The 144,179-nt window shown below is 40.8% G+C and overlaps 1 protein-coding gene across 1 annotated transcript; it reads right to left on the bottom strand.

Annotated features, from left to right (window-relative positions):
* Positions 1–29,487: 29,487 nt before the first annotated feature.
* aacs (acetoacetyl-CoA synthetase) lies at positions 29,488–140,167 on the bottom strand. The gene is made up of 18 exons (XM_068005753.1): positions 139,677–140,167; positions 136,737–136,840; positions 128,425–128,545; positions 125,935–126,048; positions 108,321–108,418; positions 93,678–93,792; positions 89,842–89,923; positions 84,635–84,785; positions 76,096–76,176; positions 73,761–73,885; positions 60,559–60,623; positions 59,104–59,226; positions 40,950–41,063; positions 38,870–38,995; positions 36,398–36,467; positions 34,841–34,899; positions 33,649–33,851; positions 29,488–31,135 (listed from the first exon to the last, which is right to left on the bottom strand). Exons 1-18 carry the CDS (start codon positions 139,804–139,806, stop codon positions 30,998–31,000), a joined length of 2,019 nt encoding a protein of 672 aa, XP_067861854.1. The 5' UTR covers positions 139,807–140,167; the 3' UTR covers positions 29,488–30,997.
* Between the last annotated feature and the right edge of the window lie 4,012 nt (positions 140,168–144,179).

Genomic DNA, 144,179 nt, shown 5'->3' with positions numbered 1-144,179 from the left:
TAGCTCATCAATCAACCTGTTCAACATTTATTGCTAACTGATGATAAACCCTTACACAACCCTACAGCTCTTGTGTTGCATGCATATTTATACCTCAGCAGGGCACATGTTCAAGGTGCAACTTACAATCGAAAGCCTTGCCACATTCACATCTTCCAAGGGCTTCCCAAATCTGTAGCAGAAACATGGCCCTTCACCAACGCTCAGGATCGGCTTGTGGTTGAGCAACTGGCAGCCATCAGTGACCCCTTATACTTTGGGATATATGGCAGTGTGGTGATATTGGACAGCTGTGGCGTGGTATTTGGTGGGGAAGGAATGAGTGTGGTGGTCATGCTGACTGATGCATCAGTCATCAGTTTGATTCATTAGCTGGTATTGCTAATCAGCCACGGCATAACAGTTGAGGGCAGTGGTGACCTTGCCGGCCGCTGGCTGTGCTGCCCCAATGTTGCAAATTGGCTGCAGGTGTCCTTGCTGCAGATGGCAAAGCTCTGCAACTGGCCCACTGCTGACCTGCAGCAAGGGGAGGCAGCTGTTCTCAATTATTGAGAGATAGGTGCACCAAGGTCTGCAGATATGGTCAGGTGCCCGGTCAAGGGGATACTCACTAATTCCAGTACCATTTTCAAGTATAATTTTTAAACACTTTCTAGGATAGGTGAGCCTGAATTTCTACCCTCAAATGTTTGAAAAAGGTAGGACAGTTGATAGGTGCTGATGTGACCGAATAAACACATTAGGGAGTATCTCATGGCCAGTTGTAGGTCATTAATTGATGTCACATTGATACCCACATCAATATTTATTTAATGAAAACCTTGATTGTGCTAACACTTCCAGTTTACTTAAGAGTCATGATTTTGTTTGGGTACCTGCTTCCATCCAGGCAAATTGATTGGAAAAGCCTGGTTAGCATGGTACATTTTTCAATTTCTAACCATTCTGTGACAAATGCTATTAACGGATCAACAAGGCAAAAGTATGATGACTGGGAATGCTGTGGGAATCCCTATTTTTTCAGTTATATCTTCAGACTTCTTTACATAACATCTCTATTCATGTAAATCTGTGAAAACATCTTTTACAATGCAAAAGAAGTTTTTATCCTGCACAAACTCCAATCATTAAGTAGGAGCATGAGGATTTGCTCTAGTGGCTGTTACTGTTAGTGAGCAGTAAGGGGCTAACACTATTCATACCATAGTGTCATCATTTTCCTCTCATCCCCCTTCCATCTATTAATAAGGTAGCAGCTGGGGATGCAGACTAGTTTAGGAGAGGTCAGGTTTGTATGTACGGCCACCCATTGTGTTCATTCTGCTTCATCTTCTGTTTTTCAGTTGTGCTAAGATACAATGTAATAAAATCTTCGTGGGGAAACACTCAAGAGACAAGCTGAACTCTGATCCGTGCCAAACCAAATCCCTTTAAATAATGTTCATGTCGACAGAGTGGATGCTAACTGAGGTGTACAGCACCAACAATGATTTCTGTCAATGCAATGTTATTGCTTCTTTCATCCATTCCTTGGTGACTGCTGTTGCTTATGAAATACTATTATATCCACTGGTTTATAATGTATTTATGATACACACCTTTACAACCATTGCCTCAGTATTCAACATTAAGTAGTGTGAAATGCACAGGGATTAACAAGTGTGACAAACAAAACTTGGCATTTGAAAATTTGCATTGTTTGTTTATTTTATATGCCGAGAGTGATCGGGACAGTGGAACTCCTTTCATTCATGTTTTTATGATCTCTCTCAGATGTACAAGAAGAGAGAAGGCATTAACTTAAAGATGCCTTTAAGAAAGGAAATCCTGGAAGAATTGTACCATACCTTAGTTCAATCTTCCACACTGCCCCCCCCCCCATATCCACCCCCCCTTCCAGCCGCTCTTCCCGTGCAAACACAGAAATGCAACACCTTCCCATTTGCCTCCTCCCAAACAGTTGTCCAGGGTCCCAAACTCTCCTTCTGTGCGAGACAGCAATTTAGGTGTACGTCTAATCCAATATGTTGTATTCACTTCTCACAGTGCATGGTTGTGACTTCAAGCCCCACTCAGAGACTTGAGCATGTAGCCCAGGCTGACACTCCAGTGAAGTACTGGGGGAGTGCTGCACTGTTGGAGGTGCCATCTTTATGATGAGATGTTAAACCGAGGTCCCGTCTGCCCTCTCAGATGGACATAAAAGACCCCATGGCACTATTTGAAGAAGAGCAGGAGAGCTCCTCCTGGTTACACGAGTTAATTTGATGAAAAGAATGTACTAACATTAAAATTACACTCTTACGTTGATGAAAGTGCTTCTTTCCCATTAATTACACATTGACAGGGTTTTCAATAAAATTTGCTGTTTACTTCATTGAACAAAACAAATTAGTTGTAGAGGAAGAGGTTACTGTTTATGTCAGTTCTTCAAAAATATCCATTAGAGAAAAATCCACTATGACAGAAGTGAGATTAATCACAGCAAAAAATCTAATATTCATCATTTGTCTGGTAAACAGCACTATATCACACATGCTGCTCCTCCCTGCATCCTCACTATGTTAAAATCAAAGCTCATGGCATTGCCTCTTCCACTACCATTCTATCCTAAGAAACCTCCAGGAAAACTGGAAGCCTCCTTATCTCCCTGTGTCTTCCTTTCCTCCTGCAGCGACAGGCGTTATAATCCATAGCTTCCTGTTGCCTAATCTGCTGCTTTTTGATGTGCATTGCTTTTTCTCCAACTCTTTTCATCTATGTTAGAGTTCTGCATTATAGGCAGGACCCAGGGTGTCTCATGGGTGCGGAATTTTGACCCTGCCTTATTTTTCTCTTGCCCTTCACCAGTTTTTCTCATTGTAGTTATATACACTGGCCGATCCGCAATGTTGAAAATCTACTCCACTGTTCCTGAAGCACGCAGTGAGTTTTGTTGGAACAGTGTACGAGACCAATAACAGAGAAAACAAAGAAATAAAAAACTTGCATTTATACAGCGCCTTTCACGGCCTCAGGATGTCCCAAAGTGCTTCACAGCCAGTGAATTCCTTTAAGTGTATTCACTGTTATAATGTAAGGAAACACACCAGCCAATTTGCGCACAGCAACATCCCACAAACAACAATGAGATAGATGACCAATTAAACTTTTGCAGTGATGTTGGTTGAGGGGTAAATATTGGCCACACTGGACATGGAAGATATGATCAGAGAGCATTGATTTTACACAGAAGATACACATCACATCATATACATTGTCAACTCTTTACAAAGCCCAATAAAACAATAATATGTTGCCCTATGGTGTTGGGTACACAGTTCAGTTTTGGAAATCAGGTAATATAGAATGCAGAAGGTAATTTAATTCTTGTATAAATAAATAATAGCTTCATCTTGACTAAATGTTAGGCAGTCAGACTGTCAACCACACGATGGCAGTTTTGCAAGGCTGTTGCCTAAACTCTCGAATTCTCAAAGTTTGATGAACATTTAAACAAATACATTACAAAGAAGTAATTGCAAGCATTTGTTACATTAAAAGAGACATTATCCACTTACAGAATTTCAATCCAGATTAATAGAATTCTCAAAGTGGGAATGCTGCCACGAAAGAACCAGAAATACTTCATATAGGGATTTGTTGAAGCTTTGATGTGTCGACTAAGCACAAGGATTTACCCTTCTACATCTTCTTGGCTGTTGGCTGTGGTACAGACACACAGCCCATCTGTGCAATGTTTATGTACTGAAAAGAAATGTTTGTCGCTAGTAGAAGCTTCAATTAGTGTTTGAATGAGTGTTGATCTAATGTTAGACACTTACCATAAAATTGGTTAAAAAATTGAAGCTAATGTTTTCAGATGTTGACAGATCAATTATATATTTCTAACATTTTCTGTTTAATTTCCAATTTCCAGCATTCACAATTTTTCTTCTTTAAAGAAACATTGTGCTTTTCTCATCAAAGTGAGAGATGTTAATGCTAGAACTCTTTCTATTTCAGCATCAAGCACTCCCAGGTCAGGTATAACACAGCCAGAAGCAGAGTAAAGCTCCATCTGCTCTGTCCCAACGGGGTAGACTTTTCGACTTGTCCAGGTGTAAATTTGGCATTGTAGCCACCCAATAAAGAAATCTAGCCCAACATACCTCAGCCCCAACTTCAGACGTGCATCCCCTGCTGCATCAGTGTGACTATTTTTTCCATTTCCCACACCAGCCAACATATGGCCATTTTGAGAGACTTCCAATTAGTGCTGAATTAAAGACAGTTTTGTGCTGTAGATCCATGCTCATTAGGACCTCTACCACCTAAAAGGACAAGGGCAGCAGGCACATGGGAACAACACCACCTACACATTCCCCTCCAAGTCACACACCATCCCGACTTGGAAATATATCGCCGTTCCTTCATCGTCGCTGGGTCAAAATCCTGGAACTCCCTTCCTAACAGCACTGTGGGAGAACCTTCACCACACAGACTGCAGCGGTTCAAGAAGGCAGCTCACCACCACCTTCTCAAGGGCAATTAGGGATGGGCAATAAATGCTGGTCTCGCCAGCGACGCCCACATCCCATGAATGAATAAAAAAAGTTACCCAAACTCATTTTACACAAAAATCAGTGCAGGTTGGATTCCAACCCAGGTCCCAGAGGTACAAAGTTAATGTCTAACCCACTGTGCCACCCTTACGGATTTCTTTTTATCATTTCATATCATTATCATATCAATAGTCTAGACAGAGTAGATAGAGAGAAACTGTTCCCATTGGTGGAAGGGTCAAGAGCCAGAGGGCATAGATCTAAGGTGATTGGCAAAAGAACCAAAGATGACATGAGGAAAAACTTTTTTACACAGCTCGTGGTTAGGATCTGGGATGCACTGCCTGAGGGGGTGGTGGAGGCAGATTCAATCACGGCCTTCAAAAGGGAACTGGATAAGTACTTGAAAGGAAAAGGTTTGCAGGGCTACGGGGATAGGGCGGGGGAGTGGGACTAGCTGGATTGTTCTTGCATAGAGCCAGCGCGGGCTCAATGGGCCGAATGGCCTCCTTCCATGATGTAACCTTTCTATGATTTACAGTCCAATAGCTGTTGTTGGAGCAAGCTTGTCCATACCCCTTTACTTACTTTGGACAACATAACAGAACTGATTTTAAAAGTCACACTCATTCTAGAATTACCCAGGGTTTTGGACTGAGACAATTTGGATTAAATGATGTATCCAGAGATATCTGAAACCAAAAACAAAAGTCTGCTGAAGTTAATATCTGTGTCTTATGATATAGAGGAATTAGTTACTGAGGGTCGCAATTAATTTTTATCATCAGTAAAACAAACATCAGAACTTAACCACAATGTCACTCCCTGCACCAATCTCGATCAGTTGAAAGGTGGCAACCCTTAAATGAGTTGAAAGGCAAAAGTTTTAATCTAAAATTATGCAAATTTTTATTAAAAATAATCCTTTCTCGCTCTAAACAATTAAAACGGTCCCCAAGTCTTGCGGCCAAAAAGAAAATTCCTTTAAGAAGGATTCCTTAAAATTAAGTATGCATTTTAATACATTTTGAGAAGGCATATTTGGCATTAATACATAGATTGAAAGATTCTGTAGAAGACCTGTTTATCATTCTAGGTTATTTTGCGTTATGTCATTGCTGTTCTTTATATATCTCAGTGCTGAATAAGGAGAATATATGAAGGTACTTCTGATGCAAACTGCAATATATATTGTTGCACAGCTGAGAAGGCAAGTTGATCACCTGCTCTCAATTCTGCCAATAACGACATACAACCAGTTACTAAATGTGCTTTGCAGTGACATGCCCTGCAATGTTCCCTCCCTCCCTTTAGCCTTTGTTGGGTGTCTCTTCAGATATCTCAGCTAATATTGAGAACTCACTATGAGGGAATAAGAGTCACAAACCCACATCTTACATTCAGTGTGATAGTACAATGAGATTACCAATGTTCTATCCCATTTTAAGAACATAAGAACATAAGAAATTGGAGCAGGAGTAGGCCAATCGGCCCCTCGAGCCTGCTCCGCCATTCAATAAGATCATGGCTGATTTTGCTGCCTCCTCCAGTAAGTTTGACTGAATTAATGGGCATTTTTATCCGAAAATTGTTGGGAGTGTTCTGTGAGAAGGATATGTGAAAGGAAACTCTACCAACTATTAATTCACTCTTTTACTTATGAACTAAATCTTTCCACCTCTCTAATAGTGGTAAAGAGGAGGTCCAGACTGAAGAGCCGAAAGCCTCCTCTCTCTCCTGTTTATAAAACTCCGAAAGTAAAATTGGTTTAGCCAGTTATAGTTCAGTTACGGGGCAAGCAATTCATTATAAGCAAAATAAAAACCTGACTTTCCATGGATCAAGATATGGATGCATGCTGCAACTAACCAAAAGATTTCTACTGCAGTAACTTCACACTCATGTACTTTCGCCATAATCTTAAAAACTGCCGATTGGCGTGTTTTCCCATTTAAAGCATCACTGTTGCTCTTTTGTATTTCACAGGCTATCAGTCCATCATCATGCCACACACCTCACTGTTGTATTTTCCCTTTGCCAGCTCCAGTAAATAACTGCCCACTATGGCTCTTCAATTCAGGTATTCACATCCACAGTCCCACCATTTCATCTCTGGCCCTTCCCATGGTCTTTTCCAGTTGTGCCCCAATCCACCACTTCCTGAGGGCGGCAATCTCCAGCCATGTAACAACCTACTTTTTTTTTCCCCTTCCGTCCTTGTAACATACTCCATTACTGCACAAAGGCCACTCCTTCTCATTAGCCACTCTGTCTTTCCAACTGACCACGAACATCCTCCTTATGCAGCACATTCAAAAAGCACCCAGCCTCTGGGTCTAGCTCTCAGTACCATATAGAGGGCATCGCCATTCTGAAACATATCACAAATACTTTATTAAAGAATGAAGAATTGGAAATGGTTCAAAACTTTTACTAACATTCCCGTTACAAATCACAGCTCTGTTTCGACTATGTAGAACTACTAATAGCAGCTTCCAAATTTAACTGTTATTGTGGTCATACCTCTGCTTTGTTGATGGCATTGTCTCTAAAGATGTACAACACCTGTATAGAAATTATTTTCATTACATATTGTGGTTGCTTTGTGTGCCATGTCATGTTTGATTTATTCCACAACTATATTTTCCTAAAAGAATTATGCACTCAAATTGAATGTGTAATAATTTGTTTCAAAGCACCAAAAAAATCAGCATGGTGAGTCGCTAAATACAGTTCAGATGGGGATAAATATCACTGCATGGAGTTCAAGATCTTGCTGCCTCCATAGATTTTGAATGTACTCCACAGAGGTCAGATGTACTATTCATCATTAGCAGATTGTTCCATGTAATAAAACATTTCTGGAGATTTTTTTGTAAGATAAAGATAATGTTAATGCACAGTCTGAGTCATTTTCATATCAATTTGCTTTTTTAATGGTAAATGCAGGTTGCCTGTCCCTTTGCATGTACTTCTGACCCAGTCAGTTCATGATGGAAACCAGTCTCAGCGGCATTCTGGAACTCAAGTATGCAAGCTTGGTAAAACCTTCTATTCATATTTTCCTCAGGGCAGTGTCCTAGGCCCAACCATCTTCAGCTGCTTCATCAATGACCTTCCCTCCATCATAAGGTCAGAAATGGGGATGTTCGCTGATGATTGCACAGTGTTCAGTTCCATTCGCAACCCCTCAAATAACGAAGCAGTCCGAGCCCGCATGCAGCAAGACCTGGACAACATCCAGGCTTGGGCTGATAAGTGGCAAGTAACTTTCGCGTCAGACATGTGGCAGGCAATGACCATCTCCAACAAGAGAGAGTCTAACCACCTCCCCTTGACATTCAAAGGCATTACCATCACCAAATCCCCCACCATCAACATCATGGGGGTCACCATTGACCAGAAACTTAACTGGACCAGCCATATAAATACTGTGGCTACAACAGCAGGTCAGAGGCTGGGTATTCTGTGGCGAGTGACTCACCTCCTGACTCCCTAAAGCCTTTCCACCATCTACAAGGCACAAGTCAGGAGTGTGATGGATTACTCTCCACTTGCCTGGATGAGTGCAGCTCCAACAACACTCAAGAAGCTCGACACTATCCAGGACAAAGCAGCCGGTTTGATTGGCACCCCATCCACCACCCTAAACATTCACTCCCTTCACCGCCGGCGCACAATGGCTGCAGTGTGTACCATCCCCAGGATGCACTGCAGCAACTCGCCAAGACTTCTTCCACAGCACCTCCCGAACCCGCAACCTCTACCACCTAGAAAGACAAGAGCAGCAGGTACATAGGAACACCACCACCTGCACGTTCCCCTCCAAGTCACACACCATCCCGACTTGGAAATATATCACCGTTCCTTCACAGTCACTGGGTCAAAATCCTGGAACTCCCTTCCTAACAGCACTGTGGGAGAACCTTCACCACACGGACTGCAGCGGTTCAAGAAGGCGGCTCACCACCACCTTCTCAAGGGCAATTAGGGATGGGCAATAAATGCTGGCCTCGCCAGTGACGCCCACATCCTGTGAACAAATAATGAAAAAAATACCAAGAACAGGCAGGGCTTCAACGTATAGCATGTTTAATTTCATAACTAACATTTTTTGAACAATAGTACTTGACTTAATGTTTGTCTGGAAAACTTCATCAAAACAGCAAGAACAAGTAAACCTAAAAGTCTCTTTTATAGGACATTAAAATTACTCAATCTACTTCAGACCACTTCCTGAAGTTTAGGCACTGGTCCTGTTTATATTAGAAATCACAGCAGATGCTGCTGTCAAAAGATTAACATTTCTGAATGTGCAGATTAAGCTATGCACATTAGCACATGGATTGAAATCCCAATTTAATATTTGCAGTGTATCATAGGAACATAGGAAGGAGTAGGCCATTCAGCCCCTCGTGCCTGCTCCGCCATTTGATAAGATCATGGCTGATCTGTGATCTAACTCCATATACCTGCCTTTGGCCCATATCCCTTAATACCTTTGGTTGCCAAAAAGCTATCTATCTCAGATTTAAATTTAGCAATTGAGCTAGTATCAATTGCTGTTTGCGGAAGAGAGTTCCAAACTTCTACAACCCTTTGTGTGTAGAAATGTTTTCTAATCTCGCTCCTGAAAGGTCTGGCTCTAATTATTAGACTGTGCCCTCTACTCCTAAAATCCCCAACCAGCGGAAATAGTTTCTCTCTATCCACCCTATCTGTTCCCCTTAATATCTTATAAACTTCGATCAGATCACTCCTTAACCTTCGAAACTCCAGAGAATACAACCCCAATTTGTGTAATCTCTCCTCGTAACTTAACCCTTGAAGTCCGGGTATCATTCTAGTAAACCTACGCTGCACTCCCTCCAAGGCCAATATGTCCTTCCGAAGGTGCGGTGCCCAGAACTGCTCACAGTACTCCAGGTGCGGTCTAACCAGGGTTTTGTATAGCTGCAGCATAACTTCTGCCCTCTTGTACTCTAGTCCTCTAGATATAAAGGCCAACATTCCATTTGCCTTCTTGATTAACTTACTACAGCAGCTCTCTCTGCTGAAGCCTGACAGAAACTTAAAAATTTAAACTTTAAAATTGAACTTAAACAGTTGAAAGCAATATGCACTAGATTTTAAAGAGATTAACCCTTAAACTCCCATACTTACCAAACTCTCAGCAGTTCACTGTTGTCCACACATACATGTATACATTATGATATAAAACCACACCATTAGCAGGAACTACACATCCACAGACAAAATCTGTAATCCTTTATTTACATTTTCTGAATGGTACAATGCTTCAGCTGCATTTGTTAAGTTTAGCATGTTACTCCTTTTCCAGGACAGAATGAACTACAGCAGGAGAAAGCACAGGAAGGAGACACGCCCGTATTCAACTGCCATCCCTGTCTGAAAATCAAAGGGTTTTCTCATTTCAATTCTAGGAATAATGAACACCATTCTGACCATTGTAAGGGGACATGATCACAATGCAGAACCCAGTCATCAGCATCTGATACAATAATGTGCAAGTTTGCTAAAACCTTAGCCTGATCAAAATCTTTACAAGTACAAGTAAGAAACTCCAGTTCATGAACATAAGATCCTGGCTGCTGCAGAGCAGTCCATTTGAGACTATAATAGGAATAAGTACAGTGGATAAATCAAGTGCACCCCAATGTTAGAATGAGAATAATTGTCAAGAGTTTCAATAGCAGTTAACTTCTTTAAAAATCATGCCATTTAAACAATCCAAATGTATTTAACAGAAAGTCTCTGGAAAAAAAATCCTAAAAGATAAATTTGCAGAAAAACAAAGCAAATGAAGAGGTCAGAGGAGCTAGTTAATAATTGTATGTGAGAACACCCTGCAGAAGGAAAGTTGATTTAACTTAGACATGTAATAAAATCTAACTACAGAGATTACTATGACACACAATGATTCGGTAGCCATGTGGGATGAGAAAAGGGAGGAGACCAGGAATGTTCCAGAGAAAGACCACGGAGGAAAACTTAACTGAGGTGGAGTGGATACTACTTGGGCGGATGGACAGCACTTGACCAGCAACAGAAAATTAAAACAACTACTGCACACCCCAAGGGCCAGTTTTCTGGCAGAAGAGATAGAACTGGTTTGTGACATTTAGAAGCTTCACAAATTTTCTGAGGCTGACCTCACATAATTTGGGCCTGGGCCATGAACTCAATAATTGTAGGGGCAGAACATCTCGCACAGAATCAGCTGCTAAAAGGCTGCTACTATTTAAAGGGAAGCAGCTTTTGATGTTGCAAAACTGCCACTTTGGAACAGTTAGAAATCTGATCATGGAAGAAAAAAAACAATTCCACACTTGTAGTGCTTTTAAAACACTTGCAGCAAAGGAGGCCTGCAGCGTCACTTCCATCCCAAGAGGTTCCCACTGATACTCAGCAGCCTGTCATCTCATTGACTCTTCGCACTGGGAAAGAGTAAGTGAAAGGAGAGGTTGAATAGATTTGAGGAGACACTCACTGCATACTGCCCACAGGGGAAGCACAGGGTAAAAAAACATTAATGTCACATACACTGCACACTTGGAAGGAAAATAAATTGGTTGCATTTTATTTCAACATTGTCTTTTCTGATTGGGCAGAATAAGGTAGCAGCAGATGAAAAGATGAGTAGTTGAGGTAGGGTATAGAATAATGGTAAGCATGGTGTTCACTGGGTCACTTCACCGTGTAAATGTGGACAGTTACTGATTGTGCATTAAGTGGCTCAACCACTCAGTCAAATGCGCTGTCAATTGGACCCTGGTGTACAATCCTTCCTAGCTGAAACTAAGGTTTAGCTGCCATTTCATCAGCCTCACTCGCATTGATCTCCTCTGGTAATGATCGTAACTGGGCCTTCTCACCCACCTCCTGCAAGGTAACTCCACTCTTTATCATGAATATACTCCAGACTACTATGATTTTGGAGACCTCATCTGTTCAAGAATCTGAACAGCCCTGATCTGTCCAAGAATCTGAACCACTGTTTTAACATGCCAATAATACATTCCACAAGGATCTTGATGGAGGTATGTGGATCATCATATTGACATTCTCTTTGTCATGGTGGTAGCAAGGATGCCTTTAGCCATGATGATATTCCTCCTTCAATTATGCTGGCACAGCGAACTGGCATAAAATGAAGGCACTGTGAGGGGAGAAAGTGATGAAAAAATTTACTGTGATAAACAACACGCCCATCACTTGTTTGATGTATCAGCGTCCTCCTGACTTACTAATTTGACAGATACCAACCGAGCTGGTTGGAATGATGCAGTGGTTCATGGAAAGGTTCAAGGCTGCCATCACCTTCACAGCCATCGCCAGAGTTGTCCACGTGGTAGGTAATGTCTGAAGGCCTAGCTTGAGGAGATGGCATAACTCTCATTATGAAGCATGGGTGTGAAGGCAGATCTTCTCCACCATGCCCATACAGATCTGCTTTGGTCCAAAGACCCAGCTTCTGGGGTAAGGACAGGCAAGGGCAACATGCCTCTGATGTAAACAATCATGTCTCTGATCCCTCCTCTTTCTCCTCCAAATCTGAGTGAAAGAGGAATTCCATCCTCAGATTTTTGGTTGCTGCCCTGAAAACTGCAGTTCCCAGCAATACCATGGCTGAGAAAGGGACTATTCAAGAATATAAACAATTGCCATAGTGAAAAATGCAACTAACGTAATAGCAAAAAAACACACAAAGACAACAAAGTCAGTGGGGATTACACACCCACTAATAACATCAGGATCCTTTTTTATGAGAGAATCTTACTGAGGACCTCAAAGGTATTGACAAGTTGAACGCTGAGAAACTGTTGAGAATAACAACAAGGGATCATTGGAAGAACCTTTGAAGAGGGAAGGTGAATGGATAGATCAGATATAGCTACTTCAGGGGGTGGTGAAATAGATTACCCAAGGAGATGATTGAAGCTGATTAAATTATTGACGTTAAGAGTGAGTTGGACTGGCATTTGGTGAGAAAATCAATTGAGGGACATAGGTAATGAACTGTGTATTCTGTTTTTGAACACCAGAGCCAGCCAGATGGGCTGCAAAACTCTTTTCCAGTGTTGTATATTCCTATGTTCTTTACTTAGATCTACTAAAGGGTGCTTCAGTTAAATTTAGTAAGTTTAGTATATTTACCCTTTCTCAGCAGAACAGATTGACAGTAGGAAACACTGAACACACATTTAAGGAACTAAACTCTCAAAGCCAGAACATGCCTTCCCAGTATGGGCCATTTTATACCGACGACAAAGTGGTCAGTACATTCCCAGTGACAAACCCGGGAAATCTGGCATGGTGGTCATTATAATTAATTGCATAATTTCTGGGGCTCTAATGAGGCAGTCACATGTTTTTTGCAAGCACATTCTTATCCCACAGATCCTGCCAATCAGAAAGTTAAAATCAGGTGGGAAACCGGTCTAAGATCTGCTCGCCCCCTTCCCATTGCAATCGATCCGCACCAGCACAACTGGCAATGCAGACTGGAAAATCTGCTCTATCGAACTGGCACACGAAGACACCAGATTAGATACACAAAAGCAAAAAATTACCCTTTTGAGAATTTAATTCTGCTTTGCAAAGCAAAACTTGTTCTCTAGTTCTCAAGATCTCCTAGAATGATATTCCATTTTCAAAAATGTTGACTATAGCATAAATTCAAGGCACACATCATCAAAATGGTTGTTTTCTCAATACCGTCTGAGCCGAGAACAAGTATCCTTGCTGCATATTTTAGCAAAATCAAATTGTGAAGCCTTACAAAAACGTATACGAGAAGCATTCACTCAAGTTTACAAATGTGCTAGACTAGAAACTGAAAATCAGCTTTCAATGTTTTTATAGCAACGTGAATATTATTCTTTAAGCTCTGCTGACAAAGCATATCTCCTAATTGAAGTATAGTGGAAATATGTTGTACTCGGGCGAACTGAACCTGGAATCATCAAAAGAAATAAAGGGGAGAAAACATTCAACTTAAAATCCTGCAGACAGTAATTCTCCAAGTCCCAAATCTATATGCTGGTCTACCTGCATCATTTGTTCAAGACTGCCCCAGATCAATGCTTACTGTCTCCTTGTCGAATATTCTCAAGTAGCCTGGTTGTCAACAATGTGTTTTCGCATTCTTGTGCGCCCACTAGCATCATTAACACTATTAATATACATAATTGATGTTGAATCATTCCTGGTTCATAACTATATCTCCATTAATGACAATTTATCTTCCCGACAGCCAGCCTCTTCAAGCCAGTATCCCCCTCCCCCATCGATGTCATCACCATCGCTCAAACTGCATTATATTAAAAATGGAAAAAAAAGCACAAGAAAGTTTTATTAAGAATCATAATTCTTTGTAATTGAATTTTAAAAAGAGTCCAACTGGGACTTATGTGTATGGTTTATCATATTGTGATGAAATTATAATTTTGGCTTTCAGTAATCTGTACAAAAGACTCAAATAAGGAAAGTCCATAGGCTATCTTGCAGTCCTTCCAAGAGGCAGCAGTTATATCTTGTCCTGTTTTAGAGACATATGAACAACATATTCAAAATGGGCGACAAAACAGACACAGGCAACTTCAGACCCATTAGTTTTACTTCCATTCCATGTAAAATAATGTAATGGATTACCAGGAGCAATCTTGAGGACAATCTGTACAATAGTAACCCAACAAACAGCAGTCAACATAGATCCAGAAGAGACAGATCCTGTCCGACCAAAGTCCTTGACTTCTTTGAAGAAGTGACAACCCAAGTGTTCAGTGTACCAAGACTTCCAAAAAGCCATTTGACAAAGTTCCACACAAAAGGCTATTAGTTAAGCACAAAACTTCAGAGATTCTGGGTAAACCTTAGGAATGGATAAGAAATTGGCTGACGGGTAGAAAATAATAAGTACTTGTTAGAGGTGTTATGTTAGGATTTGGGAAATACTGAATTCGGTCTCCCAGGGCTCAGTGTTGAGATCACTACTGATTCTAATTTACATAAATAACCTGGATTCAAAATCTCATGCAAAACAGTCAAATTTATCCAAATGTTTGTTCAATGGACAGCAGCAATCAACAAAGCCAACAGAATGTTGAACTACACTGTAAGAACAGTAGAATACAAGTCAGAGAAGGTCATGACCAAACTGTACAGTGCACTGGTCAGATCACATCTTGAATACTGCATCCAGTTCCAGTCACCAAGACGTGGTAAATGCTTGTTGAAAAATAATGAATAGGAAATACATAATGAAAACGGTCATTAAAAGGCAGTTAGTTTGTAAACATTAAAGTATGTTTGAATTAAATTCAGGTCCGCTGTAGATACCTTTCTCAGGTTCAATGACATCAGTTGCTTAGTAAGCTAAATTCTTAGCCTTGGCCTTTTCTGGGCCTCACTGCCTTCTGTTTCAAAAATCTGACTGACCATCTGTGCCATTGTGTCTCTGAATTTTATTTGATATAAATGCCCTGGAATAGGTTCAGAGGAGGGCCTCTAGATTGATACCAAGCTTAAAAGCCCTCAGTTACCACAATAGGCTTAGATAACTGGGTCTTTTTACTCAAGAAAAGCCTAAAATTCAGAAAGATTTGATCGAAGTCTTCAAGGAACTAGACTGTGTCCATGTGAATCGACTATTTGAATCAAATAACATAGGGAGAACCACAGGCCATGTGTGCAAGTTACATAAGTATAGAACTAGGTTAAATGTCAGTTTTTCTTTTTTTGCAGAGGGTCATCGGCCTAGAGAACAAGTTGGCAGCTCGTGCGATGAGTGCAGATTGGCTGCAAGCACTCAAAAGGGAGCCGTGTATCACAGCGTACAAAAAATAAGTGAGATGTTGGGTGATGTATCTTATTGTGGTCTGGTGGAACTCATTTTGAACGCCTTTGTGGGGGGGGGGGGGGGGGGGGGGAGAGGAATTTTGGACTCCTGGTGGATGGGGAGACACTGGGGATCGTGATACTCAGTTGCAACATGACCATATGTGACAGGCTCAATGGACCAGCTGTCTTTTTTCTGTCTGTCACATTCGTACGTTCATGTGCTCGTAATGAGGAGTGTCATCTAACCACACAGATAAGGAGAAATTATCATTTGATTCATGTCAACTTTGCCATTACTCTTAGTACAACTCAAGTATTATACCATAAATATCAGTTGAAGCCAATTAACATCGTCATTTGAACAATAAGACTAGTTAATACCAAATAAGAAGAAATTCAGTACTTAACGGAGATAGTTCTTAAGAATCTTGTAGTATTGTCTGAATATGGGGTAAGTTTTCTTGTATTGCAAGAAAAGTTTCAACAGCTGTTGTAATAGTAAACACAAAATATTAAAGAAGAAAAAACACACATTGAGGAAATAATCAAAACATGTCATAGATCACAGTGAATAGCAAAATGTGGAGCACTGTTTTACTTTGTTGTACCTGAAAATGACAGTTAACATTGGTGTAATTTTTAAAGAGACACTGGAACCAAAATTACGTGGCAGTTCCAGCAGACTCGTACCATAACTTCAGCAGGAGCCCACTAGAACAGCTGGAACACAGTTACACCAGGTCCCACCTAGCACTGAGTTTCCAGGATGGTCTTGTGGGAATGGAGCCTCTGTCCACCCCTTAGAAGGCCATCCTTAAGGGGTGGTTCGGGGCAGCAACAGAGCTCCCATGCCCTGAACCTTGCTAGCTGTGGGGAGCACCCCCCCGAGTGCTTGGGTGGAATTTGTTTCATGCAAATTCTAAGATGGCCCCCTTTTAGAGGAGCTGCGGGGACAGCTTAGATTTACTTCCAGATACAGCCTCATCCTGCTGAAGGCATGTAAATCATGGGATCTCCCCTGATTCTCTGAACTTTGACAGGGTAAGCAGCAAAGATGAGGCATGGGCACATCTCAACATTTACCACAAAACACACCAACCTAAAAAAATTTCAGGACCACGGTATGTGTACTTGGGAAGAGCAGCAGGAAAAATCAGAGAGCAAGTTATTATCTTAATGGCGAGAAACTGGAAAGTACTGCAGTACAAAGGGATCTGGGGGTCCTAGTGCAAGAAAATCAAAGTTAGTATGCAGGTGCAGCAGGTGATCAAGAAGGCCAACGGAATGTTGGCTTTTATTGCTAGGGGGATAGAATATAAAAACAGGGAGGTATTGCTGCAGTTATATAAGGTATTGGTGAGACCGCTCCTGGAATACTGCATACAGTTTTGGTCTCCATACTTAAGAAAAGACATACTTGCTCTCGAGGCAGTACAAAGAAGGTTCACTCGGTTAATCCCGGGGATGAGGGGGTGGACATATGAGGAGAGGTTGAGTAGATTGGGACTCTACTCATTGGAGTTCAGAAGAATGAGAGGCGATCTTATTGAAACATATAAGATTGTGAAGGGGCTTGATCGGGTGGATGCGGTAAGGATGTTCCCAAGGATGGGTGAAACTAGAACTAGGGGGCATAATCTTAGAATAAAGGGGCTGCTCTTTCAAAACTGAGATGAGGAGAAACTTCTTCACTCAGAGGGTGGTAGGTCTGTGGAATTTGCTGCCCTAGGAAGCTACATCATTAAATAAATTTAACACAGAAATAGACAGTTTCCTAGAAGTAAAGGGAATTAGGGGTTACGGGAAGCGGGCAGGAAATTGGACATGAATTTAGATTTGAGGTTAGGATCAGATCAGCCATGATCTTATTGAATGGCAGAGCAGGCTCGAGGGGCCGATTGGCCTACTCCTGCTCCTATTTCTTATGTTCTTATGTTCAAACAAACGAAATATTCTATACGATAAAGCAAACTCTGAATATTTGTTCACTGCTGAACGCACCTTCTGCAACTAGCTTGTGACATACACGCAGCTTATTTTGCTTTATGAAATAATAGCCATGCTCAATATGGTATACAGCATATTCATCTATATTTTACTGTATCTATTCAGCTACCAGAGATAGAGACATTGATAGATCCTTTGTTCCATTTCTAAAAATGCTTTCAATGCAATTTTATGCCACTTGCCCTTGACACCTCTAATGTGAAAAGTCACAACCAGCAATATCCCCTGTAGCTAGCTGCCAGGAGACGCTAAAGACTCTCCCTCCCTTCCACAGTAAAAGCCCATAACCTGCATGCATCACACAACTCAGATCAGGAACTGAGCAGAGCAGGGATCAAACCTATGCTCATCGCCAACACCATTAATGCTCAGCACCATTGCTCTACTCTTCTCACAGCTATTATATTCCACTAAGATTAGTCTGGAAAGGCAACATTACATACATTAGGAATCTTAAAAGGAGATCGAACACTTCAGTTGCAACTGTTAACATAAAATGAGGTGGAGATGCCGGTGATGGACTGGGGTTAACAATTGTAAACAATTTTACAACACCAAGTTATAGTCCAACGATTTTATTTTTAATCCCACAAGCTTTCGGGGGCTTTCCCCTTCCTCAGGCAGTGTGTTTCCACACCGCCTGAGGAAGGGGAAAGCCCCCGAAAGCTTGTGGGATTAAAAATAAAATCGTTGGACTATAACTTGGTGTTGTAAAATTGTTTACAAAACATAAAATGAGGTATAGGTAGCTAGCTTTGCTTATTTTTGTGCTCATCAAGGTTAGGAATTTTAGTAGTGGAAAATTAAACATTTCCTATTTCAGTCCCAAGATCAAAATCAAGCACTCCCAGATTAGATATAGAGTTATATCTTAATCATTCTTTTATTTAGAATACACATAATATTGGGGAATTATCAAATTAAAAGTTAGATTTTCACATTAACCACACCTGCTAGTGCTATCTTTGCATGATCCCCTTCTTCAGCAAACACCTCCCTCCCCAAGCCTTTCTACATCAATAAGCCTATCAGCAAGGCCACTTCAACTGGTGCTTTCTTTACTGAATGCACTGTTATTTCCTCCATAAAGTCAACCTCTTTGTCTTCAAAATTATCAACAAAACAATCCTAACTAACCCAACATTAGTAACAAGTAAGCATGCACACACTGAGATGGAAAATAAAATATACAGAAACTTAATTTGAAAAAAACTTTCACCTACCTTAGATAAGAAACATTCTTGGCCTTTTCCAGTGGTGCTAGCTTCCCTGTAGGTCCCAGACAGGTAGCACATTCTACCCCAGTTTGAACTCTATGATACCACCCAATAAGCTGACATCTGCAGGATCCAATTTTAAACACATTCATGGAAGTTCTCAGATATCTGTAACAAATAGTTAACTCCCTCTCTGGCAGGATAAAAATAGCCAATTCTTAAAAAAATAGAAAATGTCATAGGCAAGCAGTTCTGTATAAACACACTACAAACTCAGGCACACAAATAGTTGCTTTAGGTCAGACATCTTTATTGCACTACTTCCTATTCCCCATTAATCCTCCTGTCCACAGGATGGCGACATTTGATATAATAGTGCATGAAACCCTAATACAATAACATCTCTCTTCTTTTAAGATTTACACAAAGGTAAGTTCTAAATCTAAATGTACTGAATCTTTAAATTGTAAAGCAGAACTTGTGTATTTTCGTAACTAACTAAGTTCCTGCTTTGCCCTTCGTGGATCGGTATTTGAATATGATCATTGAATATTAAGCACCGGAAATATTTTATGCAGTTTTGATAGTACAGCTTTTGTTTCTGTTTACTTTAAGGTAGTGCTTTAAAAAGGGAGATATTCACTTCTGTATATTATTCTGAATACTGCGTTATGTATTTCTGGCAGCAGCAGTTGTTCAGTTCATAGTGATTTAGATTTTAACTCCATTTTAACTGGGTATCATTACTATTATCAGTATTACCTTTGATCCTAATAGGACTTTTTTGATATATTAAGAAACTCAGGTATGAAACATGCATTATAACCTTAGCTTTTTCAGTCTGCACAGTTTTTTCTACCAGCTTATTTTCACCATGCATTTGCCACCCCCAGTCTCACACAGCCCCAGGATTGGACCCTATTGTTAACTATGCCAGTCTCGATCTGGCTCCAATGTCACTGTGCCAAGACAGACCTACACAGACCGGGCCATAACATTACAGACACTGAGAAGTCATATAATTCATCACAATCAGCATGGCCACCAGAGTCAGAGTCTGTTCAGATTGAATTGCATGTGGAAATGAGATGGATTCATCATGTTTCAGTTGAATACCCAGTGTCCAATCCGAGTCAACATCCTACAAAAAAAAACTTCTACAAGAAGTGGAGAGTGTGTAGAGAAGAACTAATTCTGGGTGAGAAGGGGATTAGCGAAGCACCTTCAGTCCAGACAGAAGGTGCTTAAAGAGGAATCTAATTGAGGTGCACAAAATATTCAATGGGTATGGATAAGATAAACCCAGAACATTACTTCAAATTAATAGGGTATGGGAATATAAATTTAAATTAGTGAGAAATAATTTTAAGACAGATATTGGGAAAAACCTTACTTAAATAGTGAAAAATATTTGGAATAATCTGGAGAATAACAGAGGAGGAAAAAATGTTCAATATTTTTGCAATCTTTTTCATTTCCTCGCTTTAAATTGATTTGATTTTATCTGGAACTCCATGCCTTGCTAGTTACAGATTTTGCGCAACTGGTGATATTGTGCCTCTGTCACTGAAGCTCTGCAGTTTTAAAGTACTGTATCTTCAGCACTGATCTATAATGACCAAGTATACCAGAACAACAGAGAATCTCGTAGGATTTGCACTGGGTTATCTTTTTTTATATCAGTAACGAGCATTTCTTTCAGCTGAGAATTCCTATGGAGTCGACAGACTTCTTATTTGGACACCACGTATTCTATTTGGCAGCACACTCCTGGTCTGGACAGTATCACCTCCTGTGTTTATTGTTTGTATTTGTCAAATCCAAGACTTACCTAATGAACTCGTCTCAGCACCTCCTGCCTCATTGAGGTTGCAATTAACAGTTGCTCGTTCTTCATTAAAAGTCCATCTGCTTGGCATAGCTGTCTCCGTAGTCCCAGTATCCTTGCACAATTGAGAGAGTCATACCTGTCTACAGGACATCCAGTTTGGATCTTTCAGCACTGCTGGTCTCCTATCTTTGTGTGATTCAACAGTTTCTTTATCTTATACGTTACAACGTCATAATCGTCCCCCGTACCACTTAATGTTTATGTAATGGCTGTTAAAGAGGGAATGACAAATCTGTCAAGTTCAGAATTCATTTTTCCAGGTATGGCAGCAGAGAAGAGACTTTCCTTCTCATTACTCTGAGCTGGACTCAAAACTAGGTTCCAGAGTTGCAAACTACTGTGCCACTGAATTCCCCGTGGTTTGCACTTTAGACTAATGTGGCATTATTCTACGTTGATTAAAATGACCCAAGTACTTAATTTTTAATTCTGATTTTGCTCTTTTTTTTGCAATAAACCTCAAATTTACTTCTGCAACAAAAATGAATCATTTTTTATGGCGTATCATTTTAATTTTTTCTTGAGCCACACTAGATGCGCGGTTAAAATTGGCTATTGCTAGCCAATAGCCGTTTTTCAAACTGCAGGAAATGTACATTATGGGCTGGTATGCTGAAGGTATTAATATCCATCTGTAGTTTGTTCCTGTTGAACAAAAGGAGGTTTAATATGTTAATGTATTTTGAGTACAGAGCCATTATTGTCATCCTGTCAAGTATTATCCCTGATAGCTCCGTGCACAAGTTGCTAATTTCCAGCAATCACAGACCATTCAAAGTGCTCGGAACAAACATCATACTTAATTGGCATATTCTAAATCTTTCTGGAGTAATAGGTTTGATTAACAGTTATATTTGAGTTGGGGACATACAACTTCAATGCCTTTTGTCCTGGGCTGTCTTCAAAGGAATTTGGGATACATCATGACTGATTTGCTGCCAAACAACAGGAAGTACTGAAAGTTTGAAGAATCAGGAGTAAAAAGCTAATCAGAGGCTCCATGGTAGCAATTTGCCCCCTAAGAAGTGAGTTACTATGTTTCAGGGATCAGTTTTGTGTTGAAGGTCATCACCAGGAGATATGTTTTTGTTTTAATATTTCAAGGAAACCAGTAAAGTTTGTAATTACTGTAAATGTATTTTTTTGAGTACTGTTCATTTACTGTTGAGTACATTTTTGCCTGAACCACGGTCTGATGGAGTGCGTATTCTTCCACCTTCTTAAGTCTAGGAAATCATGTGGCAGCATGTGATATAATCCAGTATCCTGGACTACAGGCCCCTAGATCTCAGTACATTCTCCTAGAAATCAGGCTGGTTTATGGGAATCGTCAGCAATGCCAAACGCATAGAGAACATCTCGTTTAAAAAAGTGTAACAACTTGTATCATTCTAACACTTTACTTCAGCCTTCAATCATACTCTTTCTCATCCTGGTCAAATATTGATTCAAGCACCGTATTCTGCCGTCTATATTGTCAAACAGAAGGATATGCCGATAGATTTAGATGAAGTAAGGTGGGAGGAGGCTCATGTGGAGCATAAACACTGGCGTAGACCTGTGCTGTAAAGTCTATGTAAAAAACAGTTTTCTATGAACTTACTAAATATTTCCTGCATACTCTTTCACATCGTTCACCTGACGAAGGAGGAAGCCTCCGAAAGCTTGTGAATTTAAAATAAAATTGCTGGACTATAACTTGGTGTTGTAAAATTGTTTACAATTGTCAACCCCAGTCCATCACCGGCATCTCCACATCATGACTTCCAAAAAGGAAGTTTCAAATATTGATACTTACCAAAGTGTTGAATGTGACTAAATAAGACAACTCTTCAGCCAGCAGGATCTGCCAATAACCGCAAATTGTATCAAGTGAACTGGAAGATTTGGCACCAGTCAGTCTTCACGTGATATCAGCCACTGTTGGTATCCGAAAACAGCTCTATTTAATTCCCTCAGGTCAACGTATGCCTTGAAACTGCCATTCTTCCTTCTTATAACAACCACAGAGTTAACCATCTGCTTAGACAATTACATCAAGTTCCTCTATGCTCAAGAGTTCTAGCTTCAATTTGTCCCATGCCATGTACTAGTGCCCAGCCGAGAGGGCAGGCAGGTGACCTGTGAGCAGGGCTTTGCTCGTGCTGCTTTATAACCAGCTGCTCAGAGGTACAGGAGAGCAGCCTGATTTAATTCACTCTCCAATTTTCTCTCCCACAGAGGAAATAGATCACCTTTGCTCAGCCTGCCCCAGCTGAAGCAAATTTGACAGAAAAAACTGTGCAAATTGTTAATGCTGCGCTGGATGCATGAAATTGGGGATTGTTTAGTAAATGAGTTTGGTATTTGTTTTTTAATATTTCCATATACATATTGTGGTGCTCCATTTCATACATAATATTATGTTGGGATCTTGTGTATTGTACTCACCACCTTGAACAATAACTAACCAGTGGGATATGTTGGGGGGAGCCCCTCCCCCAAGTGGGGTAATATGATTCTGTACATCTCAAATTTGGATTTCAAAGATATTAATTGGAAGATACAAAACAATTTTGTCCCAATTGTTTACTCATACCTACAGCTGGGGGTCCTGGTAGTTGCCACCTTCAGCCTGGACAGTCTTTTGGGACCATCTTTTTTTCAATGATTGCAAAATCCCATTGCAGGTTGTGGTGTATAAGAAATGTGCAATCAATCCTTGTTCATTGTTCAGAACTCCCAGGCATGCATGTGCCCATGTGCAAGATCTAAGACCAAACTGTGAGATGGATTTATGAAGAATGCATTAGTGGCTGCAAGGAGGGAAGGTTCCAGCCTAAACTGACCTGTCACTGAGTATCCTGAAGGGAAATCTCACAGCAGGCATGCCTCTTTGCCAAAGTCCCTCACATAGGGACCTGGATTAAGCAGTTGATGATGAGATGCAATTGTGCATTTTATGGTGAGTTGTGCTGCTTGCTATGCCATTCATGAGGAGGTCTTGGTATCTGCTGTCCACTTAGGGCTGAAACCTGCATTGGTCAGTCAGCCAACTAGTGACTGGGCTCTCTTTGAAGTCGAGTTGGCTTCACGATAAATGAAGATTTCAACATCAGACAAGCTGAGGCAGAAGATGTTATGGAGGTGGCAGTAGGCTGTTTTTATGTTGAGAGGATATGGGATACAAAACTCAGCGTTGAATAGGATTTTGAGGTTGTGAACAGTCTGGTTCAGCCCGAGACAGTGGCCGAGGAGGGGGTTGGAATTGGAGACAAGGGTACAGAGTTTGGAGTGGACTAGGGTCTTTGGAGGGGTCAAGGGTATTTTTTTTTTTGAGGATGTTGATGACTGGCTTTGAAAGGGAGGGGGCCAGTGCATGAGGAAAGAGAACCATTAAAATTGCAGCTTGGACAGGAACCAATGAAGGGAAGCTGGATGGTTAGCAGTTTAGTATAAATGTGGTCAAGAAAGGAGGTGGGTCTCATGAATGAAATGAGCTTCAATAGGGCATGAAAGGAGATGGGAGAGAAACTAGAAAGATGTACAGGTTCAGGGCTAGAACAGGGGGAGAGGTGGAAGCAGCAGAGGCAATTGAACGAATGGTCGCCATTTCTAATTTTATTTCTCTTATAAACTCATTAAATTAAATCCTACTAATATCATTAGAGGCATGTAATTCCTTCAAGCAATTAGAAATTGTGATGTTTCTACAATGGTTGGTGAACTTGTCAAAGGCAATCCACTGTCAAAGGGAACTTGGATGTTGTATTAAGATGCCAGACTAATGAAAATTTTCAAAAATACCCAACATTGGTTACATATTTGATATTTTCTGGTGTTATTTTACACAATGGGATCATTATCATGTAAAACTGGGAGAAGTTACATATTTAATAGTCTTCCAGTCATTTATGTATATTTGTAAACTTAAAGACCAAAAGGAACAATCTTTCAACCTCATTTTCTCAGGTGAAGAATTTCACCTTGAACATGTACAGCCTAATATGAATAATATAAGACCAGCAAAATAGTGACTTCAAAAAAAATCAAACCATTTTATTTCTGTGACATGGGCTCCAATCCATCCCAGCCAGATAGGATTAAGTGTTTTTGAATTTCATTGAAACTCAGACTCAACTGAGCTCAATTATAACATAGCCCTTTCCAATGGTATATATCTGTGGAAAAACCTCAGCAATATTGACAGGAACTTTAACAACCCTTTAGATTAATGTAACAGAATGAAGTGTTGTCAGATCTAATAAAACTTGTTAAAGATATTGCACTAATTTCCATAAAGATCGCATTAAACCTGAATTAGTAATTAAACAATATGCTGGTGTTGAAATTTCAGCTGTAAACCAACAGCTGGAAACTACTTTGCAAAAGTAGATGTGTTATAGGTCGTGAATGGGTCGATGTCTGATGTAGGATTGGTTTGATGCTGTTGCAAGGATACCTTTGATGTACAGTACTTAATTTTAAATAAACTTAATTAACTGAACAATGTAAGAAGGAATGAAATCATTTAAGTGGCATTTCTCCAATAAAACACAACAGAAACAAAGTGTGTTTGCTTTCAGATTCTCATTTTTTCTGTCTATTCACAGTGGAAATTTATCTTTTCGACCAAAATCAACACAAAAAATAGCATGGAAGAGAATTGAGTAAAGTGCTTTCATTCAAATACGTTCACACTTTTAATCAGTTAGATCCAGAAATCCACTGTGTTCTCAGGATACAGTTACATTTTCAGTTAAGTAATTGTGTGTAAAATTAATTTCATTGGTGTGTATAAACAAGAACTACTGCAATCTCCTAATATCAATTGTTCAATTTCCTAAATTAATTACTCAAACATTTTAGACCATTAGAAACACTGAACTATCAAAAGATAACTCTCCTGTATTTCAAAAGGATTTAACACTGAAAATATATAGCCAATATAATGGATATTTTGCTATGAATGAGATGCATGAATTTGAAGTCATTCACAGTAAACTTCTCAACTTTACAGTCATATTTCAAATTTACTCATAACTAAACCACTGCTTCCAAAATGTATCAGATTGGTCAGACACAGTATTATCAACACACCAACAGAGTTATCAATCACTGATTTTGAACTATTGTTTTCACACACGTGATTCAGGGGAATAGAAAGATAAAAGTGCTTTCCCTCCTATCCTGGTGAATCACACACATTAAAATACCAGTGCATAATCAATAAATACTTAACTAAATCATGAGTGTTAATAATATAGAAGGCATAGGTTTCAAGTCAGCAATTTCCCAATATTGACTGCATTGCCTACGCCTATGATTTGTGGAACTTCTACATTAAGAACATAAGAAATAGGAGCAGCAGTAGGCCATACGGCCCCTCTAGCCTGCTCCGCCGTTCAATAAAATCATGGCTGATCTTCCACCTCAACTCCATTTTCCCACCCTATCCCAATATCCCTAGATTCCCTAAGTGTTCAAAAATCCATCGATTTCCGTCGTGAATATACTCAACGACTGAGCATCCAAAACCTTCCGGTGTAGAGAATTCCTAAGATTCACAACCCTCTGAGTGAAGAAATTTTTCCTCATCTCAGTCGTAAATGGCCGACCCCTTATCTTGAGACTATGTCCCCTAGTTCTAGGCTCTCCAGCCAGGTGAAACAGCCTCTCAGCATCTACCCTATCAAGCCCTCTAAGAATTTTATATGTTTCAATGAAATCACCTCTCATTCTTCTAAACTCCAGAGAATATAGGCCCATTTTACTCAATGTCTCCTCATAGGACAACCCTCTCATTCCAGGAATCAATCTAGTGAACCTTGGTTGCACCCCCTCTAAGGCAAGTATATCCTTCCTTAGGTAAGGAGACCAAAACTGTACACAGTACTCCAGGTGTCGTCTCACCAGGACCCTATATAATTGCAGCAAGATCTCTTATACTCCAATCCCCTTGCAGGAAAGGCTAACATACTATTTGCCTTCCTAATTGCTTGCTGTACTTGCACGTTAACTTGCTGTGATTTGTGTACAAGGACACCCAAATCCCTCCACCAGCATTTCTTAGTGTCTCACCTTTTAAAAAATATTCTGCTTTTCTATTCTTCCTACTAAAGTTGATAATTTCACATTTCCCCACATTATATTCCATCTGCCAACTTCTTGCCCACTCACTTAACCTCTCTATATATCTTTGCAGCCTCTTTGTATCCTCCTCACAGCATACTTTCCTACCTAGCTTTGTATTGTCAGCAAACTTGGATACATTACACCGGACCCCTCATCTAAGTCATTGATATATATTGTAACCAGCTGAGGCCCAAGCACTGATCCTTGTGGAACCTCACTTGTTACAACCTACCAACCCAAAAATGACCCGTTTATTCCTACACTCTGTTTTTTGTCTGTTAACCAATCCTCAATCCATGCTAATAAATTACCCCCAATCCCATGATCCCTAATCTTGTGTAACAACATCGTGTATCACCTTATTGAATGCCTTCTGAGAATCCAGATATACTACATCCACTGGTTCCCTCTTATCTACCCTGCTAGTTATATCCTCAAAAAACTCTAATCGATTTGTCAAACACTATTTTCCTTTCATAAAACCATATTGTCTCTGCCTAATCATATGATTTAAGTGCCCTATTACTACATCTTTAACAATAGATTCTAGCATTTTTCCTACTCCTGATGTCAGGCTAACTGGTCTGTAGTTCCCTGTTTTCTCTGTCCCTCCTTTCTTGAATAGCGGGGTTACATTTGTTACCTTCCAATCCACGGGGACTGTTCTGGAATCTAGGGAATTCTGGCAGATGAAAACCAATGCATCCACTATCTCTGCAGCCACCTCTTTAAAACCCTAGGATGTAGGCCATCAGGTCCAGAGGATTTGCCAGCTTTTAGTCCCATTAATTTCTCCAGTACTTTTTCTTTACTAATATTAATTACTTTAAATTCCTTACTCTCATTAGGCCCTCGGTTCACCACTATTTCCAGTATGTTTTTTGTCTTCTGCAAAATATTTGTTTAACGTCTCTGCCATTTCCTTATTCCCCATTATAATTTCTCCTGTCTCTGCCTCTAAGGGACCCACGTTTACTTTCGCTAATCTCTTTTTCACATACTTGTAGAAGCTCTTACAAACTGTTTTTATATTTCTTGCTCGTTTATCCTCATTCAATTTTCTCCCTTTATCAATTTATTCATCCTTTGCTGATTTCTAAAACCCTCCCAATCCTCAGGCTTACTACTCTTTTTGCTAACATTGTAAGCCTCTTTTAATCTACTATCCTTAACTTCTCTAGTTAGCCACGGTTGGATCATTTTTCCCGTGGAGTTTTTATTCCTCAAGGGAATTAATTATTTAAATATTCGCCATTGCTTATCTACTGTCATATCTTTTAATATAATTTCTCAATCTATCTTAGCCAATCCACCCCTCATCTCCATGTAATTGGCTTTGTTTAAATTTAAGACCCTAGTTTTGGACTTAACTACATCACTCTCAAACTCAATATGAAATTCTATCATATTATGATCACCCTACCCCAGACGATCCTCAACTATAAGATTAATTTACCCTGTCTCATTACACAATGCTAGATCTAAAATAGCCTGTTCCCTTAGTTGGTTCCTCACCATATTGCTCTAGAAAACTGTCTCAAATGCAATCCATGAACTCGTCCTCCAAACTACTTTTACCAATTTGGTTTGCCCAGACTATATGAAGATTAAAGTCCCCCACGATTATTACATTACATGCTTTAATTTCCTAATTTATACTCTGTCCAATACTATAACTACTGTTAGGTGGGGGGCCTATATACTCTCACCGGTGTTTCCTGCCCCTTGTTTTTTCTTAGTGCCACCCATACTGATTCTACATCCTGATTTTCTGAGCTAAGATCCTTTCTTACTACTGCCATTATCTCATCCTGTATTATCAGGGCTAACCCACCTCCTTTTCCATTTTGCTTATCTTTTCTAAAAGTCAAGTACACTGGAATATTTAGTTCCCAACCTTGGTCATCCTGCAACCACATCTCAATAATGGCTACTAGATCAAACCCATTTATCTCTATTTGTGCCACTAATTCATCTATCTTGTTACGAATGCTTCGTGCATTCTGATATAGTGCCTTAAATTTTAACTTTTTACTATTTTTTCCTGATGTGACCTTAGTCACTAATGCTCTATTACCTTTGTTAAAAACTCTGTCCCTTCCTGACACCGCTTGTTTTTACACAAATCGCTACACTGCTCTGCAGCCTTGACTTTTCTCCTTACCTGAACCCTCCCCCTCTTATTAGTTTAAAGCCCTATCTACCACCCTAGTTATTCGATTCACCAGGACACCGGTCCCAGCCTGGTTTAAGTAGAGTCTGTCCCAACAGAACAGCTCCCTCTTTCCCCAGTACTGGTGCCAGTGCCTCTTGAATTAAAACCCCTGCTTCCCACACCACTCTTTCAGCCACGCATTTAACCAGCTAATCTGTTTGTCCCTATGTCAATTTACATCCTGATGAATGAAACTGAAATGCTGGTAAAGCTGTTATGCTTTTAAAAAAAGTGAGTGATAGAGCTGCCTCCCATACAAGCTCAGTGCATCATTGCTGAATCAAGTAAGATGATGATCTGAAATGGCATTGGAAGTTTTTTGATTTGACCTCAATCATTTTTTTAAAATTTGACCCAATTCAAGGATTTTCAAGATGGTGGATAGTCACTTTCAGAAAAGACTGCTTACCTTCTCAGGAGTGTTTTAGAGTGTTCTTCAAATCAACCCAAATAGATTAATAATGGCATTAGAAATAGAAGAATCCATATGGTTCTATGGTAGGTCATTTTCCTTTCTATTGATAAATTAGGCAAAACGAATCAGTTATATGACAATGTCTGTAGTAATCACTCTTCTTGTAACAAGTGTTCGACAAACAACAATTGAAGTAAGTTTGAATCGTTTGGAAAAAATCCTAGGTTTACAATATGAAATTTTATTTTCAAAAGGAACAAACAATTTACAGGGATTCATACTTAAAACATATGTAGCTAACATACACTGGTCACTGGAATTTCAACCCTGGGAATGAGTAGTCTTGTGAATATTAGAAGATCATGCATCACCACAAAGAATGTACAACAACAACAACAAGGTTTGCCATCTATGGCAATATGAAAGGCAAGCTCAATTTATACAAGAATCTAGTAACCCTTCATATTAGACAAGCAGAGCCGGTGTTATTATACATTATAAACTGTTCAACTGAGACACAGACAAACACACATTTTTCAAATGTATTCTGTGCTTTCAACTGAGCAATGGTGAAAAAGGCAACATCAAGGAAACTACTGTTGTGCTAAAATGTATTATTGCATTGCTGCCTTTGTTTTATCCATTGAACCTTGAACATGCATAACACTGGCATAACAGCAAATTTGGTCTACACTGATTACTTGCCACGGTCAGTGACCATCTCAGGCTTAAATAGTCACAGTTCTTCCAATATAAATTGTGTCTTCCAAACTGGAAGCAATTTTGCATTATGGTACCCGGTAGGCTTTCCCAATAAAACAAACTGTATACAGCACTTAATTGTGCAGTGTAAGTCCATTATGTATTATAGTATCGAAGTATTTCCATAAAAATGTCACAGAGCAATGGTACAGCTAAGAAACAAAACATCTAATTCATAATCTTAATGCCATTGGTTCCAGACTTAGGAGGTGATTTTAAACCCCAAGAACAGGTGGGTTGGGGGCGGGTGGGAGTTGAACAGTTGTTTTTTTCGGGTCGCAAAGACAAAACTTTTGGACTTGGCATTCCCAGTGGGAAGCCTGTACTTTTCCGCGCCAACGTTAAACCTGGAAATAAAGCCGGGTTGCGGTCACGACCCAAAAAACAACTGGTTTCAACTCCCACCCACCCAAGCATCTGTTCTTGGGGTTTAAAATCACTCCCTTAGTGTTCAATTAAGAAACAAATTCATCCATTAAACACATCAAATAAATTTAAAAATTCAAAGTAAAAACTACAATATCTTAATTTCATAAGCCATTATCATATTTCCTATCTATAAAGGGATTACTCACAGTTCAAGAGGTTTGTACCCAAAACAAAGTGTTTGTATCATTACACTGGGGGAAAATTTAATTTAACTCATTGGCCAGGAAACCCACGGGATTGAGTGGAACGCTGATTTTACACACCACTCGATATTATTCTCTTTTGACTTCAATGGAGAGTAAAATCGGGCAGGGTGTAAAACCAGCATTGCACCCGGTCCCGTCAGTTTCCCGACTGGTGGGATAGGTTAAAATTGCTCTATTATAACTGCACTATTGCCAGTCTGGGTTTAAAAGTATATTCTATTTTGAGGGAGCATAGACAAACATAATCAAACACAAAACTGCACCAAATGCCTTCCAAGTGACACAGTTACTCTGTTAAATAAAATTTCTTTTGCACATATATACATAAAAATTTTCAGAAGTTCTGGAGTTCAGGAATGTTCTTGTAGAGGTCAAGAGATCCTGGATTTGAGAAGGCGCCCTGCTGCTTCACGTCTTTGCCAGCGATAACCTGCTTCACTGCCAATTCTACCTTCTTTCCACTAATAGTGTACTAGAAAAAAAAAGAGTTACGTGAACAATTTGTCTACTTAAATAGTTGATGGATCACACAAACACGCACACACACAGGTGCTCACTGGAGTCTAAATTCTAGTTAAAAAAATGTAACGTTTGCTCTTGATGCTGTTAAAACTGTAAAATGAAATTTTAAAAGTTTGCTCTGTGCTCGTCTGATACAGAAATGCCATTGTAGTTCTTCAAAGGGTTAAGAATAATTATGCATCTGTTTCACATCATGTTAACTTTGTGGGGTTTTTTTTGAGAGATACAGGCACAATCAACCCTATTGGACAAATCGTGCTGTATTTTACCGTCTGATTTGGTGTTCCTGTTCTAGTCAAAAGCTCGAGTTTTATTTGAATTCTTCAAACATTTGCTTTTACAGAGCGCAGATCATTTCAATCTATTAAATGCGCATAGCTTTACATATCAAAATGTGTGTATAACAAAATAGAATACACAACATATGAGATTTCAAATATGAACCATGGGCCTCAAAGTCAATGGACTGAAATAATGCCATTCAAATTGATTGGAGATTGACTAAGATGTTAGAAAATGTCTATTATAAATAAATTACAATAAAGCCAAATGCAGAACGGATTTTTTTGAACTAATTGCTCCAGGTTACCAGGATGATGAGCACACCTAACCCTAAGCAAGCAAAATCTTCTAAGATGTACTGAAGGCTAATTCTGCAGAGCTAATCTCTGGGGCTCAATTGCAATTAGGAACATGGTTTGCAAAACATAAAATTATTTTTACATTAATCTATAAAGCAGTGACAAGGATCCAACGAAAGAGTCTCAATCTGGGAAAACAATAGCTCACTTTGGATCACCATTAAATATGATGATTTCCACTCTCCTTATTGCTCAAGGACTATTCAGGCATTTTCAAGGTCAACTGTTCATACCTAATGTAAATTGAGGAAAATAAATATTGGGCTTATGTCCACTATAAGCCAACCGACTCAGTGTTCTGATGAAAGGTAATCGACCTGAAACATTAACTCTGTTTCTCTCTCCACAGATGTTGCCTGACCTGCTGAGTGTTTTCCAGCATTTTCTGCTTTTTTTTCAGATTTCCAGCATTTTGCTTTTGTTTTAATATTGATGTGTTTTGTGAGTACTACATATAGCAGTTGTGCTCTGAAAAGAATCTTATTCTTCATACATAACTGCTAGTTTAATAAAAGTTATTAAATTTTGATTCATCAGGGAGCATGTGCTGAAATGAATTATTGTTTAAGTAGTAAAATTGAAGTCAATGGGAATCAGGGGGAAAACTCTCCAGTGGCTGCAGTCATACCTAGCACAAAGGAAGAATTTAGTGGTTGCTGGAGGCCAATCATCTCAGCCCCCGGACATTGCTGCAGGAGTTCCTAGGCCCAACCATCTTCAGCTGCTTCATCAATGACCTTCCCTCCATCATAAGGTCAGAAATGGGGATGTTCGCTGATGATTGCACAGTGTTCAATTCCATTCGCAACCCCTCAGATAATGAGGCAGTCCGAGCCCGCATGCAGCAAGACCTGGACAACATCCAGGCTTGGGCTGATAAGTGGCAAGTAACATTCGCGCCAGACAAGTGCCAGGCAATGACCATCTCCAACAAGAGAGAGTCTAACCACCTCCCCTTGACATTCAACGGCATTACCATCACCAAATCCCCCACCATCAACATCATGGGGGTCACCATTGACCAGAAACTTAACTGGACCAGCCATATAAATACTGTAACTACAAGAGCAGGTCAGAGGCTGGGTATTCTGCGGCGAGTGACTCATCTCCTGACTCCCCAAAGCCTTTCCACCATCTACAAGGCATGTGATGGAATACTCTCCACTTGCCTGGATGAGTGCAGCTCCAACAACACTCAAGAAGCTGGACACCATTCAGGACAAAGCAGCCCGCTTGATTGGCACCCCACCCACCACCCTAAACATTCACTCCCTTCACCACCGGCGCACAGTGGCTGCTGTGTGTACCGTCCACAGGATGCACTGCAGAAACTCGCCAAGGCTTCTTTGACAGCACCTCCCAAACCCGCGACCTCTACCACCTAGAAGGACAAGAGCAGCAGGCACATGGGAACACCACCACCTGCACATTCCCCTCCAAGTCACACACCATCCTGACTTGGAAATATATTGCCGTTCCTTCATCGTCACTGGGTCAAAATCCTGGAACTCCCTTCCTAACAGCACTGTGGGAGAACCTTCACCACACGGACTGCAGCGGTTCAAGGTGGCGGCTCACCACCACCTTCTCAAGGGCAATTAGGGATGGGCAATAAATGCCGGCCTCGCCAGTGACGCCCAGATCCCATGAACGAATAAAAAAAAAAGTAAATAAACCAGAATATGAAGGGAAAAAAAAATTCTATTTCCAATTATCCCAAAATGTACTGTCACTCACACCTATATTTGCGACTTAGCAAATAACAAAACCAGTTTGTTTGAATGGGAATATGAAAAGCAACGCAAAAAGTGCACCAACTTACAGGAATATCTTTAGTCTCCAGGATAAAGGCTGGTACATGTCTAGCTGATAATGCCACTCGAATGGCCTGTCTTATCTTCTTCACCAGGTCCGCTGTGAAAACCTGATTGGAGGCCATTTTCAAGAAAAGGATGACTCTTTCCTCACCATTTTTGTTGTACTGTGGGACACAGAGACTGTCCACAACGTCCTCAAAAGCTTCAACTACAGGACAAAATGGCAAAAATTTCTTTCAGACAGGGAGAAAGAAAAAACTGCAATCTCTCAACTGGTGAACTTCTTAGCTACGACACGACAGATTTGATTAATATTCAAAAGCCATAAAATATAGCTATTTTGTCAGATTTCAAATGGTGTGTTAGTGGTGAACAACAATAGTCTCAGCACAGATCCCTGCAGAACACCACTTCCCACTTTCTGCCAGTCAGAGGAACTTCCCTTAACTCCTACCTTCTGTTTTTTTTTAGCCATCTTTCAATCCATTCTGCTCCCAGTCCCTGACTTCACATGCCCTGACCTTTGTCATGAGTCTCTTATGTGGCACCTTATCGCAGGCCTTCTGATCATCTATGTATACCACATTCACTGCATTGTTCTTGTCTACTCTTTCTGTTACTTCTTCAAAGAATACAATAAGGTTGGTTAAACATGACCTTCCTTTTAGAAAGCCATGCTATTTTTTTAAATTATATTCTCCATCTCTATATATGTTTTGTAAGAAATGAAACAAAGAATCTGGTATCTTTCCTACCACTGAGGTCAAACATTGAAATCAATGGAAATGAAACTTGGGCGGTTTCTACAATGGGTGGCCAATCCGCAATACCAGTTTTATGCCCGGGCGGCAAGTTGAAAATCTACCCCATCTCAGAGAGCCACGGATTCCTAACCATTTTCTCTGTCAGACTGATAATCTTGGTCCATAGCAGATGACAAAAATAATAGCACTTTAAAATTGTAGGCTCTATATCCTGAAGCAGAATTTCAATACCAAAAGATAAAAACTTCTCAACTCCATTACTTCTATCCATGTGTGAAAAAGCAGCAGTTTGGAAACAAATAATCAGTGACCAACACGGCCATTAACTTCTACACTAGTTGTATTTCTCCAAATGCTGTCATTGAAAAGGAGTTTAAAAAAAAAACACAACTGTAATTACAGAAAAACATTACATTAGATCACCACACTTTACCGATATGGTAGATTTCAGAGCTTCCAAATCGCACTCCATTTGGATTTAAAGTGCCATCACTGCAGAAGGGAGAAATATATTAGAGCAGTTCACCTTCAAAACAAAATAAAAGCTGCAGTAGTAAGTTTTGTGGGATGGGGCATGAATTACAGAATGACATATCATCACTGTTTTCTAGGATATATCAGCATAACTGTTTCAGGATCAAGGATCCATCAACGGCAAGTATATTATAGACATGATGGAATCAGGTAAAAATAAATGGTTTGTTTTCAAGTGGATCAGGGATTCTGAAATCTTCAATCTATTACATCTACCAAAAGTTAATCTATGGCAATTTTATACCAAGTTTATACCCCAAGTACAACACATTAGTTCATCATCAACTAAACTGAATACACACCTTTAGGGTGTATTACAAAGTGCTGCATTTCTCAACCAACTCATGTACCAGTGAATGGCCAATATGTTGCCAAACCTGCTGGAACCAGATCCAGCCTCCGCCGTTGAATCAATCTAAGATTTGTATCAGGACATTTGTCTAATGCTGTAGACTGATACGTGTTAAGACCATCAGACATGTAATGCGATATGACCTATGAAGAGTTTGTGTTAGTCTGCAGTTGTTGATACCTAACATGTATTTTAAAAGATGTTCACATTTCAAGAAACTATGTGGTAGAACTAAAGTTACGGTTTACCCTGATTGCAGGCTCCTCACACAAACAGCCCAGAATTGTATACAACTGCATCAGAGTTCAGATAATCAAGTACAGTTGTTTGCTCCAGTTCTAAAGCCTATGGCCCACATCTTACGCTTAAGAAAGTAAGTGACCATAATCATAGAATTTGACCAATATCTATAAATAGTAATGTGCTACATGTTATGCTAAGAAAATAGCTGGGAAATGAATTGCTGCTTTTACTCTAAGGACCTCCTGATGTGCTATACTGAATGGGTTGAAGCAGATTTGCAAATATATATATTCTTTCACAAGTTTGTAGCTATAGAATAAATAGCACCGTAAAATGTTATCCTGATTTACTGGTGTTCAGGTCCCACAAACTTCAAGTCTATTACAGCATTATTCACATATTTATGGCAGAGAAGACTTTCCATAAAGCTGATTATGGCAGTCAACATTTTATATATCAACTGTCTCTAACTGTTTAGTAAGTCACAAAATAAAACTGTTACCAGAAAATGATCAAAAGACTGAGATAGAAGGAATTATTTTCCACTTGAGTGTACAATTTTTTTAAAAAAAATTAGTGCCAAAAAAATATCAAGCTGCAGTGAACATCCAAAATGTACACAGTTCTATAATCAGAAAAGGACTATCCTAATAAAACTTCAATTGTTGAAAGAGGAACATAAAAGTAGAACTGACTGTGTCTAAATTCACATGCAAACTTTGCTCCCTATGAGAATTTGATGAAAGATTTTTCTAATGCAGACACATCTTGATACAATTTCTCTAAATGTGAGCCCTTGAGTTATAGTAAGGTCAGAGAGTAAGAAAGTCCAACCAACTAATTTTAATTTCTCAAACCTACCTTCTGCCAAGCATTACGATTCCTCCCGTCTTTGGGTTTATTTTAGCGTAGTCACCATGGGCCCAAACCCCTAAGTTTGGACATCAATAATATTTATTATGACAACTAGAGATCTGTAGTAGTTAAAGTATTTTTCATTCAGACATTTTTCATAAAATGACCATAAAGTTGTGGGAACGTACTGTTGCAATGCATTTATCCTCATAGATCTTTTTTGGTTTCAAAAGAATGTAATTTCTTAAGTTATGTGCTTTCACCTTTTTTTTTGTCCAAACTAATCAAAGCAATGGAATCAACAGCTCACATCTGGCTGTATTCTTGTTTAATAAAATATAATCACACATCTGTATGATTTTTAACATGCATCTTTAAATGGTGTGGATTGTGCCACCAGTTAAGTCTGCATGTGTCACTTAGATTTACTGAAAGCATCAGCAATATTTTCTGACAACCCATGTAGATTGTTGCCTGTCAAGGCTGTTAAACCTCATTTAGGGAGATAGTCTGTGCTGCAAATGACAAAAACGACAGAATAAGCCATTTACAAACTTTACTCATTGTGTCAGTATGACATTTTAAATTGATAATGTTTCAACTAAAAAAGGTGCCACAACTGTACTTGTGCAGAGCAGCATGGTTTGTACACATAAGATGACACGCCCACAGCCAATAAGTGATTTATTAACTGGGGGCAGCTGTATATGTCTTAATTTATTTGTTAATATAAACCTCTCAATTTGTATTAAGAACAACTAACACTTGAAAAGCATCACTGCTCAGTGTACAATTCTACAGGTCCCACTTGCACTAAGAAAAGTGGCACAAAGTATGTATTCCAATCATTATAAATATATATATATATATATATATATATATATATAAAAAAAACAATTGAGAGTGGGAGGGTATTAAATTTATAATTAGTCAACTGGCATTTGATACGCTACAATAATCAACAGTGGGGACTGAATTCATATTTAACAAAATGCCATCAGACATGCTCCATAAATCCTAAGCACTTCTTGTAATTCTAATAACCCTTCTAATTGATTACACTATTATAGGCACAGTAATAAGTGGCTGTTTCAGTCTTGTAGAAATGGACCAAAAAAGACTGTTCAAATGTAGCAAATAAAGGATTATGGGCATATGCAACAAAGCTGACTGAGCAACTCATCAGAGAGACTGCAGAGGAGCAGTCAATAATTGTGGTTACTGGTTGGATCAAGGATTACCTGAAAATGTGACAACAGTTTTGATCAATAGGTATGCATCAGTGATAGATTAGACATCAGAGAAGACTCCAGGATAAGTTTTTAAAAAATCAAAACTTGCAATGGATGCTCCCAACAAAATGAGAAGGGAATTAGATCACCAGAAATGCCCAGCCTATGAAATTTTGTTTCCCATGGAAATTCATCCAATGATCACCAAAAAAATTGAATCTGATATGGTAGTGAATCCATTAAAGTCTAAGTGGCTGGCACCAATAGTAAAAGCTGGAATCAACTTTAAATTAACCAAAGTTTTAAATGATTTGCATGGTTATCTTTTGCTTATGGAGTGTAAGGCATAGAGAAAAAAATTGGATCGTCAAGTTTTGACAGACTTGAGTTTTCAAATATTCTGTCACAATTAAGAAACCAGTAGATATCTTTTGGACATCAACTATAATTTGTTTCTGGATATTCTCTGACCATTTGGAACTAGGAGATATTTGAAGAATTGGTGAAAATTTGTTCCTTGGAGACCAATGGCAGCTAAAGTAACTCCTAAAGGAAAGCCTGACGTTCTTTTCCCAGCTACCCGACAAATTCATAAACTGCTGAGATGATATGAAAACCATGAGTCATCATTTACCTCCATGAGATGATAATGATTCAATATATCCATAATGCAAGATTAAAAACTTTCATAAACATTTATGCATAAATACTCAGTTAAAGCTAATAAAAGCAGGGGGAGGAGTGTGGAGAAAAACTGGTGGAAAAAAACGAGGAGCAAAAACAAAACAGGCACTTTCACAAAGAGTGTCCCTAAATTCTCAGACCTCAACAGTTCAATTTATATACAATAGAATGAGGTAAAGAAAATCTTTTCGACTTTTGCTCTATTTTAGTCCTTTTATTGACACTAGAGTTGAGCATGAACCAGATCGAATTATGGCTCACTCAAGCTATGGTTTACTCACCATTTGCTTAAAAATCCAGCATTACAAAGCCTCCAAACCATAATCCAAGTTCAACATTGACCTGGTCTTAATTGTATAAGGCATCAAGAAATGTACCAAAATGATCTAAATCCTGCAGCTATGTGAACTCTCCAAAATTAAGAAAAAAAGAACTGGCATTTATATCGGGCCTTTCATGACCTCAAGGCATCCCAAAGTGCTTCACAGCCAATTAAGTACTTTAGAAGTATAGTCATTGTTACAACATAGAGAAAGGTGAACTGAAAATATTCTGGTCATACCTGGGAATCTAGCAAAGTATGCCTTGTGATATTTGCTGCCACTTTCATCATTCCAGAACTGTGTAGGCTGACAGGGAATGGGTTTTGTGCACACCAGTTCTCCACTTTCTCCCCACAGAACTTGTCCTATGAACAAAAGAAAACTCAATATTGTTTTTTCCTGTGAAGTTTATTATTCTAACTGTTTTGTGGAAGCTTCCTTGAAGAGAACTGTACAATACCACTTACAAACTTTCATTATCCTCAACTACAAAAGCAAATAATTATTTTTGACATCATGTCAAACATGTACATCCTATTACTTAAAGCTACAGTGCCCTATAATTATAGCATTTTTCTGTAGTTGAAGCAGAACTAAAACAGCTCGTCTGTGAAGAGATGGAAAAAAACCCCAGAGATTGCCAACAGAAAAAAGTTTTTTTTTTATTAGCTACTTTTGCTGTACAACTATCAGCAAAATAATGAGGCACAGCAGTTTTAAAGCTTCTGCATAGTGAGTCTATTAGTAACTAGTACCATGATAATCAATAGTGAAGGAATGGGGTGGGGGGGAGGAAGAAGAGGGATTCTCCCAAAATCAGGAATTCCCACTTACAGTGGCATTCAGCAGCTTGGAACAACAGCTACAAGAGGTAGGAGCCAGGTCCAGTGCTTAGGAGGGAGGAGGTGGTGAGTGGAAGATGAGGAGAATACCAGCATTAATTAGAGGGGAGGAATGAAGGAAGAGTGCCAGCTTTGAACTGGAGGGGGAAAAAAGCACCAGCTTGAACAAGGGGAAGGAGGAAGAATAGTGCAAGGGTAGACTGGGTAGAGTTTGCAGTGGGTATAGCCGTGGAGGAATTTGTGGACCAGGTTGAGGATTTTAAATTCAATCTATTGTGAGATGTTGAGCCTGTGTGGGTCAGCGAGGACCGAAGTGATAGGCAAGTAGGGTATATTTTGGAACAGGATGTGGATGGCAGAATTTTGGACTATTTGCAGTTTTGGAAGTGTAGAGGTTGGTAGCCCAGCAAGGAGGGTGTTGGAGAACTTGGATCTAGAGGTGATGAATATGTGGATAAGGATTGTGGCAGCAGTGGGGTAAGGAAGGGTGGAGGTGAGTGCTGTTGCAGAGGTGAAAGCTAAGTCTCAGTGATGGATAGAATATTTCAAACTCAGTTCTGGGTTTAACAAAACAGCAAGGTTGCAGGCAAGCTGGCTCAACTTGAGCAAGCTGCCACAGAGGCAGAAGGTATCAACAGCAAGGGTGCATAGCTTTTGACAATGACCAAAAATTACAGCTTTAGTTTTCCCACTATTGAACTGGAGGAAATTCTGTTTCACCCATTATCATGTCAGACAGGTGGTTTGATAGCATGGAGGTCATCACGGAGTCAAAGGAAGGGGTGGGGAGATAAAGCTGGACATTGTCAGCATAAGTGTGGAAGCTAACCCATCATCGGTGGATGATGTCACTAAGGGTAGCATAGTAGATGAGAAAGTGAAGGGGGCTGATGATAGATCCTTGGGGAAATCTGGAGATGACTAGTTTGCAAAGTTGGCACATATGGAGATGCGACAGGTCCATCAGCCATTTAAGAAAACCCCAATATCTATTGCAGGAACACAAAAGCTACTGCAGCCTGCACCTCAACCTCAACATTCTGCTATCAATCCAAAGGGTCTGCAAAAGACACCAGCAAACTTCACACAGCACTCTGGCTGTGGAACTCGATTCAAAACGAAGTTGTTGTCTGGAACTGTGTGGCTTTTTATATTGTAGTCCAGGTTATGCTAATGTTACTGAAGCACACATTTGCTAGGGGAAATCAGAGACTTCCCCATTTGTGTCCTTGTGTAATTTCTTCAAATCTTTGTATAGTCCCAGCAACCAGCGTCAAATTCAGGAGACATCCATTCTGGTTACAGTTGCCTCTGACAAGATTGCTATGCCACTTGACATATTGTCTATAGACTCATCTGTTTGACCATCTTAACTGATAAGTGTGTGTGTACAGGGTATTAACATTGTTGAAAGGAACGGATGATGGGATCAAAAATAGGAAAGATCACAAAGCAGGAGTTATGTTATTGTACTAACTTTCTTCATTCCAGATTTCTACAGCCATCCCTAAGTTCCTCGCTTGTATCTCCCCTCTGTAGACCGGGATGGTAAAGTTCTGGCCCATGAAACAGGAAATGATGTCTGTACCACCTGCAAGAAACAGGACATATAATGAATTTACCATTTTCAGCCTTGTCCCTCCAGGGTTACAACAGGTGAAACAACTCAAACCATTTCCCTTGCGATAGCAATTGAGCCTTCAGTCCATGCTGCTTGTATGCACAAACGAAATACTGAAAATATTCTGAATCGCTCATTCTTCTTAGAGGAAATGGCCCTAAACAGAGTCCGTATTCATTTTTCTACCACCGGATACATTATAAATCTCACATGCTGCATGTTTAAACAGAAAAACATATTGAATGATTCTACTTCACATTTGACTGTATTCACACAAATATTAACAAGGATTCCAATGCTGTAAGCCACCTAAAGTTACTGTATATAAATTGCATCTGACTATGGTTAAAGTGGCAAATACAATTGAGATGAAATTCAAACAGCTCTGAATCTGAATTGTAACAATATTCTCTGATGTTTATTTAGGGGATGGCTTTTCTTTGGTTCAATTCCAAATATGGCTTCCACCAATGATCTACAGATGCCCGCAAGCTCCATCCTGGTTCTCAGTTAAGTCTTATGGATCTCAGGGTCAGACTTCAGCATCTCCAACCGAGAGAATGAAGAGGGGGGAAAAAAAATCAGAGATAGCTGTCCAGTGGCTCTGGTTAGAAGTGTATATTTGTGGATGTCGTGGGTGAACAGCATCAGGCCTTGATGGCCTCCATGGTTAAATTGCCCAACAATCCTTATTATTGAGGATCATACATTAAGATGGATCGTTTAAGCATGCTCTCTGAGGCCATCTCCTACTATAGAACCGTACTCCAAACATAACGAACCAAAAACACACAAAATAATTCCGTGGGCAGACTCCGCCCCTGTATGGATAGGCATAAATGTTTCTTTTCTTCAAAATTTCTGAGACATTTAAGTAGAGACATTACTTATTAGATATGATTTGTGTAGCATACAGCAAGGAAGTTTACCATGGTAATCAATGCAACTGCCACTTGCCCTTGTCGTGAAAACAACCACAATGGTGAGCATTTTCGTTGCTCGTAGACAAACCGGATCAGTAAATCTGGTACAATGTGCACAACGGCACCACACAGTGGTACCCAACTGCAGCGACTATGCCGTAGTCACCATCCATCCCCTTCCACATATTTTACGAGGCAAGCTGATAGGCTCCAGGGAGGATAAAAAAAATCTTTTCCATCTCAAGGCTACATGTGAGGCATTATAAATTTTGCAGCAATATAGTTTACTGAAAACTGTGGAACAGCATAGTCATTACCCTCAACAGAAACATCTATAATGTGCATAATAATGTCTCCAAACCGAAAATTAGAGAGGAGAAAAGGCTGTTGGAAATTAACTTATTGTTTCGAGGAAATGAACTTGCCCAAACAAATTATAGGTAATGGTCTACGGTGAACATGTAAATTAATTCTCTCTATGTGCAGTGATCAGCCATTTGGGTTTCCTGCATTTTTATACCTTTTGGGAGCAAGCCTTCAAACTGTTATTTACTATCATTCAAAATCTATGCATTCCTACTCTGTACAGCCAAACAAGTAAAATATTTTTAGCATATTACAATTTAGGTTTTATGTGCATTATTTCACACTTATAAATCTTATTGTGGAATGGAGGAAGATCGAAGGATGTTGTAATCAAGGAAACTGTTGAACTATCCATTACGGTAAGAACAAATCGAATGCTTTGCTTCACACCACAAGGTAAAGTTAGGCAAAATAATAATCAGCTATGGTCCGATTTGGCCAGGCTATTAGTTTCCAGTGTGACACAACTATTCAAATATTTGTATTGACAGAAAATACATCACATTTTGGTACGGTACAATTTATTTTGTGTTAGGAATGGGATGGAGGCACTTTCCATCAGCTTTGTGCTATGGAGGTCTCATTTGGACTGCACAGTGACGCCCGAGGTTGATGCAGCACCACAGCACATACGACTGCCGCTATCAACTGCACAGCTATTATTACATCTCTGTAGAATTTACTTCATTTATCTTGTTGATTCCCAAGTAGCTTTCTGAAATATTCTGCAGCAGTAACCAACTGATTGTGAAAAATCAGTATACTAGACAGCAATTTCCAGAGATATGAAAATGATCAAAACATAGCCAAGGTGGCGTCAGCCTTCTATACACCATCAGATTACTTATGTTCTGTGTACTGCGTATAATAAAAGGGAAATTTATTTTCCCCCACATCTACAGTATCCATTGTAATGCTTGAGCACCCATCTCCTAATAAGGAAAAAGAGCCCTGTAGTAATTTTGTAAACCGTGGTCCCTGGAGAAACTATTATTGCTCTGAGGTAACAAAAAGATTGCAAACATGATTAACACAAATTATAAAAACAAATGCAAGCATGCCAAAAAAACAACTATTTATCAGTGTATTGAAAATGCATTAATTACCCCACAAAGGAATTCACTACTTCACATATCCTGGAAAGGCCCTGCTTCTGTACAGCAGCCCAAGTAACACATTCCAAATGGCCCATATGATTAATTTAATTTGCCTCAGAAAATCACATAATGCAATGCTCCAGTACTGTTAACAGCTTTGCATTCATTTAATTATAGAACATTGTCAAGTAATATCATAAATCATTTAAGTCTGGAAAAAAAGCATTGATTTAGTAGTGTAATTTACTACCCTGAATTTATAGGGACCAACCTATTACCAGGAGGTGGAGATCAGCCATGGCAGAAGGTGATTAAAGCTAACAGCAGAAAATGAAATGAGTTTTTAGGAGATTTAGCCATGTACCAGTTGATTCATCTTGTAGCTTTGAGAAGCCTAGCTTGTCTGAGCTGTTAAGTAAGCTCTTGTAACTGATAAAAGATTTTATTTTGTTCAGTTTAAATCCCTCACCCCTGTATTTTTCCTTTCTCCCTGTTTTTTTAAACTGGAAAGATTAACTGGACTTGAATTATTTTGCAAATTCTCTGTTCAGGGGTCAACTGTGTCATGCTGGAGACACCATTTTGTAGGAGTGGTAAATTTTCTCCACATAGTGAAACAGTCCATTTTGTAGCCTTGTTAAAATTCACAAAGCCCACCCCATATATCTTGGCAGATTGGATTGCTTGCCACAGAGGGAATGAACCTGTGACCCACATTTCTGTGACATGGGAATCTTTTACTACTAATTATTGACAAAACAGTACTGAAGTCTAGAGATGCAGCTGACTTATTCACGCCTTAGAGTTAAATGAACAGTCTCAGTTCCTGCAACAAAACATCAACTTTTACCCTATGCTATAGGTGAAGAACTTAATTTTCTCCGTAACACTGTATAGTATAGTCTGTGAAATGTTATAGTAGAAAACTGGCCAATATTTTACACACCATTGCTTTGGCTCAGGGACAGAAAATATAAAGTTAAATTAGGCAGATAAAACATATGGAAATAGACTCAAGGATCTGAGACTCTTCTCATTGGAAAGGAGAAGACTTTAGGGGGGAGATACACAGCTGAGGTATTCAAAAAAGTACGGCTCGGAGGTGTAAAAGATCAGCCAGAACTACTTGCATAAAAAAGCAGAATGGGGTAATAAGAGTTTAAGCTGAGAAAAGATAGTTTCAGACAGGATATAAAGGAGACAAGACTTTGTTAAGAGGGTTATTGGTTATTACAACAGCTTACCAAAAGGAGGCTGCAGAGAAAAATAATTTAGATACCTTCAAGGCAAAATTGGTCAAGTACCCTGAAGAGAAACACATCATCAGATACAACTGATAGGACAGCAGAAAAGTGGATAAGATGGAACTTTGCTCTTTCTCAGCCTTAATCTCTCTCTCTCTTGGCTGCAAGATGAACAAAATGGCACGCTGAATGATACTTTGGTTTAGGTAATACTAAACCATATTTTGTTCTTTTATATATATATCGTAATGTCAAATATACTTTGTGACTCGCCATCTTTTTTGAGCATTGTAATTGGTCCAATAGATATTGTATGATTATTGCATTACCCTCTTTTGATAAGCACGATTATCAGCCAATCAAATTAAAGACCCAGGACCCACTGACGCCACTTCCTGCTCCATGACAAGGCACGTTACTCCACCCCTGACCATTCACCTGCTCCTTCCCAACAGTGGCCTTAGCTTCCCCGAGTGTCTCATATGTGTCCTAGACCACCCCAACTGCTTGTTGCTTTGGTTGCCATGCTCTACTCCCACATCATCACCCCAGCCTCTGGACGAGAGGGCCCATGTCAAGGCAGGCGGAGGGGAGGGGCGCGGGGCGGGAGGGTGGGGCAAGAGGCGCGGTGTGGGGGAAGGGGCGCGGAGAGCGGAGTACGGGGTGAAGGAAATAAAGATTCTTAATGAAGCCCTGACACAATGTGACAGCAACATTATCTATGTGTAGGAGAGAAAAAGAAAAATAAGCTGCAAATTCTGGAAATCTGAAATCAAAACAGAAAATTCTGGAAGCGCACAACAAATCAGCTGAAAGGAAAAAAGAAAGGTTTCTGGTGTAGACCCTTCATCGGGTCAAGGACTCACTTACCTTCCAGTGCTGACAAAAGTGCATACACCCGAAACATTAGCCTGTCTTCTCTCTCTTCAGATGCGGACAGATTTACAGTTTGCATGAATTGGATGGATAGATTACTAGTTGACGCAAACCTTGAAACGTTGATGATAAATAGACATCCTTCAAAAGCAATATGCTGCACATTCAGGACAATTACATATCCATGCGCAGGAAAGGCAAAGTAAATAAAAATGCTTAACATGGATCAACAGAAAAATTAAACGGGAAATTAGGAAAAGAAGATTTGGAAAGCTTAAGGAGAAAGAGTGGCACATGATTATACAAAGCAGGTCAGGAGAAAAGTTGGGAATACGGAGGAAAAATGGGAAAAGAATGTGCATCTGCTGATAAAAGTACAACATGATTCCAATACAACAGGGAGAAAGTTAAAACCCCAAGGGGCCTATATAGAGTTCAACAGGAGGATGATGAATAGCTCAGTTAATGGACTAAATGACAGTTTCTCCAAAGTGTTTTTTTTAACATGGGGACAATGCTTACAATATACCAAACAGCCATCATTTGCGCTATATTTGACATTGGTGAACAGAGGTTCGAGATAAGCTGAAAACCAATAAATCTCTTGGAATAGGTGCACTATACTACAGGATACATAGAAATACAAAAGGAGGAAATTTTTAAAGCACTGACATAATTTTGACTGAGGTTTAAACAGACCGAAACCAGGCAAATGTAGTGAACACATTCAAAAATGATTCTCTCCAAACACCTAGAACTATACTCCGATTAGTCACACCTTAATAATCAGAAAAGTAATGAAATCAAAAATAAAACAATAAAAGAGTACCATTAAGTGTCAGCCTTGGCTCAGGGGTAGCACTTTCACCTCGGAGTCAGAATGCTGTTGGTTTAAGTGCCACTCCAGAGACTTGAGCACATAATCTAGGTAATACTGGGGGAGTGCTGCACTGTCGGAGGTGTCATCTTTCGGATGAGGTGTTAAACAGAGGAACCATCCGCCCTCTCAGGTGGACGTAATAGATCCCATGGCACTATTCAAAGAAGAGCAACAGAGTTCTCCCAGTGTCCTGGCCAGCATTTATCCCTCCACCGACATCACTAAAACAGATTATTTGGTCATTATCTGATTGCTGTTTGTGGGACCTTGCCATGCGCAAATTGGCTGCCACGTTTCCTACATTACAACAATGACTACACTTCAAAAGTGCTTTGGGACATCCCGAGGTCGTGAAAGGCGCTATATAAATGCAACTTCTTTCTTTATATAAAAAGAACTCCATGAATGACAGCCAACATAGTTTTAGAAGGGGGTAGATCTGGCCTGATTTAACTTCAGAATTTTTTTTCCCAGAAGCAAACATCCCAAATTGATGGGGAAAAGCAACATTACATATACCCAGACTTCCAAAAGGTCTTTGATAAAATACTTAAATGAGAGATTCCTTTACAAACGAAGATGATCAGCAGGTATCAAGGTAACTCGATTAGTAGCAAGCAGAGGGTAGCTGGGTTGCAATGGGGGGTGTGGAAGGAGATAATGGGTGGGGTGCACCATGGGTCTGTCCTGGGACTCTTCCCGTACCACACATACGTGAACAAACTGGCATCACAATCTCATTGCAAGGTAGTTTAATTCACAGATCACATGAAGCTCGGTGGGGGGGGGCGGGGGGGGAAGGGACGTACACTCAGAGGAGACAGCCAAGATCTCATAATAGGTTTGCAGCTGGGTTGGTCAATAGCAAATGAAGTTCAACAGACAAATATAAATAAATGCGTACTGTTTTAAATTTGTCTGTATTGAACTTTGTTTGCTATTGACCAAACCAGTGGAAATTAAATAGGAGGCTTTAGTACTCTAATTGGTCGTATGGAATCTGCCAAGGAGGAAGCTGAGACATATAGGGGAGTTGATGGACTTGCTGCTCATCATGCCCAAGCAGTGCACAGCCACAATAAAACAAACAAGATGCTGGGTTATACTGCCAAATCCAATAAGCTCAAATCCCCAGAGGCCAAGCTGAAAGTGTGCAGTGCTGTGATCAGGCTATAACGTGAGTACTACAGACATTTCTTCTTCCTACAATATTAAAGGGCTACGTAGGCCCTAACGACCGTGCTGAGGAGAGCAAACAGGGTGATTGGCAAAGTTCGAAAGAAAAGTCATCATGAACAATTTAATAAGCTCAGCTCATCTGCCTCAAAAAGAGCCGTCTCACTTTATAGAGATATACAAGATACATAATGGGTTAAAGAAACTGAGCCAGAAAAAATACTTTCAGGTATCCCAGGGCAGCATTGAAAGAGGCACAGGTTCAAGGTTGTGACAGGCAAGTTTAGTGCAGATATCAGGAAATGTTTCTTTATAAAAAGAGATCAAAAGCTGAAACGGATTGCCAGGAAGAATGACTGATGTCAGGACTTTTAACTCATTTAAGAAACAGATAGAAGCTGTTACAAATGACACTCTCTGGGTCCGATGACATCTAGTTTTGGATATGCCATAATTTCCTCCAGCTAAATATTGGGAAGCCACTGTCCTCACCCTCCCTCCTACCCTGGTAAAACTCTGTATCCTCACCACCAACTCCATCCTCGTCCTAAGCCTCTGCCTCAAGAGGAACATTATTTGTAACCTCAGCATCTTGTTTGATGTCGAGCTGAATTTCCGACCCCATATCCACCCAGTCATTGAGACTGCCTATTGCTACCCTTTAACACAATCCACCTCTGCCCATCCACTGCTGAAACTCTCAGTCACGTCTTTGTTACTCGATTAATCCAACCACCATCCTCCACCCTCCATTAACTTCAGCTCATTAAAACTCAAAAACCAATATCCTATCCCACACCAAGTCCCACTTGTCCATCACCCCTGTCCTTGCTGACCAACATTGGCTCCCATTACCCAAGCCTCAAATTTAAAATACTCATATTTGGGTTTAAATCCCTCCTTGGTCTCATACCTTGCTTTGCACCAAACCTATCACATCTCCCCCATGCCCCCACCATAAACTCTGATATTCTGACTCCAGCCTCTTGTGCATCCCTTATGCTGTCTATCTAATGGTGGCTGTGCCTTCAGTCACCTGGGTCTCACTCCATGGAAATCTGTCACAAACCTCTCTGGTTGTCCACTTCCCTCTCCTCCTTAAAATCTACCTCTTTGACCAAGCTTTTGGTCACCCCTCCTAATCTTTCCTTTGTTGGCTCAGCATCCATTTTCTTTATGCCTCTGTGAAGTGCTTTTCTACATTTCCCTACATAAATGCAAATTGTTCTTGTAATGGGAAGGCAGTTAGTTTGGCATTCTGGAAGGGGAGGTCAAATGGTTCTTCCCAACCCATCTTGTGACATCTCTTAATCCTCAAATGTTGCAGATAAGTTATCATCCAGATGCAACCAGGCACTGCAAAGAAGACCGCTTGTCGTACAGTCAGGATTGGCAGTTTCAAATTAATCAAAAATTAGTCTGGTCATAAATGTGCCAATCTTTAGACTTCTGGCTTTACAAAAAAAATACCCTTTCCAGCCAAAATTGAGGGGACAATTATTTTTGAAAGTGGATAGTTGGATCCAGGGGATGTGGGGAAAATCGAGTAAGTCAAAGCATTTGTACCTATTTTTAAGAGGGGTATACATAGAGAGAATGGGGTGCTTTAGTTAGAAAAGATTCAAAGTTTTTAAAAAAAGTTAAAAAATAAAAATTAAACAGAGAAAGACAACAAGGGACAAACAGAGAATGGGAAGGGATGAAAAGAGAAGGCAAATAGATGTAATAAACATTTTAATTGTGTATAGTATTAATATTAAAATTGTTAAGATACTCCTGCCACTCAAGTAGCTATTCATGCAATATTATGGTTTGTTTCAGCAAGAGTATGCAAGCTCAAAAAAAAATCAGGCTGGTCCAGGTAGCTTGGAATTCCCTCTCATGTCAATGTTTAAAGAGTTAATATAAAAGATTATAGGGATTCACCCAAGAAAAAATAGCCTCAAATTTAACAAAGGGACCCAAATAGGATAGGTTTCCGAAATACTCAGATTTATCATATTCTTTAGGAAAAAATGTCGCTTAATTGTCTATGTTTTACCATCTATTTGCAGCTGCAACCCCTTCTCCATCGACCCATAAATTAATAAATAGGACATCTGCCATAAACAGATCAGACTAAAAATAGTGTGTTCCATACATCATTTCATTTTATTTTCCAGGATAACACTAAACAGAGTATTTTAAGATGGCCATTTTTAAGTTCAAAGTTGATAAAACAAAACGGATTTAAATTTTTTTTTAAAAAAGAGACTGATAGTCAGAAATCCCAAAAAGATGTAAAATACAAACCTAAATTACATAAGTAATATACAAAGATTAACCATAACTGGTTTAAAGAATAAATACATACTAATACAAAATGAAGGATATCTTTGAGCTGCTGAACAGTACCTACGAGATTGTAATATTGTCATCGCTAGATCTGGATCCAGCCTTCAATTGTAATTTTTCAAGCTTCAGTAAACTCTGATGATCTGGCAAAGTTTGGGGACTGTTTGATTAAGTACCAGCAATCCTGATGTGAACAGCAACTGAAGCATAACTTTTCATATGCTTTCATTAAAAATACCTCTCAAGTCAACAGTTTCTGAACTCGCTTTACAGATGCTCCGTGTACACACACACCATCATGCAGCACAGCAGCATGCAAAACGGATAAACACACAAAAATATTTTGTTTTACTTTGTTAACTGGAGTATGACACATGTGGAAACCTAAACTAAAACCAAGTACTGAGAAATTCATATGGCTAGAGTTTCTGTCTGAAGTGCACTCTCTCTCTCTCTCTCTCTCTCTCCACAGGGGCGTACTCCACTTAAGTCCAGAGAATTTAGGTGGAAGTTGACTTGAGCCAAGGCTTAGGGGCACACTGAAATGTGATAAAAAAAGATAATCTTGGAAATCAACCAGATAAAAATCGCATTGTTTATCAGCACAATGCAATGGTAAGCTTCCCACCACTTGTCCAGTTCGGACCACCCTACCTACTAAGACACTGGCTTACAGGGAGCTGAGTGGGAAGAATCCCAGCTCCCAGCACTGTCTGACTTAGGTATCAGACTACCAACTCCGGCAAAGAAGGTTGACTCAGCTCCAATCTTCCATCACCAGTCATGTCACCTTGGAGCCAACTCAACCTCAGAGACCCCTGCTTACTTCATTTCTCCCCCCCCCCCCCTAAGGAAATAGACACTTGGTAATTAGATGACAACTGAGGTTGCACCCTCGCTGGACAGACAGCAGTTACCAGGAACTCCTCACAAGCGATACGATGAGCAGCACAGCATACCAAAAAAAGGGTCAGTGCATTACAAACATCCTCTGGGCCACATCAGGGCCACATCATGGCCACACATCATCCTCCAGCAAATGCAGTTTCCTCCAGTTAGAGGTGCAGACCTTCAGCAGCAACAGGTCTCTGCAATCCAATCATGAAAGGCATAAAACCTTGAATGCATCAGCATGTGGTTTCATACCCATCCTTCAGGTAACACAGCTGTCAGACAAAACCTCAGTTTCCTCATCAGCTATACAGCAAACATATGCCTTCAGCATGGTGGAAGGACGAACGCCAAACGGCTTATGACGTGCCATCCACCTTCATGTTCTACATTCAATGACAATGCACACTCAATCAACTGTTCAATCAAGCTACTCACATGAGAGGCTTTGGCTCAAAGAGATGTGCCCACTGTGAGGCTGATCATTCCTTTCAACTGCTGAGCAAGAGATCAGTGTAAGCTAGAGCCTGGTCTCCCAGCAACAGTTCCCTTTTTGCCATAAATCCATCTGACTGTTTGGTCCTGGATCTTGCACATGGTCCGGAGGAAGCCCTTGCAATGTATGCCTATAAGTTCCAAACTATGAGGCAGATCTTGTATGCCACAAGCTTAGGCTGCATTGGAACTTTGCTGTCATTAACGAATGTTGAGAAAGTTCCAAGTGTGCATGGCAGTGGAAATAATCAGTGTACACAGTGGGCTGGTCACCATCTGAGAAAGACAAATGGGTTTAGCATTTCGTTGATTAAGAACTACACAAAATGTTAACCCACCTGACTCTTTCAGATGCTGACTGGTCTGCTGTGTACTTCCACCAGTACATGGACGAAAGGACGGTCCACACCCCTGGGGTCGACCAGCCTTTCTTCCACCACATTCCCAACCCACAAGAGCCTTCTCCTCTGCCAGATTTTGCATGTTTCCCTCCCCTTCTGCTGTAATCATTTACACCACCTGTGGACCCATCTTTTGTTTCTATATTTGTCTCATTATTTCTTCCATTTGCCTTGCACCATCATCCCTTTTGTCATTTAATCACCCCTGCCCTCCACCCTATCACAAATCTCTCTATTTTGTTCCCTTCTTGCCCTTTTCTCTGACTCTGTACTTGCTTAAAAGCTGTTCATTTCTAACATCTTCCAGTTCTGACGAAGGGTCATCGGCCTGAAACATTGATTCTGTTTCTCTCTCCACAAATGCTGCCTGACTTGCTGAGTGTGTCCATCAGTTTCTGTTTTTATCAGATTTCCAGCATCCGTAGTTTTATGCCTTTGTTCCAGCACATACTGGTTTTATTTCTAAAAGTCAGAGCTTCTGTATGAAGGCACCGGTTTTGAATTTTGAAACTTGTGCCATTGATGCTTCCCACAAGTAAAAGGCTTATTTAGAACCATTGTCCTTGTAAAAAAAAATATCCTGATAACTAAGGAGCTGGGGAATGATCCCTAACTTTTCCTAGATACAAGCCTAGCTGAAGATTTAGAGGAGTCATGTAGCAAAGTTGATGTCACTAAGTGGTTCAAAGTCCAAGTTGTTTCATTGGGTCTGGTGGCAAAACTCTCAGGAACCAACTGTCTGGATAAAAGTAAACATGAAAACCCTATTCAAGTAGTCTGGACTCAGTAGCCAACAGGCATTTTGTAAATAATTGAGAGGTTGCTGTCGGTCTAAATGTTAATATATACTGAAAGGCAGAACAGAAAACACGTCACCAAGTAGCCACGCAAACCGGAATGATCAGATTTCTCAGTCAGAGCTCTAGCCTCGAAGTAGTTGAGAACTCTGCCTAAATTTGGACTTCCTGAAAAAGGAGCCTGACTTTGAAAGTGGGGGAAAAAAAAGTCATCCATCCTGATTATTCCAAGTTACCTCCCACTCTTTGCCTATTAGGTGTCTGGTGGTGCTTTTGAAGGGCAACCATGTCATAGTCATAGTATGGTACAGCACAGCACAACACAAAAGGAGGCCATTCGGTCCATCGTGCCGGCTCTTTGAAAGAGCTACCCAATTAGTCCCACTCGCCTGCTCTTTCCCCATAGCCGTGCAAATTTTTTCCCTTGAAGTATTTATCCAATTCCCTCCACCTCAATTCCCTCAAAAACATTGGTTATCTCTTAACAAGGTCATAAAATCAGGTCTACACATCTTAAAGGAAAGCCAATCCTTTAAGCCCAAACAACTTGGCAAGTGACTAAATGGAAGCTGAAAGAACAGTCTTGGTGCTCTCTCCATAAATGGGGAGGCTTTGGCCTTAATCTTGAGGGGGAAATCTGAGCATATTTCACAATGTATCCCATGGATATAGGTAGCTGGCATTTCACAATTAGAGGATAATATGGAGTAGATTTTTGTCTCCATGAATACAATTTGGTGGCCCTCTTCTCTGATGGAATTGTTAGGGAATGACTTTACTGCAGGGGACAAAATCCAACATCACAATGAGAACAGTCAGCTGAAGGCTGGTGCAGAAGAGTTAAAGCTTGGCTCAATATCCTTTTAGAGCTTATGTCCCAGTGAAATGCAGTATTGATTCCAGATATTCTACTGAAGTTTGCAAAATTTTATAACCTGTAATATTATCTGAGATTTCATTCATTTTTATTTTTTTTTAAATAAACTATTACAATTAAGGGCTTTCCAATCAAGTTATATGAGGCCCTGTCTGCAAAGAGGAACATTCTTTAATTTCTCAGGATATGGGTCACTTAGACAATGCTACATTTATTACCCATTCCTAGTTGTCTTGAGAAGGTGGTGGTGGGCCTTCTCGAGATGTGGCAATCTTTGTGCTGATGGTGTGTCCGCAATGGTGTTAGGTAGGAAATTCAAGGATGAACCTAGCGACGATGAAGGATCAGCAATACTTGTCCAAGTCATAGGAACATAGGAACAGGAGTAGGCCATTCAGCCCCTCGTGCCTGCTCCGCCATTTGATAAGATCATGGCTGATCTGTGATTTAACTCCTTTGGCCCATATCCCTTAATACCTTTGGTTGCCAAAAAGCTATCTATCTCAGATTTAAATTTAGCAATTGAGCTGGTTTCAATTGCCGTTTGCGGAAGAGAGTTCCAAACTTCTACAATCCTTTGTGTGTAGAAATGTTTTCTAATCTCGCTCCTGAAAGGTCTGGCTCTAATTTTTAGACTGTGCCCCCTACTCCTAGAATCCCCAACCAGCGGAAATAGTTTCTCTCTATCCACCCTATCTGTTCCCCTTAATATCTTATAAACTTCGATCAGATCACCCCTTAACCTTCGAAACTCCAGAGAATACAACCCCAATTTGTGTAATCTCTCTTCGTAACTTAACCCTTGAAGTCCGGGTATCATTCTAGTAAACCTACGCTGCACTCCCTTCCAAGGCCAATATGTCCTTCCGAAGGTGCGGTGCCGAGAACTGCTCTCAGTAATCCAGGTGCGGTCTAACCAGGGTTTTTGTATAGCTGCAGCATAAGTCAGGATTGTCTTTGACCTTGAGGGGAACTCGGAAGTGATGGCATTCCCACAACACTGCTGCTCGTGCCCTTCTCAGTGGTAGAGGCCGCGGTAGAAGGTGGTGGTGTCAAAGTAACCTTGGTGAGGCATTACATCCCATAGATTGTACATACTGCAGCCAAAGTGCACTGGTGATAGAAGGAGTGGATATTGAACCCACTGGCAAGAGCACTGATCAAGTGAACTGTTCTGTCCTGGATAGAAACATAGGAAATAGGAGCAAGAGTAGGCCATTCGGCCCTTCGAGGCTGCTCCACCATTCAATATGATCATGGCTGATCCTCTATCTCAATACCATATTCCCGCTCTCTCCCTATATCCCTTGATGCCTTTTGTGCCTAGAAATCTATCTTGCTCCTCCTTAAATATATTCAGTGATTTGGCCCCCACAGCCTTCTGTGGTAGAGAATTCCACAGATTCACCACCCTCTGAGTGAAGAAATTTCTCCTCATCTCAGTCCTAAATGTCCTACCCCGTATCCTGAGACTGTGACCCCTCGTTCTGGACCCCCCAGCCAGGGGAAACATCCTCCCTGCATCCAGTCTGTCTAGCCTTGTCAGAAATTTATATGTTTCAATGAGATCCCCTCTCATTCTTCTAAACTCCAGAGAATACAGGCCGAGTCGACCCAATCTCTCCTCATACGACAGTCCTGCCATCCCAGGAATCAGTCTGGTGAACCTTTGCTGCACTCCCTCTATGGCAAGTATATCCTTTCTTAGGTATGGAGACCAAAACTGCACACAATACTCCACGTGTGGTCTCACCAAGGCCCTGCACAACTGCAGTAAGACATCCTTGCTCTTGTACTCAAATCCTCTTGCAATGAAGGCCAACATACCATTTGCCTTCCTAACTGCTTGCTGCACCTGCGTGTTTACTTTCAGCGACTGGTGTACAAGGACACCCACGTCCCTTTGTACATCAACATTCCCCAATCTATCACCATTTAAATAATACTCTGCCTTTCTGTCTTTCCTTCCAAAGTGGATAACGTCACATTTATCCACATTATACTGCATCTGCCATGTATTTGTCCACTCACTCAACTTGTCTAAATCGCCTTGAAGCCTCTTTGCATCCTCCTCACAACTCACAGTCTCACTTAGTTTTGTGTCATCAGCAAACTTGGAAATATTACATTTGGTTCCCTCATCCAAATCATTGATATATATTGTGAATAGCTGGGGCCCAAGCACTGATCCCTGCGGTACCCCACTAGTCACTGCCTGCCACCCGAAAAAGACCCATTTATTCCTACACTCTGTTTCCTGTCTGTTAACCAATTTTCAATCCATGGCAGTATATTACCCCCAATCCCATGTGCTTTAATTTTGCACACTAACCTCTTATGTGGGACTTTATCAAAGGCCTTCTGAAAATCCAAATAAATCATGTCCACTGGTTCTCCCTTATCTATTCTACCAGTTACATCCTCAAAAAACTCCAGTAGGTTTGTCAAACATGATTTCCCTTTCATAAATCGATGTTGACTTTGTCTTAGGTAAGGAGACCAAAACTGCACACAATACTCCAGGTGTGGTCTCACCAAGGCCTTGTATAACTGCAGTAAGACATCCTTGCTCCTATACCCAAATCCTCTTGCAATGAAGGCCAACATACCATTTGCCTTCCTAACTGCCTGCTGCACCTGCACGTGTCAAGCTTCTTGAGTGTTGATGTGGCTACACCCAACCAGGTAGCATTCCATCAAGCTCCTGACTTGAGCCTTATTCCTGACTGATGAATCTGGAGTAGCTTCAATACAATATGACTAAAGCCATTCTCTTTGAAATAATGTTGCCACTGCAATGTCACACATGTTCTTTCCAACTCCCGCTGAGTACCAATAAAGCACCAGTTGAGTATGAATAATGGATCAATATTCGACATCTGACATTCCATTTCAGGCTGAGGCACGGTTATTGTAGCAAGCAAAACCATCCAAGGTTGAAGAGCTATCTAAAGCTATCGAAAATTTTATTTTCATTGAAACCTTGAAGGAGAGGAAAAAATGTTGAGTATCCATGAATAGCAATGCAGCAAAATAATAACACTGTAAGGAATGTCCCAGTCGAAGACTGCAGAGACTATTCATTTCCCTTCAAAATAGCAAACAGCTAAACACATTCATTATGGAAGCATATCTCTCCCTCCCCCACACTCGATCATCAGCAAAGTGATGGAAGGTGTCGTCGGCACTTACTACCAATAACCTGCTCACCGATGTTCAAGTTTGGGTTCTGCCAGGACCATTCGGCTCCAGACCTCATTACAGCCTTGGTCCAAACATGGACAAAAGAGCTGAATTCCAGAGGTGAGGCGAGAGTGACTGCCCTTGATATCAAGGCAGCATTTGACCAAGTGTGGCACCAAGGAGCTCTAGTAAAATTGAAGTCAATGGGAATCAGGGGGAAAACTCTCCAGTGGCTGGAGTCATACCTGGCACAAAGGAAGATGGTAGTGGTTGTTGGAGGCCAATCATCTTAGCCCTGGGTTCCTCAGGGTAGTGACCTAGGCCCAACCATCTTCAGTTGCTTCATCAATGACCTTCCCTCCATCATAGGTCAGAAATGGGGATGTTCGCTGATGATTGCACAGTGTTCAGTTCCATTCGCAACCCCTCAGATAATGAAGCATTCCATGCCCGCATGCAGCAAGACCAGGACAACATCCAGGCTTGGGCTCATAAGTGGCAAGTAACATTCGCGCCAGACATGTGCCAGGCAATGACCATCTCCAACAACAGAGCATCTAACCACCTCCCCCTTACATTCAACCGTATTACCATCACCGAATCCCCCACCAACATCCTGGGGGTCACCAATGACCAGAAACTTAACTGGACCAGCCATATAAATACTGTGGCTACAAGAGCAGGTCAGAGGCTGGGTATTCTGTGGCGAGTGACTCACCTCCTGACTCCCCAAAGCCTTTCCACCATCTGCAAGGCACAAGTCAGGAGTGTGATGGAATACTCTCCACTTGCCTGGATGAGTGCAGCTCCAACAACACTCAAGAAGCTCGACACCATCCAGGACAAAGCAGCCCGCTTGATTGGCACCCCAACCTCCACCCTAAACATTCACTCCCTTCACCACCGGCGCACCATGGCTGAAGTGCGTACCATCCGCAGGATGCACTGCAGCAACTTGCCAAGGCTTCCTCGACAGCACCTCCCAAACCCGCAACCTGTACCACCTAGAATTAACAAGGGCAGTATGCACATGGGAACACCGCCACCTGCACGTTCCCCTCCAAGTCACACACCATCCTGGCTTGGAAATATATCGCCGTTCCTTCAACATCGCTGGGTCAAAATCTTGGAACGCCCCAACAGCATTTTGGGAGAACCTTCACTAAACTGACTGCAGCGGTTCAAGAAGGCGGCTCACCACCACCTTCTCAAGGGCAATTAGGGATGGGCAATAAATGCTGGTCTTGCCAGCGACGCCCATATCCCGTGAACAAGTAAAAAAAACTCTCCCCAACTTTCCTGCATTCCCTGTGGTAGCTTTCTATCACTTGAACCAGGAGAGAGTTGTAAAACTTGAGTGCTTGCCAGTTGAGCATTCTCTGTTCTACTAACAAATGGAAAATCACAACCTCTGTGGGCAACACTGCCCAGCAAACTACTGAGCCAAACATTAGCCAATTCGCAAAAAGTTTTCCTCAAATCCTGTAAACTATAATCTGTGTAAAACTTGTGAAAGAATGTCAAGAGATGTAGATTTAACTCTGTCATGTCTTTAATGCCGTTAGTTTAGAACACTTTCTCATTAGAATGCATTATTTGACTGGCTTCCAATTAGACACGAGAAGGAATTATACACCCAGACAAAATCAGCAACATACACTATGAATTTCACCATTTTCTCTCCCCCGACTGATATTCATAACATCACTTCATCAATCAGGTAGTGAAGCATTTTCACATGATTGACTTCTTGTCCAGTTCCCCAGAAAGAATGCTTTAGTGTGTAAAAAGTTTCCTTTAAAAGACAGTTTTGCCTTCCCACTCTCAACCCAGCTATCTTCATCAAGGGAAGCCCAAATAGGAGTTTGCATGCGAGCTATGAAAGAGACAGGAAATTGCATCTCCTCCCATCCAAAAGCCCAATACTACAATACTGTAGCTATAGTATCTAGCCACTCAATACATCTTGTTTTTAATAACTAATATCTGGCAAAATATTATTTAGTTAAAAGAATATAAGCAGATGTTCTCCTTTTTAAGTATTCTAACTCTCCCAAATATCAATCCAGTTGGCAGTGTATTAGAGATTGCTTTTTTAGGTTTTCTTTTCTCCTCACCCCAAAAGAAAAATTTCATTCCAGTTGGCAGGGCAGACAGGCAATCTTGGTGCTAAGAAGTCCCTTGGTTTCCAATCAATGCCTCTTTGACTGTGTAGCTCAGATTGCAAACTCATTGTGAGGGGGAACTAGGCCATCAGCCTGTGTTCTATCAATCACTTTGCTATGCATAACAGAATGCCACACAGTATTAGTATTCTACCCATGAACTTCTTTCCCAATGTACTTGACTTGATGGGGATGTTACTTCAAGGATGAAACACATTTGAGACATGTACTGCATCACATAATGGTGCCTGGTTATAAATGCACTATCTAATGGAAATATGACACCAAATTCCCTGAAATCTCACCTGTGATTGAGCCCAACAAGATATTGCTCTTGATGTGCTTGTAGACATAATCATAAGTTAGAGGTTTGAGAGGGGACCCAGTTGACAGAATGGTGTGTAATGTCTGTAGACTGTGAGTTTCACCTGAAAGAGGAAACCTTCACTTAAATCTCGATTTCGGATAGAACCATTAACATTTATACCAAAATATAACATTCACAAGTTTTATTTAACATTTATATTACTTTTGTTAGGATTCAAGCACTAGATTTTTGAATATTTACATTAATTTACTCATTAAATTATCTTAATGTTTGAGCAATTTTGGTTTTTAAACTAATTTCTTCCATATCAATTCGCTAAAAATTGACTAATTTGTCTCATTGGAATGACAATCTTAAGTGACATTTTCTTTTATTTACAATACCTATAGCTTCAGAATTGAGGTCCATTTGCAATTATGCCATCTGATAAAAGGTTCATTAAGTATTTTATAATGCTTTAGAGACAGTATTCAATAATAACTGCAATTCCTAAGTTCTGACAATATGTTATAGAAACATGGCATGTTACAAATAGATCAATTCAGCTGGATCTCCATCAGTTAACATGTATAATTGGCGAGACTTTGGTACTTGAAGGCTTTTGTCAGACAAACAAATAAAATCATGACAGTGTAATAGTGCTGAATAGAGGGACAAAAATATAACCATAATATGTTCATAGTTGGGCATGGAGAGTTTGGCCCAGTTTTTCAAAATTGACACTAATTACTCGGTCATTTGAAAGCATCAATATTACATGATTAGCTGCACAGATCCTTTATTATTAAAAATTAATCAAAATGGTTTTGATTTATGAAAAAAGCCTTGTTTGAACCTAATGGCCTTTTCTTATTGGTAACATTTCTCCTGTTCTTCTGCTTTGAAATAGGCTTTTCTGCCAATTCTCTGGAATTTAACAAATCAAAACCTAACCACTGATCTTTGAAAGCAAACAATTTAAAAAGGCTCTAAAATCTTGTAAGTATTGGCACAAAAGGGTTTTGATTTCAACAGAAAAATTCTCGAGGATCTGTGGCGAAGTATTCGTTAAAAGCCTAGCATAAACTTAAACGTGTAAAATGTTGGTAGCACTAATGATGGAATTGCAGTAATTCCACAGGGAAACATTATAAATGTTTCACACAATTTCTATAGACCAAAGGGATAATAATCCTCTACAAGTAAATTTTCCAAGGGGTCAAATAGTTGCATATGACTGACAGTGAATCCATTTGAAATTACATTAAAATATAGAAGTTATTGTTATGGCAGTTCATGTCAAAACAAACCTTCGCAGATAACTTAAATCTCAAATAAAAAATGAATTTAGTGTAACAAAGTCGGCATGTACACAAAAGTGAAACCTGTAAAAATCCATAACTAGTGTCACAAAAAAAATTAAACATATTTTGTTAGATACAGCAAGTATTACCTGGTTTCAGATTTTTTTCTTCTAAAACAGCCAGCCATTTTGCACCAGTCCCAAGTATAGTAATTCTGGGGAAGGGGAGGAGAGAGAAAAGGAAAGACAATCAATGTTAACTTATAATTTGCATTTTTTTTTGAGCTTTGGGCTGCAGTTTTTTTTTTGTACTCATCAAAATGAGATTTTAGTGCTGCAAATGTAAACATTTTGGATCCCAACCTCAGTAAACAAGTATGGATCAGATGCAATTAAAGTTCCTCTCCTTTACTCCAAAGAGTCTTAATCCCAGTACCCATACAGCACACTTATTGTGCCACAATCACATTTTCTTTTCCCACAACCACCATGGCTTGTGGCCTACCTAACCAATTTACTACCAACCCATGCTGTGGACTCCTACTTGCTAGGAACTGGGTTGAGTGCCAAAACTCATTTCTTATAGGACCCTCAGAGTAGAGACTGCACTAGAGAAGACCTTCATCACCAATTCAGATCCTCACAGGTGAAAGAATAGTGTGCTAACTAACCCACTATGCCATATAATTCCAACAATTATTCTATGTGGTGTAACAAGGAAAAAAACAAATCATGTTTACTGTAATCTCAGTGTTCACTGTAAACAGAGGAGACACAACTCGTAACATAAAGGCTGAAACTATGAAAGTCGCTGTAAAAAAGTAAGCAAGCTTTTTTCATTGGTCGAAATAAGAACAATGTTATTGTATCGAAAATCAGCCTAAGTTCTATTTGCTACCTTTTGAATCTTGCATAAAATTAATATATTACTCTAAAGCATCCATTAACATTTTACTGCATTCCATTAAAAGTGCAAGTTCTCGAAAGCTATGCTTGTGGAAGAGGTGATAAATTCCATCCTTTAATCAATACAGCCTCATCTCACCTTTTTCAATCGGAGATGGGAGATAATATTTAGTGTAGGTAGAGAATGTGCACTTTCATGAAGTGAGCTGAAGCACCAAATACTTTATAATTTCACATTTTCCCCCAATGCTTTACCAAAATACACATTAATAACATTTATAATCCAAGAAGTTATATTTTGAACAAATTATTTAAAATGTAAATCCATAGTAAGCTTTTTATTTTTTTAAATCATGCCTTCAGTAGTACAACAAAGTGAACTGGATGTTTAGTCAAACTGTTTTTCTATGTAGGCTGAAAGCTGGTAATGCAAGGCATCAATCATTTCAAATGGCAGTAGATGAAAAGGCTATGTATAACTAAGAGTATATAGTTGCTTGTCTAAATGCATTAGAAAAATGCAAATATACTTGCAGAAGACAGGAAAAAGGATATTCAAAATAAATTGAGAAAAGTGATGCATCTTCAGCTATTCCATATTTTTCTACTCCATTTTAGAAACCTGTTAAATTCTGATTAACATACCATTTGTGTCAGATATTATATAGGTCACTCATTCACAACAAGGCCAAAATAAATACACAAATAAGAATCAGTGACCTGATTTAGTCTTGATACTTTATGAAAAGAAATAGTTACAGAATTTTATAATTTTAGCTAGCAGCATGGCAGATTAAAGCCCCAGCAAATAAAATGTGTGCATCCATGATCGCTCATGCTACTTACAGACTACAAAAACAGATGGTGAACTTATAATTGGACTGCCTGAGAATATGCCCAATGCTTACAGCATTTAACGTAAAAGAATGTGGCAAGTTAACGCAGCCTACTTAATAGAAAACAGTTTCAGCTGGCACAACTAATGCAATGACGAGCACAAGGAGAGTTAAAGTTTCAAGTGTCAGCTTGACTGATACTGCTCTTGCCTCAGAGTCAGATAGCTGTGGGTTTAAGCCCCACTTCAGGGATTTAAGTAAACAATCCAGGCTGATACTTCAGTGCAGTGGTGAACGAGTGTTGTGTTTAATTTTTATCCTTTACCAATTTCAAAGCTGTATATGTAAGCAAGATGTACCGACTGGAGGTTGATATCTGGGATTTAGCAGTAACGGGGAGAGCAAATGAGGTTAACTGCACTTGGGGCAGTCCCGTGCTTGGGTAGCAGAGCAATTCAAGGGATGGTTTCTTATTACTTTTAAGTCTAGACGCCTGCCCCAAAAATTTCAAAGCAGTTTAGTCATTGTATGCAGGTGGACAGCCGATATTGGCAACTCAGCAGTGTGCAGGAAGAAGGGCAGCATCTATATGAGATATATAACCCACGGTGGTAAAGAAAAAACAGGGAAGAAATGTGTGTTGGACTGTCTAAAGTCTTGGAGGAATCACTGGACACTCGAGAGATTCTGCCGGTCAGGGGAGAAGCAAACCTATAGCTTACATTTACAAAAAGGCAAGAAATCCGACTCAGGAAACTATAGGTTGATTAACCTACCATCGAGTAAAATAATGGAATCTATTCGACAGGGCAGGCTAATAGAATACCTGTCCAGCAATAAGTTAATAAGAAACTTAAGAAATGATTAAGAAGGGGGAAATCATGCCCGACAAACTTACTTGACTTCTTCAGATTATGGTACTGCATTCATTTATTTCAGATTTCAAGACGCTTTTTGAAAAGTTCCACACAAAAGACTTCTAATTAAACTAAAAGCTGCTGGGTAGAACAAGAGAACGAGCTTTTGTGAAAGAGACTGAAGAGAAAGTGTTGAACAGAGTTTCACAATGATTAGTGCTTGGACCCCTGTGGTTTCTAATTTACATTAACAACCTGGATCCCAAACACAGTTGCAGTCTAGTCAAATTTGCTAATAACACTAAAATTACGGCATCCCATTATCCAGATATAAACAAAGCCATGCTCTAAGATAACAAGGTTACTTGAGTAACAGAGTATAGCAAATCTCTTGATACTGACAGGAATGGAAAACATATAATTAGCAGACTTCCATCGTTTCCAGTTGTAACTGACCTACTGTTTCTATGACAAACGCCTCATTAATGGTGTTAAAGTCAGTCGTAGTTAAAATCTGAACAGTGGCATAACTTGAGGAGGACTCATTATATTACAGGTGCAAGAAAGCAGAACTGATAAGAAATGAATTATGTATATGTGACTACTTAAAAATCAGAAAATTGTCCAGTACAATACAATCAACCAACACATAAAACAGATGATGTAGTCATTTATTTCATTGCTGTTTGTATGATCTTGCTGTGCATAACTTGACTGCCGTGTTTCCTACATTAAGACAGTGACTACACATCAAAAGTACTTCATTGACTGTAAGGCGCTTCGGAAGGTCCTGAGGTTGTGAAAGAATTTGCATTTATGTAGCACCTTTCTTTCATTATATCCAGGCCTCACCCAAACAGCGATCTTGGCATCAACCCCACAAATTTGCTTCTGTGACCCACCATCATATCTCCATTAGGACCAGCTTCCAACTGGGCTAATTATTAGGAATGTTATTGAAATTGGTGTCTTAGTCAAAAGTACTCTTATACAAGTGGTTGGATGCTCTTTACACTGTAGTTTAAAAAACTTCTCCAACAACATAATTTGACTGACAAAACAATATTCTACTCAAAACCATTTCGAGCTTTACACATTTCAAAAAGGTGAAACCAAAGTTTCTTGGAACAAAATGTATTCTATGCCACCACATAATGGCACTAACACATGAAATAATATGTCAGTGGCAGCCTGCTTCCTGTCGCACACTTTGACACCATTTTGTCGCACCTGTTAGCTCCAAGCTTTCAAGGTACCTTCAAAATGAACTGTGCAATAAGAAAAAAAAATCAGTACGGATCATGCAAAATTGACTGACTATCTTTTGATGTGCTCCAGCTTCTTTCAGCACACACACAAATGTGGAAGATTGAAGTGTACAGAAGAGACATGTTATTTCCCCATAATATTTGGATCTTATAAATATGGATGGTGGGGAATGGTTTTCAGATTTGGACCTTTTTAAAAGCTTTGAGATGCTTGGAAAAAGCTGTCAATTCTTTCAGCGCTAAAATACTCATCTGAAAAATGGAATGATCTTGCCCTCTGCTGATCAAATTTAGATAGTAACTTGGAACCTAGAAGATACTGAAGATTAGTATGACGAGAATCAAGTACTCCACTCCAGTATTATTGTCATTTTATTCCAAAATAGCTTTTATTGAAATGTTTCTTAAAAGAAAACAAAGTATTGGGAGGAAACCCAATCATTGTCCCTTTATTCTTCCCTTATCATTGGCAAACAAAATGATATCAGGAATCCACTGCAGAAAGGGTAAAAAATAGATGGAAAGGGATAAGAGGCAACCTTTGCCATCCATATAAACTATCTGACCAAGGTTGCACCAAAGTATCATGCTCCAGTCAGATCTGTAACTTTGAAAAATTCAGCCCAATCGTGTAGAATTTCTTCAGCTACTAAAAGCTCTACTTCTGCAGGCTAAAAATCAATCTGCCTCAAGGTAGTACAATTTACTTTTAGGACACGTTTGTTTTTTTTAAAAAAAAGCTATGGTAAAATGTCAAAAGGCAGCATCCTGCATGTGTTAAGATTTCCCCTCAAGCAAACAAGCTCTTTTCAAACCAGTACGTGCTGCAGACAAATGGATATGCCAACATCTAACATAGAATCATAGAATAGAAAGGTTACAGCATGTGAGGAGGCCATTTGGCCCATTAAGTCCGGGCCGGAATGCTAATGAAACTTGTGCAGTGCCCTTTGTAGTATTCAGCCTGCTAATGAACCATCACAATTTTCCAAATAGCAACCATCTTGATTAGTCCAAACATGAAATGTGAGAAGACAACTCAAAGTGGTTTTACAACTCGATCAGCAAGATCTTATTGATAGAATTACCTACATAATAAATTGTTTTGCTCCACTTGTGCGATCTCAGAAGTGTTTGAATCCAAGAATGAAAAGAAAAAACATGTACCTATATAATGCAACAATATGCATTATAGGTTTACCATTATACATGCTAAACTCTTATTTTTCATGAGGTTACAATATATAGACAAAGTTATGTATTTTATTGAAGGTCTTACATTACAGTCCAGGCATAGCCACATCATATAATCCCTGGGTAAAAAAATCTCAAAAGATTTATGTTATTACACAACTACTGATGCACCATCACAATCTTTTAGTTGAAGACAGATCAATAACTGCATTTCAGTACAAAACAGAATTGGAGTTGTATTAAAAATGGTACTACCATGGAATCCAACTAAGGCTAGCGAGAACTACTGGAAAAGAATTCTAAGCTAAAGACAAATTTTAAAAGGAAAGTGAGGAATCTATTATATAAAACCTAGCTCTCCCTGCTTATTATACAGCCGGTCTATCTTGGATTGTTCTGCTTCAAGAGAAAAAAGGTACAATGTAACAGTGAAATCTCTAACCCAATAAACTGTCAAGTGAATCTCGAAGAAATTATTTTTAAAATACAGGAAACTAACCAGCTCTGTCGTTTCTCAGTTGGTAAAGGAGATTATAGAGCAGTGGGCTGTAGAGAAGGAAAAGTGACAAGGATTCCTGCATTTGGGTGACAGTAGAATCAGGTTCAGTTGTGATGGCTGTATATCAAAGTTTGCAAAATAAATCATGGCCACTTGGGCAAGTTTTCAGAATGTAACTGGCAGCCATGGGAACGTACCCGAGCAAGGAAGGGAGGGGGAAAAATTGGAGAGAAAAGAAACTAAAGATGAAGGTGGTTAATGCTGAATAATCAATCAATCAGATTCCAGTCTATATACAAAAGTACTACCCTGATGACTGAGTATATAAACCCAATGTGTGGCGCAGTATTGAACCATTCAAATAAGACTGGTTTACCCCTCAGTCTATACTTTTAATCCTCAACTCAAATTAAACTGGGAGAGAGATGCAATTAGCTACAGCAGTCCCCAGAACCCAGACTTTGGATCTGGGAGGGAGGGGGGGGGGGGGGGGGGGGAAGGAAAGAGGAAGAGCAGAGCCAGGATTCTCATTCCTGACCACTAGCCATGAAAGTGTGCAAGTGATTGATTTAGGTGTAATGGTTATATGTTGACATCTACAGTCCAGACACTCTTTAAAAAAAAAATGGCTATGGAGCAAGGTATCAGAGAGTGACCACCAACTGGGAAGTATGCTCCAGCACTAATGGAGAGAAGAGAAAACTAGAGGGGAAAATAGGTTAACACAGGACAAAAAGTGATGCTTTGGTGTTATTCTTGAATAATGTGAAATACAGCAAGACGGCATGAGGCAGTAATTGTTGTGATTGTATGGTATGCTAAAGATTTGTACAAATAGTATAATAGCCAGACAAAGAGTGTTACCATCTCTAGTGTTTAACAAGTTGAAAGCTTTAATCAAAATCTCAGAGCAGAGGATCAGTGTATGATTATTTTAAATATATGGGCCCCGATATTTACGGGGAGGCGGGGAGGGTGCGGGTATGGCCGAAAAACCCGACAGGGCCTCATTTGCATCTTTAAGGTCCGCCTCCCACCCGGTAGCCAAATTGACAGCCTGGCCGGCGGGCACGAGGAGGCCCACTCCTGTTAATAGGTGATTGGTTCAGTAATTTGGCAATTGATAGAGCTGATTTTGAATCCATTCATACAGCAAATGCTTGCTTTAGTAAAAACAGAATAAATAAGTCAGCCATACAATTGCTTCTTCAAGTAGATTGCATTGCTCATGACTCCAGAAACTTGGCATCTTAGGTCCCTTCCCCTTTGGTTACTTGTTCCTCCTCCAGAATTCTGTTGTTTACTTTCAGTGACTTCCGTCTTTTAACAAGGCATGGAAGAGAAACAGTCCACTATGGTTCGCACTCTTGATTAACTGGCATGCTAGTTAGTTCAAGTCAATCCAAAAATCACTTCAACCTGCTCTGTTCCTACCCACGTAGAAGAGTCATTTATTTTTAACACATATAATCCTGTAAAAGACTCCCAATGGTAGAGGCTTACAGGGTTCATACTTTTTTTGTGCCCTGTGCCTGGTTATCCAAAGCTAGTACATGGACTCCATTTTTATTTTTCTTCATACATTTACAGCAGAAGCAATAAATTATGCTCATAAAGACACATTCCAATTTATGAGCACTGCATTCTTTCTGTGCTGCAATGAAAGCCATTTTCCTTATGTTTTTTTATTTGGCTGCGAGGTTAATTCCATTAAGTGAAAGTGATCTAAATTTGCAAAATATGAGTGAACCCAAATTTATGATTATATCAGTAAATCACAATAGTTAAAAAAATGTCATATTAAAAACAAAACAGTAGAACGTTGAGCTTTTGGCTGTAGCAGCATGGGTATAAAACTGTATCGGCAAAGCTTTCAGGCATTCATGATTGTATTCAAGTGAAAAAATAAAATGAATAATAATTTTCCACCAAAATGTTTGCAAATTGAAGCTCACTAAAATCAACTTTCATATCTGAACATTAGCACTACCACAGAGCTGTCCGGTTGCAAAATGCAACAATTTAGTGTTTCCTAAATAAGGGTTCTGCTGAAGGTTGATACTAAACCATCTTGACATCAGTGAGTTGATACTTTATTAGCCTAGTCATGGATAGTGGGGTCAGGTGTCATGCAGTAACCTGTTCTCTCCTCCCCCTCCCCCGCCCCCGCCCCCGCCCCTGCCCCTGCCCTCCCCCTCATTCACAGTCCATCTCCTGATTAATGATACAGGTCTTGCCAATGCGGCGCACAAACCTGAGCCAAGAAGAACTTGCTTGCTCTCCTGCACGTGGAAAAATGATGTAGCAAAGTTATTTTCTTATTCAGCTCATTGTCCTGGAGCTGTTATTTATCAAAAAGCTAAAATAGTCGGAAGAAAAATTGGTCAATTTTTTTTTTTTTTTGAGTAATATTTCAAAGCAGGCCAAGTCCAGATGAACAAGCCCTTCTTTATAAATGCCAATTTATTTTTGGTTTAAGATTGTCCAATAGTCACTTACAACTTTTATACCACTCCCTCAGACTTTAAAGCATAAACTAGCTGTTGTTCCTTCATGACTCTGTTAGTTCAAATAACGGTTAGACTGTCTGCCAATACCTAAAATCGATTTAACTAGTTCAACTAAAGCACTGTACCAGAGTTCAATAAATTGAAAAACACTGAAAACTCATCTTTCATTTTAAACAATCCACTTGTGCAACAATTCACCATTTACACCATCAGAAAAACATTATTGTGATTCTATTAAGTAAATTGGATTAAGTCCTAATATTCATATCAGTGATGGTTAAAAATGAAATCATTTTACAGATTTTAAATTGTCACCATTTGATAGTGGAACTATGATGTGTATTTTTTTTAGGAATATTAGCGGTATACAATATTTTAATATGAAGAAAGCTAGTGCCTCCAAAATATTCATCCTACCCCCGACATCACACTCGCTTCAATTTGAAAAAGTATTTCCATAAGGAAATAGGACTTAATGTTCAACAACTGAAGCCCCTTCCAAAAAAAAGCATTTTCAAACCTGCACTTAACAAGTAGAAGCAAAAGTTACTAAAACATCTCTGTTCAACTTGATTAAAAATGGAGGGAAAATTGTGTATAAATTAGAATATTTACACATTTGTTACACAATACCCAAAATTCCAGCAATTGACCGTTTGCAAAAGGTTGATTTTTTTAAAAATGCATTCCTTTTCCTACTCCCTCCACTCAAGAACTATGCTTCCTCTGTCTAAAGCAACAATTTGACAAATGTAACACCTGAGTATTTTGAAGTAGTTTACACAACAGTTGGTCATGCACAGGCATTATGAAGAAATTGCTGTAACTGATATAATTGTGTAACAAAACCTTTTACATTTTCATTTTTAAAAAAATCTTCTGGATTCCAGCCATTGGTTCCAAATCTTTGCATCAACTATTCAGGATTAAGGGTATCTATCTCAAGAGAAGCTCTGCAAATCAACTTCCAAAGCCGGTTAGAACACGAGAATTTGTTTGGGATTATGGAATAGGGAGTAAAGTCATTTGAAGCCACAAGGGAGATGATCATGTATTCAATTTTCTTGATTTAACTGGCAACAATCCAGATATCACCATTAGAAGTAACATGTAAATTAGAAATCACCATTTTATTTCTTTGGATAGAGAATAACATCAAGGTTAGAAATGTGAACCCAAAGCTGTAACTCATGTACATTAGGATTTTTTTTTCTGCTCTAATTTAGCCCAATTGAGATCCAAGCATTAACCGCAGCGGCCATTTATACCTACCCTAAGGTTGTCCATAAAGGTTGGTGAGTTTTTCCTTTGGTACTAAATAGTTTGAGACTTTTTTTCATGACTGTTTGCTTTGTGGTAACCTGGGGGAGGTAGGGGACCCCTGTGACATCATGGGCTCAATTTTAAAACTGAAGTCTGGGTGCATTGGAGGCGGGGGGGTGGGTGCAAAGAAAATTGGGATCTTCTGGAGCGGGCAGGAATCCCAGCTCCATCACTGTGAAGAACGCGCACAACCCAGAGTCAGCTGGGTGCATGCACCATTCCCGAACCCGGAAGTCCCGCCGGCAATTAAAGCTGGCGGGCTGATAATTAAATGAGCAAACGTACCTCAGGTCATTTATTTTTTGCATAACGGACAGTTCAGAAGATTTTAACATTACCTGGGCGGTTTCCCACGGCTTCCAATTCATGCCTGGTGAAACCAGACGGGAAGGGCTGGATCAGTGAATAATAAACTAAATAAATTAATAAAATTACATTTCCCATTGTAAAAAAAATAAACAAACATACCTTACAAACAATGTCAACTGCACCCCCCACTCCAATCTTTGCCCCCCCCCCCAATCTGTCTGCCAATGACCGAAGACATCGCATCAAATTAATGCACTGGGGCTATGGGGAATGGAAATATTACAAGACTGACAGATTACAGCATATATTTTAACCAGAAGATTTTTAGACTTGGACTAGTACTTCTGGAAAAAACACATATTGCAATATCTACACAAATGTGTCATATTTTATGAAAAGTTAATAAACTGCCCATTAACCGCATTATATGACTGTGGCCAAGTATTTATGAAATCCTAAATACTGCAGAGTTATTTAAACACATGTCCTCTCTTTCTTGTTGCTGACCAAGAATCAACTCTCAGCACTAAAGTACAAAATCCCAACAGAAAAGCAAGTGTAGCCTGAACACTAGTTTTGTTTCAGAACAATTTCATGCAAGTTTCTTGTGCCAGGATGATAATGGTACAAGGAAAATAATGCATGAGGAAGAGAGCCAGGTCCAGGTGCTTTGGAAGCAATCCATAATCAGATTGGGCCCGATATTAGGAGGGCGGCGGGTTCTCAGCGGGGGGTTGACTGGGCACATGGGTAACGCGCCCAGTGAAATCGGGGTGCTCCGCATGGAATCGCAGGCTAATTGGAGCCACTTCCCCGTGCTTCCGGGTTTCGCGCTGGAAAGCTGCGCAGCGGGCGGACTGCGCATGCGCAGCATAGACTGTCAGCTGGAGGAGCCCTATTTAAAGGGGCAGTCCTCCACTGACTGATGCTGCAGAAAATAGGCAAAATTTTGGCATGGAGCAGCCCAGGGGGAAGGCTGCTCCCAGGTTTAATGATGCCTCACTCCAGGTATTATTGCATGAGGTGAGGAGGAGGGGGAGGACAGAGATCTTTCCCCCCGGCGGGCGGGAGGAAGCGGCCTGCCTCTGCCACCAAGGCCTGGCTCGAGGTGGCAGAGGAGGTCACCTGCACCACCAACATATCGCGCACCTGCATACAGTGCAGGAGGCGCTTCAATCACCTAAGTAGGTCAGCCGAAGTGAATGCACTTACTCATTCCCCTCCCCTCCGTCTGCCACATCACCACCCCCACCCCACATCTCACTCTGCACTGCCAACGCTACTCTGTCACATCATCCCTCACATCCACTCAAAGCTCATCCTCATCTTACCTGCACTTACTCACCTCGCCAGTACTCATCCCACCACTACCACTCAACCCAATCCTCATACAATCTCATGGCTCTATCTCATACTCACCCTCTCATGCATCTCTTTCATGGTCAGCCTCACTCAACCTGCCACTACCTGTGCTGCAGCCATAGGGCATGCATCACATATGTGTAGTAGGAAGCATAAGGCAAACATGTCGTGAGCATGAAGGGGATGCTCAAGGGTGTTTGAGGGTTTGTCATGGTTTTTACTTATATTTGATTTCTGATCAACTCACATTACATATTATATTGTCACCACTACTGCCACGTCTTTGCGAATCTTGTCTGATTTGTGCAATAATGCCCTTTCCTGAGGATCACTATGAAGACCCACAACTGATGCCACCCATTGTGTCACTGCAGAGTGGGTGTAGGTGTATTTGCAGGGCTCTTTTGTGCAGACGACAGAGACACCGGCGATGTCCCCAGTGGCACCCTGGAAGGATGCGGAGGAGAAGTTGTTGAGGGCAGTGGTGACTTTGAGAGCGACAGGTAAGAAGATGGTGCTCGGGCCAGCCAGGAACAGCTCAGCATGAAGGAGGGTACAGATGTCCACGACTACATGTCGAGTGACTCTGAGCCTCCGTGTGCACTGCTGTTCAGAGAGGTCCATGAAGCTAAGCCTCGGTCTGTAGACCCTGTGGCGAGGGTAGTGCCTTCTGCGACGCATCTCTCTCTGCTGTTGCCCTGCCTCCTGCTGTGTGGGTGGATGTGTCACAGCACTGTGTTGTGGGGCTCCACGTGTCAGAGGTGGACGGTGTGGCCAGCGAGGCTAGTGATGCTGTTCGCCCTCCGAGGAGGTCATGGCTGTAGCTACGGCGGCCCCCATCCGGAAGATGTACATTTGAGGGGGTCCACAAGGGGTAAGTGTGCAAGTTTGTGAATTTTGTTAGGAGGAGGGTGGTGGAGGCCAAACTTTGTCCAAAGTTTGGCCTCCACCACCCGTGCAATGAGTGAGGGTCTCCCCGACCCCCCGCTTTGCAGCTGCCACAGGCTGATGGCTGCAACACGTCCATTTGAACTGGGAGTGTTTCCCCCAGTGCAGGAAACAGTCTCAGTGCGTTGCAAAATCCCACCCCTCCTAAAATATCAGATCAATCAGGTCTGTAAACAACCTGAAGTACCTGTTTAATTGCTTCAAGTGGCACCCCGCCGGCTTTAATTGCCAGCGGGAGTCCCACATGCGGGGGCTGCGGGCGCATGTCAGCGCGTCACTGGGGAACCCGGAAGTGGGCGGGTTGGAGCCGGGCTCCGGACCTGCCCCGGGAATCCCCAATTTTCGCAGCCCCCTCGCCACGAACACGAACGCACCCACGCGGGGGTGCGAAAATCGAGCCCATTATCTCTCTCCCAACAGCCGATGAGGTCTCTCTCTCTTTCTCCTCCCCCTCAGATGTGCAGCTCCTGTCGGCAGCCAGCCTGTCAATCAGGCTGGCTGCCGGGCCCAATACCCAGAAGAAGCTTTATTTGACCTCATTAGGGTTGCGATCGCCAACCCTCCCACTTCCTTTCCAGGTTTGGCGCCCACAAATCACTCTTCCCACTGGCATGTTAAAATTGTGCCCCATCTGTTAGTTTGTGCACAGTCCTAGTTATTCAAATAGATTCAGAGGATCTGAACTTTAGACCCTTCAAATCTGAAGACTCCTCCTTAATTAAAGACTGGAATACAAAGGCAAGAAAAATCTACTGCGGGTTAACATATCCCTGCCAGCACAAAACTGCATTTCAAACAACTCATTATCATCCTCACATCCATAGCCTTCAAAATTAGGATGATAGAGGAGTAGAAACACTCTTAATTACGTATCAATTTTTGGTATATCTGGTGCGAGTGTGTTGGAGTCAGATTGTGCGTGTGGTAAAAACCAAAAAATTGTTTTCACACAAATACCTTTATGTGCACATTATATTTTTGTTAGATCTCCATTTGGACTCAAATTTTCCCATTTTAAACCTTAAATCAGAACTGTAGATGCTGCTAAATATACCACATTATGATATGTAGTTATTTCAATTAGATTCACATTTAACACCACACAGAACTCATCGTACTGCACCCTAAAACCAACATAAAGTATCTTCATCAATTTTATGATCAAATTGATAAGCATTGAGAAGCATTGGGTATGCTTCATTTATTCTCTACAAGATGTGTCAAGTGAAAGATTTTATAAACCATTTTAATCTCCACATCTTACTTGGATGCTACCTCATTCCAACCTCTTACATTGCTGCAAGCAAACAGACAGCTGACACAACGGAACAATGTCTTACCCAAGTTTGTCAACCAAGTCCCACAGCACATTTGGAGAGGGAACAAGAGGAGATCCATCATATAGGACAACTGAGGCTCCTGTAGCAAGAGCCGACACTAGCCAGTTCCACATCATCCAGCCAGTCTGGAAAAGAGAGAGTCATGAGAAGAGGTGCAATTTCACTCATCTATTAGGTGACATTACTGGAAGGTGCAACTGGAAATAACGAAGATGACTCCTAATTTTGATCCTGGTAGTTTCTAGGAGCACAAGTATACTAAGCAAAATTGTAAAGGAGCATGTCAAGAGCTCCCACAGCTTGCAAGTAATACGTAACTCGCATTTAAAATGGGCAATAACATAATTATACAACATCCATTAAATGGTCTACCCTTACCCACTTCGCCAGGAATGATGTAAAGACAGTAGGGATGATGTAAAAGTGGGAGAGGAGACACAAAATGACTATTTTTTTTAAAAACTACATTTAATGGGAGATGGATTTAGTGAGGCAATCACATCACCACATATGTCACAGCAACGTCTTCTGTACGTAAACAAGAACGTCCAAGATGCTTTAGCACAAAATCAACAGCCCTTTAACCAGATATGAAGAGGGCAATTCCCAAACAAACCTTTGGTATAGCAATTTAAGAGGATTAAATAGGTTCATTCATCCTGCCATTTTTATATGTTGAACTTTGTACAAAAACAAAGCCTAAAGGTTTGACGTAATAGATTTCTAAAGTAAAGCAGGTGGGCTGCTCGGGCAATACTGTGGGCATAACAGATAGCGTGCGCTCTTTTAACATTGCAGCAAAGCTCTTGTAGCTGAGTCGACTAGACTGCTAGAGCTCACTAGACTGAAGACACTGAGTTGCTCCATCTGGTACATCAGCAAATGGGCAGGCTCCTTTCATCCCAGTATGGAATGTTCAACAGAGCAATGCTATTATGTTATCCCAGGGATTCCTGTATGTGATGGGAAACACGGCCATAAAAGTGGTAGGGAGAGGTTTACCCATAGACACAATTACACAGCAGTTCCAACTCATATAGGGAATGAGACCAATAGTGTTGAGCTCAGAGAAGGTTAGGAACCATTTTCTTGTAGGATGAACCTCACTGCCAGGGCTGGATGGCAAGAACTCGGGAGTGAGTGAAAGAAAAGATCATGTACGGTTGATGAGAACAGCGAAGGAAAAGAAACAGTACAGGAAAAGGAAAAGGAAAAGGATAAAACACACAGCAAGGATAAGCACAGAGATAGAGAAAGGAGGCACAGAGATAGAGAAAGGAGGCACAGAGATAGAGAAAGGAGGCACAGAGATAGAGAAAGGAGGCACAGAGATAGAGAAAGGAGGCACAGAGATAGAGAAAGGAGGCACAGAGATAGAGAAAGGAGGCACAGAGATAGAGAAAGGAGGCACAGAGATAGAGAAAGGAGGCACAGAGATAGAGAAAGGAGGCACAGAGATAGAGAAAGGAGGCACAGAGATAGAGAAAGGAGGCACAGAGATAGAGAAAGGAGGCACAGAGATAGAGAAAGGAGGCACAGAGATAGAGAAAGGAGGCACAGAGATAGAGAAAGGAGGCACAGAGATAGAGAAAGGAGGCACAGAGATAGAGAAAGGAGGCACAGTACTCCCAATACGGCAAGATTCCTGGTTTTCAGTGGAGGAACAGAAGTGGACAAATCCTTCTCAGACCATCCAATTCACATGATTTCCAGTCCCCACAGGAACTGGGCAAGTCAGTGCCAAGGCTGTGAGGGCAATGAGATTTCAAGGTGCAGAAGGATGAGACTCAGAGCAAGTTAGGGGGGAACAAAGAACAAGGGGGTGAGAAAAGTAAACAAGAAATAAGACAGAAGAAGAAAAACAAAAGAACAAAAAAAAAGTAATGAAATACAGCCAGTCTGAGGAACAAAACATGAGAGCAAGCAGTAAATATCATAACATAACCTCAGATTGACAAGTTCCTGGATTCAAGAATAGGCTTTTTTTAAAAAAAAGTATGAAAATGGTTTGCACTATACAACAGGAGGAAATTATATGAAATAAAATGCACTGTACAGGAAGTGTGATCGGGTTTTGAGAGCACTGGGCCAGCTCAGTTTTTCTTAGATGCCCCTCCCTTTCAATTTCATGGTCAATTTAACTTTTTTTTCCATGAAATGAAAACAAATTTAAGCACAATCATTTTTGTTTTACCAAAAGGGCTTTGCTGCTCTTGGTTATGCAAATTAAATGACAAGCTTTGACAACCGCAGAGATTGATTTGTTCTCCAACAACGAAGATGATAAATCTTCCCATTCAGTGCATTATTTATGCATACAACAATCTGCACTTACTGTAGAGTAGTAGATAATGACATCACTGCTGCTCATGTTGCCATGGAGAATGTGCTCCTTCAGGTGCTGGATGAGAGTGCCCTGTAAAGAGATAATACTTCATAAACCTTCTTTAACTATGACTTGCAGCTGTATTATCAAGACCTTTCAGTGTAAAGTGGTTACTTGCTGTCACACTCCAGTTAAAAGTAAATGGTAAGTCGTCTTACATTTCAAGTGTACAAGGTCCAGACTGTTCATGCATTCTTACTCTACAACTTTACTGCTGGTGCAAAGCTTCATTCTAAAGCTATGGTCTACAGCCAGTCAGGACTTCATCTAGAGAAATGATGAGACATTGTGTGGAGGAGGGAGTCTCACAACATTTCAATGCAGTGCCAAAAAGGGTTTGAAAGTGCTCGGCAGTTCCTTGGACATCCTGGACACTCTTTAAATCTAGATGCAATGAATTTAAATGTTTACACAACATGACACTGCTGCGTGCACCATCTAAATGTTTAAAATTTAACTGCTGGGAGAGGGTCCCGGCGACCAGGTGTAAGTGAATGTTTGGAGCTCTCTCCTGGGCACACTGGTAGCTCCAATGTAAATTCAACTATAATTTGCTGAGAACTACCTGAGGTATCACTTGTGTGATAGAATGCCTTCAATTAATTATTAAAAAGTCCGGCATCTAGATTTTCCACATGAAAGCAGCCAATAATCTGTTTTGTCCAAATGTTACATCCTTACTAAGGGCAAATACTTACCTACTACTGCAACTGATTTTTATGGAAATACTTACACAATAATACAGGTTCCCCCTCCATTCACTAATAGGAAAGTGAGGGCAGGAGAATCCATATGTAGTAACAAAACCATACTCCAGTCGACACCTTTTCATCAGCTACAATCCCACTGGCTGCATCTTAATGGTTCTTGAGTTGCAGGTGACACTAGCAAGACCACATATATTGCTCATCCCCTAGTTGCACTGCAGTGGTGGTTTGCTAGGCTTTAAGAATCAACCATGTTGTGTTGGACAGGAGTTACATATAGGCCAGACTGGGTAAGGGTGGCAGGCTCCTTTCCCGGAAGGTCATGAACAGCCCACAAGTTATCAGATTTATTGAATTCAATGTTATAAATTGCCATAGTGGGATTTGAATTCAATCTCTAGGTTGCTAGTCCAGTACTATAAAACACTACATTACCTTTACTGGATTAATTATTTGATCTAAATAATTGGTTTTGGAAACCAACTTCTCCCAAATGATTTTGTAATATTATAGGTTAAAAAAAACATGAAGCAAAAATGTTGCCATTTACTGGAAACTGCAATTACCACTTTTTAAAAATGTAAACACTTCTGTAATTGTTTCAACTTTAGTACACATAATTTTAATATTTAAGGTTACCTCTAATTAACTTTACACAAATATGTGTCAGCTCTTGCTACAGAGTGAATGATATTGGAGGAGATTTTCTCTGTGCATTATATGTAGCAAAATCATAACTGCTTCCTTTATGAATGTTTGTGCATTGCACATGGAGAAAATCATCCCCTATTGTATTCACTTACCACTTGGTACAGCATTAAGATGCAACAAGTATGCCCCCAAGTGGTGCAGTTCTTCACTACAAGACCCAACACCCTTTAAAACTCAATCAGTTTTGGAAGTGCACTGACTGGTAATAATGATTAATAACACACTGTTCAGTAAGGTTGCAGCTAATGACCAATTCTCAAGTTGACCCAGTCTCTCACCTAAATGTAATCAATGAATCAACTGATTGGTGAAAACAATAGTGCTGTGCAGTAAAAGCTAATATGGACCAAACAGAAGAATAATCACAAACTGCCTCTCTACACATGGAATTTATGGATGATGCAGTATTTCAACATTTTTTGAAATGTGAACAGTCCTTTAATAAATTAAAATGAAAAACTACGGCTGCCAGCTTCCCAAGAACTCTACAAGCCCATCTAGTTTTTAAACTTAAACTGCAAACTGCATTAAAGCACATATTCTTTCCTTCCGTGTTATAAAGTTTCCATCTTCATTGCCGTTTCCATAATGTTGATTATATGACATTGATGTACGTAGCGTAACTATGGCTACAGAATATTAATTCTATATTGAATGCCCTTGTACATTCCACCACAGATTGATCTGAATCAGAGTTGTATAAATTCTTCATGGCTCCCTAGCTCAACCAACAGAAGAAAACTGAGTTTTAGAACCATGCAACTAAATGATTACATAGCTAGCTCAAAGTGTTGCAAGAATAGCTTTCTGAGAAATATTTTGTAATAGTCCAAAAGTGCATCTCAGACATGATAGTCTGAAGAAAATTTATTTATATTCTAAAGGGTGGATACTTGCTATCTGATGAAGGTACCAATTAGTGATTCAGAACTTCAGTTCAACCATCACACTGGAAAGCAATATATACGGAAAAGGGGAACTCGGTTCTTTTATCAATATACCTCCCAGATTGGTAGTCAATGACTAACCAACAGTATACTGCAGTGAAGAAAAATTTAAGTAGGAAAAACTATAGGGCCAAAAATCCTTTAACCTAACAAACTGATCTGTGTGCATGGGGAGGGGTTGAGAGAAGAAAGGGCAGATATTTAGCCAGGTCATCAGCAAATTACGACTATCGCTCACTACCATCATAAAAACTTAAAATAAAATCCTTCTGTGTATAATAATTAGCATTCTTTATTAATGGTCATTAACTATACAGCAATATCAGAAAAATAATCCCTGTATCCACTATTTATGTGTGGGATTTAAAAAACTTAGGAAAATATCACTCACCACAATTATATTACCTGCCACTGTAAACATATCGGCCCCGAAAATGCGTGATCCCACTTTGCCACCCTAATAATGGTGCAGCAAGACTTCCCCTGAGCCCACTGAGATTCCCAGGGCCAGGAGCGTTTCCATGAGATGGGCAGCCACCCATGCCAAGTGGCAGCCAAAGAAAATCCCGGATTTTTGAAGAATGGGCTCTTTTCCACACAGGTCATTTTAAGACCGGTTGCTGTATGGCAGTTAGCCTTTCCGAATCTGGGGGGGGGGATGGGGAACGCCCCATTTCTGCCAGCTTGAAACTACTGTACATCCGTTTACATGGTACAGTCCCTTGTGGGGCATCAAAGGCACGACTGGTCGGAATTCTCGCGGATTGCATCATCTCACTAGTCCCTTTCTCCTTCTATGATATCAGGTTCAAAGGGGATGTATGCAGGCACTGCCCATTCCCCACTCCCATCAGGAAACCCCGGCACTGCCCAAACAGGGTGGAGACCCAGCGTAACCAGGCGCTGCCCCCAAATCCACAAGGCCACCATTAATACACCTTAACCATCATGGATTTTCAGGACCACACAGTCCACTTTTCCTGATTCAAAGATGCTTAATTCAAGTTATCAATGAATTCAAATTGAAATTATACAAAAACGTCTCCTGAATAATTTGAAATTTTCTTCAAACAAAAAAAAACTGATGGGACTTACTGGAGTAATTTACACTCAGATTCACAATACAGTATAATCTCCATTATCAATGATTATCTTTGTCCAATACCAGAATTTTAGCGAGACAAAATTTGACCTCGTCTTCATTCCCATTCCCATGCTAGGCCAAATTTTGAAGGCTCTCCAATTATCCACCTGCTCCATTATGGCATATAACAGAGGTTCTACTATAACTGAGAATCCAACGTTTTTTTAAGTTTAAATCTAGCCACATCCAGCTCAACTCTCACCAGCATGTAACGGCAGAGAACGTGGAACTGAGCAGCCTTTTACAAAAACTGTCCATCTTTTCATAGCTCAAAGAAGTTCATGAAATTACAAATGTTATAACTTAAGCAAGGTGGCAGAATTTTCAGACCGAGATTAAAATTCTAAACTGACATTTTAGATATATTTTGCACCATAGGATCAGAAACAAGGCCAAAATAAAAACAAGGAAGTTACTAAACATTCAGTCATGTACATAATTATTAACGGTATAAAAGCCTAAGAATATATCTAAAACCACTAAACTATGCTGATTTTTGAGAAATTAAAACACTGAATTGAAATAGGCTCTTCAAATGTGGAGTCCACAGATTTCCTATTGAATAGGAATTTTGTACTGACTGAACTAACTTATTACAAGTAAATAGGATGTAACCCGATTGTCAATATTTTAACCATATAGTAGCTTTTCTTTGTATATTTAATATTCTGCATTTCAGATGAAAGTATTTAAGATCTTACCAAACCATGGGGCTCGATTTTGGAATGAAGCAGCGAGTGTGTTGGGGGTGGGGGGGCTCTGAAAATCAGGGAAATCCCGAGCAGGTTCGGAACCCGGCTCCAGCCCACAGACTTCCGGGTTCCCCAATGACGTGTCTGGGTGTGCGTGCGCCTCACGAATATGAAAATCCCACCGGCAATTAAAGCCGGCGGGATGATACTTGACAGTTAATTAGATACTTGAAGTGCTTAATTTTGTGCACATTGAGGCAGGAGTCTGATTTTCAAACATCCTCAGCGTGTTTCCCGTGCTATGGGAAACACTCCATGTTCTACCAGACGTGTTTCAGCCGGCAGCCAGTTGGACATTCAAATGCTTGTTTGACGGATGGGGATAAAAGGTGAGTTATTACAGCAGGGCACTCGGTTCTTTCAGACAAAATTTTGGCTGGGAAATCTTTGTGTTTTCACTGAAAATTCTTAGTTTCCACTTAGAATTCTTCTGTTCACACATATTTACCAACTTTTCAGACTCCCTCAAACTGACACCACCAGGATGGGGGAGGGGCGCCATGGCTGCATTCACCACTAAATCTGAGGATCAGTAACATCACCAGCCTTGCCACCCCTCCCTGCACAAAACAGGCCTGCAACTACACATACACCCACTGTAAAGTAACCCAATGGGTGGCACTAAGTGTCGCCGTTCATGGTGAACCTCATGAAAGGGCCCATCACAAAAGACAGTCAAGAATGGGCAAGACGTGGCAGTATTGGTGAGAATAACATTTAGTGTGACTTTAACAAAAACCAAATATAAATGAAAAACATGACAGTCTGTCAGACACCCTTGTCCATCCCCTTCATGATCACAAAACTTTAGCCTTTCTCCTCCTACAACTTCTACGTGGTGCATCCCCTGTGGCTGCAGCAGAGGTAGTGGCAGGTTGCTGATGTTCATGTCCTGACTGCTTAGATGCTTTCAGCATTCGCCCTCTGGGTTTTGGAGCCCGTGAAGGCCCCTCCAAAGACTGCTCCACCTGCGCCTGTGCGGGGGCAGACTCAGCCACCTGGTGAGGAGGCAGCATTGCAGGTACTGGTTGAGAGGGGGCAATGGGTGAGGGGTGGGAGCGCATCGAGTGGCGTCCCCACTTCCACGTCCCCTTTCGCCATCATCCCTCTCCTGGACCAGGCGCACATCACTCCTACCACCCTGCTGGAGAACAGTTTGGAGGACATGTATGATGCCCTGGAAGCCCAGTTGTAAAGTATCTACCGGCCTGTTTAAGGCAGCAGAATGTTGTTCACCCAGAGTCCGAACGACCGTTGTTAGGGCCTGAATGGACTCATTTGTGAGCCGTGCTTAAAGCTCAACGGAGGCTAGCCTTCTCTCCATCGCAGACATTCCCGCACTTACCTGTGACACTATCTCAGACACTTACATCCCTGTGACACTATCTCAGAGATTCCCTCCTGTACCTGTGCCACCATTCCACTCATGCAGGAGTTGGACTCCTCCATCCTCTGCGCTATTGTGGAGAGTGCACGTGGCACCTGTTCCAGTACCTTGCAAATGTGTTGCTGCCCCTCAATCATTCTCCTTTTAAAGGACGGCCCCCGGGGTTCAGCATCTGTGTCCAGCTGAACAGAGCCCGGAGAGGAGTGCTCCCACCGACGCAGACTCTCCACAGCTGCCCCTGCCGCCAGTGTCTGTTCGTGCTCACTTGTGTGTGATAACTCAACAGGTGCCAACCCAACGAACTCACTACTAGGACCCACCGAGGTGTGAGTATCTGCGCTGGTGCATGGCTCGCAATGATGTGATGGTGCACCCTCAGAGGCTGGCAGGTTCTCTGAGGAATCGCCCTCTGCCGTCACTGTGGTCGTTGAAGGGACTGCAAGAGAACAGAAGGCAATATTAAGCATCATCGCAGGTGTGTCATGTTGCGATGAGCATAATGAGGTGTTGAACATGGCAAGCATTGTTAACATCAATTCATATTGTGTGTGATGAATGTTAAAGTTATGCCACCAGACGTTTGTCAGGTGCCAGTCTTGGCATCCCCAACGGACAGGCACTCGAAGGTGCGGCTGATCTCCAGGGCCTCCTGCTCCGCGTCTGTGAGGACCACTATTTGTTGTGGCCCCCCCTCCAGTCCTCGAACTCTCCCGTGCATTTTGCGTTCTCTTCTCCGAGAAGGGGACAAAGAACAGACGTGTGAGCGAGTGATGGTGAAGTGGCCAACCGATTAATGCATTGGTTTGGGTGAGGCTGACCGTGAAAGAGGTGCATCAGAGGGTGAGTATGAGACAGAGACATCACATTAGATGAGGATTGGGGTGAGTGGTGGTGGTGGGGTCACAAATGGGGAGGTGAGGAAGTGCAACTGAGTTGAGGATGAGCCTTGAGTGGGTGTGAGGAGTGATGTGATCGAGTAGTCTTGGCAGTGCAGAATAAGTTGGGGGGACGGGATGGTGGTGATGTGGAACACGGAATGTAGGAGAATCAATAAGTGTACTCACTTTTGTTGACCTAGTAAGGTCATTGAAACGCTTCCTGCACTGGATCCAGGTGCAGGAGATGTTGCTGGTGACCTCGACTGCCACCTCGAGCCAGGCCTTCTTGGTGGCAGAGGCAGGGCACTTCCTCCCATCCGCAGGGTAAAACACTTCCCTCCTCCTTCTCACCCCGTCCAGTAGCTGCTGCAGTGAGGCATCGCTGAACCTTGGAGCAAGCCTTGCCCCTGTGCTGCTCCAATATGATTTCTGGGTCTTTGCTCCAGCAAAAGCCTTTGAAGCAATGGCTCTTTAACTAGAGCTCCTCCAGCTGACAGCCTGCCATGCGGGTGTGCAGTCCGCCCACTGCGCAGCTTTCCGACGGCAAACCCGGAAGCCACATTAAGTGGTACCAATTCACTTGCAATCGCATGCGAAATGGACATATTTTATTAGTCAGGTTACCCATTCACTCCCCCTCCCCAGTGCCATCCTGCCTCCATTCTAAAATCGAGCCCCTGGTGTTCAAAATTAAATGCTAATTGAAACATCTATTGAGTTTAGCAAGAAACTATTGCAGGGAAAGGGCAGTTTCATTAATAAGCTTATTTTATAATTGCTTCCAATGTAATTATAGTTTTATATGTACATTTTGATTATGTGTGTGCTTGCTTGCAAATGGAAACCATTAGTACAGCACCTTTAAATGAGTACGCTTACATTACTTAAAAAAATTATTAATTACTAGCAGGTGTCCCGTGGCATTCCTCACTGGCAGGCTCGGGTCTGGAGTACAGCTGTGACGTTTAGATGCTATCCGAGCATTGAGGCCACTCCTCTAAATAGGCAAATCCAGGTAACTTAGCTACTTATAAACTAATGAGATCAGTCAAAGAGAATTGGGAGGTTTGGAGGGCAGAAGAGAACAGGGCAGGAAGGAGGAGCAGGGCAAATGAGGGAAGTAGGGAGGATAAATGAAGAACAATAGGTGGATAGATGGAGGAGGGGGAGAGAAATATGGCAGATGGACAGGACAGGACAGGGATGGGAGATGGGGAAGAGAAGGGACAATGGATGGGGAGAGAGGGTAGAATGGATGCCAGGGGAAAATGCACATGAATGGAGTGAAAGAAGGCAACTGGATGGAGGGAGGAAAGAAGGACAGATGGACAGTATATATAGGATTGGGGGGGAACAGAAGGGAATATGGACAGGATGGGGGAGGAAGAGAAGGACAGGCAGACAGACGGTGAAGAGAAGTGAGGCTCAATGGATAGGAGGGAACGGAAGAAATGAGTTTGAATAGATAGCTTTTTGCCAACCAAAGGTATTAAGGGATATGGGCCAAAGGCAGGTATATGGAGTTAGATCACAGATCAGCCATGATCTTATCAAATGGCGGAGCAGGCTTGAGGGGCTGAATGGCCTACTCCTGTTCCTATGTTCCTATGAATGGAGGGCCGGGGAAGAAGAGAGAACCTTGGATGGAGCAGAAGAAGAGAGAACCTTGGATGGAGCAGAAGAAGAGACCTTGGATGAAGCAGGTGAACCTTGAATTTGGGGGAAGGGAGGGAGGGTCAGGCAGACATGCAGAAAGAGTGGGAAAGGACAAAAATATATAGCCATTGTTTTTTTTTAAAAAAAGTAACGTACAGATCTATTTCACTTTTCATTTTCCTACTGAAAGCAAGTTCAAATACAACATACAAGTTAGTAATGTTCAAATAACCACAGCTAAATAAAATTAAACAGGTCTCATCTCTCAAATATTTATCCTTTCTTAAAGCCTCAGTGATTACTTACCCCTGCTGAATGTACCATGCATTTAGGTGCCCCTGTTGTGCCAGAAGAATACATGATAAAAAGCGGGTGGTTGAAGGGCAGCTGCTCAAACTCCAGCTGTGGATCGTGGTCTGCTTCCTTTCCAGTGGCGAGGAAGTCATCTATGCAAATGCTACGATAAAGCACAAAATGATGCGGTTATAAAACTAACACATTGGGCCAGGAGTTACTCGCCCAAGGACACCGCTCCATAATGGCGTCCTCGCCAACCGCTGGCGAATCAACTGTGCAACATGCGCAGCAAAACGCCGAAATCGCGAGCTTGCTCCCATTGGTTTGCCAGCAGTTTGCCAGTTAGGAATTAAAGGGCCACCTACACTACAATCAATAAAATCAGGAAATGTTTGTAAATTTACCCACCTGCCCAGCTGGAACGAAGATACTTACACCACCAAAAGGTAAGCTGGAAAATACCAGCCCTACACTACTTTTTAAAAGCGCAGTGACAGTTAATAACCGCGAAGCAACAAAAAAAATTTTTAAATGTGGAATGTCAAATTACTCTTATTTTCACAGAATCATAGAAAGGTTACAGCACAGAAGGAGGCAATTTGGCCCATCGAGTCTGCGCCGGCTCTATGCAAGAGCAATCCAGCTAGTCCCACTCCCCTGCCTATCCCCGTAGCCCTGCAAATTTTTTACTTTCAAGTACTTATCCAGTTCCCTTTTGAAGGCCATGATTGAATCTGCCTCCACCACCACCTTGGGCAGTGCATTCCAGATCATAACCACTCACTGCGTAACAAAGTTTTTCCTTGTGTCACCTTTGGTTATTTTGCCAATTACCTTAAATCTATGTCCTCTGGTTCTTGACCCTTCCATCAATGGGAACAGTTTCTCTCTATCTACTCTGTCTAGACCCTTTTAATATTTTTATTTAATAACATTTTAATATTTTTTGATCATTAAAAAAAATTAAATTTTAAAAAATGTTAAACTTTAAACTTCTGTAAGTTTCATTAGATTAAATCATTTGCTTGGCTTTTTATAATAAAGGTATGTTAAATTTTTATTTACGCTAACATGGACAAGTTCACTTTAAATGAATGTGTTTTACTTGCCGGCTTGTGGGGGTGACTGCTCTTCTTGACAGACTCTGTGGGCGTGGTTTCCAACCCCACAGAGTCCATCGATATGAAGGAACCTGCGCCGAAATCACAGCGCTGAATTGAGAAAAAATTTTAAATGGAGCAAGTGGACGTCAGAGACCACAAGGTAAGTATTCTCGTAGTCTCGGTCCGCAGGATATGTGGACAGCCTTGCCACGCCAGTCGGAGCAACTTCCAGCCTATTAACTATACTCCAGGAGGAGTAAAAGTCTAGCCGGAATACTTGATCAAAGTATTCCCTCAGTGTCTCTGCGAAAGAAAATTCATGTAAAAATAATCATTGATATTAAAATAAATATATTTTCTACCCATGGAGATCTGGCTCCCGTTTCCTCCAGGTTGCTCGAGTGAAACCACTATCGGGTAGGGGTTGAGTACATCCCAGACTGACAACACTCGTTTGCATTGGACAGTGCATCATCATCCTGGCCTGAAAGGTGATCTGTGCCTATTTCACCCGAAAGAATCAATCTACCAGATGGGTACACTACATATATTACCTTTTGCACGTTATTCCAAGGAGCTGCTGGACGATGCAGCCAGGTCCTCTCTTTAAGTGACGTTACCTAGAGAGAAGTCGACCCAAAATAACAGTTCTCTGTAGTTCCCCGGCCCTTTTTTTTAAAAAAAGTCACGGAATATTTTTATGATTTTCTTTAAAATAGACACTGGAGGAGTACTTTGAACAATAAATACTCCCCTATTCTTTCCTCCTAGCTGTTATTAAAAGCCAGATACATCATTTTCATGTATTCTAGATTTTGTGATACACTAGTAATGTGAAGAGGCAATTTTATCATTGTGGAATTAGCCCCAAGAACGAACATTAAATAAAAATCTGAATGCTTGGATCAACCTGTGGAAACAACGGGAGAGGGAAAGAATACTGGACAGAATTTCACCACACTAATCTACAAAACACCATCTCATTCACAGCATGTGTTGTTTTTAATCTTCCAGTTTCAAGTAACATTTAAACTAAATTGCTGAATGTGCAGAACATCAGAAGGAGAAAATGTATATACTTACAATTCTGTTCCACAATGTGGAAGATCACAAGTTAATAAAAAAAAAATCTGAACAGGCTCCCAGTTAGAAACCAGGTCTATTTTTAGGACTTCAATGGACTCAAAATATCGATTATGCAATGTTTTGTGTATATTTTAATGTGGGGTTTATCTCTCATCCAAAATGTTAGTATTGTATTTCTTGCAAAGTGGAAATAATGCAAATTAATTAAAAACTATTAGTTGAATTATTGAATGACAAGTTAGAAGTCTGTGTATACATTTTGGGAACAAAATTTTAATTCTGTATACAAACCACGTCAAATTATCAGTAAACACAAAATGTAGAAAATTGAATTGTTGTACATTGAAAAAGAGAAAACACACGCAGGCTGAAAAGCACCGTAGCCTAACAGCTTAAGACAACCGAAATACAAGTGGAGACATTACATTTATAGGGCCCAGTTGACTCTGGTTTAACTATACAGATGGAGGTTGTTATAATAAGTATCCAGATCAATTTCTACAGATGTGTTATTTTATATTGCAGTTTGTTAGGATAACTTGAACAGCATTAGAAAAGAAGGGAATTTATGATCCATTAAAAATATTAACTCTGCATCCTAACTTCTAATACAAGGAGGGGGATAAGAGAGAAAAAGAGTGGAAGGAAGGATGGAAAAATTGTGTCTTTTAAAGAAAAACGCTACATGAAATCTGTTTGAAAGAGAAAGAGAAAAAAGGAACAAAAAGTTCATCTGTATTTTTAGCAGTACTGGCTGAGGAAGGAACGATGGCCAGGATACTGGGATAATGCCCTGCCCTCCTTCAAATTGTGCCACGAGATCCTTTACATCCACCTGAACAGCAGACATCTCACTTTAGTTTGATCAGAAAGACAATGGGCTCGACTTTCAAAGTAAAAAACAGGTGGGTTGGGGGCGGGGGGCATTGAAAATTGCCACCATTTCAGACCCGCCCATTTCCAGTTTTCACGGGGGCGGGAGGCCAACCCGCTCCCAGGAGGCGGGTCGGGCCTTAAAACCTTTCAAGGAGATCTTCAGGCCTCCATTTTTCACCAATTCCCGATTTCAACCCCGGGGGGAGGACCGGGATTCCCGGGATTTCTGTTTTACGCCTTGCGAAAGGAGGCGAGAAGGCCCGATACGAACAGGTAGGGAGAAAGGCACAGCTTGTGGGCCCAGAGGAGCAGGAGAGATTCCCCCAAGCCCAACAAGCTTACCTGCATCGACCCCCACCCCCCTCCGATCGCGAACCCCCGACCCTCCCCCTCCGACCCCCGGTCCTCCGACCCTGATCCCCCCTCCGACCCCGAGCCTCCCCCTCAACGATCGCAGAGCCCCACGATGACCCCTGATCCCACCTCCCCCCCCCCCCCGTGACTGACCCCTGATCCTGTCCCCCATGACTCGTGACCTCCATGCCCACCTATGCCCACCCGTGCCCCTTGCACCACACATGCGTCTATGCCCACCCATGCCTCCTCCCCCCCACCCCGCCCACCATCCATGCAAACAAAGACTTACCTGAACACGTCCTCTCCCTGGCTGGTCTCCCGTCCAACTGAGGCCAACCTGTTAATCAGCCAGTCAGTCGACAAAAAAAAGACGTCCTCACGTCAAAATTGTAAGGACGTCCGGGAAACCCATACTAATGGGTTTTCCGACCTCAAATTGACCCCCCCCCCCCCCCCGCCGCCAGCTCCCTTCCTGGCTCCGTTTTAAAATTGTGCCCAGCACCTCCAACAATTAAGCACTGCCTCGTAGATTATGTGCTCAAGTCCTGGAGTGAGATTTAAACCCACAATCTTCCAACTTAGAGGCAAGAGTAGGTTTCAGCCGTGGTTCACTGGTAACACTTGCCAGAGTGAGAGGATATAGGTTCAAGCCCCACTCTAGGACTTGAACACATAATCTAGGCTGACACTCCAGTGCAATACTGCGGACCCGTCCTTCGGATGAGACGTTAAACTGAGGTCCTGCCTGGCCTCTCAGGTGGACGTAAAAGATCCTATAGCACCATTCGAAGAGCAGCAGAGTTCTCCCGAAGTCCTAGCCAACATTTATCCTTCAACCAATACCACTAACTGGTTATTTCTCTCACTGCTGTACACAAATTGGCTACTGCGTTTCCCGACATTACAACAGTGACCATGCTTCATTGACTTTGAAGTGTTTTGGAATATCCTGAGGTCATGAAAGACACTGTATAATTGCAAGTTGTTTTGTTTCTTTCTTTACCAGCCAAGCTAACGTGAAATGTGGACAAGTCAAGTTCCTAGTAGATGTAAATAAATGTCAAACTACCCATAAAATGGCATTCACTTGCAATCTCACTCAATGTACATAGGACCGCTTGTGTGGGGAAATGGAAAAGGAAATACTAGCAGGTACTTTTCTGTGGTTAGAGCTAGTGCACAGCACAGTAAGCATTACCTTGCACCTTACCTGTGACTGTGTGATAATAGGCGCTAGGCGCTGAGGTAAAGATATTCTATTCCCCAGAATTGATAACACTCGCCTTGGGCACAAAGTTCAATGTTTAAATTTCCAAAGTAAACATTAACCTGACTTTCCTTTAGATACCAGCTAATCCACTATATTCCCAGCACTTTCTATTTTTATTTAAGATTCACCTTAAATTTGTCTTGTAAAATACAGGTTTTATAAAACTAGTAGTTTTAGAGTTGACAAATGGAAAGAATCTTAATTCCAATGCTATCCTCCTGTCCATCCCCCCCCCCCCCACCATTCCACCTGGTGACAGAACGTTCAGCCATTTTGGCCTTGTTCTCTGGAACTGTTTGTCTAAACCATTCTCCACCTTCAAAGCTTCCTCTTCAAAACCCATTTTTTCAACCGTGCCTTCAGTCTCCTCTACTATTCGGACCCAATTTCTTCTGTGAAGCACATCAGAACATTTGCTACATTCAAGATGCTGTATAAATGCCAGTAGTAGTTGTCAAATATGCGTAGAAATATCAGTTGACATTGCAATAAATACTGTTAAAATATTATTCATGAGTTTTCACCTGTTTGGTATCCTGGACAAGTCCACAGCCTCTCTTGATCGCACATACGGAATTATTACTACCTTCTTCAAGTCGGGCAAACCTGAAACATCAAATAAAAAAAGTCATGTCAATTGATCTGAACTTACATAGTGGTACTGAGATAGCACAAACTTAGACTAATCAGTAATATAACCCTAGGTTTTAGCTACAAATGAGAATTTTCCTAGAAACCCCCCAGATTGGAGGTGATACTTATACATTATGCTTGCTCTAGACATTGAACGTGTTCAAGATTGAATTACTTAAAACTGAATATAAATCATTTTACACAACCATTTCCAATGCAAGATGTGCTTTCTTAACCACCTGCAACATGTTCTCTATGGGATGTAATGCTTAAAAGTCCCCAATGGCTCATTTGTTGCAGTCTAGGACTACAAGCCACAATCAATAGCAAAACAGGACTTCCTATTGTTTAGAAGTAAGAGGACAAACCTATTTCACCAAACATACAATTGATTCAAATCGGATCAACCACCAGTCAGTTTGGATCTAAATATCTTAAATATCTGCCAGTTGATAAAGTAACGCTGGCTTGACCTTTTTTAAACAATTTGTTATTGGTCACAGAAACTACCTCAAGAAACTAAGTGTTGGTTTCATGACTGAATGAATTTCAGAGTTTAAACTAGTCTTCCAAGATATTTATTGCGTTCTCGTGTCTACTGGTGGGTGTTACCCAAATTCTAATTGTCAGAGTTTAATTGTTCAACCACATTATTCTTCAATTACATCCCCAACAAGTATTCCTACCCATTAAGGGAAAAAAAATATTTATTTCAATGTAAAAATAAAGCTTTGCACCAAACAGTTGCTTCATATTTTTGATGCTTTGTAAGGTGTTTTGCAAGGTGACATATGTTGGAAAACCATTTCAGCACGAATAAAGTGTCTCTTCTTTATATTTAATTAGCTGCATTCTTTCATAAGTTAATCAGTTCTGTATAAATGGCACAAGGATGCATGTTAGGCTATCCTGCTGCAGGTACAGATCAGTCTCGAAAACAATCTCATATTTTGGATAATACTAATAGGTGTATCAGTCTTTTCAGTCCAATGGGTCATCATTTTCCTAAGTTGAATTAAATGCATTTTATTATTTTCTACTCTGCAATAGCAGAAAGGAATAGATACAGATAATGCCGATATCTTAAAATGAGGCTTTGACGCATGTGAACACTTCATTTGAAATTGTTTTATCATCAGCTATTTAATGGCAGTGCCAACCCATTTATTTTAAATTGCACCTCCATTAGAAAGTGAACAAAATAATTTTATACAGACACCAATACTCAGAGAGCCTAATTTCAAGGTGTTTCTTCAGCATTAATCCAACTATTCCTATAATTAAAGAATAACAGGTAGCCTCAGTGATTTATAGCCATGGAATAAATGTCAGATATGAAAAGTTCTGGTTTAAATTGTGGTAGACCCTTGGCGTGAAGAAGGTTCTAGCTGTGATTAAAGCTGCAGCTTTTCAAACCTGACATTTAATCCATGGATATAAATCGCTCCACAGACCTACTCGTGTGGATGTGCACTCAATGCATTGTTTTCTGATCCTGCAAATATGAAACACTTTAAACCTTTTAGTTCCCTATCATAGAATCATACAAAGGTTACAGCACGGAAGGCGGCCATTCGGCCCTTCGAGTCCGCGCCGGCTCTATGCAAGAGCAGTCCAGCTAGTCCCACTCCCCCCACCCTAACCCCGTAGCCCTGCAATTTTTTTTTTACTTTCAAGTACTTATCCAGTTCCCTTTTGAAGGCTATGATTGTTTCTGCCTCCACCACCCCCTCGGGCAGTGCATTCCAGATCCTCACCACTCGCTGTGTAAAAAAGTTTTTCCTCATGTCACCTTTGGTTCTTTTGCCAATCATTAAATCTATGCCCGCTGGTTCTTGACCCTTCAGTCAATGGGAACAGTTTCTATCTATCTACTCTGTCTAGACCCTTCATGATTTTGAAATCAAAAAGTAGACACTTGAATATAAAAGTTTGAAACCTCAAATACCAATCAGTTTTCAGATCATCAGGAAAAAAAAATCTTTGTAAATCATCACAAAAATAAATTATGTGTCGTATTGCCAGTTTAACACCCTTGGAAGTGTTTCTTTGTTGTACTATACACCTGGAACAAACTTACTTTTAACAAAAAGCTGATCTATTTAAAATTACTACACCTGATCTGTTTCTTTTAGGCTATTAAGATTACTACATTTAATTTCACAGCATTAATCTGTCCTTTAATGAAACACTCAAGACATGAATGCTTAAACTGAAAGAGGTTTGCTTTTGAAGAAAATGTTTTAACCTGAAGGAAGGAAGAAATTCAAAGAAATAACACAAGGTTAAAAAAAAATGTTGCTTCGGGCAGAAGTTCATACATTTTAGCTCCTTTGTTGGTCCAGTTAAACTTGCAATAACGACTGCCTGATATCTCCCCACCCCCTTTCGGTGACTGTTTTCTATGAAGTCGAGGGATGGTGGCGCTGCCACCCAGTATTTACATCTGACTGTACAATATCTGAGCTGACAGCGCTTGATACAGCCACTTTGACCCTGTCCCCGTCTCAGGAGGAGCCAGTTCAATACTTACATTCACCACATTAGCCATCCTTTAAGCTCTCAAGAGTAAGAAAGCCAATTTAGTGCCAAATTGGGTGTAGTTTTGTGCTGTCAGCCATGCCCATTACAAAGGGAGATGTGACTGCCCAATCCCAACACATATAATTCAATCCTCACAGTCAATGTACAGACTTTTATCCTACCTGTCTGGGCTGATATAAACGAGACTCCAAGAGGGAATAGTCATTGTACTAGATTTTTAAAAAAATAATTATAGAACTGCTTGAACAATCTCATCCCAATTCCAGATAGGCTAACCTTCTTTGAAAAAAAGTTTGCCCATCAAGATGTGTGATATTAATGCTAGGGAATAGAACTCTTCCAATGTAAGGCACCCATTGTCATTAAGCACCCAAGTCAGGTACAGTATAACACAGCTAGATACAGAGAAAAACACTCTCTACTTTGTACTTCAACCTCAAAAAAAAAAACCTCCTACTGTACCAGTGGGACATTTTTTCCACTTCCCCTACCAGCCATCCAGTGCCTTGAGTCACACCACCAATTAGTGCTAAATTGGTGAACGTTTTGTACTGTAAGCCCCTAATGTCTGGTCTTATTTTACATATAGTCCTTATAGCCAGCAAAAAGAGACGGTCAGCCCATTAGAATGGGCTGGGTTTGAACCCAGACCCCATGAGTGAAAGGCTAGTGTCCAACCCAGTTTCCCCAATGCTAACTTAAAATAAAAAATGCTAACTGAAAACAAATTTTAAAAATAGGATGAGGGTCACACATTAGTTTATGCCCAACTCATAGCATTAATTTTTGGACAAATTACAAATAGTTGACTGCCGAACAGGACATTAAAACCGAACTTACTCCTTGACGATCTGATTCAATAAAAGTGTATTTGTCAATTTTCATCCAGCAAAGAAAATGAACTGAGAAGCTATATTTTGCTAAACATGGCCAATATGTATTAATTGATACTAAAGTTGAGGAGAAGTACTACAAGAATGATTAAAACAAAGTCTTATATTTCTTTCCACTTTAACAAGATTCAGTGGTAACATTAGGATGCATTCTAGTATATATGGACTGTACTTAACCATTGCTATCCACACAGACTCATATAAATCAGTAATTTATGCTCCATGTCCACGATGCTTAACAAGATGCGCATATCATAACTAGCAGGCACAAGTAGTAAATCTCAATTTACCTTTCACCACATTCTGCAGCTTCTCCATGTGATCATGCTCTTTGCCATTGTAAACAACTGCTTCAACTGAAAAAATAAGCTTTGGTTGGATCTGAGAGATCCTGTCCAGTACACCCTGTGGAGAAATTGGCAATGGTAAAGCTTTAGAAGCATGTTATATAAATAATTAGTTTAAAAACTAGCATATAGGTGGAATGAATGGCTGGGATCAATTACAGATATGTATTCAGTGTATTTTATGTAGGGCCCGTAGCTACGTACTAAAACATTACGTTGTATAAATGTTCCTCTTTCCCCTGATCCTCCCTCAGTATTATTTATGAAGCAAAATTAGATCAATGTGCAGACCTGAGAACATATTCAGATTTTTGGGAAAATATCTTTCATTCAACATTGAAAAAGGAGAAAGGGAAGAAAAATGACTTGCATTATGTCGTAATAAGCTGGCTGCACAGAAAGAGTGATCATTGTGAAGAGAGAATGGCTGCATGATGTACAACACACAGAAGTATGGAACATAAAACAAATCCATCATTTGATGCTCATTTCTGTATCTCTACTATAGGAAGCAGTATAATAAAACCACAGTTTGGTAAAATGTTTCACAGCATACAAAGTCGATACTCTATTTGAAATAAATCTTCTCAACATTCAGGATATACCAGATTGGCTATAATTTAGTAGTGAATAAATGCACTTGAAAGCCAAATTGCTTTAAAGTACATCATACATGTGAACCTAGAACTGAATGGAAATTTCCTTCCATTGACCTACTATTGTCATGTCAAGTGTCCTGAATTGGCTACTACAGCAGTGAAAAAGTGTCTAGTACAATTTGTATAGAGGTGCACTAATATTCCAGGTTTGGCAATAACCTATCCTCATCCTTACCCTTTAGATGCATGGGTATGAGCCAACAACAAGAGGGAACGAACAAGCAAGCAAAAAGGGACACAGCTATCCTTTTACCTACCTGTGACTATGGAAGTCATTCATTGTATAAAGTGGCCTTTTTCAGAACAGGCACAAGTGACATTGTGCTCAATATTATACGAGTTACATTTCCTGTTGAATTCACAATTTCTGATAAGACTTTAAACCAAGTTCTAGTAAGCCTGCTCCGATGGATGTAAAAAAAAATCCTATGGTACTAAAAAAAGAGCAACATTTCTCCCGAAATAGCAGCACCAAAAAAAAGATTATCTGGTCATTCATGTGCTGTTTGTGGAACCTTGCTATGCACAAGTTGGCTGCTGGATTTGACTATGTAACAACAGTGACTGCACTTCAAAAGCAATCCACTGGTTGTAAAGCACTTTGGAACAGCCCCAGGACATGGTGCGATATAAATGCAAGTTCTTTCTTTCTTTCTTAGTTTGAGGAAGCTGAGCATTTCTCCATTGGAGGAGGATAAACAGTTGAGGGAAAGTCATTCCTAGGCTGTTGTGTGCATGCATCATCTGACTTCAGAATGGTATTAGTGAAAGCCTGGAAAAATGCTGCCCACTCAAATTGTGGATATGAACAAGGCATTTGACACACCAGAAATCAAATTGCACGTATGTACAGTTTGAAAGTTTGAATATCAAAAGTTTAACACTGCCAATTAGAAATACCACAGAAAATGTCTATGTCCAAAGTACAACATTTCTGAATAAGCAATGAAACCATACACAAATACCTGCACCATTTCATGAAAAGCAACCTTATGAAATGGTTGAGATTCCAATTAAATAATCAGACAGCAAAAGTAATGCAGTTTGTGACAAACAGATTCACTGGCGGTAATTTGGCTCAGTTAGAAGATACAAAGCACTAGTAAAGAGTCCCTTCAAATCAGCTGAAAGAAAATTGCAATGAAGACAGTCACTAAAGCATTTTAAGCTCCAAAGGCTAATAATGTGAGCCAGCTGGTTATAAAGAGAGAAACTACTGATTGGATGTAAGTGATGCAACAGGAGAAAGATTACAGGAAACCATAACCATTTATTAATGGTGTGAAGGGGAGAGCTTACTTCAGAATCTTGGTACTTTCAATTGTCTGTTCAGCAAATTTAATATAATTCCAGCCTAATTATTAAGAGCATGGCTGAAGTACGGTATTAATTTGTCCTATCTGGTCATTTAGTTAAAAGCTCACATATTCAAACCCCAAAGGATGGCAAAGTTGTACCATTTTTTATTAGCAACTTCAATACACCTCATGAACTTTTGATCTCTATGATGAAACAGCATCATAATATGATCAGCTGATACTCAGTTTTAAAAAATTCTGGAGTATTTGCCAATTAATGAAGAGCTTTACAAGGAAAGAGATTAGAGGCTACTATGCAACTTTGGAATTCCATCTTCATCTTATATCTACAGTGCACAACATTCTACAGCACAGCTAAATTATTGTTAAATGATGAAACACAACCAAGATTTCTCAGGATCAATGATAAATCATCTGAATTCAAAAGAATATTTAAAAAATCTTTTCATACAAAAAAAAACTAAAAATGCTCAAAAACATATTTGGGAAGGTTCTGATTTAAATGAGAGAGAAAAAATAACCACCAGCCTTCAAACTGAGAAAAAGCTTGCAGTCAAAGATACACTTATAAATTCTCTCTCATGTCTGAATACAAAGGTAAACATACTATTTAATTCCATCTAAATGATGCATATACATGGTACCATTCCATTTAAGTTAATTGCTAGAATGTCATCCTCATTGACAATGCAATCCCCTTTATGAGAACAGAGAGATTTTGATGTATTCAGAAAGCTTTTGAAAGTTCAACCGTTTGACATTTTCCATCTACTTCAAAGATACTAATTAACTGAAGATTAACTGAAAATCCTTGATAGCTAGTCCAATGGCTGAGCACGTTAAGCCAGGGAATGTTTGAGTCACACAGGTCAGGAAGGCTGCTGAGTTAGCCCATCTCGGCTAGCACAGAGGAAGGGGCACAAGAGATCTTAACAACCATGTGGTAGATGGGGAGGGAGGGAGGGAAAGCAGGCTAGGTCTAATATTTCTCACTCCTGATCTCTAATCAGCAAACCCTGCTGCACATCTGTAGACATCAGGTTTAGCTGTGATGCGCTCACCACAGTTCAATAATGTGATGACACTAACTGTATGGCTAAAAGAACAACAACAACTCAAATTTATATAACACCTTTAACGTAGTAAAACATCGCAAGGCATTTCACAGGAGCCTAACTAGACAAAAATTGACTCCAAGCCAAAGAAGGAGACATTAGGACAGGTGACCAAACGGTTGGTCAAAGAGGTAGGTTTTAAGCAGCGTCTTAAAGGAGGAGAGAGGGGCAAGAGGGATAGATGTTTAGGGAGGGAATTCCAGAGCTTAGGACCTGGATGGCTGAAGGCACAGCTGCCAATGGTGGGCCAAAGGAAGTGTGATGCACAAGAGGCCAGAGTTGGAGGAACGCAGAATTCTGAGGGTTGTAGAGCTGGAGGAGGTTAGAGAGATTGGGAGGGGAGAGACCATGAAGGGATTTGAACGCAAGGATGAGAATTTTAAAATAGAGGCGTGAAGAATGGCCACTCGGGCAAGGTATTGGAGTAAGATTGGGACCCAGCAAGGAATCTACGCTTTCAGAGAAGGGGCCAGAGAAAATTGGTAGGAAAAAGACACTTTTTTAAAAAAAAAGATGTAGATGAATAACTGGTCATGAAAAGGATTGGAGGGATAAGTACTGGTACAGATAACCAAATAGTGAAAGGCTTACAATGGCTCCAGTCCTGCTGGTACAATGGGAATATTATTTGTAGAATGCAAACAAACAGTCATGTCTCAACATATATAATGATTATCATGAAGATTTTGTTTGATTGCCACTGATGGGAAGTTAGGAAGGAATTTCACAGATTTCTCCTTTTTCTTGGTGTTGCTTGCCTCCATCAACTAGACAGACTCCATTAGAGTGCAAATACTGAAAGCTTCTTTGGGAAGATAGGAATCAATATCCAAATTACTCTTTTTCAAGCAATTCTTATGTTTAAAGGAGAACCTTGGACTCACAGATCTTTCAGAACACTATTTATTCTAGAAAAGGTTATTTAGAAAGAGTAATAGATCAATTTCATTTTGCACTTAGTTATTAAAAGCAAACATTGCTTCAGGAAATACTTCAGTAGGCAGACTATTATATAAAAAATATTATTCTGAAAGCATCTGCTTTGCCCCTTTTTAAATGGAATGAAACAGTACTCTGACTATGAATTCCTTAACACCAAGGAAACTCTCAAGCAACTCCCTTGCAAACAGCTAAAGGGCGGAGGGGATTGACATGACTTCAAACAATCCCAAGAACCATTCTGGAATTGCCCAACCCAGGAAAACTACACTAATGATTGGGAAATCTGCATTTCCAACCTATGGGGATTGTTCCCAAGATTGGGTTCATCAGACAAGCTCTTATGCCTGTTTGAAGTCCCCGTTCTCTCCATAGCTTGCACTGAAGCCATTGTAGAACGCTGCCTATAATTGATATCAGAGCAGCATAAAGGAAAACCCTATTCAAGGGTTTTGAAATTACAGCCTGATCCTTTTTACAAAACTAAATAGTGAATACTTTAGTAAAAAAATGCACCCTCCTTGCACTTTAATGTTCCACCTCTTCCTGCCCCATTTGAATCTAACATTTACTTCAACCAATTCAGAACTCAGTTGCCTGTGTTCTCTCCCATATACCCATCACCCCATACCTACCAAGTTCCACTGCTGCAGCAAATCAACTTCAGGATCCTCGCCCTCAAACTCCGGAATACTGCTATCCAAATTATAACCAATACTGCCATTTATATTGCATTGCTCATTAAATGAAAAACTTCTCAGTGCTTAACAGGTCAGTGAGGTGCATGCTAAGCAGGAAAAGAAGGAAGGAAAATTTGGTGGCAGTGGGGTCAGAGAGAGACCAAAGGAAGGGTCACAGTGTTGGGCTTTTGAAGGCAGGGTGGAGAGCATTAACCAAAGTGGCTTTGGGACAGAATTCCCCCACCTTATCTGAGCAATTTTCTCCAACTGATGGGTGTGTGCGCAGGAACCTTTCTTTTTCCAATGTTGTGTTTGTTGCCCACTTGCTCTGCTGCGCCAAAGGCTGATCTTTTAGTCACTACACCCTTGCCCTCTGGAATTCTGTCGGAGTCATTTTGGTTGCCTTCAAAAGCTCAACTCTATGACCATGCCTTTGGTCTCTCCTTTACCCATCACGACCACATTTTCCTCCTTTTCCTGCTCAGTGCCCATCTCACTTCCTCAAGAGCTAAGAATTTTACTTTTTCATAAGGAGTGCAATATAAATGGAGTAATAATTGTAATTTGCCTAACAGTAATTCCTTTAATGAATGTTTTGTTTTATTTTACGTTAAAAGGATGGGGTTTATGCTTTTTACAACAAGCCAATACAAAATAAGGAGCAGCATCCAGTTTAACAACTCCAGATCCTGAAAAATAAACCATAAAACACTAATTGATCATTTAAATGAAGACTCAAGTGCTTGTTTGAGAGTCAGATCATAAAAAGACCAGAACAGAAATAAAGTGACGACAAGGGCTAGTTTGTATAATGTCCCTCCCTACTGCTGGTACTCTTAACATTACAAGAAGTTATGACATGACCATTCGACAAGGTTCTGTTCTTGTAATAACTACATTGGTAAAATAGAGGCCCACAATGACTGATCAGTCAATGGCACACCAGCGACCCTGCTCAAACTTGCCTTCTGGTAGCATGTTATACAGCAGCACTGATCGAGGTCTAGGAGCAGATCTCCTGTCTCATCTCCAGGACATGGAATATTTGTGACACAAATGGACACAGAAGAGAGGAAAGTTTAAAGAAAATGAATTACTATGATTCCAATAGGTTTAGGTGGGGTTTAAGCAGATGTTAATCTGGTTTATGTTATAGGATTAAAAGTGATAAAATTCATCTATTAAATTATAAATCAAATTTTAAAATCATCAAAATTGAAAGTTTATAGATAACAAGGACCAATCTTGCATTTCAACATTAATGAAACTAAAACCCCATTCATTGTTCTAGTGCACAGCAAATAGGCCATTTCCTTAATTATATGCTGCCACCTAGTGTGAAGGGACTGGAAAACACAGACACACACTATACGCGCAGACAAACTGCACGCAGACGCACAGTACACACTACGCACAGACACACACAGCTTGCTTCCCCTACCTCAAAAAATAACAGTGCACTGAGAAAATTTCAAAGATGCAAGAGGATAAAGTGTTGGTTTGTCCTATTTGATGCTTCATTCTTCCCCAGACTATTTTGTTCTTCCTTGCGAATAAGGATATTACTGTACAAATCAGATTTGTGCGCTGAAGAAAACCTCAATAAGACAAAAAGGCTAATTTTAAAAAATGTAGGAAGATCAACTCGTCTCCTTGTGATAGTAAGCGCACCAGTATTACGGAGGAACGTTAAACACCCTACCCCTCACAGTCACTGCTCCTCTGAAACTTAGCACCGTGGTGCACATTGTTGAGGTTATATTGCCATATCCTAAAATGCACAGTGGTGCTCCAGAGTTTTAAAAGTAAACTGATGCACTCAATGTTTGCAGCCCACTTTGCCTGGCGGTGCACACTTAAGATTTTACAGTTGCACGTTGAACTACGTAGGATTGTATTTGCACTAGTAGATAGAAAGATTTCACAATGCACATCATGATGTTACAACATGGTTGCTGGGGGCTTGTGTCACTCCAGCCGACATCACTTTTTTCCTCAAGCCACTCAATGGTTAAATCTTGTGGAGACTAATTAGTTGACAGCGCAACTCAGCTGCTCCATACCTGGATTTTCACACCAAACACTAAATTTACATGAAATGGTGTGCGTTAAGATTTAAATATGACAGGGGTATAAATTCTACATGTCTTAAAGACTCACTCCTTTTTTCAGCGTCAGGGCCAATTTTAAAATCTTTTAACGCCACCTTCACTAGTTTGGTTTTTCTGCTGTTGAACTAATTAGCTCTAGTAAGTTTATCATTTGAAAGATCAAGAAAATCATTCCTGCGTTTCTAATCTATCACTATATTACACACCAGGGGACACAAGCAGTGCAGCGAGTTCCTGGAATACTGCTATTTTTATTGGTGCAGACACAGTACAGGAATAGAACCGTATTAAAGGTCTGTGTAGATTTTAACCACATCTATGAAGAACAGGGCTTTCTCCACGTACTCATACTTGTCTCAAGCTAAAGATACAAATTAAAAACTATCAATATTCTTGCACATACTGCAAAAATCAAATACAGTTACCGATATCCTTGCTAGCTTTCATTTTGGCTTTGTGGTTAAAATTTGAAGTACTAGATCTGTAGGCATCAACGTACTTTATACAATGACAGAACACAAGTGTTAACAATTTGGAGTTCTGAAAAATAAATGCAGCATCAAACTTCACTGAAACAAATCAAATCAAATATTTCAGACTTCCAAAAGCTAGTCCAGCTTATCCAACGGAAAAGTGAATTATCTTTTTTTAAAAATTCATTCATGGGATGTGGATGTCGCTGGCAAGGCCAGCCATTTATTGCCCATCCCCAATTGCCCTCGAGAAGGTGGTGGTGAGCCGCCTTCTTGAACCGCTGCAGTCTGTGTGCTGGAGGTACTCCCACAGTGCTGTTATGTAGGGAGTTCCAGGGTTTTGACCCAGCGACGATTAAGGAATGGCAATATATTTCCAAGTCAGGATGGAGTATGACTTGGAGGGGAACGTGCAGGTTGTGATGTTCCCATGTGCCTGCTGCTCTTGTCCTTCTAGGTGGTAGAGGTCACGGGTTTGGGAGGTGCTGTCGAAGGAGCCTTGGCGAGTTGCTGCAGTGCATCCTGTGGATGGTACACACTGCAGCCACAATGCACCGGTGGTGAAGGGAGTGAATGTTTAGGGTGGTGGAAGGGGCGTCAATCAAGCGGGCTGCTTTGTCCTGGGTGGTGTCGAGCTTCTTGGATGTTGGAGCTGCACTCATCCAGGCAAGTGGAGAGTACTCCATCACACTCCTGACTTGTGCCTTGTAGATGATGGAAAGGCTTTGGGGAGTCAGAAGGTAAGTCACTCGATGCAGAATACCCAGCCTCTGACCTGCTCTTGTAGCCACAGTATTTACATGGTTGGTCCAGTTAAGTTTCTGGTCAATGGTGATCCCAAGGATGAGGTTACAGATTGTGGCGGAATACAATTCTGCTGCTGCTGATGGCCCATAGCGCCTCATGGATGCCCAGTTTTGAGCTGCTAGATCTGTTCTGAATCTAGCCCATTTAGCACGGTGGTAGTGCCACACAACACGATAGATGGTGCCCTCAGTGTGAAGATGGGACTTCGTCTCCACAAGGACTGTGCGGTGGTCACTCCTATCAATACCGTCATGGACAGATGCATCTGCGACAGGTAGATTGGTGAGGTCGAGGTCAAGTCGGTTTTTCCCTCGTGTTGGTTCGTTCACCAACTGCCGCAGGCCCAGTCTGGCAGCTATGTCCTTCAGGACTCAGCACCACTACTGACCAAGCTGGCCATCTGAAGAGAACCTCTGATGTCAGAGAGCAGCGGTACAGCTAAAAAAATTATTTTCAAAAACTAGCATGTGTAATTCATTGTATCACACGTCAACCTTGCAGCAAGGGTCTTGAGGGATTGTTCAGTTGACTCTTATTTCATGAAATAATATATAAATCAGGTGAAAGCACAGGTCAAAAGTCTGTACTGCACCTCTCTTCAATGTTCAGTAAAATCAGTCATTTTAATGGAGGAACTATGAATAAATTGGTCAATTTTTATTATCCAATTTTCTTGGTTCCATTGCCTTGGTTTTCTGAAGAGCAGTTGGTAGCTTGACACCTTATCAATATAGTAAACATGTGTGTCCATCTTATCAATCTTAAAGTCATTCAGAAATAAGTTAAATAGCATTAGTTGAATAACAGGTGACCTATTTTGCAGGCAAATGTAACTAACAAAATACCCATTTACTTTCTGCTAGCAACTGAAGGAAGATACTCGAGTTCATAAGACTATAAGCAGTAAGTTTGAGAAGTAAACAACAGCAAATACAAAAGTCTCACTGAGATCATGAAAACAATCTGGGGACATTGTTGTTGAAGTAACTTCCAACAGCCCTCATCATAAATATATTGGGGGTTATACTGGATAAGTTTTAGGCTATGTCCCCTCGTCTTCAAATATAGGAGTCCTCCAAAAACAGGTGCAAATGCATTAGCAGCCAGAAGCAATAATCCAGCAATTAACCTGTCACTCTTGCAAGATCCCTTTAAATACCGCTGGTGGGGGTTCTCCATGCTGTTTAAGACCTGTTCAGCTGTGCGAGGTTAAGACAATGCGTTAGCTGGAGCATTGAGTTCCAAAATCGCATCTGTCCCTTTAAATCAGCGTTGCACACTGATCTATTGCATATTCTCCCTAGTCTACATGGTGCCAGCGTTCGCTATCTGCGCAAGCACGAACGCCTTTACCAATATGGCGTCCGGCGCACATCACGCTAGAAGTGTGCACACGCATTCCAGATGCCATTTTTGGAGTTTAGGAGGCCGCGTAGCACCTACAAAATGGGCGCTGCAGGGCCCAATTTAGCCCCCATTCTTTCAGAAAGCTGGCAACATCAGAATGGAGTTTGTCAGTCACTTGACATCAGCAGTCAGCATGTTCTGACTGCTCCTTTCCTCCAGCCTGTTTTCGTGAATTTATAATGAATATTTAATACAAATGAACATTTCCAGCACTGCATAGCAGAAATGTTTTCCTTATACAACAAGAACCCACCTCAACTGAAGAGCTCTTTTACCAAAGAAAAAAATTAAGAACATTGTTGACAATCCAGCGTAGGTTGGCACTTCACTCTTAGTGTGAATTATTGCTGTCACTGGGATTAGAGCCCCAAGTTGCTTTGTTGTGCCACAAATTAGAAAATGCACACATTGCAATGAACAATGACCAGGCAATGTGTGAATTTTATGCTCACCTCAACTAAGATACTGTTGAGACCACTTCTCTTTACTCTCCCACCCCACTCTGAATGTCTCAGCGAGTAAGTACACCATGTCGTGTGGGTGTGACAAAGACACTCAGATCAGAAACGTTCAGGTTCCATCCTGGTCTGTGCAGAGTTGGCACATTTCTGCTGCAGCATAACTAAGGGTTGCTGTTATTATTTTTCACAATCCTGGACTAAAAAAGTAAATAAAGATCAAGCTTCCTTCTTCGAACCACTAGCTAGTGACCCCAAGCTGCAGATGCCATAGTGACTTAACTGTAAAGGCCCGCACTGTTAATTATCCCAGTAACACTTGCGGCTGAAGTTCATGCAGTGTAACATACCCCAAGGTAAGTCACCACCTTCAGGAGCCCAGAGGCGCGAGAGAGAGAGAGAGAGAGAGAGCGCGCAAGAGAGCGCGAAGGAAGGTGAGAGAAGAGAAAGGATATCGATACTGGGGATGGAGTACATCTTGCGCTTTTCAACCAGTGACAACATATTAGTAAATTAAAGCATGTGTTAGAGGGGGCAGTGCAAAATGAAAATGAATTTACAAGACTGACTGACTGACTGACTCTCTCCCTCCACCACACCAATAGGTGTATAGTTGTGATTCAGCAAAACCAGTGCCATGACACAACATGACACAATGCATAACATTATGACAAAATAAAAACAAATACATTGAAGTCAACGGATCATATATTTGTAGCCAACTATTCAATCTTTATGTGAATTGAGATTTTCAAATTCTAAGATCACAACAACTTACGTTTATACAGCAACTTTATTGTAGAAAATTGTCCCAAGGCAGCTTCATAGAGGCATAAGGAAAAAGTTACCTTTCATAAGCTGCAAGGTGAAGTGCTTAATACAACAGAGTCAATACAATCAAACAAGAAACCAAAAAGGTAAGCAAAGGATATCATAGAAAATGGGCGCAGGAGTAGGCCAATCCGTCCTTTGAGCCTGCTCCGCCATTCAATATGATCATGGCTGATCCTCGATCTCAATACCATATTCCTGCTCCCTCCCCATACCCCTTGATGCCTTCTGTGTCCAGAAATCTATCTAGCTCCATCTTAAATATATTCAGTGATTTGGCCTCCACAGTCTCACCACCCTCTGAGTGAAGAAATTTCTCCTCATCTCAGTCCTAAATGTCCGACCCCATATCCTGAGACTGTGACCCCTCATTCTGGATCCTCGAGTCAGGGGAAACGTCCTCCCTGCATCCAATCTGTCTCGCCCTGTCAGAATTTTATACGTTTCAATGAGATCCCCTCTCATTCTTCTAAACTCTAGTGAATACAGGCCTAATTGACCCAATCTCTCCTCATACGACAGTCCTGCCATCCCAGGAATCAGTCTGGTGAACCTTCGCTGCACTCCCTCTATGGCAAGTATATCCTTTCTTAGGTAAGGAGACCAAAACTGCACACAATACTCCAGGTGTGGTCTCACCAAGGCCCTGTATAACTGCAGTAAGCCATCCCTGCTCCTGTGCTCAAATCCTCTTGCAATGAAGGCCAACATACCATTTGCCTTCCTAACCTGCATGTTTGCTTTCAGTGACTGGTGTACAAGGACACCCAGGTCCCTTTGAACATCAACATTTCCCAATCTATCACCATTTAAATAATACTCTGCCTTTCTGTTTTTCCTTCCGAAGTGGATAGCTTCACATTTATCCACGTTATACTGCATCTGCCATGTATTTGTCCACTCACTCAACTTAAATTGCTTTGAAGCCTCTTTGCATTCTCCTCACAACTCACAATCCCACCTAGTTTTGTGTCGTCAGCAAACTTGGAAATATTACATTTGGTTCCCTCATCCAAATCATTGATATATATTGTGAATAGCTGGGGCCCAAGCACTGATCCCTGCGGTACCCCACTAGTCATCGCCTGCCACCCGAAAAAGCCCCATTTATTCCTACTCTCTGCTTCCTGTCTGTTAACCAATTTTCAATCCATGCCAGTATATTACCCCCAATCTCATGCGCTTTAATTTTGCACACTAACCTCTTATGTGGGACTTTATCAAAGGCCTTCTGAAAATCCAAATAAACCACATCCACTGGTTCTCCCTTATCTATTCTACCAGTTACATCCTCAAAAAACTCCAGTAGGTTTGTCAAACACGATTTCCCTTTCATAAATCCATGTTGACTTTATCTAATCCCATTGATATTTTCTAAGTGTCCTGTATCACATACTCTAGCATATAATAGACTCATATAATAGACTCTAGCATTTTCCCTACTACTGATGTTAGGCTAACCGGCCTGTAGTTCCCAGTGTTCTCTCTCTCTCCTTTTTTAAATAGTGGGGTTACATTTGCCACCTTCCAATCTGCAAGAACTGTTCCATAATCCATAGGATTTTAGAAGATGACAACCAATGCATCCACTATTTCCATAGCTACCTCTTTTAGTACTCTGGGATGCACACTATCGGGCCCTGGGGATTTATCAGCTTTCAGTCACATTAATTTCTCCAGCACTATTTTTTTTAGTAATACTAATATCCTTTAATTCCTCTTTCTCACTAGTCCCTTAGTTCCCTAACATTTCTGGGACGTTATTTGTGTCCTCTTCCGTGAAGACAGAACCAAAGTATTTGTTTAATTGCTCTGCCATTTCCTTGTTCCCCCATATAAATTCTCCTGTTTCTGACTGTAAGGGACCTACATTTGTCTTCTTTTTACATACTTGTAGAAGCTTTTACAGTCCACTTTTATGTTCCTTGCAAGTTTACTTTCATACTCTATTTTTCCCCTCTTAATCAATTTCTTGGTCCTTTTTTGCTGAATTCTAAACTGCTCCCAATCCTCAGGCTTGCTACTTTTTCTGGCAACTTTATATGACTCCTCTTCAGATCGAATACTATCCTTAATATCCTAAGAACACTGTCAGTTGTTGAGAATAAAAATTAGGCTAGTTGTGAAAATACCAATTACTCATTTAAATGAAGTTTTTGAAATTCTCTGGATTTACTTAGGCAACTCTGCTTAAGCAGCAGTATTTACAAACTATGTCATAGGATAGTTTAGCTTAGTTCTACATTTCACAGAAAATGGATAAGTTTTAACCAGCAGGTGGCATGCTCTTCGTTTCATGTAAAAGGAGAGCAACGTAACAGTTGCTGTTTTTTTCTCAAGCTGCCAGAATTGCAATAAGATTGCATCAAAAGCTCACATCCAAATTTTTTAAAGCTTGTATTACACGATTATTTGGCCCACATTAGTGTTGAGATGAAGTCTGAAAAGCACTAACTCAAGTAAAATGGCCCATCATCCATTTTTTTTAGATGTTATCAGCGGTTAAATTTCAGTGCCGCAGTTAGTCGTTGACCTGCCACTTTAGAAATAGATGCGTGCATAAGAACATAAGAAATAGGAGCAGCAGTAGGCCATACAGTCCCTCGTGCCTGCTCCGCCATTCAATCAGATCATGGCTGATCTTCAACCTCAACTCCTCTTTCCCACCCGATCCCCATATCCCTTGATTCCCTTAGAGTCCAAAAATCTATTGATCTTGGCCTTGAATATACTCAATGACTGAGCATCCACCACCCTCTGGGGTAGATAATTCCAAATATTCATGATCCTGAGTGAAGAAATTCCTCATCTCAGTCCTAAATGTCCGAACCCTTATCCTGAGACTATGTCCCCTACTTCTGGACTCTCCAGCCAGGGGAAACATCATCTCAGCATCTACTCTGTCAAGCCCTCTTAGAATCTTATGTGTTTCAATGAGATCACCGTTCATTCTTCTGAACTCCAGAATATAGGCCCAATCTGCTCAATCTTTCCTCGTAGGACAACCCTCTCAACCCAGGAATCAATCTAGTGAATTTTCATTGTACCGCCTCTAAGGCAAGTACATCCTTCCTTAGGTAACATTAAGCAAATGCTTAACAAAGGCACATCAACTAGAGACGAGTTACCAGTTTTTGTATTATGTTACAACTATGAAATAAAGCTCTCTTACTCCTCCCCTCCCACTCCCCCCTCCCCACATAGCTCAGCAAGTTCATCTAGCAAGTAGATGAGTCATATATTCTAGAATGGGCCACGGTATATTTTCCAGTCCGTGCTCAGTTAGCTTATTGCAGACAGGCTGACAATAGGGGTACTACAATTAGCCTCAGCACCTATGCGTTGTTGGGGGGGGGGGGCAGTTGGGGAGAGAACAACAGGTCCTTCCTCCTCATCACTATCCAGTGACCCTTGCTGGGGATGGGACTGCCTGGACACGTTCGGGTTACCTTTGATGCGCTCCCTGTAGTCCAAAATCCTGTGATGGTCACTGGCTCTCACATGACAAGTACCATTTGGTTGATGTACAAGAGGGGAACCAGTGTCTGTGGATCTGTATCCCAGAAGATGTCAATACTTCCAGAAGAGTAGGGGAAAAAAAATTGGAATCCAAAAGTGGGAGAAGTTATCAAGTGTATACAGACGGATCAAGTGTAATGTTTTTAGTGCAGTCAACATACAGAGTCCAACTAAATATGGAACCTGGAAGACTTTTACAAAAATTTACACAATGCACTTTGTAAAATCTTGTACAATTTGGAACCAAGCTCACGTATGCATTACTTACATTTACACCAAAATCAGGAGAGGTTGAACTCCAAATGGCACCAATGCTAGCTGTTGCTAACATGGCTTCAACTGCATGAATACTGTTTGGCAGATAACCTGTAATGAAACAAACAAACATTTAGACAAAAAAGTACTTAAAACCCTTACCCTACAGAAAAAAAACTTGTGTTTTATATAGTACCTTTCACAACTTTTTTTTTCAGGAGGTTCCAAAGAGTTTTACAGCCATTGCATTTCTTTTGAAGTGTAGTCAGTATTATGTAAGCAAACATGGCAGTCAATTTGTGCAAAGCAAGGTACCATAAACAGCAATAACATAAATGACCAGATAATGTGTTTTGGCGGTGTTGGTTGAGGTACAAATGTTGACACAGACACTGGGAGAGCTCTCCTGCTCTTCTTCAAATAGCGCCATCTCCACCTGAACAGCCAGATAATGGGTTTAAGGTCTTATCTAAAAGACAGCACTTACAACAGTGCCAGCCTGAATGATATACTCAAATCCTGGAGCAGGGCTTGAATCCATAAGTACCTAATTCAGAAGCAAGCATGCTATCACTAAACCAAGCTGAAAATTATAAACCACAGCTACATTTAGTTAGGACAACTGTTACTAGGCAACAATTAGAGCATTGTTACAATTAAACTGTGTGAGTGAAGAACACTGAACAGCATCACTTACTCATGTCAGCTAGGTTATACTGCTATTGCACATCCACAGGCATCCACACACTGCATTCATTGTGTTGCACATGCACAAAGGTGACAAGTTTCTGAATGAGGACAACGCATGTCTAGGTTCTATCACACAGTGCTCTGTAATTCATTTGAGTACCAAGGTTGAAGCCAATTTGGATTTGGTGGCTTTATCAGGATTTTTATACTGAACTTATACCACCTCATTCACAATGCAGTATAGAAATCCCAACATAACAAGGACATTAGTTTACAGCATGTAGCCCAACTGGTCAAACTGATGATTCCCAGAAACAGACCTCCTGTTCTGTATGGAGTGAGGCACTTAAAACTGTCCCTCGGATACCTTGCCTCATCTTTGCAAGCTACGCAAGTACAACAGGAGCATCGACGTGGAGAATGCAAATAGCCAAAAGATTCTGTGACCAGACACCAAATGCTTAGCTCCAAACATTGCAGTGAAAATGCAAACCAACTGGAAAGTTGATTAATAAGTCAATTAAGAAACACAATTATTTACAAGAGGTAATATAGTTAATCCTTCAGTAAAGGCCATTACCAACTTTGCTCCATCCACTGTTAGCTCATTTAGCTACTAATCTCTAATCTACACACAATAATTTAAATTTCATAATTATCCTCTTCAGGCATACGAGTTTAATATTTTTCTAATCATTGAATAAGTTACCAATCTCATTACTTTCTCTTAGGAAAAGCAGCCCACACAGTCTTCCAAAACAGATACGGTCTGAAGTGTTCAAATGTATTTCTCACAAGCTTAGAAATTAGACTTCTCCCTTCCCCCACTGGCATTAAACACATCACTTCCTCCTTTAAAGTGTTATAGCCCCTGAAATGAATAGAATCAAGGGCACTTTTAAGGCGATGTATTGGTACATGGCAGACAGAAATTTAAAAAGTCTCTTTATTCTTCCACAAAGATACACTTCAATGCACTACCATCTTAAGTATCAAATTTCACAAGGTTTGCAATCCACACTTCTCTGTGGCACTATATGAAGATTAATTTAGTCCAGTCAAACTTAAAGTATGTATAATTTGGAGAAACTATAATATAGGATGTCTATATTTTCTGGTCAGTTTTATTTTTTGCCATAAAAAGGACCCAGGGTAAATCCCACCTAACAATTATGTTCAGTGTAATGTTCCCCAGTTACACAAGCACATCATTTCAAAGACTATCAATTTCTCTCCATGGAAGATTATACAGGGTAACTGGATAACGAGCAATTTTTGTTCACCGCTGGGTCGCTACCTAATAGAATATACCCTGCACAGATTACCATATTGGTGATGGTCAACATGTTGCTTTAATTAAATATATGACTACCTTTAACAAATAGCTTGCATCAACATATAGAGTGCACATTTTACTTGTCAGCTTGATGAAAAAAAAATTCAGGCCAACACTAACAGCTTTGAAAAAGGGCTAAGGTTTGTACTGGAAATTTAAAAAGCTTGCTTAGAGTTGATATTGTCAAAGGCACTTGCTGACCTTGTATTTCAAGAACATGAAAGCATTTACAAATGAAGCATAATGTTCGTTTAAGCATTTATAATATATAATGTCACGACCCTCAATACTTAATTGAGCTGACATCCCAATACCGGAAAGAAAATAGGTGTTTCAGAAGAGCTGCCAGGCTAACTCTAAAAGCCCTCCTCAGCATCCAACAAATAATTATTGAAGGTTTTTGTAAGGTATAGCATTAAAGAAATTTCAAATATTGTTATTTCACAAACTTTTAAAGTTAAGTGTGCAAATGATTAGTTTATTGGAAGTTAAAACTCAACATGCTACTCTTTGCCTCACCTCTTCCAAAAGAAACTGTGAACTTAGCGCATGCAATTTCATTCTTCCCCCTCCAATTTATTGCAAGTACTTGCAAACAGCTGCTTCTTGGAAATGATGCACTTAAAAATAGGTCAATTCCACCAGACATCCCACTCAGTAAATGGACCAGTTTAAGACTCACTGTCAAAGATAATATTTTCTCCTCACACAATCATGTGCTCAAAAAGACAAGCAATGTGACCCAGGCCTCTGAAAACACCACTCAAACCAAAAAATGGAGCAGTCGTTTGCATCTATTGAGAGCACTCATTTATGGCTGCATATAGTTACACCACTATTCCCGGCCAGAATGGAGATGATTGAGTAAATACCCCGCTTTGAGACTGCATTGCTGTAAGTGACTGGGATTGATTTTACACACATAATTTGTATCATGTAACTATTCTCCACTCACTGCATTTTGCTGGAGAAATAATCCTGCTTTCATCAGGACACTATGCTGTAGTTTCAGTCATGAGTTCTGTTTGCTGTAGTTTGCAGGGACTCTGGTTAAATAGACTCGATTTGCTGAGCAAATAGACTATTTAAATAGACTCTGCTGTAAAATAGATTGTTTGCTGTGAGTCCTGCTGTAAGTCCCACCCCGCCTCCAACTCATTGGCAGGCTGCTACAGTGGTATCAATATTCACTTCACTCATTTATGGTTTTGAGGACAACATTCAGAGCATTTTGTCAGCCAAAACAAGGGTGCAGCTAGCCATCTGCAATGTTAAATAAATTATTGACCTCTCCACTTATTGAGTGGTCTAAAATTTTACATACTGGAACAGGACATCACAGTGAGTGAATAAATGTATAGATGCAAAATTCCAATTAAACATTTGATCAATAGGAATTACATTACTTCCTTCCTATATTTTAATAAGCAATTTGCTAATCCCTAGAAGGAACTGTTTAACTGATCATACGTATGGCAATGATCTTAAAAGAGTGCAATAATAGTACAAGCCCTCTAGCGGAGATGTTAAAGGGTGCAAAACGTACCAATTCATTGGGAAAGGAGATTAAAAACGAACACTCAAATTATCAAGGCAAACCAATTCCAATGAAGAGTCACACCCAAAAGCATTAACTAACTTTTAAGATGTTGACTGACCTGCTGTGCAATTCCATAATTTCAGAGTTTTATTTCAGATTTCAAGTATTCGTGTTTTTTTTTAAAAAGACAAACCAATTATACTTCCCCGCAAAAACCACTGCAGATCAAGAAACCAAGGTTGTTACCAGCTACTTTTATAACTATTTTATTAAAATTAATATTTTGATACAATTTATATGCACTAAAACCAGGAATATGAGACCAATATATTTCAGAGAAGTCATTAACGAAAAAAGGTAGTGCTATTTGATGGTCAATTTGTCTAATTCTTGAATATTCATAAAACATACATAGACACAGGTCAATTGAACTATATGACAGAAAGGAGTGTACATTTTAAAAGCTGAAGAGACTTACAGGTACCCAGAGGGTTAAATGAAAGCCTAAAATCACATGAAAAATACGACCTCTCCCACTGAAGTGAACTGAAAGATGGTGCAACTCATACCGAATTTAATAGTGCTGAGAATGTAAAATAATTTTGTTATAACCTATACTTGGGGAGTTTCACAATCTGAATCCTATTTAAAGGCAGAGTAAAAAAAAATTACCAAGAATTATCAATTCACCTGCCTTTATCGATACATTCAATATTTTTCTTTAAATAATTAATCTTGATGACTAGGATAACTGCAGTCGAAATAATTGCTGAGTTTAAGACTGTAGGAGAAATTAATCAACACCACCACTCAAATGCATTACTACAACTCCCTGAATTATTGATCATCATCACTGATACAATCAAGCCCTCTCACGCAGTTGTCATTAGCAATTCTACCCAGCTGGTTCCTCTAAAGAAATTGCACTCAATGTTCAAAATGAGAACCAGGTTGTATTTTAGGGGGAAAAAAGCAATTTGCTTTTATAACCATCAGGAAAACACCTTAAACACTCATGAGGCTGAACCATACCAGTTACAGACAATACTCAAATCCACTGGAGTAATGAGGTTTGAGCAAAGAACTTCAAATTTCAGAAGCACATATCATAAAACACATTTTAAAAGACATAACAACACTCGTAATTATGAGTGAACACTAGAATGAAATAATTCAAATATATCCTGAAAATTGGATTCAAAATCATAAACAGTTCTTTGTCAAGGATTGACTGTGAAACGGTCATAATGGGCTCAATTTTAAAACCGAGCCAGGAGGGGGCGGGGGGTCAAATTGAGGTCGGAAAACCCATTAGTACGGGTTTCCCGGACGTCCTTACAATTTTGACGCAAGGACGTCTTTTATTTTTTTTTAAATCGGTTTCTCATCCGACTGGCCGACCTCAGTTGGATGGGAGACCAGCCAGGGAGAGGACATCTTCAGGTAAGTCTGCAGGTAAGTCTTTGTTTGTATGGATGGCGGAGGGGGGGGGGGAAAAAAAAGAGAGGGGCATGGGGGCATAGGTTGGCACAGGCGTCGTGAGTCATGGGGGATGGAATCGCAGGGTCCACGATCGTTGAGGGGGAGGATTGGGGGTCGGAGGATCTGAGTGCGGGGGAGAATTGGGGGTCCCCAATCGGGGAGGTGGGGGGGGGGGGGGGGGTCAGTGCAGGTAGGCTTGTTGGGCCTGGGGGAAGCACTCTTGCTCCTCCGGGGCCACAAGGCGTAAAACAGGCCTGGGAATCCCGGCCTCCCGGGGTTGAAATTGGGAAGTCCAGAAAAATGGAGGCCCGAAGCCTCCTTGGGAGCGAAATGGTCGCCCGCCCCTCTTCTCGCCCCAGTGAAAACCGGAAATGGGCAGGTTGAGGGCGGGTCTGAGAATGGTGGCAATTTCCAATGCCCCCCGCCCCGCCCCTAACCCACCCATTTTTCAACATTAAAATTGAGCCCAATGTGTCTGGTTTTAAATGACTATTTATGCCCAAAACTTGAATTAATCGTAACTAGATAAAATTCAAATAGATGTGACTTTGCCCAATTTAGAGTCAGAAATGAATCTGGAGCTCACTTCCTTGGAAAAGCAGCTCTGAGTTTTCAGGTGAACTATTCTGTAGCACATCCCATCATTCTGTAATTGTTCTCATGGGATACACAACCATGGCCAGCTAAGGATGTGTGTGTTAGTACTGCAGGTCACAATCGAATTTGAAAGTAGTACACCTACACATCCACCAACATATGAAGTGAGATAACAAGCACCTTCCTAAACCTCTCCCCTCATGCTCAAGAGTGGATCAATTTTAAAAAGGGGTTTTGCTTAGTCTTGCATCATCTGGTTACTGAGCACTGAGTGATGGAGTTAGTAGAGATAAAATGTATTTATAGCCATGTGCTATCTTTCATATCTCTCGCTAGTAGCATATTTAAAGTGGAGGTAAGCAGTTTACTTGAGTAGGACACAGCCTTTTGCAAACAAATCTTAACTGATAGCAACATACACACACACACACAGTCAAGCCCAATATTTGAAGAATAAACTAACCAGTGCGTGAATGGTCATGGAAGCATTTTAATAGTAGTTCAGGGTTATCGGTAACAGTGTAGAAGGAATGTAAATTTTTAATTTTACAACAACCTAAAAATACCGTATGATGTAAACACAAGGCAGTAGGCTTTAATCAGGTAGTAGCTTACTGGTTTTGGTACTGGACTAGCAACGCAGAGATCGTGAATCAATTTCCACCATAGAAAATTGTAATATTAAATTCAATAAATCTGGTACTTTGTGAGCAAGCACCAGAAAAATGACCACAAAAGCTGCCGATTTCCATTAAAAAAAAATTGGTTAACTAATGACATTCCGAGAAGTGAACCTTGCAATATGTGGTTGACCTTTAATGCTCTCTGAAGCTGTAAAACCATTACAAAATAGAATATTGGATGAATCTATCAGTATAGACTCAAGCATCAGGATAATACTCGGCAATCCCAGCCTAGTTGGCCCTGCAAAGTCCTCCTCAGCAATATCTGGAGACTGGTGCTCAAGTTGGGAGAGCTGTCACATAGACTATTCAAGAAATAACCTGTGTAGACAAAATTAGAGTCATATCTTTCAGCCAACATCCCAGACTCCTCAAACACCATCTCTTATATGGCCCATCCCACCAGCAGGATAGCGGTGGGTTGGGGGGGGCGCTGTGTATACAAAGTCTTGGCTTCAAAGTGAGATCAAAACTGAGCAATCAGGCCCTGTGGGCCATCACCAACAGCAGAATTGTATACCACCACAATGTCTGGGTCCAACACATCAATCACTACTCCATCAAGCTGGGAGATCAATCCTGGTTCAAGGGGAGTGTAAAAAGGCATGCTAGAAACAGCACCAGGTACACCTTAGAATGGGGCACCTAGAAAGTGAAATTATAGCACAGGGTTATCTGCATGCCAACATTAAAAGCAGCTGGATATTGTCAGAGCTTAGTGATTCCAGAGGAAATAGCCCCAGCACATCCAGTGGACAATGGCGATGAACAACAAATCATAAAGAGGAGGAGGCTCCATGAACATCCTCATCCTCAAACATGGTGGAGCCCAGCACGCGAGTGTTTGCAAGAACCTTCAGCCAAAAATGCAGAATGGACAATACCACTCAGCCTCCATCCAAAGTCCTCCGTATCATAGATGAGAAAATCCAGCCGATTTGGCACACTCCACGTGACATTAAGAAGCAGCTGCGTATACTGAACAAAGCGAAAGCTATGAGCCCCAGTTACATTCCAGCTGCAGTGCTGTAGACCTGCACACCAGAACTAGCTGGCTACCCAGCCAAGCTATTCCAGTGCAGCTATGGCACTGGCATCTATGTGGAAGATTGCCCAGCTATGTTCTACTCACAAAAGACAGGACAAATCTAATGCAGCTAATTACCACCCTATCAGCCTCTACCCACCAACACCCCCGCCTCCCCACCCCCCCATCACCAGCAACACGATGAAAGAAGTGATCAATAGAACTATTAAACAACAACTAATCACCAATAATCAGCTCACTCAATGCTCAGTTCATATTCTACCAGAACCATTTAGTTCCAGACCTCATCAGTCTTGATCCCGAAATGGACACAAGAACAGGATGACGACTGTGGTTGTCAGAAGCCAATCATCGCAGTCGCAGAACATCGCAGCAGGATTTCCTCAGGACACCATCCACAGCCAAACCATCTTTAGGTTTTTCATCAATGACCTCAGTCACAAGGTCAGGAGTGGGGCTGTTCCTTGATGATTCTATAGTGTTCAGCTCCATTCACTACTCATCCAGTAAAGCAGCTGTGCCAGCCTACATCATGACCTGGGCAACATTCAGGTTTGGGCTGACAAGTGGCAGGTAACAATCATGCCATGAAGTATCAAGCAATGACCATCTTGAACAAAAAATGGCCTAAACACCTTCAACAGCAACACCACTACCTTGTCTCCCACCATCGTGAGAGTCACCATTGACCAGATCCTGAACTGGATTAGCCACATCACCACCACGGATATAAAAGCAAGGCAAATGCTGGGTGCTCCGCGTCAAGTGGCTTACCTCCTGACACCTAAATGCCTCTCCATCATCTACAAGGCTCAAGTCAGAAGTGTGATGGAATCGCTGGCCTCGATGGATTTGGCCACAACACTCAAGAAGCTTGATGCCATCCAGAGTAAATCAGTTTGCTTGACTGACACTCCTGCAACTGAACTCAATATCCACCCTCTCCAATACTGGCGAATTGTGGCTGCAGTATGTACTATCTACAGGATGCACTTACTTTGCCAGCACCTCCCAGCCCAGTGATCTCTACCATCAAGAAGGATGAGCAGCAACATCATGGGAACACCATCGCCTGCAAGGTCCCCTTCAAGTCACACTCCATCCTGAGAGGGCATATTCTTCCATTCCTTAGAAATTGCTGCGTCAAATCGTACAATTCCCTAACTAGAACCAAGACCAGAACAACTGCAGCAGTTGAAGGAGAAGGTCCATCACCACCTTCTCGGGGCAACTGAGAATGAGCAATAAATATGCAGTGCATAGCAAAGATCCCACAATACTCCTCCAACAACATGCCATAACCCCAAATATTGTCCCTACAACATGCTTCAATCCTAAATAGAAGAACTGGCATGCATAGAAGGACTTGCATTTATATAGTGCCTTTCACAACCTCAGGCAGTCCCAAAGCGCTTTGCAGTCAATGAAGTACTTTTGAAGTGTAGCCACCATTGTAATGTGGAAAACATTACAATACTGCCCTCGCAACCTGCTTCAACCCAAATACTGCTCCCAAATTATGCCTCCCCCCTCTCCCCCCCACCCCATCACCATACAGCACTCCCCATTGTACAAATGTGACATTTTATCTCCAGTCATTTTTAATGCCATTTTTGAAGGAAAGAGCTTGCATTTATATATCATCTTTCAGGACCTCACAATGTCCCAAAGCGCTTTACAGCCAATGAAGTAGTTCTGAAGGGTAATCACTGTTGTAATGTAGGAAGCGCAGCAGGCAATTTGCACACTAAGATCCCATAAATAACTGATAATTACCAGATCATCTGTTTTAGTGATATTGGTTGAGGGATAAATATTGACCAGGACACCGGAGCGAACTCCCCTGCTCTTCTTCAAATAGTGTCATGGGATCTTTTATGTCCACCTGAGAGGGCAGACAGGATCTCAGTTTAATGTCTCATCTGAAAGACGGCACCTCTAACAGTGCAGCACTCACTCAGTACTGCACTAAAGTGTCAGCCTAGTTTATGTGTAAAAGTCTCTGAAGTGGGACTTAAACCCACAGCCTTCTGACCCAGTAGCAACAGCGCTACCACTGTGCCAAGCCTGACATCTAATAGGCTGATATCATTTTAGTACAAGATTCTCAATTTGTGCAACATTTTACACTTTTAATTTACATTGATTACAAATTGAGCAAGCTTCTCCAAGTGATTTCACTTAGTACACCTGCTGATTTCAGAGAGACTTTCCTTTCACCTGTTAACACAGTATAGCAGGTTGACCAAAAATCAACAAAACTGCATGAAAGATACTATTTCTTCAAAAAAAAAGGGCTTAGATTTCCAAATTAGGCCAGAATTCAGACTTCTCTAAATACTGAAATATTAACCTATTTCTATCAAATTGTCCATTTAAAAATTAATCAGGAAAACATTGGGCTGGAAGTTGCTTTAAAAAGAACGGTGAGCTCAACAGCGCTCACTGCTGTTAGTGGACAAATAAAAGAGCAAGTTCCGTCGTTCGCAGATACACAGACAAACGGGGAAATCTGAATCTTGCTCTTCCTGGTTCGCCGGCGATCTGTCAGCTTCGCCTTAAAGGCTATTGCCAACTGCAATCAACAGACCAGTGCCAACTTGCTCTACTGCTCAGCTGGCAAGTAACGAATATTGCCACAAAACAGGTATGCTTAAATATACCAGGCCTAAACTAAGTTTTAACAGCAGGGTAAGTCTTAATGACTGCCAAACAACTAAAAATTAATTTTAAAAATGTGGAGTCTCATTACTCCTTATTGTGGAATGTGTTTTTAAAACTTTTTTCTTCTCTCTCTTTTATTTAATTCGGTTATTTCTTACCCTCTCTTTTTTCCGCTGTCTAGAACTGTTTTTACAAATGATTTTATTGTTATAGCTTTCACTTCCTGGTTTTTACGTTGCAGTTTGTACTTCAAGGTTTCGACTCTTCGCGGCTTTTCAAGGATGTTGCAATCTGAGTGGTCGAGGGGAGAGATCGCTCCTCTCATTTCTTCCACAGGTCCTAGCTTCGCTGGAGTTAATACTGGGCTCTTCTCCACTTCCTATTTAAGGAAGTGCCCGCTGCAAGTTAGTGGGTTAGTATAAATCTATGGAGTGGCGAGCGCCCTTTATTCGCCGCTCGGAGCAATTTACAGGCCAATATATCTTGCTGTTACCTTCCACTCTCCCACCCCAAAAGCATATTCTTACTTATAGCAGAATTTTACTGCCACACAAGCATGTTTGACGACAGCCAGTTGAGTACTACAGAGTGTACAGATCCTGATCAAATGGTCCTGTTTGGTACTGTGCCAATATCCTCAGAGACAGGCCGCCTACCAATCTGTAGCAGACCTTGAATCAACACAACTTCTCCTCTTGACAAACTGCATGCACGGAGTGATCACCTACTTGATCAAACAAAGTCAAATGTAACCAATTTTTTTTTAATGGACTATCCTAAGCTCTAAGTGATTATTTTGTGGTGATAAAGCAACTCCATGAACTATGAATTTAAAACTGGCCGCTAAGGAGCATTAATAGAGATTACCCTTGTGTAATACCAGCAGGCAAGTCTGTTATTTACTTAAACACTTACATCTGTTATTTCTGGTAATGATGCAACCATACCAGGCCAGGGAATATCAATGCATTTGTGGCCATTCTAATTAAACCTATTTTAACTCCAACTAGATGATATACTTCAGTAACTCAGTATTGCTGTCTCCCACAACATTAGCAAAACAGCTTTACAGTGACTCAGCACTCATGCATCAACATAAAATCAATTTAATTACTTCACTATGGTGCACCAAAGTAGTCAGCATTTTTCTGGTAGATTTGTAGATGGGTTAATAGTAATACATAACTAGTATAGTGAAATTGGTCCAGAGGTTAGACTTGATTTTCATTATGCTGGAGATGGGGAGGGAGAATTAAGGGGGCAAAACACAGAATTTCTATTTTGATTTCTCAGAACTACACTAAACTGAGTCACCAACAGGCAATTTGTTTCCTTGTTTCCTTGCCTCCGCCCCCAGCATACAAAAAGAATGCATCCTACCCTGGATTAGCCTCATAACGTAAGTAAATCTGTATTATGCTGCTGCTGTGGCCTCTTGTACTTCATTAGGAGCTTAAGCACATGATGCCTGTGTGCTTAAGCTTTACCTCGTACACAATGACTGCTGTTTTTTCAAGAATGCTCATCACAGATTACCTGAAGTGACTAGCAGTTAAATAACAACAGAACAAAAAGGGAGTAGATCTGTAGAATAAGTCCCAGTCAAAAAGGAATTATTGGGCCTGAATCTGCTGAAAAATCACACCATAGTAATGGTGCATCTACAGCGCACACTATTATGGTGCAGAAATGCCAGGAAAATATGGTTCAAGCGAGACACGCCATAATTTGTTGAACCTTTGCTCTGCACCATAGAGACACTCACTGAAAAAGATGAACAGGTAATTATCATAGTTCCATCCCCCATTAAAATCAATGGTGAGATTGAGTTTGCTGAAATAACACCACTCTGATCGCCACAGTCATTTAGACCCTTGCAGAATGGCATTGGAGGGCTCAGAATCAGTAAAGTATTCAATCGCACAGCGGGCTGCTGGAGGGCAACACCTTTACTATCTTGTAGGAACAGCATTGAAATATTAAACCTCAATTAAGCAATAAGAGTGTTTTGACAGCCAGGTATGTACTGATTACCCCCGACTGATATTTTTACATTAATATTTATTGAGCTCGTGTACCAATATGCCATGGGATCACAGGCAGTTCGGAAAACAATCCTACGGATACAGGTCCCTTCTTAACGCCGATTTATATATTTGTGCCATTTCAGTACAAGCAGCGGTGCTCCTCCAGGGCCCACAAAAATAATATGGGCCGCTGTTGCCCCGAGACCCCCCAACCTCCGCAATCGCAACCACCCCTCCACCCCCCGCAACTTACATTGCTGGTGGCAGCTCCAACTCGATATTCAGGCTCTAATCTGGCGAGCTGACGCCTGTTTGGCACAATGCAGCCACCGGAATTGTCCAGCCGACCAGTGCTTCCAAGATCTAGCCCAGTGTGAGCTGGTGCATTTGGGTAAAAAAAAATTATACTCTGAATGGATGTCGGGATGGTGCTGTGGAAGAACAGAGGGATTTGGAGGTTCAAAGTCAGAGGGCATTAAAGGCAGCACCTCAGGTTGTTAAGGTAGTAAACAAAGCTAATGGAATTGTAGGTTTCATCACAAGAGATACATAATTAAAAAGCCAAGAGGTTATGATGAGCCTTTATAAATCCTTAATAAGATCTCACAGTACTGTGTGCAGTATTGGACTCCACACTCTTGCAAGGATATTGACACTTTGAGAGGAGTTTTTCTTTCATTCATTCTCAGGATATATGCGTCGCTAGCAAAGCCAGCATTTATTGCCCTTCCCTAGCTGCTCTTGAGCAGGTGGTGGTAGTGGGCCTTCTTCTTGAAGAACTGCAGTCCATGTGGTGAAGGTTCCCCCACAATGCAGTTAGATAGGGAGTTCCAGGATTTTCACCCAATGACGATGAAGGAACGGTGATATACGTCCAAGTCGGGATGGTATGACTTGAAGGCGATGGTGTTCCCTTGCACCTGCAGCCCTTGTCCTTCTAGGTGGAGGTCGTGGGTTTGGGATGTGCTGCCAAAAAAGCCTTGGCGAGTTGCTGCAGTGCATCCCGTAGTTAGTACACACTGCAGCCACTGTGCACCGATAGTGGAGGGAGAGAATGTTTAACATGGTGGAGGGTGTGAACGTTTAACATAGTGGAGGGATGCCAAGCAAACAGACAATTTGTCCTGGATGATGTTGAGCTTCTTGAGTGTTGTTGCAGCCGCATCCATCCAAACAAGTGGAGAGTATTCCATTACACACCTGAATTGTGCCTTGTAGATGGTGGAGAGGTTTTGGGGAGTCAGAAGGCGAGTCACTCGCTGCAGAATACTCAGCCTCTGACCTTCTCTAGTAGCCACCGCATTTGTGTGGCTGGTCCAGTTGAGTTTCTAGTCAATGGCGAATACACCACACATTCACTAGAATGTTGCCTGGTATGAGGAAATACATATACAAAGACAGACTTGAAAAACTAGGTCTATTTTCATTAGAATACAGATTACAGGTCCCAATGATAGAAGAGATTTATAACAGTGGGCAAGAAAAACAAGTTATGAGGCTGTGGAATTTATTTCCAAGGTTAGAGGTTGAGGCAGATACTATGTCAACGTCAAAGATTAGTTTGGACAGGTGGATGAAGGGAAAGGGGAGGGCTATTTACTTGTGGTGGAGGGTAAACGCGACATGGAACGGTTGGGCTGAATAGCCTGTTTCTGTGTTATAACTTCTTTGTATTAAGTATGAATAACTTCTTTAGTACCAGTTCTCTTTGAATAATAACCTCCACTAATTGTGTTGCACTCCCCTCTGGTGTTTCTAAAATCCCAGTAACCACCTCGGCTGGGAAAGCCGAGTCAAAAGTACTTATTTAAAGTTTTGGGTCCGAAACGTTAACTTGTCTGTTCTCTCCAAAGATGCTACCTGATGACCTGCTGAGTGTTTCCAGTATTTTGGGTTTTGTTTTAGGTTTCCAGCATCTGCAGTTTTTTTTGCTTTTTGTACTTTGTCAATCCCTCATTGTCTACTAAAAGCTTTCCTCCTTCATCTTTTAGCAGCCTTACCTATAGCTTGACTTTATTGTGTACTCTTAATACCAACATGCAAATAGAAAGCTTTTTATTGCCCTTTATATTTTTGCCTGATTTTCCCTCCTCTTGACCTTTCTAATTTCCCTTTTTGTAGCTTTCTTATATACACATTGTATAACATATACCTATATCTCTGTCCTGATTTTCATTTTTATCTTGCTTGCAAACACTAAACGCATCTTTTTTCAGTTTCAAATTTGATCTGATCTCCCTCTTCATCCATGGAACCCATCTTCAAAACAGTCCCTTTCTTCTGTACTTTAATTTTATTTGATTTGTACCCTTTCCACCTCCTTTAAATATTTCCCTATTGCTGATTTACAGTTCAATTTGATAAATTTTCCTTCCATTTAATTGAATAGTTTGTTGTGGATTTTGTTTTCCTTCTGTTCTTATATTGAACCTAATTATATTGTGGTCACAGTGGGGGTAATTTTGACTTTGGACGACAGTGTAAAACGAGCGATGTCGGATCAGCCGCCCATGGTACATCTCCCAATTTTCATTTCTACTGACTTAAATGAAAATGAAAAATCGGGAGAGATGCATAATGGACGGCTGATCCGATAGCGTTCATTTTACATGATCGTCCGAAGTCAAAACTACCTCCTGTTTCTCAAGTGTTCCCCTGCTGGCTCTGCTTCATCACCCAGAACCAGATCAAGTGGTGTTTACTTCCTTGTTGGAGGAGCAGCATACTGCTCAAGAAAGCAGTCCTGAACCTGCTCCAAAAATAAATTCCCTTGCTCACCGTAAACATCGTCCCTATCCCAATCTACTTTTGCATAATTAAAATCACTCACAAATATAACACTATTGTTAATGCACACCTCTCTAATTTGTCTATAAATTTATCCTCAACTTCTTTTCCAGTGCTCAGCAACCTATAATATATTTCCAGCAATGTGATTGATCCCTTGCTATTTCTCAGCTCAATCCAAAAAGGTATTCTGTTTGGATCACCTTTCTACATAAATACTTACGCTGTGATGCTACGATATTATAGAATCGTACAGCACAGAAGGAGGCCATTCAGCCTATCGTGCCTATGCTGGCGCTTTGTAAGAGCTATCCAATTAGTCCCACTCCATTGCTCTTTCCCCATAGCCTTGAAAATGTTTCCTTTTCAAGTGTATATCCAATTCCCTATAGAAAGTTATTGAATCTGCTTCCACCACCTTTTCAGGCAACGCATTCCAGATCATCATAACTCGCTGCATGAAAAAAATCTCATCTCCCCCGATTCTATTGCCAATTATCTTAAATCTGCATCCTTTGGTTACCGACCCTTCTGCCAGTAGAAGCAGCTTCTCCCTATCAACTCTATCAAACCCCTCATATTGTCTCTAATTATTACTGCAATCCCTCCTTTCTTGCTTCCGTAACACTCTATCCATCCAAAAGGTTTTATACCCAGGAATATTTCATTGTCAATCCTGACCCAGTTGCAGCCACATTTCAGTTACCATTATTACACATGATGTTCTATTTTAATCAATGACACAGCATGTGCCCTAACATACATATATTTTGGTTTGAAAATTCCCCCAGTGTTCCAATTTTTTCTTCCCACATCCTGATTTTCAATTGGCACCTTATTTGAAAATCAATAGCAGTCTAAAACAGCCCAGAGGGTATCACGTATACAACCCATTAGATTATAAACTTATTAAAATGAATCTTATTCTACAAAGTATAAGTTTACCATTTATTTTAACAGAAAAAGTCAATCCTTGCTTTAGGATCAAACACCTAATTCGATGCAACGTATCTTCCATTTATAAAAGATCTGCAGCAAAAGAAATCCGATTACTAACATTTTCCACAGAAGCAGGATTATGCAAATAGAACAAGGCGAACTTCCAAAAGCTTTCACTTGAGTTGCAGATGGATCATTTGTGCAATCAATTATCAACAAAACTGGTTGCAAAATTATGTCTAATCCAATGGAAGATGCTGGTTTGAGTCAGAATGTAGGATGTGGCAAGAGCCCTTGTATAACCTGATGTGTATTGATACAAATGTGATTAAATATCAGACTACCCTTTGGCTACACACCAACTTGAACAGCAGGCAAATTCTTACTCTTACAGGAGAGCAGTACAGTGAAACAGTTATTCAGCACATTTCCTTCTGAGCTGTGATGGCAAATAGACCCATTCCTATGCACCAATCATAGCACTGAATCTAGAGGGAGTGAACCCTATGGGTTTCGATTGAATTACTCAGCACCTCAGCTAATTTAGCTAAAGGTTACTGATGATTCCTGTACCAGTTTTCTAGACCTATTTCTTTTTTTAATTAAGACCTGCTTTATTGTTGCTAACTGCCTTGAAAAGGCTGCCAAATATCCCCTCACACAGGAGAAATTTAAACTAAAAACAGGTCAGCCTCACCCAATCAATTCATTTAATTTGTTTCACCTATACACTAATTTAATAAGTTACCTACCATGCCACATTTCAAAGCTGATAAGTTGAATCAGACAAGACAGTCCTCTTCTTTACAATGGCAGCATTGTAATAACGACCGCACCAATGCTAAAATTGCAGCTGCCAAGTAAATAAGGCAAATTCTTCCTCTGGAGGCACCAACAGCCACCTGGCTCCAGGAATGTCAATACCTGGGCTGCAAGTATAAATGCAGCAGCCTGGTGCCAGGCTGCAGGTGGGCTGAATGCCAATTTTGTTCTCGGACTTCTCACCACGAACTTTCTCCAGCCATAAAGGATCGTCTGATGCTAGAAATTAACTCGCAAATCAAAACTATGATGGAGGAGCCGTTGTTTATTTGTTGCTCCTGTGCCTTGGAACCCCACACTGCAACAGATGCACTGGCAGAAAAAGCTGGTACTCTACAAAAATAGGTCTGTAATATAGAGGGAGCATCAAAACATGCAAATTATAAAGAAAGACTTGCATATCGCGCCTTTCATGACCTCAGGATGTCCCAAAGCGCTTCACAGCCAACTAAGTACTTTATATAAACAAGTGTAGTCACTGTTGTAATGTAGGAAATACGGCAGCCAATTTGCACACAGCAAGGTCCCACAAACAAAATGTGATAATAAATAGATAACCTGTTGGTTGAGGGATAAATATTGGCCAGGACGATTAAGGTAATTATGTTAGTTAACATTTCAAACTTAAGTCAACCATACCACCTGCTGGATTATTGATTTGAATGCCACAATCTTTTTTTCAGAAGCCAGTGCAGAGGCAAAGCATTTTCACCAACACACAGCGGGACATTGCAGAAGAAGTGAAACAGGCTACCCTTTCAAATACAAACACATTGCTTCATTCACTGAATCATTTCACCAAATGCCATACCAGTTAAAACTTGTGTGTAGACATCCAGAGCAATGTTTTTTTAATATACCAGCTTTCACTTTCTAATTTAACATACCAGCTTTCACTTTCTAATTTAACATATTTAAATGCTTGAGATACTAGAAAATGGATTGCTTAAAGCATTTACTTTGTTAAAACAGAAATGAAGAGTGCTGGTTTAGAAGTCAAAAAGGTACCTACCAACAACTCTATCACCTTTCTTCACTCCCATCTTCCGGAGAGCTGCAGCGTACAAAGCCACATCTCTCTTTAATTCTCCAAACGTCACTTTGACAATCTCCTCCTTACCTTCCGCTGTTAAGCAATACAACGCACAGATTAAAACCTGATACCAGAAATTCAGCACAAAAGCAAAACTAGCAAGTCAAACCCCATAACCCAATCATATTAGGTGTGTACACCATTTAGAAAGAAGCATGCATAGATGATGCTGCCAATGTCACCGTAAAGGAGGAGGTAGTAGAGAAATTGGATAGGATAAAAATAGATGAAGAGGAGGTACTTAAAAGGTTGGCAGCGCTCAAAGTAGAAAAGTCACCCGGTCGGATGGGATGCATCCTAGGTTGCCGAGGGAAGTAAGGGTAGAAATTGCAGAGGCCCTTTGCCACAATCTTCCTTAGGTTTGGGAGCAGTGCCAGAGGACTGGAGGATTGCAAATGTTGCACCCCTGTTCAAAAAAGGAGAGGGATAAACGCGGCAACTAAAGGCCAGTCAGCCTAGTGTCAATGGTGGGGAAACTTTGAGACACAATAATCTGGGACAAAATTAATTGGCACTTCATAAAATATGGGTTAATAAACGAAATCCAGCACGGATTTGATAAAGGCAAATCGTGTTTTACCAATTTGATTGAGTTCTTTGATAAAGTAATGGAGAGGTTTGATGAGGGTAGTGTGGTTGATGTTGTGTATATGGACTTTCAAAAGGCATTTGATAAAGTACCACACAATAGATTTGTTAGCAAAATTGAAGCCCATGGAATAAAGGGGCAGTGGCTGCGTGGATACGTAATTGGCTAAGGGACAGAAAGCAAAGAGTAGTGGTGAACAGTTGTTTCTCGGACTGGAGGGAAGTGTGCAGTGGTGTCCCCCAGGGGTCGACATTGGGACCATTGCTCTTTTTGATATATATTAATGACCTGAACTTGGGTATACAGAGCATAATTTCAAAGTTTGCTGATGGCATGAAACTCAGAAACGTAGTAAGCAGTGAGAAAGATATTAACAGACTTCAGGAGGACAAAGACAGACTGGTGAAAAAGGCAGACATGTGAAATTTAACGCAGAGAAGTGATGCATTTTGGTAGGAAGAATGAGGTGAAGCAATATAAACTGAATGGTACAATTTTAAAGGGGGTGCAAGACCAGAGAGACCTGGGGATGTATGTACACAAATCTTTGAAGGTGGCAGGATAAGTTGAGAAGGCTGTTAAAAAAAGCATAGACAGTTATTCTAAACCTTTATAAAACACTGGTTAGGCCCCAGCTAAAGTACCATGGCCAATTCTGGGCACCACACTTTAGGAAGGATGTCAAGGCCTTGGAGGCAGTGCAGAGGAGATTTACTAGAATGGTACCAGGGATGAAAGACTTCAGTTACGTGGAGATACTAGAGAAATTGGGGTTGTTCTTCTTAGAACAGAGAAGGTTAAGGGGAGATTTGATAGAGGTGTTCAAAATCATGAATGGTTTTGATGGAGTAAATAAGGAGAAACTGTTTCCAGCGGTAGAAGGGTCGGTAACCAGAGGACATGGATTTAAGGTGATTGGCAAAAGAACCAGAGGCGACACGAGGAAAACATTTTACGCAGCAAGCTGTTATGGTCTGGAATGCACTGCCTGAAAGGGTGGTGGAAGCAGGTTCAATAATACCTTGTAAAAGGGAAATGGATAAAAACTTGAGTGGGGAAATTTTGCAGGGCCATGGGGAAAGAGCAGGGGAGTGGGACTAATTGGATAGCTCTTTCAAAGAGCGGGCACAAACACAATGGGCCGAATGACCTCCTTCTACGCTGTATTCTATGATACCCTCCAGCAATAATGAATGTGAACACGCACTTCTACCTCAGAAACTGCTTCAGGTAAACCAGCAGATTTTTTAATGGTTTTCAAAAATAATTGTTTGCTATATCTTCCACTGGTGACATGATTCTCACAACAACTGTAACTTGGATACTAAACAACTGACAAGATTTAATAATGGACTAATTGTGACTTTTGGTAGAAGCTATTCAGAACGCCTATATTACAAGGTAAGGGCTGATTTTTCTGAGTTCACACTGGCAGTGGGGAGCGTTGTTTGCCGGCCACACATAGTAAACATGTCGCCCTCGGGTTTCTGTCCTGGAGTTTTCCCTGATTACCTTTAGAGAATCGGAGAGCTTTAATGCAGAACATCCCCTCAGGAAGTTGAATAGATGGGCTAGAGTTGTGAGAGGACAGATTGTACATGGTCTGTGGAACAAGCAGACTTGATGGCTTTTTCTTGTTCCATGCTTTATGTTCTAAAGGCAAAACTGAGAGGCAGGTTTGGCTTTGTTCTGATAAAAACCCACCACGTTGCTACACAAATGCCTTCATTCAAGACAGCTTTTTCTTCGTTTCCCCGCACCTGCTCTCCTTCCTCCCAACCCCCTTCTCCCCCCAAATCACAAAGCAATAAAACACTTACATGCTGCATAAAGAGCCACTTTGTCATCATCTTTATGCTTCAGGAGATTTTCTGCGTAGTTTAATCTACTCCCTTTGAACCATTCGGGAACATCTGCAACTCCTTTTGTCCTGTCAATCACCTGGAGGCAACATCATCAATAAGAGTTTTTTTAAAAAACTTCCTCACATCAGTGACTTAGATATTTCACTTGTATAAACTGTAACCTCAGCCATGGTTTTAACAGCATTTCTAACTGAAGAACATGAAATAGAATGAAGATGAAAAATCACCAGAAACAAAAGCAGAATATTAGATCAACATATTAGTTTTAATAGCCTATTCCATTAGAGGACTGAAACGGTTGTGTTATTATTTTAAATCTTCTGAAACATTTATGGCACATTAACAATTTATAACCTATATGCAAATTCCTTAATAAAATTAAAAACATTGAAAATATCCTCATATTTTACACAAGACTACAAGTTATGTGTGTAATTCGAAGTCCTAATGAATAGATCAGTGATATTCTGCTACCAATACATCTCACAACTATATGTTCAAACAAAAAACAACAATAATAGCCACTATTGAAAGGAGAACCTATCTCCAAATCAATTTAAAGCATGAACTGTATTCCACGGTTCAGGTGATTTGAAAGCTTTTGCTCTCAATTTAGGAAATGGCCTGAATCCTCAATTTGGTTGAAGCTTTCTATCTCTCTTTGAAGCATCAAATAAAACTATGCAATCTGCCAATTCTTGAATCAAAACGCCGAAGTTTTTTTCTAACTTTATAGGGATTCCGGATTATAGGGATATTAATAGATCAGTTTGACTCACATGGAAGTTAGGAAAAGAATATCTTGCAGCTGGGCGAGAGGTTGATACAGTTATGTCTAGAGTGCCAGCCCACCTGGCCAATTAGCCTTTTCTCCTTCTAAGCTTTCCTATATTTTAGACTTTGCACACATGAAGCACCAATGTCATAGTCCTATTGTTCTTCATCAGGAAATGGTAGCTTCATCTGCCTAACTATTGCATTGTCAAGAACGATCCCTTTTGAATAAAAAGGCAAAAGAATAAGTTTTGTTGTTGAAACATACATGCATCATTTTTGGCCTCCCTTGTTGATTTTGGGCTTCTACACGCACTGTCACAACTGCAGGCCCAAAAGAAAATCACAAACACTTGTAAGCATCAATCACACAGGTATGGTAGTGTAGAGATTATGTTACTGGATCAGTAATCCAGAGGCCTGGACTAATAATCCAGGTGAGTTAAAATCCCACCATGAATCATCAAAAATTTACGGCACAGAAGGAGGCCATTCAGCCCATCGTGTCCGCGCCGGCTGAGAAACGAGCCACCCAGCCTAATTCCACTTTCTCACATTTGGTCCATAGCCCTGCAGGTCATGGCTCTTCAGGTGCACATCCAGGTATTTTTCAAATGAGTTGAGGGTTTCTGCCTCTACCACCCTCTCAGGAAGTGAGTCCAGACCCCCACCACCCTCTGGGTGAAAAAGTCTTTCCTCATTTCCACTCTAATCCTTCGACCAATCACTTTAAATCTATGCCCCCTGGTTATTGACCCCTCCGCTAAGGGAAATAGGTCCTTCCTACTAACTCAATCTAGGCCCCTCATAATTTTGTACACCTCAATCAAATCACCCCTCAGCCTCCTCTGTTCCAAGGAAAACAACCCCAGCCTATCCAATCTGTCATCATAGCTAAAATTCTCCAGTCCTGGCAACATCCTTGTAAATCTCCTCTGCACCTTCTCTAGTGCAATTATATCCTTCCTGTAATGTGGTGACCAGAACTGTGCGCAGTACTCGAGCTGTGGCCTAACTAGTGTTTTATACAGTTCTAGCATAACATCCCTGCTTTTATATTCTATGCCTCGGCTAATAAAGGAAAGCATTCCATATGCCTTCTTAACCAACTTATCTACCTGTCCTGCTACCTTCAGGGATCTCACTTGGTCATGCACTCCAAGGTCGCTCACTTCCTCTACACCTTTCAGTATCCTCCCATTTATTACGTATTCCTTTGCCTTGATTGCTCTCCCCAAATGCATTATCTCACACTTCTCCGGATTGAACTCCATTTGCCACTTTTCTGCCCATCTGACCAGTCCATTGATATCTTCCTGCAGTCTACAGCTTTCTTCCTATCAACCACACCTTTGTGTCATCCGCAAATTTCTTAACCATGCCCCCCACATTTAAGTCCAAATCATTAATGTATACCATAAAAAGCAAAGGACCTAGTACCAAGCCCTGCGACACCCCAATGAAACAGCCTTCCAGTTGCAAAAACACCCGTCGGCCATTACTCTTTGCTTCCTGCCACTGAGCCAATTTTGGATCCAATTTGCCACATTCCTTCGGATCCCATGGGCCTTTACTTTTTTGACTAATCTGCCATGTGGGACCTTGTCAAAAGCCTTGCTAAAATCCATGTAGACTACATCAATTGCGCTACCCTCATCGATGAGGGTAGCGTAATTGATGTAGTCTACATGGATTTTACCTCCTTGTCACCTCCTCGAAAAATTCAATCAAGTTAGTCAGACACGACCTCCCCTTAACAAATCCGTGCTGACCGTCCTTGATTAATCTGTGCCTTTCTAAGTGACAGTTTATCCTGTCCCTCAGAATTGATTCCAATAATTTGCCCACCACCAAGGTTAGGCTGACTGGCCTGTAATTACTCGGTCTATCCTTCGCTCCCTTTTTAAACAATGGTACAACGTTAGCAGTCCTCCAATCCTCCGGCACTACCCATGTATCCAGTGAAGTTTGGAAAATGATTGTTAAAGCCTCCGTTATATCCTCCCTGGCTTCTTTTAACAGCCTGGGATACATTTCATCCAGCCCTGGTGATTTATCCACTTTCAAAGATGCTAATCCCCTTAATACTTCCTCTCTCACTATGTTTATCCCATCCAATATTTCACACTCCTCCTCCTTAACTACAGTGTCTGCATCGTCCCTCTCCTTTGTGAAGACAGATGCAAAATATTCATTATGAACCTTACCCACATCTTCCACCTCCACACATAGTTTATCTGTTTGGTGTCTAATAGGCCCTACTCTTTCCTTAGTTATCCTCTTGCTCTTTATGTATTTATAAAATATCTTTGGGTTTTCTTTGATTTTACCTGCTAAGATTTTTTCATGGCAGTTTAAGAATTTGAATTCAGTATAAAAATCTGGAAATAAAAACGCTGGCATCAGTAGGTGACCATGAAGCTGTCAGATTGCTGTAAAAACCCAATTAGTTCATTAATGTCCTTTAGGGGAGGACCCGATCGGAGACTCCAGTCCCACACCAACATGATTGACTCTTAACTGCCTTCTGAAGTAGCCTTGGAAGCAAACTCAGTTGTATCAAGCCGCTACCAGTGAGAAGGCCCACCACCAACTGCTCAGGGCAACTAGGGATGGTCAATAAATGCTGGCCTCGCCAGCGCGCCCACTATCCAAGAATGAATAATTTTAAAAATTCTCTAACTTATTCACTATCTGACTATTAGCTATTATCCATGCTACTGCAAATTGTAAGAATGCCTAAGTAATTATATATGCAGTAAAACCTTTGCAAATTTCAAGCTAATTTCATTGGTTCTATGTCTGTGCTCATACAAGAAACATTTTTTTAAAATAAGAGAACATCCTTTAAAAAAATCATACATTACACTGGTTTTATAAAGTGCCAATTTCCACAAGAAACAAACTATCCTGCACACATTGTGAAATTCTGTTTGAGAAATTGTAACTATTTGAGTTTTCCAAATACAGGAAAGTAATTTACACAAGGGTGCAACTGATCTAGAAAGATGAAGGGTCCTGACCTTAAACGTCAACTTGTCTGCTCTCTCCACAGATGCTGCCCGAGTGTTTCTTGCATTTTCTGTTTTTGTTTCAGATTTCCAGCATCTGCAGTTTTTGTGGGGGGTGGGGGGTTGCAACTTACTTAAATTTGTTTTTTTAAACATTGATTTATTTTTAAACATACAGGACATTTAGCAGGTGCACAGGCCAAAAAAGGAGAGTCAGACTATTACTTTTTTAAAAATTCTTCCAATCCATTTTATTTTGCCTCTCCTCCAGGCTTCCATGTGTCACACACCATTCCCTAAATTATATGAGAAGGCGTAGAAACAACATCTTCCACTGTCCTTTTGAATCAGCTGTTAGGACTTGAATGTACCATGGGTTGACTTGTCCTCCAGTTTTATACAGTTGGCAGTCTCAACTCTACATGGTGAGCCACCCGAGCTCAGGATGCAACCTCGTGGCAATCACATATTAAAAGGAAATAAAGGATTGTAAAGATAACTTTCTATAAATTGTCATAACATTCTTCCTGATACAATATAAGGAAATTCAGATTTGGGATCTGTCCAACTGTACGTAGTTTGATAATTACATGCCTGGGTTCTGTTATCACATTTTGACCTACAACAAAAAGGACTACATTTCCTTTTTTCCCCCTCCTCACTCTTTTAAGCTTGTACATCCTTTCAACTAGGAATAATAAAATCTACTCCCTTTACCGTCTCTTCATCCCTGTCTAGTACTGCAAACACTGTCCTTGTGAAATTTTGGGCATTTGAATTTTATTTTAAGAGTTCCCCAACGTTTTGTTGACCTAAAGAGCATATGGAGTTTTAAAATAAAATATATTCTTCCCGTCACCACCGCAGGCTCCCAGCACAGATGTTTTCCCCTCAGCCACTCATAAACTGCTGCTCCTAGAACTAGCTGCATTCACAGCCGCAGCTACCATTAACCCATCACACCCTGCTACCTTGTTTTAATACAATACATTTTTTTAAGAATTTGTTTGCATTAATAAAACCCCACATCAGCATACGATTCTCCAGCCACTTGTATATTATTTGACACCTATATAAATGTTTCACTATCAATACAACAATGCCCCATCAGCCATGTATCAGTCAAAGGCCACCCCTTCCCTAAGTATTGCTCCCACCACCAAATGGACTGTTGGATCCAAGAAGCTGGAAAAGAACAGTAGGTAAAGTGTTTTAATTTCTATTTTTAAAAGATTTCAATAAATTAGATATTAGACTGAAATACAAATAACGTTAAATTAAAAATAGGAAAAGAAAGAAAAGAATGGAAAGGAGACTGGACATGCAAAAGTGTTTAATTTTTTTTGAGTTTTAAATATTGTTTTATATCATATGGCTAATATTAAAGATAACAAAGCTACTTGGCATCTGAGCAGCTTTGGTACTATAACTAATGTTTGCTTCAAAGTCAGTTTGCAAGATGAAAGTAGGAATTTTAAAAAATGACAACACCAGAGGGTCAACATCTGGGTCTCCCAGCCAACAATGGATTAAAATCAAAGATAAAATTATTTCTAAACCACTGAATGTCATGTGTTGAATTGCTATTTCAATTTATCACATTCAAAAATAACTGAAATCAATAAATTTATAAAGAATGGAGAAGCTGCAATATACAATTCTTCACACACACACACACACACACACAAATTTTATTATACCTTCACTTATAAACTATATTATCCTTACCAACCCAAGACCATTTCAATTTTGCATTTGTCTTTCTGGTCTGATCCACCATTAGAAAATCAGCCCGCCATCTTAAGACACCACAATTCAACGGTCAAATTCAGCGCTCATAAACAACTCCATTAATCTTTGCTGTTCACAGCAGGGATGCAGTGACTGATAGTAAACATAGCTGCCCTTCATAACTGCTCCAAAACAAACCTCCCTTAGGATTTCACCACTGACTTATTTCACAGAGTACTGCTTGTGCCTCTTCTTCAGTTTGCATTGGAGTGGTCATTTTTACATTACACTCCTTCTGAACAAGCACTTTGTTGCAGGACACTGTTTTGTGAATGGCCATTCTACCCTTAAAAGACCTTTACTTTTAACTGTCTGTACAGCAGTGACAGCATTCCACAAACAAAACCCCACCCCAGGCCAACTGTAAATATAGCAATAGGTAGTGTTCAACCCCTTTACTCATCCATCAAGGTGTAAAAGATTTTAGCCCTGTGCTGTTTTTTGCTTTCTGAAGTAACCTAGCCTAAGAGGAACCAGAAAAGCACAAACATACGTAAACTGCAGAGCAACTACCACAAAGAAGTACTTGTGGAGATACAGGAAAAAAATTGTAATCACTGCTGTTTGATGCAATAGGAATTTGGCTTGTTAAAGAGGAAAAAAGTTAAACAAGCCCATCATCCCAGTCAAAAGACCTGTACTGCCCAGCCAGTGACATTTGACAAATTTACTCAATTAGAACACTTACTCACTGCCAGGAGATACATTGAGAAGTCTCCCATTCCTTGATCAGTTTGCTCTTCCTGCCCTACAGAACCCAAGAAAACCCAGAAGGCTTCCATGGGAGGGGGAAAGAGGTAATGGTAGGAATATGCCACACGTCTCAATTAAAATAAGGACTCCATAATGGGTTTCTGAAACATTTTAGTATTCCATTCAGTGATCCATCAATTTCTCTGTTGATTTGACAGTTTCCTCGTTAACAAAGGCAATCAGATTTTAAATGGCGAACAACTGATATGAAGTGCTCTCCCTCTCCCCACCAAGGATCTAATCTACCCATTTCCTAGAATTGCCTACAGTAGAAATTAAATTGCACACCGAAATTTACACTATTTATTGACACACCAAAGGTTCAATTTTCCTGTGCTAATATTTGGCTTAAAGATATTCTAAGTACTCTCCTGTATTAGTCAAATTCACTAAAATTTTAACAAAAAACTAGCAATCACACCTAGCAAGGTGCGATTCACATTCAGTAACACAAGACATAGTTAAAGTAATGAGATTTCTCAAATACCCTTATTTCAAGGGTAGAAAATAACTTGAGGTTGCATTAATATCAGCAGTAGGCATTGCAGATAACCATGGATCGGGCCTTTTATCAATATTTGCCAAATCATATGGTTGTGAACCATGCATTTATCCCATCAATGCTCAACCTACTTGCTTCCATAGAACTGAATCAATACCCAACTCTACTGGGAGACTGGGTTAGATATCTGCTAGGTCCAAGCTGTACACAGATTCACACACAATTGCTCATTGCATATTAACAAGTCCCACATATCCCGACATACAGCTGTACTCTGATGAGCTGCTCACTGGCAGTCGCTGGTTCCCTTTGCAGCACAGAAATAATAATTCATAAGTGTACAACAGGAAGCTGCAATTAAACCTCAACAACTAATTTCTATATTCAGTCACCCAATAATACAGAATTCTACTTATCCACCAGCAGTGTTAACCAAGCCCTACAATTTTCCAGTGATACCCTCCACCTCCACTCCCCTCCCCTCCTGGAGGCATGTATTATTTCGCCAGCGATGAGACTGCCCACTCAACCACTTCCAGAATTCTGCCTATGCCATTGTGATTAGTTGATAAAGACAGTGCAAGGTCAAAGCAAGTGAACGTGCCTCAGTGATCTTCACCTCTTTCTAGGCTAGCACCCTGCCTCAATCCACTGCTTCTTCAGACTACCCCACGTAGGACTGGGAACTTTTGTTTACCTTAGGTTGCAGTAATAGTCTAACTCTGGAATGCAGTGGCAAAACATCCCGTGTGAATTAGTCTCGCGTTTGGGAACTCAAAGAATTTAACTCCACTGTAATCTCAAGACATGTTTAAAAACTGTTTAAATGGTGTTGGGCCTCTAGTGCAATAATCAATTCCGTTCGATTATGCTGCTTGATTGCACTGATTCATGGGAGATTTTACAGTCAGGCTTATGCAATTGAGTTTGCGCGGAAATTTGGGCATAACTTCACCACGGTCAAACCGGTGCAGTGTCCAGCATCCTGGGCGCATTTTCCCGATTGGTCCCCTAGCAGAGACTCCAGGCACATAAATTGCTATTCACTGCCTGTAGCATTATTTGGGTGTTCCCAGTGGCAAATCATACAATACAACGACGAGTCTTAAACCAGAAGTGCAATACATCCACAGAATTAGGTTACTGTATCTCATTGTTATCAGGACCAGTGAGCTAGAACGTGGCACAATGGCTACTTTGTACCAGATATCTTCAACCCTCCCATCAGGCTTGGCTAGCTTGCATTCTTACTACTGTACCACACATGAAAAAATGTATTGTGATTTTCTCTCGCTGAACAGCTTGACAGTCCTCTTAATTGCATGTTTCTTTTATCCTTTGGAATACGTCACTTAATGCACTTCTAAAGCATTTTTAACTACAAAAACACCAAACTAAGTTCAATGACTTAAAATGGGCAAAAGATATTACTTTACCTCATTGTAAAGATGAGAGGAAACCAATCCACTAAATTTCCAAAATTCTGCCCAGAACTCTGGGTAGTTCTCCACCGACCATTGATACAATTCATTATAATTGGCTGCAAAACAAATGGAGTGTTTCAACTTTGAATATCAATTTATTTTTACGTATCTTACTGTTTTCTCTTAACTGCTTGGTAGAATTACTTGGTAGAAATTAAGGGGGGAGGGAGAAAGAAATCACTACCTTTGCAGATCCTACTTTTTTTAAAATTGTGTTTTAGCTAAATAGTTATGGGAGGTTTTTAATTTTTAAATTACTAAAGCCATGTGCCCCACAGAAATACAATCATCTGACTTTATTCCAAAAGGTACAGTGTTTTGGTAAATGTATGTCTTTATAGATATAGTTAAAAAATATATTTTTGCTGTCATAATAACAGTGCGGCTAATGGTGCCCGCCATTATTTATGCAAAAATGCTACAGCAACTTCAGGCGAAGAGCAGATGCATGGTTAAATGCAAATATCCAAAAGTTGCTATCTGAGTTGCACCGCCCTGCCATTAGCTTTGTGAAAACAGCATCTCACTGTCTGCCTCACCACTGACATGCATTGAATGTCTTGAAGTTGCTGTGTTTGCATGGTGGATACAAACTAAACCCACCGCAGAGATTTACGGCTAGTAATTAGTGCAAATACCCTTTTAACAACATGATAATTGTTAATTATTGCCAATCAAGCCCTCACACTGAAAATTAACGATTACAAGTGTCTCATCCCTTCGGGTTTTGAATTTTTCAGGGAAATTTTAAAAATATCAAATTTTTAATTTTAAATGTTTTTTCTTACTTTTCCTTTCTGTCCCTTTTCTCTGTCTGTCTCTCTCTCTCTTAATCCAATCTTTCTTTCCCTCTTTTTATTTCTCTTTCTGTACCTGATTTGACACTGAACTCACGACCTTCTGACTCAGAGGCAAGAGTGCTACCACCGAGCCACAGCTGACATCAGGTCCAAGGGAAGGATGCAGAGAGATATTGGAGCATCTACCAGTCGGGAGGTGCTGTCTGAAGACAGGGAAGCGGAAAAAGGACTAAATCAATACATCGTGACTGTTCATTGAAGAGGGTGCTGAGAGGGGAACATAAAGAGAGCAACCCCTAGAATCACAAGGGAATGCATAGTAGTAAGGTTTATAGCAAGCTGAAGTTAAAGCAGACTCTAGCTTCTGGCAATTTCCCTCCAATGGTGCAGGTGGAGCTGGCTAAGGTGGTAGTAAATCCCCTCACCGATATCTTTCAAAGCTCACTGGAATCGGGTGACATTTAATTAATTGGAAAGCAGAAAATGTGACGTCCATCCTTAAAAGATGGGCCCTCAAATTAAAGACCTGTGAGCCATATCTTGTTTGATGAAAGATAGCTGAAAGGAATCTTCTGGAAGGGCAGGGTCTGATTAGACAAAGCTCCAGTTGCACAGAGTCCATGTGATTAGGAGGCTATGTTATCCTCGATTTTCATCGCTCCATCACTGGCGGCCGGACCTTCAGCTGCCTATGCCCTAAGCTCTGTAATTCTCCCTAAACCGCTCCGCCCCCTCTCCTCCTTTGAGACGCTCATTAAAACCTACCTTTAACTGTCCTAATATCTGCTTATGTGGCTTGGTGTCAAATTTTGTTTGATAATGCTCCTGTGGAGCGCCTTGGGACGTTTTACTACATTAAAAAGGTGCTATATAAACGCAAGTTGTTGTTGCTGTTTAATTCACCCGCCTTCTCAGTCCTTCCTGTGTTTATTTCCCAATCCTTAAATCTCACTGGTTAAGGAGATACCCTGGTGGGTTGCCCTGTTCACTCAGGTCCCAGATGCCGTTTCCCTCGCTGCGCAGTTATCAGATCGCACTTTGTGGGCAAAAATGTTTTGAGCTGAAGGGTGCAGGGGCAAGTCTAACTAATGGCAAATGCCATTAGATGCCCAGTTACAGCAAATTATGGCCCGTTGTCAATGTACCCATGGCCATTAGTACAATGCTAACAATCAACTTACCATTGATTTTATTTTGCAACTACAAGGTACCAATTTTAAATCACTGTAGAAGGCTTGGCAATTCACCGGTCAAAAAAGCAAGTGATTCACAGTACCCTACAAGCAAACGCATGTCTCAAAGCTCAGAATAGATTTTTTTTCCAAATGTAATTTGCAAGAACTTGGTTTGCCCTGCATTTTAAAACGGGACTTTTAAAACAGGGTGTCTAACGTCAACCAAAAAAAATCAAACAATTAAAATCCAAAGCAAATTGTCTGCAGTAGCAGTTTTGGGTTAATGACCTTGTTAATTGCTCCAAATACACTATTACATTCTGACAAATATTAGTGGGGAACTAGTTAGAAACCAACAACTTACATTTATATACACCTGTAGTACCTTTAATGTAGGAAAATGTCCCAAGCACTTCACAGCAGAAGAAAGGAATGGACATGGCCCAGGGAAGGGATGGGCTGTTGGGAGAGCTACCCAAACAAGTGGTCAAAAAGATAGGCTCTGAAAAGGTTTTTAAAAGCCAGAGTGAGGTGAAGGAACTTAGAGTCTTTCCAAGAGTAGGACCAAGATGGTTGAATGCTATCACCAATTTTGCGGGGGGGGGGGGGAAGAGACCAGAGTCCAGAGGATCAAAGTGGACACAAGGCTGGATGAGGGCTAGGCCATGGAAGGATGTGTGGATGAGGCCAAGGATTTTAAATGTGATGCATTAGGAGGCAAGGAGCCACGGTACGTCATCGAGAATGGGGGTGAAGGGCAAAGTGAACGGTGCTGATCAAGACGTGGGCAGTGGAGTTTTGAAAGAATTGGTGCTCATGTAGGTGGACAGCATTGGAGAAATCAAGTCTTGAGGTGACCAAGAGTTGCAGCGAATGACAATTTCCAACATTATGCATCATACAATCCAGATACCTACCCAGATTTAAATCAAACTTGTTGTTGATGAGGTTCCTGAATCCGTCCATGCGAGTGTTCCTTTTGGAGTCGGGATACCACATCACTTTGGACTCCACAATTTCCTCGCAAACCAGGTCTTCCTTAGACATCTTTGTCGCTACTTTTGTACCGTCGCAAATATATTCGCTTACAATGTAACTTAAGGTGTTGCCGTTTTATAACTCAGCACTTCCGCTATGAGAGCAGCGCTGGCACTTGTTTATCGTCGCTCGCCCGAGTGAATGACTGAGAGCTCCGCACCTCACTGCCACCTATAGTCTTATCCAGTGCAACCTCTGCGGCGATATCAGATTTGGAGGGGTGATAACTGCGCCTCAAATGACAGCGGCTGCTGCTCTCGGTGGTTATCGTCATTCCTCCTCCACACACACTGTCTGGGTGCTTGGCTTGGCTCACCTCCCCGCCCAGCAGCATCCCATCACCAGACTCCAGTCTGGATTGGCTGCGCCGCCTCAAGTCACCATATCGGCCGAGGAGAAGACGCGGAGGTGTGACCAATCGGCGAGGAGTAAACACTTGCTCCGGAACACACAGCCGATCAATAACCGAGCAGGAGAGAGCTGAAAATGACCAACCAACGCTCGCAATCCCGACAGCTCGGCCCAATTAGGCTCTTAAAAAAAAAGCAGCAATTGATTAGGACCGCAACCTATCACAGAATAGGTAGCTTAGATCATCCAGAGGCGTGTAACACGTCCTAATACCACAGGGAGGGGAGAAGCTGCGGAGCTTTAGTAAAGTACAGGTAGTGTTTAATAAAATCGCCTTATAAGCAAGCTCCTGAGCTGTCAGAATCCAAATAAATGATGTGCTTATATTGGATTTTTTTTCCCTTGTAAGTAATAGGCTGGGGTTTGTAAATTCGATCTCAACTGCAAACAGAATTTTGCAATTCACACAAATTTGTTACACATAGTATTTGGCTCTAGGTGAGAGGTGGCAATAGGTCTTTTTTTCCATTCATTTTCCCTTCGGTAACACGGATTTCTAATATCCAAAATTTTTAATTATATATTTCACAATAACAATTATTTTTCCATTGAATTGAGAGAGAGCTGGATGATAGGGAGTGTTTTATTTCTTTGTCTAATGCTACTTCAGATTTTTTTTTTAAATGAATTTTGAAGCCAGCTAATTATCTCATTTTGTCGACAATTGAAACAGATCAATGCTAATGCTGTGCTACTTTGAGACAGAGAAACAGGCAGGAAGACAGAAAGACACAACTAGAGATAAAGGCAGACAGGCACAGTCCTTCCTCATTCTAATTTGATTTTTTTTTAAAAACGCAAGCTGACTGTTGAAAGCAAACAAGGCCTGGTTGAGGGAACAGATAGTAACATACGTTGAGAGGGGAAGTGGAAGCGGGAAACTGGTCGAGGATGAGGGGGCCTCTGGCCTCTAACTGTGGGGGTGGGGAGTGAGAGGGAGTTGGGGGAGTGAGAGGGAGTTGGGGGAGTGAATGGAGGGTTAAGTGTGGGGTGACTGAAACAAGGGGGTGAGGAGGATAAAAGGTTTGAGTTGGTAGTTGAAAGGGAAGAGGTAGGGGTAATGGTGGGAGTGAGGGTGTGGTAGGAAGGGGAATGGGTAGTGGAAAGATGAAGGGCTAGGGGACATTATAGGAGCAAGGGGTGGGAGAGATGCTTGAGCAATTGGGGGGGGGGGGGGAGGGGATGGGAAAGGAGCTGTTGAGGGACATATTTTTCCTGCAACCCAGACCTTAAAATGCAGCTGTTGTAGTGTGGTGGTGAAAGGAACCAACATAATATTACTCACCACCTCACACCTGAAAGAAAACAGAGAGAAGCAAAATTAAGTTCAGGGGAGAGAAGCAGAAGAGAAGAAAAAGGGAGAGACAGAAAGAAACAGCAACATGAAGACAACAGAAACAGGTAACAGGGTCCATATTCTTCAATTTACTATGTACAACACTACAGGAGATGAACTCGTAATTTAATAAAATAACGATCGTAATTGGATTGGTTGCGCTTTTAATTTTTTAAATCTGCATATATTTCCAGCTCATCCTTTTTCGCTGCTAGACTTCTAGCATGTGTATAATTTGCACACTAACCTGTGACCCATTAATTTTTGACCTTTTTTTCCCCATCATTGCTTAGATTTCACATCGCTTTCCCATACTATGGAATATTCATGATTTTGTTGCCTCCTGTCAGAACCTTCCTGACTAACTTGTACACCTGTACTAGCCTCCAACATATCTATTCTTATCAGCTTATCTATTCCTTTGGACTGTACACCTGTTCTTCTTCTGTTCAAGTCAGATCCATCCAGTTGGTACAGGCTTAATCTTTCCCAGAGGGCACCCCAATTCCCCAAGAATCTAAACCAAATCCTTAGCCACACATTGATATCTCTTAGCCTAACTTGACTCTCTGTTCCTATATGTGGCACCAGTAATATTTCAGAGAATGTTACCACATTGGTCCTTTCCTCGAGCTTTCTTCCTCACTCATTGAAATTACTTTGAAGGAATGCTGGACTGCACGTGCCTATGTAATTGGTTCCAACAGAACTACAACAACAGGTTCCATCTTCAGCCAGAAGTGCCGAGTGAATGATCCATCTCGGCCTCCTCCCGATATCCCCACCATCACAGAAGCCAGTCTTCAGCCAATTCGATTCACTCCACGTGATATCAAGAAACGGCTGAGTACACTGGATACAGCAAAGGCTATGGGCCCCGACAACATCCCGGCTATAGTGATGAAGACTTGTGCTCCAGAACTAGCTGCGCCTCTAGCCAAGCTGTTCCAGTACAGTTACAACACGGGCATCTACCCGACAATGTGGAAAATTGCCCAGGTATGTCCTGTCCACAAAAAGCAGGATAAATCCAATCCGGCCAATTACCGCCCCATCAGTCTACTCTCAATCATCAGCAGAGTGATGGAAGGAGTCATCGACAGTGCTATCAAGCGGCACTTACTCACCAATAACCTGCTCACCGATGCTCAGTTTGGGTTCCGCCAGGACCACTGGGCTCCAGACCTCATTACAGCCTTGGTCCAAACGTGGACAAAAGAGCTGAATTCCAGAGGTGAGAGTGACTGCCCTTGACATCAAGGCAGCATTTGACCGAGTGTGGCACCAAGGAGCCCTAGTAAAATTGAAGTCAATGGGAATCAGGGGGAAAACTCTCCAGTGGCTGAAGTCATACCTAGCACAAAGGAAGATTATAGTGGTTGTTGGACGCCAATCATCTCAGCCCCAGGATATTGCTGCAGGAGTTCCTCAGGGCAGTGTCCTAGGCCCAACCATCTTCAGCTGCTTCATCAATGACCTTCCCTCCATCATAAGGTCAGAAATGGGGATATTTGCTGATGATTGCAGTGTTCAGTTCCATTCACAACCCCTCAGATAATGAAACAGTCTGTGCCCGCATGCAGCAAGACCTGGACAACATCCAGGCTTGGGCTGCTAAGTGGCAAGTAACTTTTGCGCCAGAAAAGTGCCAGGCAATGACCATCTCCAACAAGAGAGAGAGTCTAACCACCTCCCCATGACAATCACCGGCATTACCATCGCCGAATCTCCCCCCATCAATATCCTGGGGGTCACCATTGACCAGAAACTTAACTGGACCAGCCACATAAATACTGTGGCTACAAGAACAAGTCAGAGGCTGGGTATTCTGCGGCGAGTGACTCACCTCCTGACTCCCCAAAGCCTTTCCACCATCTACAAAGCACAAGTCAGGAGTGTGATGGAATACTCTCCATTTGCCTAGATGAGTGCAGCTGCAACAACACTCAAGAAGCTCGACACCATCCAGGTCAAAGCAGCCCGCTTGATTGACACCCCATCTACCACCCTAAACATTCACTCCCTTCACCACCGGCGCATTGTGGCTGCAGTGTGCACCATCCACAGGATGCACTGCAGCAACTCGCCAAGACTTCTTCCACAGCACCTCCCAAACCCGCGACCTCTACCACCTAGAAAGACAAGAGCAGCAGGCACATGGGAACAACACCACCCGCACATTCCTCTCCAAGTCACACACCATCCCGACTTGGAAATATATCGCCGTTCCTTCATCGTCGCTTGGTCAAAATCCTGAAACTCCCTTCCTAACAGCACTGTGGGAGAACCTTCACCACACGGGATGCAGTGGTTCAAGGCGGCGGCTCACCACCACCTTCTCAAGGGCAATTAGGGATGGGCAATAAATGCTGGCCTAGTCAGTGACGCCCACATCCCATGAACGAATAATTTAAAAAAAGGTTTCTCCCCACATCCCTTTAATAGATTATTCATTAATGAACTGAAATGCATCATTCTCACACTTGGGAGGCAACATACAGTTCTCATGGTTACAGCTGCATATCTTCCTATCTACGTACTCAACATTTGAATCTCCCATAGCCATTCCTGACTTCTTCCTCAGATGTCCTCCCCCCATTAGCTACTAAAATACCTTTGATGCTGAGATTTCATA

This window comes from Heptranchias perlo, chromosome 25 (genome assembly GCF_035084215.1).
Source record: "Heptranchias perlo isolate sHepPer1 chromosome 25, sHepPer1.hap1, whole genome shotgun sequence".
Taxonomy (NCBI): Eukaryota; Metazoa; Chordata; class Chondrichthyes; order Hexanchiformes; family Hexanchidae; genus Heptranchias; species Heptranchias perlo.
Note: the sequence above shows the minus strand (reverse complement) of the source record. Positions and strands in the feature narration are given on the sequence as shown.

What these genes read in the sequence shown, in the direction of transcription:
- aacs (XM_068005753.1), bottom strand. Translation starts at nt 139,806, where the DNA reads ATGTCTAAGGAAGACCTGGTTTGCGAGGAAATTGTGGAGTCCAAAGTG. An exon ending in GCTGCAGAATGTGGTGAAAG is followed by an intron (nt 89,924 to 93,677) that starts GTAAATTGAGAT and finishes TTGATGTTTCAG; the next exon opens with GTTTGCCCGACTTGAAGAAG. An exon ending in TGGAGACTAAAGATATTCCT is followed by an intron (nt 31,136 to 33,648) that starts GTAAGTTGGTGC and finishes TTTTTTTTCTAG; the next exon opens with TACACTATTAGTGGAAAGAA.